At 46.5% G+C, this 144,179-nt stretch overlaps 1 protein-coding gene across 1 annotated transcript; it reads left to right on the forward strand.

Annotated features, from left to right (window-relative positions):
* Positions 1–78,116: 78,116 nt before the first annotated feature.
* On the forward strand, positions 78,117–79,185 carry LOC119359693. The gene is made up of 3 exons (XM_037625797.1): positions 78,117–78,256; positions 78,352–78,470; positions 78,569–79,185. The coding sequence occupies exons 2-3, from the start codon at positions 78,399–78,401 to the stop codon at positions 78,965–78,967; spliced, it is 471 nt and encodes a 156-aa protein (XP_037481694.1). The 5' UTR covers positions 78,117–78,256; positions 78,352–78,398; the 3' UTR covers positions 78,968–79,185.
* The last annotated feature ends 64,994 nt before the right edge of the window (positions 79,186–144,179 follow it).

Genomic DNA, 144,179 nt, shown 5'->3' on the forward strand with positions numbered 1-144,179 from the left:
TATGCTAAGCTAATGGATGGGTCTTGTCCATCACATCATTCTCCTAATGATGTGATCCCATTCATCAAATGACAACACATGTCTATGGTTAGGAAACTTAACCATCTTTGATTAACGAGCTAGTCTAGTAGAGGCTTACTAGGGCACAGTGTTTTGTCTATGTATCCACACATGTATCAAGTTTCCGGTTAATACAATTCTATCATGAATAATAAACATTTATCATGATATAAGGAAATATAAAATAACAAATTTATTATTGCCTCTAGGGCATATTTCCTTCACCCGGATACCAGATAACGGAAACGAGAAAAGAGGACAAAGTCAATAACGAGGATAGCTTGGTATTGTGAGCAAGAATTGCTTCACGAGGATACCTTAAAAGCCTCGCCACAGATTTTGTCACGTATTGCGAAGCAAAGGGAGCTGTAACGGAAAAAAGAGGTTCGCTCGATGAAAGATCATGTGTATGAGGGAATTAATATGGGTGTCCAGACTCCACTATTAATTATTGACTAGAAGGTGTTCCGGGTCATGTCTGGATATTACCGAACTTGTAGGGCCACACACTTAATGGTAAATAGTTTGATAGAGTACTAGGAGGTCATTGGAGTATGAGAGAAATGCACCGAAAATGTTTCAGATGATTTCGAAAATATATTGGGAGGTTGTGGAAGTGTTCCAGAAATACATGTGATGTCTATGAGGCGCTGAGAAGATTCTGGAAAGGCCCTAAAAAGTTTAATTACTGCACAACTATAATTTGTTCACCACACCACACTTATCTGCTTGGAGACACTAGTAAGCCTATGGCCTTAGGGGTCTATTTTCTATTACTGAGAACATCTACAAAAATATTATTATTTGTTGTATCATTTATTTTATTTTATCTATCTATCAATTCCTACCATACCATGCAATTTACCCTTGTAACTAGCAGAACAAGAAGCTTGACACCCTTCTTAAAACGTTGGAAGCAAGAGTGTGTTGTGTTTTGTGTGCGGGTACCCATGACTTTGTTTGCTGGAAGAACTCCTTACGGTTTGATAAATCTTGGTTCTCAAATTGAGGAAAATATTTATTCATATGTTACTTCATCCTTATATTTGGGGGTTACCCAACCACTCTTACAAGAGAGAGAAAATCCCCCTCCCCAGCTAGGGCGATAAGCCAATTGGGGATCCACCAACTTGGGGGGAAAGGAAGCTAGGTGCATGGGGGACGAGATGCTTGGAGGAGGATCCCCTCCCCTTGGTGCGTAGCCCTAAAGGTAACTTTGTGCATTGGGTTTATTAGGTTTATATGGTTCTGTTCATATGGTTTATTTGTGTGTATGATATTGATACTTCGTTAATTTTTCCCATGCAATCCTGAAAGGATCAGGTTCCACTATCAAGCGATAACACAACTAAAACAGAAAATAGCGTCAAAGCACAGAGGTGGCAGCAACAAACCATCCACATCTCAAAGCCTAAAAAGAGTATCCGATTCAAATACGATATGAGATTCAAATATTGTTCGGTTTAGGTATATACAAAATTATTTTGGTATGGTTTCGGTATATACTATAATAACAGAATATGACGTGAATTTGAGAATGACATAATACTATTTTAGAAATTTATGGCTCAAAACACATGCTTTTCTATACAAACAATATATAAGTGTATATAAGTGTATACATGTGCATGGATTCTTGCCTTGATGGTTGAGGGAGTCCTGAATTAGGGGGTCTCCGGACAGCCGGACTATATCCTTTAGCCGGACTGTTGAACTATGAAGATGCAGGATCGAAGACTTCGTCCCGTGTCTGGATGGGACTCTCCTTGGTGTGGAAGGCAAGCTAGGCAATACGGATATGTAGATCTCCTCCCTTGTAACCGGCTTTATGTAACCCTAGCCCCCTCCGGTGTCTATATAAACCGGAGGGTTTAGTCCGTAGGACAACATACAATCATACCATAGGCTAGCTTCTAGGGTTTAGCCTCTACGATCTCGTGGTAGATCAACTCTTGTAATACTCATATCATCAAGAACAATCAAGCAGGACGTAGGGTATTACCTCCATCAAGAGGGCCCGAACCTGGGTAAACATCGTCTCCCCTGCCTCCTGTTACCATCGCATTAGATGCACAGTTCGAGACCCACTACCCGAGATCCGCCGGTTTTGACACCGACATTGGTGCTTTCATTGAGAGTTCCACTGTGCCGTCATCATAAGGGGGGATGGCTCGTCTCGTTGCCAAGGACAACATCGCTTCTGGGGGAGCCCTGGCTATAGGCCAAACTCTCCGACTAGGCGGCTTCGTCATGACCGCCCGCTCGGCCGTTGCGCCGACGATGACTTCTCGGGTCATCGAAAATAGCCTCCACATCGGCTCAAAATTCGCCGAGCAGATGGATCCAATGGAGCTCACCTCTTTGAACGAGCTCTTGGATCGCATCGCCGCCCTGGGAGTCGCTACGGACTACAATCGGATCGGGCTTAAACCCGACCAAAGGGAGATTAACTCTCCGCCGGTCACCCATCAAATAGCGGTGGTGGAGGAGCAACGCAGCGGTTCTCCCTCTATCATGAGGACGAACTATGTCCTGACTCCCGAGCTCTTCGAGACGAATACCCGCTCACAGGAGGACATCGCCCTAACCCTGAACTTAGAATCAGGTCGCATACCGAACCCGCGGAGCAACATCTCGGAGCCCGAACTTCCAAGATCGGAAACTCCCCTGCCCCGGGATCTCAGATTGGGTCAAGGTCCGGACTTAAATCCACCCACCCACCCAGATACAAATGATCTTTCCCACATTAGGCAAGCGCCCCAAGAGATAGTACATCACTATTGGGCCAGATTCCTCCTTTTAATGAACAAGGTCATGGACTGTCGCGAAGAAGACACAATTTCGTTCTTTTGCAACAATTTCACGGACAAGGGGATCCTCAACGCCATAAGTCGCCGTGACATAGCACACTTCGCTGACTTGGCGGCCATAGTACGGAAGTACTGTGCGATGGAAAGCGCTTGGAAAACCCAAACACAATTTTGGGACAATCCGGCTCTGACAAAACCCCCGGTCCGAACTAAAAGGGTGCACTCTCATAAGTCGCCCGACTCAATTACAAAGAAGCAAAAACCCACTATAGGGCATGGAACCGTATTGGAGGGATGGCTTAACGGGCCCTGCAAAATTCATAGTACAACGGATACCATATCGACACATAAGCCTTAGAGCATGTTGGGTACTCCGGCAGGTGGCCAAGAGCGGTGAGGATCTCCTCATCCAAAACACCCCAGAACACTCTCCTATGGATAACAATACAGTATTAACAGTCTTTGAGACCTTCGCCTCAAATAATAGGCGTAAGCAAGCATTCCGCAGCCTTGCCGAAGTCTGCCATGTAGCAACAACAAATCCATGGAGCGACACGGCCATTACTTACAATGCCAGTGATGAACCTAAATTCCGAAGAGCCCGAGCTCCAGTCGCTTTGGTCCTCAGTCCAATTGTGGACGGCTTTCGGCTCACTAAAGTGCTCATGGACGGCGGCAACGGATTAAACCTCATTTATGAGGAGACTCTTCAAAAAATGGAAATAGACAGCAACCGTATTGAGCAAAGCACCACGACCTTCCGAGGAATCATCCCTAGTCGGGAGGCACGTTGCGCTGGGAAAATCACACTAGATGTGGTATTCGGCACTCCGGAGAATTACAGGTCCGAAGAAATCACATTCCAAGTGGCCCCGTTCAGTAGTGGATACCATGCCCTTCTAGGGCGGGAGGCATTCAGGATTTTTCAAGCCATACCCCATTACGGGTACATGAAGCTAAAAATGCCCGGACCCAATGGAATCATCACTCTAGCTAGTGATCCGGACATAGCACTCCGCGCCGAGAACAAAATAGCCGCACTGGCCCTTGAGGCATTATCCGAAGCCCTTGTGGCGGAGGAGTTAACCGCGCTGTGCTCCACAGTGGACAGGGACGACGTGATACTAGACAAAAGATCCAAGTCCACCTCCTTCAAACCAGCGGATGAAATATTCAAATTCCAAGTCCATCCAACGGACCCCACAAAACAGCGTCCATTGGGGCATAGTTAAACCCCGCCGTAGACGCCGCACTACAGGAGTTCCTGCACGAGAATTGGGACATATTCGCCTGGCATCCTTCAGACATGCCAGGAATCCCACGCAGGCTGGATGAGCATAGCCTTAACATTCTAAAAGGATTCAGGCCGGTCAAGCAGACTCTTCGGCATTTCTCCGAACCTAAGCGACAAGCCATGGGAGAGGAGCTAGCCAAATTACTGGAGGCCGGATTCATTAGAGAAATAAAGCATCCGGACAGGCTAGCAAACCTGGTGATGGTGCCAAAGAAGGACAAATCCTGGCGCCTATGCGTCGACTTCAAGGACCTTAATTAGGCTTGCCCAAAGGATCCCTTCCCCTCCCTCGCATTGATCAAATTATCAATGCTACCACAAGACACGACTCATTGTGCTTCCTCGACGCATATTCCGGTTACCACCAAATTAAGATGGTGGAGTCCGACCAAGCCGCAACGAAATTCATCACTCCATACGGCCCCTTCTGTTTTAACACAATGCCCTTCGGGCTCAAAAACGCCAGTGCAACATATCAGCGCATGATTCAGACATGTCTGGAAAAGCAGATCGGCAAAACAGTGGAGGCATATGTCGACGATGTGGTCGTTAAAACCAGACACATCGACTCCTTAATAGATGACTTGAGGCTCACGTTCGATAATCTCCGAACATACGACATTAAGCTCAATCCGGAAAATGCGTTTTCGGCGTACCCGCCGGAAAGCTCCTGTGCTTTATCGTCTCCAGCAGAGGAATTGAAGCAAATCTGGCCAAATCCGGGCTCTGTCGCAATTGGCTATCCCAACTGACCTCAAGCAAATCCAGAAGTTAACTGGATGTGTGGAGGCTTTAAGCCGCTTTATCTCCCGACTAGGAGAAAAGGCACTCCCACTTTATCGCCTTCTTTGGCGCACCGAACACTTTGAGTGGACGGACGCATCCACGGCCGGACTAGAAGAAATAAAAGCCATCCTGGCCACCAACCCAATCTTGGCCACGCCAAATGTTGGCGAACCAATGCTATTATATATAGTGGCAACTCACCAAGTTGTAAGCGCAGTGCTCATCGTCTAACGAGAGATGGACGGACATAAATTCCCACTTCAAAAGCCGGTATATTATGTATCCACCGTCCTCACTCCATGCAAATCATGGTACCTACATTATGAAAAGATAGCATACGCAGTATTCATGGCACCCCGAAAATTACGACACTACTTTCAAGAGTGTTCAATTACGGTGGCCTCCGAAGTACCACTCAACGACATAATAAACAAGCGCGATGCCATGGGCCAGATTATCAAATGGGCTATCGATCTCCTCCCGTTCGACATAACATATAAACCACAGCGAGCCATTAAATCGCAAGTACTGGTTGATTTCGTAGCCGAATGGACAGAAGCCGAACTCCCTAAAGAGTATGGCGCATACTCCAATTGGATCATGCACTTCGACGACTCTAAAATGCTGGCTGGTCTGTGGCTGGCATCGTTCTGACGTCCCCCACCGGAGATACAGTGCAATACATACTCCAAATACTATATACAGACTCCAACAACGCAGCCGAATATGAGGCCCTGTTACACGGTCTCCGGATGGCAGTTTCCATGGGCATTCAACGCCTGGAGGTGCGTGGGGACTCGAACCTCGCAATATCCCAAATAAATGGAGACTTTGATGCCAAGGATCCGAAAATGGTGGCATATCGCAACGCCGTCCTCAAAATGTCAGCTCGGTTCGAGGGGCTTGAATTTCACCATGTGGCTTGGGAAAACAACCAGGCGGCGGACATCCTCGCCCGTATCGGCGCTAAATGCGACCCTTTCCCACCTAACATCTTCCTGGAAAAACTGTTTAAACCATCCGTGGTATGGGAAGGGGACACCAGCAACAATAGTCCGGACCCGGTCACAACCCCAGATACCGAACACTCTGACACAATCGGAGGCTCTGCCATCGAAATAACACCTTCAGCCCACGTAATAAAGGCCGTCATCGCCCCGTGGATAGAACCATTCCTGGCCTACCTAACCAGGCAGGAACTACCCGAGGACCAAAACGAGGCACGCTGCATAGTGCGGCGATCTAAAGCCTACAAGGTCCATGAGGGAGAGCTTTATAAGAAAAGCACTACCGGAGTCCTCCAAAGGTGTATCTCCGAAGAGGAAGGGCAGAAGCTTTTGGCAGAAATCCATGCCGGACTCGACTGTCATCATGACGCAGCCCGGGCCCTTGTAAGCAAGGCCTTCTGTACAGTTTCTATTGGCCGACGGCCCGGGCAGATGCGCAGCACCTGGTCCAACATTGCGTCGGTTGCCAGCTTTGTGCAAACCAAAGCCATATGCCGCCTACCGCTCTCCAAACAATCCCATTACTTGGCCCTTCATAGTCTGGGGGCTTGATATGGTCGGACCCCTTAAAGGGGGAACCCATAAGAAAAAATACTTACCAGTCATGGTGGATAAATTCACCAAATGGATAGAAGCCAAACCTGTCAAAACGGCTGAATCCGGATCGGTGATAGACTTCATATCCGGGGTCGTACACCGTTATGGCGTCCCCCATAGCATCATCACTGACAACGGCATGGACTTTACAGCCGACGAGGTGAAACTTTGGTGCAGCAACATGGGCATCAAGCTCGATTATGCTTCTGTCTATCACTCACAAACTAACGGTTAAGTCGAGCGAGCGAATGGTCTTATCATGAGCGGCATTAAACCCAGATTAGTGCGGTCCTTAAAGGAGCCAAACACGCACTGGGTAGAGGAGCTCGACTCTGTACTATGGGGGCTGTGGACCACGCCAAATCGCACTACCGGATACACACCATTCTTTATGGTGTACGGCGCAGAGGCGGTTCTGCCTTGCGATATAATTCATGACTCGCCTCGAGTGCACATTTATGAAGAAAAAGAGGCCGAGCTCGATCGGCAGGATAGTTTGGACGCCCTGGAGGAGGAGCGCGATGTGGCAAAGGCCCGTTCCGCATTGTATCAGCAATAGGCCCGAAGGTATCAAAGCAGAGAAGTACGGGCCAAAACCTATAACGTTGGCGAACTAGTTCTACGCCTGCCGGAGAAGAAAAAGAACAAGCTCAAGCCCAAATGGGAGGGTCCCTTCATTATTGACCAGGTTCTGACCGGTGGAGCGTACCGTCTGCGGATGCATCGGATAATCGACTCGAGCCAAACCCATGGAATGTCGCCAGACTCCGAAGATTCTACCCCTAGCGCCGGACTCTATGTTCGTCTCCTTACCTCCGTCAATTTATTGCATATCTGTGTTTTTCTCTCTTTCTGCCTTTTTACTCTCTTCAAGGCCCTTAAAGGCTAAAATTGTGTCCTGGTTACACAATCTCAACGTGCTAACCGCGCTCATTATACCTGGGGGCTTCTTATACAGAAGCTTAATCTAACTATTTTCCTGGGCTTTACGTCCCATACATGTGTTATTCTTCCGCATGTACCTTTTTTCGCCATTATATGCATCGATATGACTTAAGTTTTGGCCAAGCTGGGTTGCCTGGCTCTTGTATTTATGCCCTACGTTCCTGTTAATTCGTCTAGGGCATAAGGGGAGCACCTCTATGATTGTTACTGCCGGGTCAGCCGGATGTGTACCTCATACTGGGTGAAGCCGAAAGCTAGCGTTCTTAAGGGAATATTCGGTCGGTGAATAAAAGATGACTTTTATCTAATTTGAAACATCCCCCAGATGTTTATATCCTGCGTCTCTTTTCGCAGTTCGGACATGCATATTAGGGCATGCATACCCAGGGAAAGGAACCCTTAACGAAACTATTCTCCCTGGAAGATGTTTCTTACTACCCATGTAATATAACATAACTAGTTGGGTACTCGTCTGTTCAAGCACTTATGACCCCTATGCCTGGTCTCCATGCATACCCCGTGTGTTTACATAACCGAGCGGGTATTCAGATACACTCATGACTATCGGGTCCAGAGGTCGAAGCGAAAAGGTCCGCCATGACAAATGATTTACAATCCGGCTAGGGACATTACATATGTCACTTGAATTACACAGTCGCTAAGACTGATTAAATTCTTCTTCTATACCATCCAACAGGCTGTCTAGCCTACAATCCTGTTGGGAATACTTTGTGGCTAATTCTACTTGATCATACACTAAACTGACGGGGATCTCTTTTCCATCAGGCCCCATAGGTCCGACCTCGGCCATGTGGTTTGGGTCCGCTTTGGTATAGCGCGTCTTCACCATAGCCCAGGCTTCCCTTGCACCTTGTCGGCAGGCGGATATCATCCATAATCGGAAGCGCTGCCACGCTCCCTTGAGCTTCTCTATAAGCTCCCCTATGCCTCCTGGCGGGGACGCGGATGGCCACAAGGCTTGGGCAATACCCTGCATCACCTGCCGAACTTGTTCGTGCAGTTGTGGGAGCTCTGGTAGAAGATCACCTGAAGACCTGGGCATCTCCTCCACGGGATGACCCATCAGCATACCTGCAGACATAACTCTGTTAGCCAGCTTCTTCACCGAACTCCTTTAAAAGTTCGTTCAAGCACTTACTAAAAATGCCGCGCCAAAGCCGTTTATTCTCCTTCACGGAGTCCGCAAGCTGGGCTCGGATATCTTTCAGTTCCACACCCAACCAGATATTGGCGTCTTGGAGATCATTTTTCTCCTGCCTGACTCGCGTAAGCACGCGCTCGCCAGCACTTCGCTGTCGATCATCACGTGCCGCATCCATCGCCACGGCCTCCAGATTCACTCCGGGGCCACCTGCAACATCTATTGTTAGATTTGCATACATGCCGCATACTACTTGGTACCCGTATACTTTGCAATGGAAACAAGTGTTACCAGAAGGACCCTTCTCGGACTCCTTCAACGCGGCAACAGCGGCCCCTAGCTGGGCCTTGCACTCGTCTAGCTCTTGAGACAATTGGGAATTCTTCTCTGTAAGAACCTGCACAAATAATGATCCTTAAATCAGTTGCATCAACTATTTCAAGTCTCAGGGGCTAATTATACATATAATCATCAGATTTGCTTACCCGTATATCCCTTACATACTGGTCCATGGCTCTGGCTAGACCATTTTGAGCGGCACGGATGTACGCGTCTCCGGAATTGAAGGCATCAAATGCCTCTAGTGAGAAACAAGCATCATGGAGTACTGCCCGGCGACGCCTGTGATTCATGGCGCTCTCCACTTTGGAATTTGTAGCGAATAGTCTGTCTGCATCCTCTGTAGGAGGAACATCTGGCGTCTGCCCCGCATTAGCCTCCGCCTCTATGTCCGGCTTTGGAGCCTGACTGGTCGATGCGTGATCGGCAACCTCTCCAGATATAGTGCGGCGAGCATTTTTTCTGCTAGGAAACACGGACGTCATTATATTTTAACAAAGACGACAACCATGGAGTGAGGTTTTGTGTCATACCTCTGTGCCGGCGTCTCCGTCCTGACCACCTTCCTTTTTGGCCTACCCGGCTTCGGTACCTCTTGTTGGCGAGTTGTTGCGGGTTCGGCACGGTGTCTCGAAGGCCTTCCTTGTAAAACACCATATGTGTATGGTAGGTGAAGTGCATAAAAGGGGATCCTTTTTGGGAGTTGGGACTTTGGTTTTTCTTACGTGCGACACATGGAGTAGTCCAGGATAGTCGGCCGTTATGGCCACCATGGCGTCATCGCAGCTCAATTGATAGAATTGCCTGTCTATCAGCTCCATGAATATGTCCAGATCCTCTTCAAGTCCGGGATCGAGGGGCCGGCCAGGGGTCCTCCGGTTGTGGAGGTGGGCTGTTGACCTCCCTTACAGCTTTTTGCAGTTCCTGCCGCGAAATGGCAAAGTGAGTATCTACGACGAAGAATGCGGGAAGGTCGGGGGTAAAGAGGTACAACTCACCCAGCTTGGAGGGTTGTACATGGAGAATCCATCCCGTGGCTTGATACGGATGAACTCCTTTTCCTCTCCCTTGAACAACTCGGACATAATTTTTGCTAAAGCGGCAGCGTAGTCGGTCCTTTACGCTCGCAACGAGTGGCATCATCTTCCCCGTTAAAACACCACAGGGGGTGCCCTCGATATTGAAACGGCTGCACCCCCCGCATTATGCATATTTACATAACATCGATTATTGTCAATCCTGATTGAGCCAGCACTTTAATCTGGTTCATCAGGTAAAGGACTTCTCCGTTGTCTTCCTCCTGGGGGCTCCGTGGGCGCCAGCTTCGGCGTTTCTTCAGAGGAGCGTTGTTGAACTCAGGAAGACCCTGCCGAATAGGGTCTGGAAGGGGGACGTCCTCCATGTAAAACCACTCCAAAGGCCAGTCTTCGGACATCTTCTTCGGAGTACCGGACAGGTATCCGGTCTCGGCGATGAGCCATATTTCGACTCCGCCCACTTGATAAAGTGACCCCTACTTTGTGCGGGGCACAAGGTAGAATAGCCTTTTCCACAGCTCGAAATGAGCCTCGCAGCCCAGAAACAGCTCACAAAGGGCAACATAACTGGCGATGTGTAATATGGAAGCAGGGGTGAAATTATGCAACTGGAGGCCGTAAAACTCCAGGAGCCCACGGAGGAACGGGTGAATTGGAAACCCGAGTCCCCTTAGTAGGTAAGGGACAAGGCATACCCGCTCCCCTTTGGAGGGATTGGGGAAGCTCTCCGCTTGCTCACCGCCATTATAGGTGGCGAGCCCGGCTCGAACGAGGATCATATACGGTGGAGGGAGAAATCCCTGGGTCTGCAACTCTACTAATCGGCTGTGCGGGACGTAACACTTCTCCCAATCACCGGGCTTAGGGCTACGGGAGCGAGAGGAGGAGCTGCGGTGGCCGGCCATGATGGAATGAATTTTTTCGAGCGCGCTCCGATGGATTCTCGCCGAGGGAGGATGGTGTGGATTGGATCTAAGAATCTCCATCCCTTTAATAGATGATTTATTTACCTGGCTAGGGGGGCGAACATAAAAACGCCCTGGCTCCTTGCATTCGCTTGACGCGTGGAAGATAGCCCTTATTGGGCGCAGAAGCCAAGAAGTCTATTCATTTATGGGAGTCGGACACTACTTAGCAGATATTCAGGATTTGGGGAAGAACCCGCCTTGCAATGCTGAAGACAATACTGCGCGCCGAACTCATCATCATTGAAGCCTGGTTCAGGGGCTACTGAGGGAGTCCTGGATTAGGGGGTCTATAACGCCCTGTATGTAACTTGCCATATTTGTATTCCAACTCTTGCCATTTTCGGCACTAAGTTATGATATTTCCGCATTGTTGGGTTTTTTCTTCGTTTTTCATTTTGTCCATGTCATGCATCTCATACCATTTCATCATGTGCATCGCATTTGCATACATGTTCGTTTCATGCATCCGAGCATTTTCCCCGTTGTCCGTTTTGCATTCCGGCACTCCTATGCCCTCCGGCGTCCCCTTTTGCCTCTTTTCATGCGCGAGTGTTAAACGTTCTCAGATTGGACCGAGACTTTCCAAGAGGCCTTGGTTTACTACTGGTAGAGCGCCTGTCAAGTTTCGTGCCATTTGGACTTCATTTGATACTCCAACGGTTAACCGGGGAACCGTAAAGACCTCGTGTGTGTTGCAGCCCAACACCTCCCCAAAGTGGCCCAAAACCCAGCTAAACCCCCTCCATCCTCTCGGTCGTTCGATCATGATAGCATGGCCGAAAACCGCACTCCATTTGGAGCTTCCTAGCTCCTTCTATGTATAAATAGGTGCCTTCCCCAAAAATTCCGGATCAACCCTAGTCTTCCCCTTCCTCCACGCACCGGACACGTCCGCCCGGCGCCGGACGCGTCCGCACCGCCGCGCCGCCGCCATGTGTCGCCGTGTGATTCTCCCTCACATGTGCCCACTTCGCCGCCGGCCTGCTCGGCCCGTCGGGGGCCCCCGAGGCCCAAGCCGCCGCCTCCCGCGGGTCGCCTCCCCGCCGCCCGCGCTTGTCAGCTCCGCCGCCACCCGACTCCGCTGGCACCTCCCCGCGCCGCCCTTTGCCTCCGCCGCGCCGCTCGCCGGTCGCCGCGCCTCCCCGCTGATCTCGCCGGCGCGCCTTGCTCCGCCTTCCGCGCCGTCCGCCGCCGCCATTCAACCACCACCGCACCGCCCCGGCCAGATCCGGTCGCGGCAAGGCCAGATCCGGCGCCCCCCTCACCGGCCCTCTCCCCTCCGGCAAAGCTCCGGCGAGCTCGAGCTCCTCCTCGGTTCGCGTGCAGATCTGGATTTGAACGAACCCTAGGGTTGACCTCGTTTTCCCCAAGTTCCTAACATTTTTAGCTATTTTTGTCATGCCATATCTTTGCATCTGTAGCTCCGTTTTGGACGTGTAGCATATCAAATTGTTAGTCTGGATGTGCACTTCATTTCATTCCATTGCACCATGTTCATTTGAGTTCATCTTGATGCCCAAAAGGTTTTAGCAAGTGTGCTATGCAATGTTAGTTTCTGTTTCTTAACAGATTATGGACATTTGTCATTTTTGCCATGATTAATGTGTGCCTCCTATGAACTTGAGCCCTACATGTGTCCTGGGCTATGTCATGCCATCTTTACAGGGGTGTATGCCATGTATGTTTGTGATCAATGTGGTGACTAGCACAAGCATGCAAAGTAGCTCTCGTGATGTTGCTGATTTCAGGGACTTAGAATTCTTCTAAGTCATTTCCCTGATAATATTTTTATGCCATGTATTCATGTTGCTACAGAGTGATCCATGCCTCTTTTGAGCATGTTCAGTAAGGTTGATTTTGAGATATTGTTATGCTATATCCATCCATGTCTTTGTTTGCAATTATGGAGTACCTTGGCATGACTCAATCTTGCTCTACTTTTGCTATAAAATGTTCCTGGCAGATTGTTTACGTGTTAATCAATTTTGCCGAGGTTGTTGTAGTGGATCCATGCATGCTATGAGTTGGTTCTTGCCATGGTTAGCTACTTGAACATGTCTTCTTGCTGGGTGTGTGCTTATTTTATCATGCAATGCCTTGTGGTGAGTGCATCGAGCTCGCAAACATGCCTACGTAACTCTGTTTTTGACATGTCCAGTTTTCTGCTAAGTCTGAATCTATTAACGAAACTTGCTATGTTTACATGGGTGCCATTGTATCTTCTGATCCTTTTTGACTTATGGTCAGTAAGGTACTTTTGTTATATGCTTTGAGTAGTTTCATGCCATGCCTTGCTTTGCCATGAGATGTTCCTGTAGCATGTTGTTATCTTGCTCTAAACATTGCTTCCTGATGTTAAATCCTGACATGTTATTTTCACCAAGTCTGTGAACCTGATATCTTTTGCACTTTTGCCATGCTTATTTGAACCTTCTATTGAGTGATTTAGCCATACCTCAGTGTTCATCTTTTGTCAAGCATCTTGAGTGGATCACTGCCATGTGCTTTGTTGCTATATTAGAGTCCAGTAGCTTATTTTTCTTGATGCATTTAGATGGCATCGTGCTGTTAATCGCAGATTGGTGCCATTATTGTTTTGCTTGCCATTTGCAAACCGTGCATCCGATTCCGGTGATCTTTATATCGATTTTGACCGAAATCAACTCATCTTATCAGCGGCACTCTTGGTTGCCAAGTTGAGGCCTGGTTCAATCTTTCCTTTCCGAAGCATGTATATGCATTGCATATCACATCCCGCATATCATGCCATGTTTTGCATCATGTTGCTTGCGCATTGCACTGTGGTTGATTGTGGTTCCCTTTGCTTGTGTTCTTGCTTGGGTAGAGCCGAGAGACGGGTACGTCATCGAGGAGCCCGTTGAGTACGTTTACAAGGATCAAGCTTACGTCAACTCGGAGAACTTTGCAGGCAAGATGACCATACCCTCGAAATCACTTCTATCTTTGCTTGCTAGTTGCTCGCTCTTTTGCTATGCCTATGCTATGATACCTACCACATGCTTTATCATGCCTCCCATATTGCCATGTCAAACCTCTAACCCACCTTGTCCTAGCAAACTGTTGTTTGGCTATGTTACCGCTTTGCTCAGCCCCTCTTATAGCGTTTTTAGTTGCAGGTGAAGATTGGAGTTTGTTCCTTGTTGGACATGTTTATTGTTGGGATATCACTATTATATCTTGTCTACTTTAATGCACCTATATGCTTGGTAAAGGGTGGAAGGCTCGGCCTTATGCCTGGTGTTTTGTTCCACTCTTGCCACCCTAGTTTCCGTCATACCGGTGTTATGTTCCTTGATTTTGCGTTCCTTACACGGTTGGGTTATAATGGGAACCCCTTGACAGTTCGCCTTGAATAAAACTCCTCCAGCAAGGCCCAACCTTGGTTTTACCATTTGCCACCTAGCCTTTTTCCCTTGGGTTTTGCGAACTCAAGGGTCATCTTTATTTTAAACCCCCCGGGCCAGTGCTCCTCTGAGTGTTGGTCCGAAACGGGCAGCCTGCGGGGCCACCTTGGGGCAACTCGAGGGTTGGTTTTACTCGTAGCTTGACCTATCCGGTGTGCCCTGAGAACGAGATACGTGCGACTCCTATCGGGATTTGTCGGCACATCGGGCGGCTTTGCTGGTTTAGTTTTACCATTGTCAAGATGTCTTGTAACCGGGACACCGAGTCTGATGGGTCGTCCTGGGAGAAGGAATATCCTTCGTTGACCATGAGAGCTTGTGATGGGCTAAGTTGGGACACCCCTGCAGGGATTTGAACTTTTGAAAGCCGTGCCCGCGGTTATGGGCAGATGGGAATTTGTTAATGTCCGGTTGTAGAAAACTTGAAACTTAACTTAATTAAAATGAATCAATAGTGTGTGTAGCCATGATGGTCTCTTTTCGGCAGACTCTGGGAAGAGAACACGATCTCGGGTTATGCTTGATCGTAAGTATTTCTAGGATCACTTCTTGATCATAGATTCTCGAATGTGCTTTGCCTTCTCTTCTCGCTCTCATTTGCGTATGTTAGCCACCATATATGATAGTGCTTGCTGCAGCTCCACCTCATACTTTTACCTACCCATAAGTTTAAATAGTCTTGATCGCGAGGGTGTGAGATTGCTGAGTCCCCGTGACTCACAGATTACTTCCAAAACCAGATGCAGGTGCCGATGATACCGTTCCAGGAGATATGACTGAGCTCAAGTGGGAGTTCGATGAGGACTCAGGGCGATACTACGTTTCCTTTCCAGACGATCAGTAGTGGAGCCCAGTTGGGGCGATCGGGGATCTTATACATTTGGGGTTGTCTTTATTTTGGTTCCGTAGTCGGACCTTGATTGTATCTGGATGATTGTAATGCTATTTATGTTATTGTGTGAAGTGGCGATTTTAAGCCAACTATGTACCTCTTTCTTATTCAATACATGGGATGTGTAAAGATTACCCCTATTGCGACATTGCCTACAATGCAGTTATGCCTCTAAGTCGTGCTCCGACACGTGGGAGATATAGCCGCATCGTGGGTGTTACAAGTTGGTAATCAGAGCCTTCCCCGACTTAGGAGCCCCCTGCTTGATCGAATCGTTGGTGTTGTTGAGTCTAGAAAAATGTTTTGAGTCTTTTAGGATTATATATATCGGAGAGTAGGATTCTTTTTACTCCTCGGTCCCTTCATCACTCTGGTGAGGCATCCTGACGTAGAGTTTTGACTCTTCTCTTCTCAAATTTCACTAATTTTTTTAGGATCACGCGGGTATCTTGGAATCGTTTCAATGGTTTTGTGATGAGAACATTGTTCTTGGTGCCTCCTGACATTTAGGGGTTGTGGCAGTGTCTCAGGGAGTTGAGCTCCGAGGTGTTGTCGTCACAATTTTATCGTTGCAATTCTGGAATACCTGAGTTTCGCCGACATCGAAAATCTCTTTTATGCAGTTGTTGGTGAGATAACCTCGACGCCACCCAGTACTGGGCGGGAGTTCGGGAGTATTGCCATAACTCGTATAACAGATGCTTTTCGAAGGTTGAGGTAAATGATTTCCGAAGGTTTCTTGTTTATGTGTTGAAGGATGGATACAGTTGGATGTAGGATTTGCTAATTTTGGGTGAGATATTATGCTTCCCCTATATCCCCAACACCTGATTGCATAACCGGGAAAATTTCGGGAGTTTCATAGGTGGGAATTCTTGTAGCTCTAGTATTTCTTCCGCAGATATTTGGTTTGTGATTGGGTAATCCTTACCAAGTATTTGTTCATGTCCGTACCTTGTTGTTTTATTCTCCTACCTATATCTAAGTGGCTTCTCAATTTATGGAAGTGTGACCATTTAATTTGGAATGCATTCGTTCATTCTTGTTCGAATGTTAAGACTATATGTTGCAATTTTGATCCATTTGATTCAGCTTGAATATATGTCTTTCAAGATGCTAACGGATGTCACCCTCTTCAGGATGGCTCCTCCAATGCGTCAGAATCCGGAACCGCCGCCACCACCTCCACCTCTGGAGGCATGGCAAGCTGTGATGGCCGCTACCAACGCCAACACGCAGCTGATTATGCAACTCTTGCAAGAGTGCAACCAAGGAAATCAAGGCAATGGCAATAACCAAAATCAGTTTGCTACCCTCAACCAATTCCTCACAAACCAGCCAAAGACCTTCAATAACTGTGTCGAGGCCACAAACGCTGATGATTGGCTCGTAGATATCTGCAAACATTTTGAGTGCAGCAACATCAGGCCTGAGGATTTTGTCAAGTTTGCTTCGTTCCAACTCAAAGACCAAGCTACAGAGTGGTATCAGCAATACAAAGATTCCAGAGGAGGTCGTGTGATTACCTGGGATTATTTCCGCCAAGACTTCAGAGCTCACCACATTCCTCAGAGTGTTGTTGAGAGCAAGCGTGAGGAGTTCCGCAATCTGAAGCAAGGCAGCTTGTCTGTTTACCAATACAACATCATGTTTCAGAAGCTCGCTCGTTTCGCCAAGCAAGACGTCCCTGACGAGAAGAGCATGATTTATCAGTTCAGAGGTGGCCTCAGAGAGGATCTGCAACTAGCCCTTGTGCTTTTTGAGCCAAAAAGTACGATGAATTCTACAACATGGCACTGAAGCAAGAGGCCGCTCAGCTAAAGTGCAATGCTTCCAAGAAGAGAGTCAGGGATGCAACTCCTTCTTATTCCTCAACTCAAGTGGTAGCTAAACAGCAAAAGTATTGGTTGCCTCCTCCTCCTCCGTTCCGTCAGCCTTATCAGCAGAAGAGCAAAGGTGGCAATGGATCTTCCCACCCACCCAACCCAGACTTTCAGAACAAGGCTTTGTCTCATGCTCCAAGGTCAAGTGCTCCGTATCACCGTCCGCTCTCAGAGGTCACGTGCAACAAGTGTCAGCAGAAGGGTCACTATGCAAACAAATGCTTCAACCAGAGGTGTCTTCCTCCTCCTCCTCCTGTGAGATCTACTAGCAATGCAGTGGTCAAGCATAATCCCAAGCATGCCAAGGTCAACATGATGAACGCAGCTCAGGTAGAGGACTCTTCATAAGTGATCATGGGTAACCTCCCTGTTAACGATATTCCTGCAAAAGTTCTTTTTGACACTGGTGCATCGCATTGTTTCATGTCAAAACCATTTTTTGCCAAGAACGAATTCACTTCTTCTCATTTGGGCAAGTCAATGGATATTGTTTCTCTGGGTAAACGGTTGAGTGCCAGTTTGGTGGTTCCAGATGTTTCTATCATGTTGGGCGACTATAAGTTTCTGTCTTCTCCAATGGTCCTTGGTAACTCGGATATTGATCTAATTCTCGGCATGGACTGGCTTTCTAAGCACAAGGCTCAGCTTGATTGTGCTGCTAGGCAGATTCAATTGACACACTCGTCTGAGGATGTGATCGTCTTTGCCGCTCGTGATGATACCATTCAACTGTTTTCTCTCAATGAGAAGGGCGAGTTGGATGCCATCTCTCAGATTCCAGTCATTTGTGAATATCAAGACATCTTTCCAGAAGAGCTTTCAGGAATGCCTCCTCACCGACCAGTTGAATTTGTCATCGATCTTGAGCCTGGCACGGAACCTGTTTGCAAACGTCCTTACAAGCTTGGTCCAGAAGAGTTGAAGGAGCTGAAGAAACAACTCGATATTCAAGAGCGTATGGGTCTCATCCGACCAAGTTCTTCTTCATGGGGTTGTGGTGTTCTTTTTGTCAAGAAGAAGGATGGAACGGACCGACTTTGTGTCGACTACCGTCCATTGAACAAGAAGACCATAAAGAACAAGTACCCACTTCCCAACATCAACGAGCTTTTTTAACAACTCAAAGGTGCTCAAGTTTTCTCCAAGCTTGACCTTCGTATGGGCTATCATCAGATTTGCATTCGTGAACAAGATATCCCCAAGACAGCATTCAGAGCAAGCTATGGTTCCTATGAATACACTGTCATGTCTTTCGGCCTTGTCAACGCTCCTCCAACATTCTCTCGCATGATGAACTTCATCTTCAACCCCTACACAAATGACTTCGTCTTGGTCTATGTCGATGACATTTTGGTCTTTTCCAAGAACAAGGAGGATCATGCCAAACACTTGAGATTGGTGCTAGACAAACTCAGAGAACATCAGTTCTACATGAAATTTTCAAAGTGCGAGTTTTGGCTCGATGAGGTTCTCTACCTTGGGCATATCATCTCCGCCAAGGGCATAGATGTTAATCCTGAGAAGGTGTCTGCAATTGTGAATTGGGAACCGCCTCAGAATGTGAAGCAACTCCGCAGCTTCCTTGGGCTCTTAAGCTATTGTCGAAGGTTCGTTGAGAATTTCTCTAAGATCGCAAAGCCTCTTTCCAACCTCCTTCAGAAGCATGTGAAGTATGTCTGGACGCCTGAATGTGACATCGCTTTCAACACCCTCAAAGAGAAGTTATTCACAGCTCCAGTTCTGACTCCTCCTGATGAATCCAAACCATTCGAGGTTTTCTATTATGCTTCCCTTCAAGGTCTCGGTGTTGTGTTAATGCAAGAGAAGAAAGTTGTGGCCTATACCTCTCACCTGTTGAAGCCCAACGAAAAGAACTACCCCACTCATGACCTCGAGTTGGCGGCAGTTGTCCATGCTCTTTTAACATGGAGACATCTCTTGTTGGGAAGGAAAGTGGACATCTTCACTAATCGTAAGAGCCTCAAGTACATCTTCACTCAGCCAAACCTCAACCTCAGGCAGAGTCGTTGGGTCGAGATGATTCAAGAGTATAATCCGAGTATTGAATATACTCCAGGCAAGGCCAATGTCATTGCTGACACATTGAGCAGGAAGGCTTACTGCAACAGTTTTATTCTCAAGCCCTACCAACCAGAGCTTTGTGAAGCTTTCCTTAAACTTAATCTCCAAGTTGTTCCTCAAGGATTCCTTGCCAACCTCCAAGTCTCTCCTACTTTGGAAGATCAAATTCGTGAGGCTCAACTTCTTGATGCCATGGTGAAGAAGGTGAAGATTGGGATTGCCAAGAGCCAACCCAAGTACAAGTGCTATCGTCTTGATGACAAGAATACTCTATTCTCCGAGGATCGCATTGTTGTGCCTAAGGGTGACCTTCGTAAAGTCATTATGAACGAGGCTCACAATTCACTCCCATCTATTCATCCTGGAAGTACAAAGATGTACCATGCCCTCAAGCAGTCGTATTGGTGGACTCGAATGAAGCGCGAGATTGCTCAGTTCGTGAATGAATGTGATGTCTGTAGAAGAGTGAAGGTAGAACACCAACGACCAGCTGGTCTCCTCCAACCTCTTGCCATTCCTGAATGGAAGTTTGACCATATTGAGATGGACTTCGTGACTGGATTTCCCAAGTCCAAGCGTGGGAATGATGCTATCTTCGTTGTCATCGACAAGCTCACTAAAGTGGCTCATTTCTTCCTATCAAAGAATCTATCACAGCAGCTCAGTTGGCAGAGCTATATACCTCCAGGATTGTCTCTCTGCATGGCATTCCGCAGTTGATATCTTCAGAACGTGGAAGCATCTTCACTTCTAAGTTCTGGTGTTCTTTTTAGAAGGCCATGTGAGGGAGTCCTGGATTAGGGGGTATCCGGACAGCCGGACTATATCCTTTGGCCGGACTGTTGGACTATGAAGATACAAGATTGAAGACTTCGTCCTGTGTCCGGATGGGACTCTCCTTGGCATGGAAGGCAAGCTTGGCAATACAGATATGTAGATATCCTTCCTTGTAACCGACTCTGTGTAACCCTAGCCCCCTCCGGTGTCTATATAAACCGGAGGGTTTAGTCCGTAGGACCAAGAACAACAATCATAGCATAGGCTAGCTTCTAGGGTTTAGCCTCTCTGATCTCGTGGTAGATCAACTCTTGTATTACTCATATTATCAAGAACAATCAAGCAGGACATAGGGTATTACCTCCATCAAGAGGGCTCGAACCTGGGTAAACATCGTGTGCCCTACCTCCTGTTACCATCCGCCTTAGACGCACAGTTCGGGACCCCTACCTGAGATCCGCCGGTTTTGACACTAACATTGGTGCTTTCATTGAGAGTTCCTATGCGTCGCCATCGTTAGGCTTGATGGCTCCTTTGATCATCGATAGTGATGCAATTCAGGGTGAGACTTTTCTCCCCGGACATATCTTTGTATTCGGCGGCTTCGCACTGCGGGCCAACTCTCTTGGCCATATGGAGCAGATCGAGAGTTACGCCCCTGGCCACCAGGTCAGGTTTGTAAGCTTAAACTACACGGCCGACATCCGCGGAGACTTGATCTTCGACGGATTCGAGCCCCTGCCGAGTGCACCGCACAGTCACGATGAGCATGATTTAGCTCTACCATCGGACAGTGTTCAGGAGACCGCACCGTCAACCGCTCCGACCCTCAATTCGGAGCCAATTGCGCCATCCATGGACGGGTGGATAGACCTCGCCACAGAGGCCGCATTCTCAGCGGCGATCGAGCCAAGTATCGACCTTACCCTTCACGAGAGCCGTGACGCCAAATTGCTGGATTCTTCCCCGGCCACGGACTCCGAACCGCCTGCGCCCGTGCCTATCGAATTCGACTGGGCGCCGATCATGGAGTTCACCTCCGTGGATATCTTTCAGCACTCGCCCTTCGGCGACATACTAAACTCATTAAGGTATCTCTCCTTGTCAGGAGAGTCCTATACAAACTATGTCCGACAGGATTGGGATGCGGATGATGAAGAAATCCGCCGCCCACCCACCACCCACTTAGTAGACACTGTCGACGATTTGACCGACACGCTCGACTTCGACTCCGAAGACATCGACGGTACGGACGACGATGCCGGAGGCGAACAGGAACCACTGCCCACAGGGCACTGGACAACCACCTCATCATATGATATATACATGGTGGACACACCCAAAGAAGGCAATGGCGACGGGACAATGGAGGATGACCCCTCCAAGAAGCAACCCAAGCGCCGACGACAGCGGCGCCGCTCTAAGTCTCGCCAAACCAAAAGCGGTGATACCGGCACAAGAGATAATAGCACTCTGGACAGTGCCGAAGATGGCGACAATCCCCTCCAGCAAGATTTAGAGCAGGAGGATGGAGAAGCCAGCCCTCCCGAGAGAGCGGCAGACGGAGAGGCGGAGGATGATAATTACATGCCTCACTCCGAAGACGAGGCAAGCCTCGACGATGATGAATTTGTCGTGCCTGAGGATCCCTTCGAGCAAGAGCGCTTCAAGCGTCAGCTTATAGCCACGGCAAATAGCCTTAAGAAAAAGCAACAACAGCTTCAAGCTGATCAAGATTTGCTAGCTGACAGATGGACTGAAGTCCTTGCGGCCGAGGAATATGAACTTGAACGCCCCTCCAAGAGTTACCCAAAGCGCAGGTTGCTACCCCGACTGGAGGAGGAAGCATTAAAACCTACATCTCCAGCGTATGACGCGGCTGATAGGCCACCTCGTGGCCGCGACAGAGAGGCATTTCAGCCAAAAGCTCAGCCTGCACCCCGATGCCACTCAAATAAAAATGTCAAGGCACGGGGAAACACACTAGACATGCGAGACATATTGGAGGACAAAGCAAAACACGCAAGATCGATCTACGGATCACGAGGGCGTGCCACTACGCGAGACGATAACCGTCACGCCGGATATAGTAAAAGTAAATCCGGCTGGGCCGAACACAGCGGACAAGACTCATTTGAGCTGCGTCGCGACATAGCCCAGTACAAAGGCGCCGCACACCCCCTATGCTTCACAGACGAAGTAATGGATCACCAAATCCCAGAGGGTTTCAAACCCGTAAATATCGAATCATACGACGGTACAACAGATCCTGCGGTATGGATCGAGGACTTCCTCCTGCACATCCACATGGCCCGCGATGACAATCTACACGCCATCAAATACCTCCCACTCAAGCTCAAAGGACCAGCTCGACATTGGCTCAACAGCCTGCCAGCAGAATCCATTGGCTGTTGGGAAGATCTGGAAGCCACATTCCTCGACAAATTCCAAGGCATTTATGTGCGACCACCAGATGCCGATGACTTGAATCACATAATTCAGCAGCCAGAGGAATCGGCCAGGCAATTCTGGACAAGGTTCCTGACAAAGAAAAATCAAATCGTTGACTGTCCGGATGCAGAGGCCCTAGCAACTTTTACGCACAACATCCGCGACGAGTGGCTCGCCCGGCACCTTGGCCAGGAAAAGCCGAAATCTATGGCAGCCCTCACGACACTCATGACCCACTTTTGCGAGGGAGAGGACAGCTTGCTGGCTCGCAGCAATAATATATCAAAGAATCATGGTACTTTGGATACCAAGGATAGCAATGGCAGGTCACGTTGCAACAAACACAAGCACCGCATCAACAGCGACAATACCGAGGATACGACAGTCAATGCCGGATTCAGAGGCTCTAAACCCGGTCATCGGAAAAAGCCATTCACAAGAAGCACTCCGGGCCCGTCCAATTTGGACCGTATACTCGATCGCTCGTGTCAAATACACGACACCCCCGACAAGCCAGCCAACCACACCAACAGGGAATGTTGGGTGTTCAAGCAGGCCGGCAAGTTAGATGCCGAAAACAAAGATAAGGGGTTACATAGCGATGACGAGGAGGAGCCCCGACCGCCGAACACCGGAGGACAGAAGAGGTTCCCCCCACAAGTGCAGACGGTGAACATGATATACGCAACCCACATCCCCAAGAGGGAGCTAAGGGACGTATATGCGTTGGAGCCAGTCGCCCCAAAGTTCAACCCATGGTCCTCCTGTCCGATCACCTTCGATCATAGGGACCACCCCACTAGTATCCGTCATGGCGGATTCACCGCACTAGTCCTAGACCCAATCATCGACGGATTTCACCTCACTCGAGTCCTTATGGACGGCGGCAGCAACCTGAACATGCTTTATCAGGACACAATACACAAAATGGGTATAGACCCCTCAAGGATCAAACCCACAAAAACGACCTTCAAAGGCGTCATACCAGGTGTAGAGGCCCATTGCACAGGCTCAGTCAGACTGGAAGTGGTCTTCGGATCCCCGGATAACTTCCGAAGCGAGGAGTTAATCTTCAATATAGTCCCGTTCCGCAGCGGCTATCACGCACTGCTCGGGTGAACCGCATTTGTGAGATTCAATGAGGTACCGCATTATGCATACCTCAAGCTCAAGATGCCAAGACCTCGGGGGTCATCACAGTCAATGGAAACACAGAGAGCTGTCTCCGCACGGAGGAGCACACTGCGGCCCTCGCAGTAGAAGCACAAAGCAGCCTCTTCAGCCAATCCACCAGTTCGGCGATTAAACACCCAGACACCGTCAAGCGCGCCCGAAGTAATCTGCAACAAGACCGCCTAGCACGTTCCGAGCTCGCATAGCTATGTGGCCCCCACCCCATTCCTAGCCAAACGGCAAAATCCGCGCCACACGTACATAATTACGCATTGAAAATACCATGGGCATAGGTGGGAGGGGGCACGACTACGACACGCCCCAAAACGCGGCTCAACCGCACTAGGGGCTTCCCGCTTTATTATTTTTTCTCTCTTTCAGGACTTTACTCTCTGGAAACCCCATACAGTAGTACGATTGCCGGACACACGATACAACAACCAAGGAGGCAGAAAGCAACGTCGCACCATGGAATTCCTAGGTGGTCTCTGATAACGAGTGAAATACCTGCTTTAAATACCATTCCTCAGCTTGCCCTTGGAGGGGACATGTCAAATAGTCCTACTTTTTGCTTATCGCACTACTGGTATCATTCTGCTTCGATGCACCTTTTTGAATAAACAATGCATAGCACTAGACTATTACCGCTTTCTCTATTCTTTTTTATATATATGTTCATTCATGACATTAAGCACCCGTACACTCTGGTACGGCCAATACGCCAGGGGCTTAAGCGTACCCCATAATATGGCGTGAGAAGTCCGAACACTTCCGATAGTGCGGCACCCCGAACTTATAGCATTATATGCATCAGCTCCGGATCATGTCTTGGGTCAATAGTTGGGTTTGCCCGGCTCCCATGTTTTGGTACCTTACGTTCCGCTATATCGGCTAAGGTAGCACTGGGAGAACTACTGCGATTGTGCCCCGGTTCATCTGGGCAAGCACCTCAGTAGAGAAAGCTAAAACTGACTATCATGATAAGGCGAGAGCTGGTCGCTGTTCGAGAGGTCTCGAGTCCCTAAAGACTTATGCCGCTTAGGGCGAGGAGTCGGCTTTGTCCGGCTTAGGCGTGTATAGCGCCCCGAATTCGGCCTTCCGAATACTAGGGGCTTCGCCAAAATTTAAAATTGTAGACTTCTATGGCTAAGTGAGAGTGATAAAGCATTATAGTCCGATTGCCTTGTTCGTTGCGCTGAGCACCTCCCTCGAAGGACCCAACAATGGGAAAAAGAGTGCTCAGATTTATCCCGAACACCCCAGCACTAGTGGCATGGGGGCAAAAGCCGATGACTGGCCATCTCTCAGATTTGATAAACAGCCACACAGAAGGTAATATTTTAAATTCAAACAAGTGTTGCATAGCGCACATGAACAAGTTTTCATAATACAGGATCACACGAGCAAGTTCATTCAAAAATTACATCCTTCGCACACTCGTCTGCCATAAGACGGGCACCCTTCAGGACACCCTCATAATACATTTTAGGGTGGCGATGCTCCTTGCCCTGCGGCGGCCCCTCCTTCACCAGCTTCTCGGCGTCCATCTTGGCCCAGTGCACCTTCGCACGGGCAAAAGCCCGGCGTGCACCTTCGATGCAGATGGACCACTTTATGACTTCCAGCCATGGACAGGCATCCACAAGCCGCCTCACCAGGCCGAAGTAGCTGTTGGGAAGGGAGTCGCCAGGCCACATCCGGACTATAAGGCCCCTCATGGCCTGTTCGGGCCGCCTTGTGTAGCTCGACCAGTTGCTTCAGCTGGTCGCTCACAGGCATCGGGTGTTCGGTCCCAGTATACTGAGACCAGAACAACTTCTCCGTCGAGCTTCCCTCCTCGGCCTGGTAGTACTTTGCGGCATCTGACACGCTGCGAGGCAAATCTGCGAATGCTCCTGGAGAGCTCCGGACTCGGGTAAGTAACAAGTAATTTACTTTCACATGCTTGCTTTGAATAATGAATGCCTTACCCACCGCTATCTTCCTCATCGCCTCAATTTCCTGGAGGGCCTTTTGGGCTTCAGCCTTGGCACGCTTTGTGCTCTCGAGGGCTGCAGCAAGCTCGGACTCTCGCGTCTTCGAGTCAAGCTCCAAAGTCTCGTGCTTCTTCACGAGAGCCTGGAGCTCTTGCTGCACCTCGCCCACCCGTGCCTCTTGTTTCTCCCGCTCGGTGCGCTCCATGGCTGCTTTGTTTTCGGCCTCGGACAACGCTTGCTTTAGGGTCGCCACTTCGGTCGTGGCCCCTGGCACATCCATGATGATCCTATCAGTTTGCAACCACATATTATATATATATATATAGACAAAGTATTACTTACCTTTGTTCTCCTCGAGCTGCCTCTTGGTAAGGCCGAGCTCTTTCTTGGACCGCTCGAGGTTCTGCTTCAGTGCGGCAACCTCCGCAGTCAGTGCAGCAGAGGTCAGCAGCAAAGCCTGCATACGCATACAGACATACTTATATTAGACTCTTGCAGATATTATTTGATCCTCTATTCGGCTTTTCTTTGTGAACACCAAACAGAGAATCAGGGGCTACTGTCTATGCGGTAATATTTTCCTATATTTTAAATACTTACCTCAAAGACTGTTAGAAGGCTGGCACAGGCTTCAGTCAGTCCGCCCTTGGCGGACTGAACCTTCTTGATCACCGCACTCATAATAGTGCGGTGCTCTTCATCGATGGAAGCACCGCGAAGCGCTCCTAGCAGGTTGTCCGGTGCCTCTGGATGGACAGAGGTCACCGGCATGGGCGGCTTGCCCCTCTTGGAAGGGGGGCGCCTGCCGGAGTCCGAAACCACTGGAGGTTCCGGCGCGGTGTTCGGCTAAGGACCGAACTTGGAGCCCTTGGGAGTCTTGCTCCCTTTGCGCCTGGAGTCCGGAAGGTCGCCTTGAGGCGCCTCCAGGACTATCTCCCCCGGCTCGGTGCCCCTTGAGACAACACCTCGACATTGTTCGTAGGGCAAGGAGAGGAGGCGGTTGGAAGTGACTCACTATTCATATCCGACGAGTCCAAGGAACCGCCCGACGAGGATACGTCGATACGGGCTCGGGGCGGATTGCATGATCATATTCGGCGTTAGGAAAAGCAGTGCAATAAAAGTATGCTATGAGTTACTCTGGTATCCGAATACTTACGACTTCACCAGGGGCTTGGCCCTGAGTAACCACTCGTCTTCGCTGTCGGTGGCGGTGGTGGAACAGTCCGGAAGGAGAGTCCTTCCCTTCTTGGACCCTTCGGCCTCCCAAGTTGGGGCGGCCTTCCTGATACGTCTCCGTCGGATCTACTTTTCCAAACACTTTTGCCCTTGTTTTGGACTCTAACTTGTATGATTTGAATGGAACTAACCCGGACTGACGCTATTTTCAACAGAATTGCCATGGCGTTGTTTTATGTGCAGAAAACAAATATTCTCGGAATGACCTGAAACTCCACGGAACATCTTAGAAAAAATCATAAAAAATCCTCGCCAAAGATGAAGACCAGGGGGCCCACACCCTTCTCACGAGGGTGGGGGGTGCCCCCCTAGGGCGCGCCCCCTACCTCGTGGCCCCCCTGGATGCCCTCCGACGCTAACTCCAACTCTATATATTTGCTTTCGGAGAGAAAAAAACCAGGGAGAAGAAATCATCGCGTTTTACGATACGGAGCCGCCGCCAAGCCCTAAAACCTCTCGAGAGGGCTGATCTGGAGTCCGTTTGGGGCTCCGGAGAGGGGGATTCGTCACCGTCGTCATCATCAACCATCCTCCATCACCAATTTCATGATGCTCACCGCCGTGCGTGAGTAATTCCATCGTAGGCTTGCTGGACGGTGATGGGTTGGATGAGATTTATCATGTAATTGAGTTAGTTTTGTTAGGGTTTGATCCCTAGTATCCATTATGTTCTGAGATTGATGTTGCTATGACTTTGCTATGCTTAATGCTTGTCACTAGGGCCCGAGTGCCATGATTTCAGATCTGAACCTATTATGTTTTCATGAATATATGTGAGTTATTGATCCTAGCTTGCAAGTCTATAGTCACCTACTATGTGTTATGATCCGGCAACCCCGAAGTGATAATAAGCGGGACCACTCCCGGTGGTGACCATAGTTTGAGGAGTTCATGTATTCACTATGTGCTAATGCTTTGTTCTCGTTCTCTATTAAAAGGAGGCCTTAATATGCCTTAGTTTCCAATAGGACCCCGCTGCCACGGTAGGGTAGGACAAAAGATGGCATGCAAGTTCTTTTCCATAAGCACGTATGACTATATACGGAATACATGCCTACATTACATTGATGAATTGGAGCTAGTTCTGTGTCACCCTATGTTATGACTGTTACATGATGAACCACATCCGGCATAATTATCCATCACTAATCCGGTGCCTACGAGTTTTCCATATACTGGTTACGCTTATTTACTTTCCCGCTGCTACTGTTACAATCACTACAAAATACCAAAAAACATTACTTTTGCTTTCATTACTCTTTTGTTACTGCTACCACCACTATCATATTACTTTGCTACTAAACACTTTGCTGCAGATACTAAGTTTCCAGGTGTGGTTGAATTGAAAACTCAGCTTCTAATAGTTGAGAATATTCTTTGGCCCCCCTTGTGTCGAATCAATAAATTTGGGTTGAATACTCTACCGTCGAAAGCTGTTGCGATCCCCTATACTTGTGGGTTATCAAGACTAATTTCTGGCACCGTTGCCGGGGAGCATAGCTCTATTCTTTGAGTCACTTGGGATTTATATCTACTGGACACTATGAAGAACTTGAGAGATCCAAAAACCAAGATCTATCCCTCAACTATGAGGGGAGGTAATGAACTGCCATCTAGCTCTGCACTTGATTCACCTTCTGTTATGAGTAAGTTTACGACACCTACACCTGCTTCTGCTATTCGTTCCGATATGTCGCATGTTATTGATGATGCCACTTCTGCTATGCATGATACTTATGATGAAACTGCTTCTATGCCTGATACTACTGTGCCCCTTGGTGAATTTCTTGATGAACAAATTGCTAGGGCTAGAGAAAAAGAAATTATTGAATCTGAATATGATGATGATAGTGATGATGAAAATATGCCTATTATTCCTGAGGGCTATCTTTTTGATATGGAATCTTCTGCCGCTATTTTAGCTTGCAAAGATAGATATGAGCTTAAGAGGTTATTAGTTAAATGGAACAAAGAATTACTTAGAGATAAAATGAAACCTGACCCTACTTTTGCTACTTCACCCATATGTGTTCCTGATAAGGATTATGAATTCTCTGTTGATCCTGATATAATTACTTTGGTTGAATCTGATCCGTTTTATGGCTATGAATTTGAAACTGTTGTGGCACATCTTACTAAATTAAATGATATAGCTGCCCTATTTACTAATGATGAGAGATCGCGTTACTTTTATATACTCAAAATATTTCCGTTCTCATTAAAGGGTGACGCTAAGACATGGTTTAATTCTCTTGATCCTGGTTGTGTGCGTAGTCCCCAGGATATGATTTATTACTTCTTTGCTAAATATTTCCCTGCTCATAAGAAACAAGCTGCTTTGAGGGAAATATACAACTTCGTGCAAATTAAAGAAGAGAGTCTCCCACAATCTTGGGGGAGGCTTCTCAAGTTACTTAATGCTTTGCCTGATCATCCTCTTAAGAACCCTGAAATACTTGATATCTTTTATAATGGACTAACCGATGCTTCCAGAGATTACCTGGATAGTTGTGCTGGTTCTGTTTTCAGGGAAAGAACACCGGATGAAGCTGAAATTCTATTGAATAATATGTTGACAAATGGAAATAATTGGGCACCTCCTGAGCCAGCTCCTGCTCCAATTACTGAGCCTATTCTTAAACCAACTCCGAAGAAGAGAGGTGTTCTATTTCTCAGTCCCGAAGATATGCAAGAGGCAAAGAAATCTATGAAAGAAAAAGGTATTAAAGCTGAAGATGTTAAGAATTTACCTCCTATTGAAGAAATACATTGTATTAATATACCGCCTGTTGAAGAAACATATGATCTCAATTCTTTATTTACTAAAGAACCTCCTGATCCCGATATCCCGACACAGGTAGTAAAGGTAAATTCTCTCTATAGATATGATAAAGCTGAAGTTCCTCCTACTAAAATTGCTAGTTAGTGCTTGGATGAGTTTGATAACTTTATGTTTAAGCAAGACAACTTCAATGCTTATTTTGGTAGACAATTAAAAGAAAATGCTTATATGATTAGACGCTTGGGTGATTATATGGCTAATATTAAAGGCGAACTTAAACTTGTTAGCAAACATGCTTCTATGGTTACCACTCAAGTAGAACAAGTACTTAAGGCTCAAAAAGAAGTGCTTGATGAAATGAATAGAAATAAAAATGATTATGCTGTTAGAGTGGCTACTAGAACTGGTAGAATGACTCAGGAACCTTTGTGTCCTGAAGGCCACCCTAAGGGAATCGATCAAGATTCTCAAAGAAATAAGATTGATGTTCCTAGTTCTTCTAAAAAGAAGAAGAAAAATGATAGAACTGTACAAACTTCTAGTGAACCTATTGCTGAACCGCCTGATAATCGAAATGATATTTATATGTCTGATGTTGAAACACAAGTTGGTAATGAACATGAACCTAATGAAAATATTAATAATCATGTTCATGATGATGCTCAACCTAGTAATGATAATGATGTAGAAATTGAACCTGCTATTGATCTTGATAACCCACAATCAAAGAATCAACATTATGATAAAAGAGACTTTGTTGCTAGGAAACATGGTAAAGAAAGGGAACCCTGGGTTCAGAAACCCATGCCTTTTCCTCCGAAACCATCCAAGAAAAAGGATGATGAGGATTTTGAGCGCTTTGCTGAAATTATTAGGCCTATCTTTTTGCGTATGAGATTAACTGATGTGCTCAAAACAAATCCTTATGCTAAATATATGAAGGATATCATTACTAATAAAAGAAAGATACTGGAAGCTGAAATTTCCACCATGCTTGCTAATTATACTTTTAAGGGTGGAATACCAAAGAAACTTGGAGACCCCGGAGTACCTACTATACCTTTCTCCATTAAAATAAATTATATTAAAACTGCTTTATGTGATCTTGGAGCTGGTGTTAGTGTTATGCCTCTCTCTTTATATCGTAGACTTGACTTGAATAAGTTGACACCTACTGAAATATCTTTGCAAATGGCTGCTTTGTGAGGATGTGCCCGTTGTGGTTGCAAACATTACTATTTTAACGGACTTTGTTATACTTGATATTCCCGAGGATGATAGTATGTCTATTATTCTTGGAAGACCTTTTCTTAATACTGAAGGGGCTGTTATTGATTGCAACAAAGGCAATGTCACTTTTCATGTTAATGGTAATGAGCATATGGTACACTTTCCGAGGAAACAACACCAAGTTCATAGTATCAATTCTATTGGGAAAATTCCATCGATTATATTTGGAGGTTTTGAATTTCCTCTCCCTACTGTCAAGAAAAATATATGATATTCTTATTATTGGGGACGTGCATATCCCCGTTGAGGTAACTTAGTGTTATTCGGAATTTCTCCGGTTTCATGATTATCGGAATGAGTTTGTTAACAAGACTTGATCAACCTTGTTAGTGGATTCTTTTTGATGAGCATGAGATGGATGAAACTAGAAGCACAAACTTCTGTACCCTCTATATACTTTTTGTTAATTGGTAGAAATAAAGTAAAAATAGTTTTTTTGTCTGTTTCCTGACTTATCCGTGCAATATAAAAATATCCCAAAAATAAAAGTCCTCAAAATGACATGCCAATTTAATATGATTTTTTCGGGAATATTTGAGGATTTACTGTGCAAAAATTACCGCGGGAGGAGCTGCCACCTGGCCACGAGGGTGGTGGGCACGCCCCCTACCTCGTGGGCCCCCTGGATGCCCTCCGATGCCAACTCCAACTCTATATATTTGCTTTTGGAGAGAAAAAACCAGGAAGAAGAAATCATTGCATTTTACGATACGGAGCCGCCGCCAAGTCCTAAAACCTCTCGGGAGGGCTGGTCTGGAGTCCGTTCGAGGCTCCGGAGAGGGGGATTCGTCGTCGTCGTCATCATCAACCATCCTCCATCACCAATTTCATGATGCTCACCATCGTGCGTGAGTAATTGCATCATAGGCTTGCCGGATGGTGATGGGTAGGATGAGATTTATCTTGTAATCGAGTTATTTTGTTAGGGTTTGATCCCTAGTATCCATTATGTTCTGAGATTGATGTTGCTATGACTTTTCTATGCTTAATGCTTGTCACTAGGGCCCGAGTGCCATGATTTCAGATCTGAACCTATTATGTTTTCATGAATATATGTGAGTTCTTGATCCTATCTTGCAAGTCTATAGTCACCTACTATGTGTTATGATCCGGCAACCCCGATGTAACAATAATCGGGACCACTCCCGGTGATGACCATAGTTTGAGGAGTTCATGTATTCACTATGTGCTAATGCTTTGTTCCGGTTCTCTATTAAAAGGAGGCCTTAATATCCCTTAGTTTCCAATAGGATCCCGCTGCCACGGGAGGGTAGGACAAAAGATGTCACGCAAGTTCTTTTCCATAAGCACGTATGACTATATACGGAATACATGCCTACATTACATTGATGAATTGGAGCTAGTTCTGTGTCACCCTATGTTATGACTGTGACATGATGAACCGCATCCGGCATAATTATCCATCACTGATATGGTGCCTACGAGTTTTCCATATACTGTTTACGCTTATTTACTTTCCCGCTGTTACTGTTACAATCACTACAAAATACCAAAAACATTACTTTTGTTGTCTTTACTTTTGTTGCCGCTACCACCACTATCATATTACTTTGCTACTAAACACTTTGCTGTAGATACTAAGTTTCCAGGTGTGGTTGAATTGACAACTCAGCTGCTAATACTTGAGAATATTCTTTGGCTCCCCTTGTGTCGAATCAATAAATTTGGGTTGAATACTCTACCCTCGAAAGCTGTTGCGATCCCCTATACTTGTGGGTTATCACTTCCTTTTCTTGTCTCCCCCGGGTGGAGGGGGAGAATCTTCATCTTCCTCCTCCTCGTTTTCACGGGAGGAGTGGGTCTTGGAGTTATCGGACGATGAGTCCGATACCACCTGGCGTCGGGAACTCTTTCGGGTTCCTGTGGCCTTCTTCTTGATCTTCTTCTCCAGCACCTCATAAGGAGCCGGGGTCCGCATCTCCGTCAGGAGAGCGTCTGCAGGGTCTTCGGGCAGAGGAGCCGGGCAGTCAATCTGCTCCGATGTCTCCACCCAATCCTGTCAAAGGCATGGGATCTCAGATCCTGCACATGGTTAAACTATGGAAAATAAATACCCTACGAGATGTACAGAACTTACCGGATTCGCAGGGCGCCTCGCGCTTAGCCCGCGGTCCTCGGTAAGTGGAGGGGGGACCTCAGCACCCTTGAACAACACCTTCCAGACGTCCTTATGCGTCATGTCGAAGAACTCACGTAGAGTCTGGTGCTGGGCCGGGTCGAACTCCCATAAGTTGAAAGCCCGTTGTTGACACGGGAGGATCCGGTGGAAGAGCATGACCTGGACTATGTTGAAAAGCTTGAGTTTCTTGCCTATCATGTTCCGGATACACTTCTGGAGTCCGTCCAGCTCCACCGACGAGCCCCAGGACAAGCCCTTCTCCTTCCAGGAAGTAAGCCGAGTGGGGATTCCAGATCGAAACTCGGGGGCCGCCACCCAGTTGGTGTCGCGCGGCTCGGTGATGTAGAACCACCCCGATTGCCACCCCTTTATGGTCTCCACGTAGGAGCCCTCGAGCCATGTAACGTTGGGCATTTTGCCCACCATGGCTCCACCGCATTCCGCTTGTTGGCCGCCTACTACCTTCGGTTTGACATTGTAGGTCTTCAGCCACAGGCCGAAGTGGGGCCGGACGCGGAGGAAAGCCTCGCACACGACGATGAACGCCGAGATGTTGAGGATGAAATTCGGGGCCAGATCATGGAAGTCCAGCCCATAATAGAACATAAGGCCGCGGACGAATGGATGGAGGGGAAACCCCAGTCCGCGGACGAAGTGGGTAAGGAAAACCACCCTTTCGTAAGGTTCCGGGGTAGGGACGATCTGCCCCGCGGCTGGCAGCCGGTGCGCGATATCCGCGGCTAAGTATCCGGCCCCGCGTAGCTTTTTGATGTCTCCCTCCGTGACGGAGGAGACCATCCATTTGCCTCCCGCTCCGGACATATTTGGAGAGAGTTGAGGAGAAGGATGTGGACTTGGGCGCTGGAGCTCAAATGCGCAAGAATGTATGAGCAAGGAGGAAGAAGGCGTGGAAAGAAAAAGATGAACCCTTATCCCTTTATAAGGGCGGACGAAAACTATGCGCCCCCACCAGCCTGGTAAAACTCGCTTATCCCCCAAGCGCCGTAATTGATGGCGCGGTTGGGTTACCCATGCCCGTATTGATGGGAATCCCGTAATAAGGGGACACGATCTCTGCTTCGACAAGACGTGCCAAGGAAACCGCCTCGCGAAACACGCTGAGTTTGGTTGTGAAAGACGATTCGAATGGTGACCTGGCTGTGGTGTGATGTCACACTATGAAACGCATCGGCATATTAGATTTGTGGAAATATTATTCTCTCTACGGTTGTATGTGGAACTTGTTTTGCAGAGCCGGACACGATCCTCATGTTCAAAATCTTCTATGAAGTATTTGGAGGAGGAACCCGCCTTGCAATGCCGAAGACAATCTGCGCGTTGGACTCATCGTCATTGAAGCCTGGTTCAGGGGCTACTGAGGGAGTCCTGGATTAGGGGTTATCCGGACAGCCAGACTATATCCTTTGGCCGGACTGTTGGACTATGAAGATACAAGATTGAAGACTTCGTCCCGTGTCCGGATGGGACTCTCCTTGGCGTGGAAGGCAAGCTTGGCAATACGGATATGTATATCTCCTTCCTTGTAACCGACTCTGTGTAACCCTAGCTCCCTCCGGTGTCTATATAAACCGGAGGGTTTAGTCCGTAGGACCAAGAACAAGAATCATACCATAGGCTAGCTTCTAGGGTTTAGCCTCTCTGATCTCATGGTAGATCAACTCTTGTATTACTCATATTATCAAGAACAATCAAGCAGGACGTAGGGTACCTCCATCAAGAGGGCCTGAACCTGGGTAAACATCGTGTCCCCTGCCTCCTGTTACCATCCTCTTTAGACGCACAGTTCGGGACCCCCTACCCGAGATCCGTCGGTTTTGACACCGACACCATGGGCACCAACATTCGCCTCAGCACAGCTTTTCATCCTCAAACTAGTGGCCAAGTCGAGCGAGTCAATCAAATTCTTGAAGATATGCTCAGGGCATGTGTCATTTCTTTCGGTATGAAGTGGGAAGATTGTCTTCCATATGCCGAGTTCTCCTACAAGAACAACTTCCAAGCGAGTTCGGGCAAGGCCCCATTCGAGATTCTCTATGGCAGGAAGTGTCGTACTCCTCTTAACTGGTCAGAGACTGGTGAACGCCAACTTCTTGGCAATGACTTGATCACAGAGGCTGAAGAAATGTGCAAAGTCATTCGTGAAAATCTCAAAGCCGCGCAATCGCGCCAGAAGAGTTACTATGATAACAAGCATCGTGACTTGGCTTTCGAGATCCGAGACCATGTCTACCTCCGAGTCTCTCCAATGAAAGGTACTCATCGCTTTGGTATCAAAGGGAAGCTTGCCCCTAGATATGTGGGTCCTTTCAAGATTATTGGCAAAATAGGCGATCTCGCATATCAACTTGAGCTTTCGTCCAACTTTGCAAACGTGCACGACATGTTTCATGTGTATCAACTTTGCAAGTGTTTCAAGACTCCTGATCGCACCATCAACTTTGAAGAGATTGATCTCCAAGAAGACCTGTCTTATCATGAGCATCCCGTTGATATTCTTGAAGAAACTGAGCGCAAGACTCGCAACAAGTCTATCAAATTCCTGAAAGTGAAGTGGTCACATCATTCTGACCGTGAAGCCACCAGGGAACGTGAGGACCACCTCCGTTCCGAATATCCGGAGTTTTTCCAGTCCTAGATCTTGGGACGAGATCCTTTCGTAGTGGTGGAGTGTTGTAACGCCCCGTATGTAACTTGCCATATTTGTATTCCAACTCTTGCCATTTTCGGCACTAAGTTATGATATTTCCTCGTTGTTGGGTTTTGTCTTCGTTTTGCATTTTGTCCATGTCATGCATCTCATACCATGTCATCATGTGCATCGCATTTGCATACATGTTCGTTTCATGCATCCGAGCATTTTCCCCGTTGTCCGTTTTGCATTCCGGCACTCATATGCCCTCCGACGTCCCCTTTTGCCTCTTTTCGTGTGCGAGTGTTAAACGTTCTTCGATTGGACCAAGACTTGCCAAGCGGCCTTGGTTTACTACCGGTAGACTGCCTGTCAAGTTTCGTGCCATCTGGACTTCGTTTGATACTCCAATGGTTAATCGAGGAACCGTAAAGACCTCGTGTGTGTTGCAGCCCAACACCTCTCCAAAGTGGCCCAAAACCCAGCTAAACCCCCTCCATCCTCTCGGTCGTTCGATCACGATCGCGTGGCCGAAAACCGCACTCCATTTGGAGCCTCCTAGCTCCTTCTATGTATAAATAGGTGCCTCCACCAAAAATTCCGGATCAAACCCTAGTCTTCCCCTTCCTCCGCGCGCCGGACACGTCCGCCCAGCGCCGGACGCGTTCGCACCGCCGCGCCGCCGCCACGTGTCGCCGTGTGATTTGCCCGTACCTATGCCCACTTCGCCGCCAGCCCGCTCGGCCCGTTGCGGGCCCCCGAGGCCCAAGCCGCTGCCTCCCGCGGGTCGCCTCCCCGCCGCCCGCGCCCGTCAGCTCCGCCGCCACCCGACTCCGCCGGCACCTCCCCGCGCCGCCCGTTGCCTCCGCCGCGCCGCTCACCGGTCGCCGCGCCTCCCTGCCGACATCGCCGGCGCGCCCTGCGCCGCCTTCCGCGCCATCCGCCGCCGCCGTTCAACCACCACCACGCCGCCCCGGCCAGATCCGGCCGCGGCAAGCCCAGATCCGGCGCACCCCTCGCCGGCCCTCTCCTCTCCGGCAAAGCTCCGGCGAGCTCGAGCTCCTTCTCGGTTCGCGTGCGGATCTGGATTTGAACGAACCCTATGGTTGACCTCGTTTTCCCCCAAGTTCGTAACACTTTTTAGCTATTTTCATCATGCCATATCTTTGCATCTATAGCTTTGTTTTGGGCGTGTAGTATATCAAATTGTTCGTCTGGATGTGCACTTCATTTCATTCCATTGCACCATGTTCATTTGAGTTCATCTTGATGCCCTAAATGCTGTTGCAAGAGTGCTATGCAATGTTAGTTTATGTTTCTTAACAGATTATGGACATTTGTCATTTTTGCCATGATTAATGTGTGCCTCCTATGAACTTGAGCCCTACATGTGTTTTGGGCTATGCCATGCCATCTTTACAGGGGTGTATGCCATGTATTTTTGTGATCAATGTGGTGACTAGCACAAGCATGCAAAGTAGCTCTCCTGATGTTGCTGATTTCAGGGACTTAGAATTCTTCTAAGTCATTTCCCTGATAATATTTTTATGCCATGTATTCATGTTGCTACAGAGTGATCCATACCTCTTTTGAGCATGTTCAGTAAGGATGATTTTGAGATATTGTTATGCTCTATCCATCCATGTCTTTGTTTGCAATTAAGGAGTACCCTGGCGTGACTCAATCTTGCTCTACTTTTGCTATAAAATGTTCCTGGCAGATTGTTTACGTGTTAATCAATTTTGCCGAGGTTGTTGTAGTTGATCCATGCATGCTATGAGTTGGTTCTTGCCATGGTTAGCTACTTGAACATGTCTTCTTGCTGGGCGTGTGCTTAGTTTTTCATGCAATGCCTTGTGGTGAGTGCATCGAGCTCGCAAACATGCCTACGTAACTCTATTTTTGACATGTCTAGTTTTCTGCTAAGTCTGAATCTGTTAACGAAACTTGCTATGTTTACATGGGTGCCATTGTATCTTCTGATCCTTTTTGGCTTATGTTCAGTAAGGGACTATTGTTATATGCTTTGAGTAGTTTCATGCCATGCCTTACTTTGCCATGAGATGTTCCTGTAGCATGTTGTTATCTTTCTCTAAACATTGCTTCCTGATGTTAAATCCTGATATGTTATTTTCACCAAGTCTGTGAACCTGATATCTTTTGCACTTTTGGCATGCTTGTTTGAACCTGCTATTGAGTGATTTAGCCGTAGCTCAGTGTTAATCTTTTGTCAAGCATCTTGTGTGGATCACTGCCATGTTCTTTGTTGCTATGTTAGAGTGCAGTAGCTTATTTTTCTTGATGCATTTAGATGGCATCATGTTGTTAATTGCAGATTGGTGCCATTATTGTTTTGCTTGCCATTTGCAAACCGTGCATCCGATTCCGGTGATCTTTATATTGATTTCGACCAAAATCAACTCATCTTTCTAGCGGCACTCTTGGTTTGCCAAGTTGAGTCCTGGTTCAATCTTTCCTTTCCGAAGCATGCATATGCATTGCATATCACATCCCGCATATCATGCCATGTTTTGCATCATGTTGCTTGCGCATTGCACCGTGGTTGATTGTGGTTCCCTTTGCTTGTGTTCTTGCTTGGGTAGAGCTGGGAGACAAGTACGTGATCGAGGAGCCCGTTGAGTACATTTACGAGGATCAAGCTTACGTCAACTCGGAGAACTTTGCAGGCAAGATGACCATACCCTCGAAATCACTTCTATCTTTGCTTGCTAGTTGCTCGCTCTTTTGCTATGCCTATTCTATGATACCTACCACATGCTTTGTCATGCCTCCCATATTGCCATGTCAAACCTCTAACCCACCTTGTCCTAGCAAACCGTTGTTTGGCTATGTTACCGCTTTGCTCAGCCCCTCTTATAGCGTTGTTAGTTGCAGGTGAAGATTGGAGTTTGTTCCTTGTTGGAACATGTTTATTGTTGGGATATCACTATTATATCTTGTCTACTTTAATGCACCTATATACTTGGTAAAGGGTGGAAGGCTCGGCCTTATGCCTGGTGTTTTGTTCCACTCTTGCCGCCCTAGTTTCCGTCATACCGGTGTTATGTTCCTTGATTTTGCGTTCCTTACATGGTTGGGTTATAATGGGAACCCCTTGACAGTTCACCTTGAATAAAACTGCTCCAGCAAGGCCCAACCTTGGTTTTACCATTTGCCACCTAGCCTTTTTCCCTTGGGTTTCACGGACTCAAGGGTCATCTTCATTTTAAACCCCCCCCCGGGCCAGTGCTCCTCTGAGTGTTGGTCCGAAATGGGTAGCCTGCGGGGCCACCTCGGGGCAACTCGAGGGTTGGTTTTACTCATAGCTTGACCTATCCGGTGTGCCCTAAGAACGAGATACATGCGACTCCTATCGGGATTTGTCAGCACATTGGGCGGCTTTGCTGGTTTAGTTTTACCATTGTCGAGATGTCTTGTAACCGGGATTCCGAGTCTGATCGGGTCGTCCTGGGAGAAGGAATATCCTTCGTTGACCGTGAGAGCTTGTGATGGGATAAGTTGGGACACCCCTACAGGGATTTGAACTTTCGAGAGCCGTGCCCGCGGTTATGGGCAGATGGGAATTTGTTAATGTCCGATTGTAGAAAATTTGAAACTTAACTTAATTAAAATGAATTAACAGCGTGTGTAGCCGTGATGGTCTCTTTTCGGCGGAGTCCGGGAAGAGAACACGGTCTCGGGTTATGCTTGATCGTAAGTATTTCTAGAATCACTTCTTGACCATAGGTTCTCGAATGTGCTTTGCCTTCTCTTCTCGCTCTCATTTGCGTATGTTAGCCACCATATATGCTAGTGCTTGCTGCAGCTCCACCTCATACTTTTACCTACCCATAAGCTTAAATAGTCTTGATCGCGAGGGTGTGAGATTGCTGAGTCCCCGTGACTCACATATTACTTCCAAAACCAGATGCAGGTGCCGATGATACCGTTCTAGGAGATACGACTAAGCTCAAGTGGGAGTTCGATGAGGACTCAGGGCGATACTACGTTTCCTTTCCAGACGATCAGTAGTGGAGCCAGTTGGAGCGATCGGGGATCTTATGCATTTGGGGTTGTCTTCATTTTGGTTCCGTAGCCGGACCTTGATTGTATCTGGATGATTGTAATGCTATTTATGTTATTGTGTGAAGTGGCGATTGTAAGCCAACTATGTACCTCTTTCTTTTTCATTACATGGGATGTGTAAAGATTACCCCTATTGCGACATTGCCTACAATGCGGTTATGCCTCTAAGTCGTGCTCCGACACGTGGGAGATATAGCCGCATCGTGGGTGCTATAGGGTCTCTGGACAGCTGAACTATATCCTTAATCGGACTATTGAACTATGAAGATGCAGGATCGAAGACTTCGTCCCGTGTCCGGATGGGACTCTCCTTGGCGTGGAAGGCAAGCTAGGCAATACGGATATGTAGATCTTCTCCCTTGTAACCGACTCTATGTAACCCTATCCCCCTCCGGTGTCTATATAAACCGGAGGGTTTAGTCCGTAGGACAACATACAATCATACCATAGGCTAGCCTCTAGGGTTTAGCCTCTACGATCTCGTGGTAGATCAACTCTTGTAATACTCATATCATCAAGAACAATCAAGCAGGAGATAGGGTATTACCTCCATCAAGAGGGCCCGAACCTGGGTATACATCGTGTCCCCTGCCTCCTGTTACCATCCGCCTTAGACGCATAGTTCGGGACCCCCTACCCGAGATCCGTCGGTTTTGACACCGACAATGGTTGTTCATGCATGGAGAAATCAGAAGATTGATGGAGTCATCATTGTGTCTCGTATTACATGAGAACATCATCTCCCACTTGATGCACATCATCGAGAAATCAAAATAAACCAGGAAAATGCGAACACCCTTGCAAAATCTAGCACTTGGACCTGAGTTGGTCGGTTCCACCAAAAAGAATCAAACCATTAAAGTTTTGTTCAGTTCGCATATTTTTTTGGGAAATTGATTTTTGAATTTCTAGTATTTCATCCTTATGTTTTTTTAAAATAACCCCTATTTTTGTAATCTCAGTTCTATGTTTCTGAAAGCTCATTTGAAAATTTCCAGAAGGTCATCATTGCATTTTTGAACTTCTCCTAATTGATCTCTGCAATCTAAGTTTTTATTGAGGGACTATGTAATCTAAGTTAATTCCATGACAATCTTAAAAGGTAAAGCAGTTTTTTGTGGGCGTATGAAGCCTGAAGAGAAAAGTGCAATAGATTCAGTTGCAGCCGACTCCTCCCCTCCAATGCGACCCAAAGCCCTGACATTCTGTATTTAGTGCATGCCCGAGCAGCATCGAGCACATTGTGTGAGAGCATCTACAACCGGACTTGACATATCTGGGCCCCTATACGTCCGCGGATGGGTCCGTGCACACCCATGGACGCATTCGGATGGCCCCTCTATCTCATGCCTGGCATCCGCATGTCTCAAATCTGGACTCTCAAATCCATGCGTGTCCATCATACACACAAATGTCACACGTAAATAACATTGGTACTGAAAATACATAGTTCTTACATAAAATTTATTTTAAGTGCCCAACTCAAACATGGGCTCTTTGGCTTCCACTGTGGGTCGACGTATGGTCCACAATATCATTGAGTAGCTATGCGTGAACCTGATGATCTCAAAGATTCTGATGTATCTACAAAAAGTTCATAAGATGATTTGCATCTTGATCTTCCGAGATTTGAACTTGTTCTCCAGTCGCTTCAAAATCATTGGTTTGGGCAACACTATCACCCTCATCCTCGACAATCATATTATGCAAAGTTTCTAATTCCTACATCATTGCAGCTCCACGGAAAATTCCCCAACGAGCTTGAAGCACTCTGAATGCCCTCTCCACGTCCTTCCTAGATGCTTCCTGCATTGTTGCAAAGTGGCTTTGTTTGTTGCCGTGTGGTTCGGATATCGTCTTCACAAATGCCACCCACTGAGGATAGATGCCATCGGCAAGATAGTATCCCATGTTGTACTCACGATCATTGACAGTGTAGTTGCATGGTGATGATTCCCTATTACAAAGTCTCCTAAACACCAAAGATCGTCGAAGCATGTTGATGTCGTTGTGAGAACCCGACATTCCAAAGAAAGCATGCCAAATCCATAAGTCATGTGATGCCACTGCTCCGAGTATGAGGGTGACCTCTTTGGTGTGACCTTGATCCATTCACTTCAAACCTTTTGGGCAGTTCTTCCATTACCAATGCATACAATCAATTGATTCGAGCATTCCTAGAAACCCTTTGGCCTCTCCAATAGCCAACAATGTTTCCGTGTCCTGCACATTTGGTTCTCTTAGATACTCTACTCCAAACACCTGCACCACAGCTGTGAGAACCCGGAATTTACTTCTAGACCCTCCTGTGTATATTTGTCAACCCCAGGATCATTGTTGACAACATAGCGAAATGGTATCATTTCACAATACGTAAAAGTATTACAAGTTTAATAAATATTGCCACAAGTCATACATAGGTAAATGTCTAATGACATTTATTACATAGAGAAAACAACGGAAAGTAAAAATGCATAGTGACTCCATCTCAGCCACAGGCAGTTGATGTAGTCCACGTGACCTCACTCCTACGGATGGCCATAGTTGTCGTAGTCATCACCTTCGTCTTCATGGAACTCTGTTGTCAAAAAAATTATTATCATGAGTACATTACGTACTCAACATACCTCCTTCGGAGAAGGTCCTAACAACTACACGTGGCTTCAAAGAAAGGTTGTATGGCTCATTTGCATAAAAGCTAATTTTGCTTGAAAAATATAGCAGTTGGATAAAAGTAGTTTTTGATGGAAACATGTTTTATCTCCAAAATAACTTCCATCAAAGTGAGGATCCACGATCAACTCACACTCTTCATAGGTTCCAAGAATAGGAGCAAAGAGGGAATAAGCAAGACAGGTCTTGTACGTCAAGAAAGAATCATGTGTCGTCCATGACCGTGGACAAAGCTATTCGAATAGTTTTACACTCTACAAAGGTCGTACACTTTAGCCACACGACACAATCTCATCTTGATGCCACTAGTGGCCGATGGTATAGTACACCATTTGGTATACCGACAGGGAGATTGTGACGAGGTCTTTGGACTAGATCCCCCAAAGATGTGACATGCCCATCGGGTCTAGCGCATGGAACTGAGAGTACGTCCTCAAATCGGTCCCCCCATCTATGCCGAGGATACTCCCTGTAGGTCAGCTATCCCATCTGCAGTACGGCGACATCAACACCTAAGGCTGATTAGCTTACTTGACCAAGCCAGTTCCCATATAGTATGTGGTTGTACTATTATCACAATCTTCAAATCCAAGACTTATTAGGCCTCATGCGGCATGGACGACTGATTGCCCCCTTCAACTTATGAACGGCAGCCAATTGCTCCTTCAATCCTTAATTCAGCTGTCACCCATGCCAGTATTCAGATGGTAAGTTTCACCCAGAGTAGAAGAGAGTAGAGGAGATTAACTACAATCAACTGGCCTAGCTCAGCGAGCTCAACAATAAGTTTCAAGTGTCAATGACTCAAAGGTCATTCAACAAAGCACATATAGGGTAATAAGCATGGCTAAGCATTTCTACTCTATCAGAACTATATACTTCTACTCAGGTGTCAAACGAATAGGTGACAAGCGGATCAAGGTAATGTGTCAATCGACATGCTAGCTACGAGAATTAAAATAGCATGCATATAGTAACAATAAAACTCAATGCAACTTTGTAGGCCATATATAGGATAAGTATGATCAAGAAGGAGGCATGCCTTCATTATTGAGTCCTTCTTTGGCAACCTGTTTCTGTCCATGTCCAACCTCGCCACTCCCTACTCATCATAATGATAGCAAATGAAAATAAATAAATACCAAAGCAATAGTAAATCCGAATATCACCCAAAACAAAATAAGAGAGGATAGATGAAAATATATCAAGATGGGGATTCCGAAATGAGGTAGCGTGATAGGAAGATAAGAGATAACATTCAAGGAAGGGGCAATGTTTGGTTGACGATGACTATGGATGGCTTGCCAACATGAATAATGTTTAGATACGGACTGTGTACTAACCACTAGTAGTGTTCACTACACATCGCGCCTAATAGGTAACTATCACATAACAAACACAATGATACCAACACACGTGGAATGGAACCATCTAATGCATTTTAAGTACACAATCGCAATATGGCATGAATAAGAGTAAAAAATAACCATAATAAATATTTGGATGAATCCAAATATTTATAATGGTTAACAATAAGCAAAGACTAAACACCAATCATAACCACTATTAACAAGAATTTCTATAACGAAATATAAACCAATGTTATCACAAAACTAATTGGGTAATTAAATAATCAGACACATCATACAAGGCATGTGAGTATAGAATCATGAAGATGTCTTATCTAATAATACAAGCATTAAACATATGAGTGATCATGAGAATATGCTAATCTAGCACATGCTTATTACTAAAGAATGACTAATACCAATAACCAGTAGCGGTTATAATATCACCACAACACAACTCAACGAACATGAAAGGTAAACTAGTCTAAGCATGTAATGAACTATTGCAACACATATACAATACTCATAATACTAATGTGAGACGAGTAAAACATATAAGAGCAACACAAGTACGACTATAACACAACTCAGTTGACAACAACTAGCCTAAAGATCAAGCATGATATTATCACACAACACTAGCATGACAGTTATGATGGATAAGCACACTAAGGAAGCATACCAAGCATGCAGACAAGTAAGCAACTAGACCATGGCATCGCAAACATCAGGCATTATACTATACTAGCATGAGTAACAAAACTACATGCATTTCTATTTAGCACATCAAACACTTGCAGTACATAAATAAAAAACTAGGCATCATACTAGATGTGAACTGGTACACACATGCTATGCAATCTAGTTATGCAATCACAACAACATGGCACAGTATTGAAAAAGCAAGAAGTTATTTAATAAAAGAAAGTATGAGATCAACAAACTAGTATCATGTGAATCATCTCAATGAAGTCTAACCATATGTGCAATCACACGGTAGTCCATACTAGCAAGCTATAACACATGGTAGGAGACAATTAAACAAGCATTCTACTTGAAGCAATTGCTAACATGTCATGGCGATAAACTAAGATAAATAAACACACACCAAACAATTATGAAAAGTAATAAACAAGGTTATATGCCATAAGAATAAATTCTATATAGCAATACAACTATGAATCACGTCATAAAGCAACCAACCATGTAATCTAGAATGGTGACATGTAAGAAACCATAGGAACAACTACACAAGATGTGTTATGCCGCAGGGAACTTAATGAATTATTCTAAAGTAACATAACACTTCATTTAACATCTAGAACCTAGCATAAAGAAAACTATGCAAAATCACACACGATAAATACCTAAACCACTATCATAGGCATGAAATGATTTCAAACTAATAAAATTAACATGCAACATGGATGGAAATGAATATGTGAACCATATCTAAGATATATCCATGCTAAGGAAAAATTAAAATAATCAAGACATAATGTAATTCACCATAAATCTAAATATCCCAGAAATTGCTACAAATAGATATCATACTACTACATGAATATAAACAATCATGCAAGAAATGCTAATATAATCATAAGCGAGACACAAATCAATAATTCACACAACAATTATTGTATACATGTAGACATCAGACAAATCCTATAGATTAAACATGGAGATTTCTATGCATGGCAATAGTTCTAAAAATTAGAACACATGCATAAAAAGAAATATATGGGGTAGCACAAATTACTGCACTGAAGGAAATATGTATAACTATTTTAACAATTTAAACAAGACTAAAATAAATCTAATAAATCATATTTTACTCCTAACATTGAGAAATAATTAGGAGCGACTCATAGGCATATCATGAACATATGAAAATTAACATATCAATAGTAAAGTTCCACCGAACACAAAACATACTTGGATTCTATACAAGACGACTAAGATAAAAAATCTATAGTAAAACACGGTTGACCAAACTAACAATCTAAATTCACCACGTGGTTATCATGTCCATCAGAAGTGTTTCACCTATTGGGCACGAGATCATACAGTAAACAAAAATATGACGAAAACATGACCATGCCATCGGATGGCCTCCATTCACACATCGGCGCAAGCAACGACATAGATGGGTTGCATAGTGGTGTCTAGGAGATGCACCGTACAATGTTGAACATGTGTACAAAAGGAATTGAAGAGTGGCTCACCGGATTTGAGGAACGATGAGATGAACCCAACGAACGGAGTCAAAGAAGTTGTGCAAAAAAATGACGTGTGGTCGATGAACGGTGTGGAACAAGATGTTGGCGTGCTCCTGTGCGCGAGACGACGAAGATAACACAGATGGAGTCATCGGGCAGGTCCTCGTGATAGCGGCGGTGATCCCAAGTGGTGGAAGCGGCACGCCTCCGCCGTGTGCACGGAAAACAACTACCATAGGTTGGAATTAGTTGTCTAGGAGGTAGGTTATATATGATAGAATATGTCCATGGAAGGAATTAGATAGAGGCTAATGAGGCTTGATGACGATGAACTCGACGAACAATGTAGACGGACATGCACAATTGTTTGCGTGTGGTTGACGAAATGAGTTCCTTCTTCCCTGAATGGATTCGTGGCATGGAGGAGAACATTTTGGCGCAAGGGTACGGATGGAGATGGCCTATGTCAACGGGATCAAGCATCGGTGCCCATGGAGCACCATTCTTTGGAGAGAGAGAGTTTATGAAGAGAAATAGGAAAGGAGAGGGCAGGGATGCTACGGCAATTGGAAGAGGAGGTTGAGGCACACATATATATACTCACGGATTTTGTTTTATTTTTAGAAAAGGAGGATTACCTTCGGCCTCTGCATCTGGGCGATGCATGCATCCACTTTATTAATTATTCTTGGAGACCTTACAAAGCATTACATCAGTAAGCCTCAAGCCACCATCTAGGCGATACCTGTCGCTACTCCTATCCCCTTGATGCAGGGGTGCCGAATGTCCGAGCCTAATATCAAACGGACATTGCACCAAAGCCTAGCATCTAATGCCGGATGCCCCGTCCCAGCCACATGTCGGGAGTGGGTCACACACCGGTCCAGCACACTCACTGAGGCTACCACCGCCATCATCCACCTAACCATCTCTAGAGCAAGGTATTGGCGCAAAGACCTTGCCAGTTCAGCTGTCGATGCCACCATGGCGCCAAACAACAACACCGCCCTACGCGAGGCCATCACGCCACGTACAGTGTCGAGACCCCGCTCCTCCATGCCGCTGAGACCCGCCGTCGTCTACACGAGAGAAGGCATGCCACACCACCTCACGCCTCTTCCATTCGGCACCGGGCTACCTCTTTTAGCAATGCGTTGGCTTTCCCCGAAGAGGAAGGGATGATGCAGCAAAGTAGCGTAAGTATTTCCCTCAGTTTTAGAGAACCAAGGTATTAATCCAGTAGGAGTCTACGCGCGAGTCCCTCGCACCTGCACAAAAAAAATAAATCCTCGCAACCAACGCAAATAGGGGTTGTCAATCCCTATAGGATCACTTACGAGAGTGAGATCTGATAGATATGATAAGATAATATTTTTGGTATTTTTATGATAAAGATGCAAAGTAAAATACAGGAAAAGTAAATAGCAAGGTAAATAACTAAGTAGTAGGAGATTGATATGATAAAGATAGACCCGGGGGCCATAGGTTTCACTAGTGGCTTCTCTCGAGAACATAAGTATTCTATGGTGGGTGAACAAATTACTATTGAGCAATTGACAGAATTGAGCATAGTTATGAGAATATCTAGGTATGATCATGTATATAGGCATCACATCCGAGACAAGTAGACCGACTCCCGCCTGCATCTACTACTATTACTCCACTCATCGAGCGCTATCCAGCATGCATCTAGAGTATTAAGTTAAAAACAGAGTAACGCCTTAAGCAAGATGACATGATGTAGAGGGATAGACTCATGCAATATGAAGAAAACCCCATCTTGTTATCCTCGATGGCAACAATACAATACATGCCTTGCTGCCCTTACTGTCACCAGGAAAGGACACTGCAAGATTGAACCCAAAGCTAAGCACTTCTCCCATTGCAAGAAAGGTCAATCTAGTAGGCCAAACCAAACTGATAATTCGAAGATACTTGAAAAGATAACCAATCATACATAAAAGAATTCAAAGAAGATTCAAATATTATTCATAGATAGACTTGATCATAAACCCACAATTCATCGGTCTCAACAAACACACCGCAAAAAGAAGATTACATCAAATAGATCTCCACAAGAGAGGGGGAGAACATTGTATTGAGATCCAAAAATAGAGAAGAAGCCATCTAGCTACTAACTATGGACCCGTAGGTCTGAAGTAAACTACTCACACTTCATCGGAGAGGCTATGGTGTTGATGTAGAAGCCCTCCATGATCGATACCCCCTCAGGCGGAGCTCTAGAATAGGCCCCAAGATGGGATCTCATGGATATAGAAAGTTACGGCGGTGGAATTAGGGTTTTGGCTCCGTATCTGATCGTTTGGGGGTACGTGGGTATATATAGGAGGAAGAAGTACATCGGTGGAGCAACTGGGGGCCCACGAGGGTGGTGGGCGCGCCTGGTAGGGTAGGGCGCGCCCCCTACCTCGTGGCCTCCTGTTACGTGCCTTGACGTAGGGTCCAAGTCTCCTGAGTTGTATTCGGTGAGAAAATCACGTCCCCGAAGGTTTCATTCCGTTTGGACTCCGTTTGATATTCCTTTTCTTCGGAACCCTAAAACAGGCAAAAAACAGCAATTCTGGGTTGGGCCTCCGGTTAATAGGTTAGTCCCAAAAATAATATAAAAGTGGATAATAAAGCCCAATAATGTCCAAAACAGTAGATAATATAGCATGGAGCAATCAAAAATTATAGATACATTGGAGACGTATCAAGCATCCCCAAGCTTAATTCCTGCTCGTCCTCGAGTAGATAAATGATAAAAATAGAATATTTGATGCGGAGTGCTACTTGGCATAATTTTAATGTAATTCTTCTTAATTGTGGTATGAATATTCAGATCCGAAAGATTCAAGACAAAAGTTCATATTGACATAGAAAATAATAATACTTCAAGCATACTAACAAAGCAATTATGTATTCTCAAAATAACATGGCTAAAGAAAGTTATCCCTACAAAATCATATAGTCTGGCTATGCTCTATCTTCACCACACAAAATATTTAAATCATGCACAACCCCGATGACAAGCCAAGCAATTGTTTCATACTTTTGACATTCTCAAAACTTTTTCAATTTTCACGCAATACATGAGCATGAGCCATGGATATAGCACTATAGGTGGAATAGAGTGGTGGTTGTGGAGAAGACAAAAAGGGAGAAGATAGTCTCACATCAACTAGGAGTATCAACGGGCTATGGAGATGCCCATCAATAGATATCAATGTGAGTGAGTAGGGATTGCCATGCAACAGATGCACTAGAGCTATAAGTATATGAAAGCTCAAATAGAAACTAAGTGGGTGTGCATCCAACTTGCTTGCTCATTAAGACCTAGGGCAATTTGAGGAAGCCCATCATTGGAATATACAAGCCAAGTTCTATAATGAAAAATTCCCACTAGTATATGAATGTGACAACATGAGAGACTCTCTACTATGAAGATCATGGTGCTACTTTGAAGCACAAGTGTGGTAAAAGGATAGTAACATTGTCCCTTCTCTCTTTTTCTATCATTTTTCTTTTTTTTCTTTTCTCCCTTTCTTTTCTATGGGCCTTTTCTCTTTTTTATGGCCTCTTTTCTTTTTCTCCCTTTTTTTTATTTTTCGTCCGGAGTCTCATCCCGACTTGTGGGGGAAACATAGTCTCTATCATCCTTTCCTCACTGGGACAATGCTCTAATAATGATGATCATCACACTTTTATTTTTCTTACAACTCAACAATTACAACTCGATACTTAGAACAAGATATGACTCTATATGAATGCCTCCGGCAGTGTACCCGGATATGCAATGATGCATGAGTGACATGTATGAAAGAATTATGAATGGTGGCTTTGCCACAATTACGATGTCAACTACATGATCATGCTAAGCAATATGACAATGATGGAGTGTGTCATAGTAAACGGAACAGTGGAAAGTTGCATGGAAATATATCTCGGAATGGCTATGAAAATGCCATAATAGGTAGGTATGGTGGCTGTTTTGAGGAAGGTATATGGTGGGTGTATGATACCAGCGAAAGGTGCGCGGTGTTAGAGAGGCTAGCAAAGGTGGAAGGTTGAGAGTGCGTATAATCCATGGACTCAACATTAGTCATAAATAACTCATATACTTATTGCAAAAATCTACAAGTTATCAAAGCAAAGTATTACGTGCATGCTCCTAGGGGGATAGATTGGTAGGAAAAGACCATCGCTCGTCCCCGACCGCCACTCATAAGGAAGACAATCAATAAATAAATCATGCTCCGACTTCATCACATAACGGTTCACCATACGTGCATGCTACGGGAATCACAAGCTTCAACACAAGTATTTCTCAAATTCACAACTACTCAAATAGCATGACTTTAATATCACCATCTCCATATCTCAAAACAATTATCAAGTATCAAACTTATCATAGTATTCAATACACTCATAAGAAAGTTTTATTATTAATCTTGCATACCAAGCCCATATTAGGATTTTAAGAAAATTACCATGCTATTAAGACTCTCAAAATAATCTAAGTGAAGCATGAGAGATCAATAGTTTCTATAAAACAAATCCACCACAGTGCTCTAAAAGATATAAGTGAAGTACTAGAGCAAAATTATATAACTCAAAAGATATAAGCGAAGCACATAGAGCATTCTAACAAATTACAAATCATGTATGGCTCTCTCAAAAGGTGTGTACAGCAAGGATGATTGTGGTAAACTAAAAATCAAAGACTCAAGTAATACAAGACGCTCCAAGCAAAAGACATATCATGTGGCGAATAAAAATATAGCTCCAAGTAAAGTTACCGATAGAAATAGACGAAAGAGGGGATGCCTTCCGGGGCATCCCCAAGCTTTGGCTTTTAGGTATCCTTATATTATCTTGGGGGTTCCATGTACATCCCCAAGCTTAGGCTCTTGCCACTCCTCGTTCCATAATCCATCAAATCTTAACCCAAAACTTGAAAACTTCACAACACAAAACTTAAAGTAGAAAACTCGTGAGCTCCGTTAGCGAAAGAAAACAAAAGACCACTTCAAAATACTGTAATGAACTCATTCTTTATTTATATGGGTGTTATACCTACTGTATTGCAACTTCTCTATGGTTTATAAACTAATTTACTAGCCATAGATTCATCAAAATAAGCAAACAAAACACGAAAACAGAATCTGTCAGAAACAGAACAGTCTGTAGTAATCTGTAGCTAGCGCAAGATCTGGAACTCCACAAATTCTAAAATAAATTGCTGGACGTGAGGAATTTATCTATTAATAATCTGCAAAAAGAATTAGCTAAATAGCACTTTCCAAATAAAAATTACAGCAGTTCTCGTGAGCGCTAAAGTTTCTGTTTTTTACAGCAAGTTTAACAAGACTTTCCCCAAGTCTTCCCAACGGTTCTACTTGGCACATACACTAATTAAACACAAAAAACACAACCAAAACAGAGACTAGATAATTTATTTATTACTAAACAGGATCAAAAGGCAAGGAATAAAAATAAAATTGGGTTGCCTCCCAACAAGCGCTATCGTTTAACGCCCTTAGCTAGGCATAACAAGCAAGAATAGATCTAGGTATTGCCATAATAGTAAGATAGATTATTAAAACTCATTTCATATTCTCTACGTTCAGCAGCAAGTTTTCTTTGAGGTAAGCAAAAGTAATCAAAAGGGCTAAATTTATTGGGACAAAAGTCTCCAAGATCAACCTTGGGAGGTATAGGTTCCTCCTTCGGTCCTTCATATTGCACAACCAATTCACCATTATAAGCATTCTTTTGACAGAACTTTGTGAGCCTATACTCGAGAGAATATCCCAATTCATTATTTCAAATAGCCAAATCATCTTTAAGTTCAGAAATTCTATCAACTAAAACATTGGTAGGCACCCCTTTTCTAAGATTTTCATTGAAAGCAACATAGTCTAGAGATTGAAAACGCATTATTTCTTCTTGATCAAAGAGGATGGCCTCTATGGGAGGACGGCAAGCGTCCACCCTATAATGCGCAAAGATTTCTTTGGCCTCTTTTATTATGAATCGAAACTCATAAGCCAAAAAGATAGTAATGGCACACTTAACAGAAGAATGCTCAATATTAGAAAATTCTAGGAAAATCCTTTGTATGGAAGGATACATGTGCATGAATTGCCTTTCAAGTTCAACTATAAGCATGGCAATAGCATCCACAAGACTACTAGTTCTATGAAGGTTAGAACTACCCATAGAGGGTAAAACACTAGCACAAGTAAAGAAATCTTGAATAACTCCTTTTCCAATAATATTACCACTACCAACACGGAATCTTTTTATATGTGAGATAGTGGGTTCTTTAGTAGGAGCATCAAAATTATTATCGACAATAGTATCCCTAATTTCAGACATAGAGGCAGAAGGTAAAGAACTAGCCATAATGACAAGCAAGCAAACTAACACACAAGCAAACAAAAAGCAAGCGGACAAAAAGAGGCAAATAGAGGGAGGATAGAGAGAGGGCAAATAAAACGGCAAGGATGAAGTGGGGGGAGAGGAAAACGAGAGGCAAATGGCAAATAATGTAATGCGGGAGATAAGGGTATGTGATGGGTACTTGGTATGTTGACTTTTGTGTAGACCTCCCCAGCAACGGCGCTAGAAATCCTTCTTGCTACCTCTTTTAGCACTGTGTTGGTTTTCCCCAAAGAGGAAGGGATGATGCAAAGTAGCGTAAGTATTTCCCTTAGTTTTAGAGAACCAAGGTATCAATCCAGTAGGAGGCTACGCGCGAGTCCCTCGCACCTGCACAAAACAAATAAATCCTCGCAACAAACACAAATAGGGGTTGTCAATCCCTATAGGGCCACTTACGAGAGTGAGATCTGATAGATATGATAAGATAATATTTTTGGTATTTTTATGATAAAGATGCAAAGTAAATAACTAAGTAGTAGGAGATTGATATGATAAATATAGACCTGAGGGCCATAGGTTTCACTAGTGGCTTCTCTCGAGAACATAAGTATTCTACGGTGGGCGAACAAATTACTGTTGAGCAATTGACAGAATTGAGCATAATTATGAGAATATCTAAGTATGATCATGTATATAGGCATCATGTCCGAGACAAGTAGACCGACTCCTTCCTGCATCTACTACTATCACTCCACTCATCGACCGCTATCCAGCATGCATCTAGAGTATTAAGTTAAAAACAGAGTAACGCGTTAAGCAAGATGACATGATGTAGAGGGATAGACTCATGCAATATGAAGAAAACCCCATCTTGTTATCCTCGATAGCAACAATACAATACGTGCCTTGCTGCCCTTACTGTCACCAGGAAAGGACACCACAAGATTGAACCCAAAGCTAAGCACTTCTCCCATTGCAAGAAATATCAATCTAGTAGGCCAAACCAAACTGATAATTCGAAGAGACTTGCAAAGATAACCAATCATACATAAAAGAATTCAAAGAAGATTCAAATATTATTCATAGATAGACTTGATCATAAACCCACAATTCATCGGTCTCAACAAACACACCGCAAAAAAAAAGATTACATCGAATAGATCTCCACAAGAGAGGGGGAGAACATTGTATTGAGATCCAAAAAGAGAGAAGAAGCCATCTAGCTACTAACTATGGACCCGTAGGTCTGAAGTAAACTACTCACACTTCATCGGAGAGGCTATGGTGTTGATGTAGAAGCCCTCCATGATCGATGCCCCCTCCGGCGGAGCTCCAGAACAGGCCCCAAGATGGGATCTCGTGGATACAGAAAGTTACGGCGGTGGAATTAGGGTTTTGGCTCCGTATTTGATCATTTGGGGGTACGTGGGTATATATAGGAGGAAGAAGTACGTCGGTGGAGCAATAGGGGGCCCACGAGGGTGGGGGCGCGCCTGGTAGGGTAGGGCGCGCCCCCTACCTCGTGGCCTCCTGTTACGTGCCTTGACGTAGGGTCCAAGTCTCCTGAGTTGTATTCGGTGAGAAAATCACGTTCCCGAAGGTTTCATTCCGTTTGGACTCCGTTTGATATTCCTTTTCTTCGAAACCCTAAAACAGGCAAAAAAACAACAATTCTGGGCTGGGCCTCCGGTTAATAGGTTAGTCCCAAAAATAATATAAAAGTGGATAATTAAGCCCAATAATGTCCAAAACAGTAGATAATATAGCATGGAGCAATACAAAAATTATAGATACGTTGGAGACGTACCACTCCACCCCACAAACGACGGCCCAATAGGGAACACGACACCGCAGCGCCGCCATCGTCTGATTCGATGATCTTAAGATGTCTCCCAGAGCGGCACGAGCAGGTTGACGATAGTTGCTTGACGATGCCTTCATCAAGGTAACGACGTAGACGCCGCCATCGCCCACCATGACTGGAGTCGGCTCGGTTTTCACCGGCGACTATGTCTCCCCAACTCGCCGCCGGTGCTAATAGTGGGATCCAAGATCCGATGCTACCAGCCTGGCCAACCGCCTCCGGTGGAGAAGGCAGCCACCACCACCATGCCCGGGCCAAGAGACTCGAATGTCCTCGTGTCGCAAAGATTACCCAGGGGGGATCTCCTCTTGCCGTTGTCGAGATGAGGCGCAGCCGCAGTGGATCTCAATCTAAACCCCTCGGGCCCAGATCAGATCTCATCGTAGCCAAAATCTCATCCGCCAACGACCGCCAGAGATCTCCTGGCCACCGCCAACCCGCTTCACACTGCCGTTGGAGGAGGGAGATGGACGCCGCTACCCCGGCCAAGGACAGCGCCGCCGCCTCACCATAGGAGCTTCGCCCTGCAGCGTCATCAGTGACGGCGGCAGTAGTGGGAGGCAATGGAGGGGGAGGGCTGAGGGCGGTGTGGATGGGTGTCGGTGTCAAAACCGGCCGATCTTGGGTAGGGGGTCCCGAACTGTGCGTCTGAGGATCAAAGGTAAGAGGAGACAGGGGAGACACGATGTTTACCCAGGTTCGGGCCCTCTTAATGGAGGTAAAACCCTACGTCCTGCTTGATTGTATTCAATGAGTATGGGGGTTGCAAGAGTTGATCTACCTTGAGATCGTAAGGGCTAAACCCTAGATGTCTAGCCTATGTGAATTCTGATTGCCCCTATGGACCAGAACCCTCCGGTTTATATAAACACTGAGGGGCCTAGGGTTGTATAGAGTCGGTTTACAGAGAAAGGAAATTATACATCCAGACGCTAGGCTTGCCACCCACGCAATGGAGAGTCCCATCCGGACACAGGGGAAGGTCTTCTGCCTTGTATCCACGTGGCCCATCAGTCCGGCCCATATCAGATAGCCCGGACACCCGAGGACCCCTTAGTCTAGGACTCCCTCAGTAGACCCTGAACTAGTCTTTGAGGGAGTCCTGGATTAGGGGGTCTCCGGACAGCCGGACTATCTCCATTGGCCGGACTGTTAGACTATGAAGATGCAAGATTGAAGACTTCGTCTCGTGTCCGGGTGGGACTCTACTTGGCCTGGAAGGCAAGCTAGGCAATACAGATATAAGATATTTCCTCCTTTGTAACCGACCTTGTGTAACCCTAACCCTCTCTGGTGTCTATATAAACCGAAGGGTTTTAGTCCGTAGGACAACAACCATAACATACAATCATACCATAGGCTAGCTCCTAGGGTTTAGCCTCTCTGATCTCGTGGTAGATCTACTCTTGTACTACCCATATTATCAATATCAATCAAGCAAGACGTAGGGTTTTACCTCCATCAAGAGGGCCCAAACCTGGGTAAAACATCGTGTCCCCTGCCTCCTATTACCATCCGGCCTAGACGCACAGTTCGGGACCCCCTACCCGAGATCCACCGGTTTTGACACCGACATTGGTGCTTTCATTGAGTGTTCCTCCGTGTCGTCGCCGTTAGGCTTGATGGCTCCTACTATCATTGATAGCGATGCGGTCCAGGGTGAGACTTTTCTCCCCGGACAGATCTTCGTATTCGGCGACTTTGCACTGCGGGCTAATTCGCTTGGCCATCTGGAGCAGATTGAAAGCTACGCCCCTGGCCATCAGGTCAGATTTGGAAGTTTGAACTACACGGCCAACATCCGCAGAGACTTGATCTTCGACGGATTCGAGCCACAGCCGGGCGCGCCGCACTATCGCGATGGGTATGACCTAGCTCTGCTACGAACAGTACCCCAGAGGCTGCGCCCGCATCAGCTCTGACCCTTAGCTCGGAGCCAACTGCACTAGTCAAGGACGGGTGGTTAGACACCGGCTCAGGGGCTGCAGTCTCAACGGCGATCGAGCCGAACACCAGCCTAAACCTCTGCGCAGCCCGTGACTCCGAGGTGCCGGACTCTTTTCCGGACTCCGAACCATCCGCGCCCCTGCCAATCAAATCCGATTGGGCGCCTATCATGGAATTCACCGCCCTGGATATCTTTCAGCACTCGCCCTTCGGCGACATTCTGAATTCACTAAGGTCTCTCTCGTTGTCAGGAGAGCCCTGGTCGGATTATGGCCAACAGGATTGGGATGCGGACGATGAAGAAATTAGACGCCCACCCACCACACACTTCATAGCCACTGTCGATGATTTAACCGACATGCTCGACTTTGACTCCGAAGACATCGACGGTAAGGACAACGATGTAGGAGACGAACATGAACCAGCACCTATAGGGCACTGGAATGCCACCTCGTCATATGACATATACATGGTGGATACACCCAAAGAAGGCAATGGCGATGGGATAGCGGAGGATGACCCCTCCAAGAGGCAACCCAAACACCGACGTCAGCGGCGCCGCTCTAAGTCCCGCCAAAGCAAAAGTGGTGATACCGGCACAGGAGATAATAACACTCCGGATAGTGCCAAAGAAAACAACAAACCTCTCCAGGAGATTTAGAGCAGGAGGATGGAGGAGCCAGCTCTCCTGAGAGAGCGGCAGATGGAGAGGAGGAGGATGACAATTACATCCCCCCCTCCGAAGACGAGGCAAGCCTCGGTGATGATGAATTCACCGTCCCAGAGGATCCCATCGAATAAGAGCGCTTCAAGCGCCGGCTTATGGCCACGACAAATAGCCTGAAGAAAAAGCAGTAGCAGCTTCAAGATGATCAAGATCTGCTAGCTGACAAATGGACTGAAGTCCTTACGACCGAGGAATATAACCTCGAGCGCCCCTCCAAGAGTTACCCAAGGCATAGGTTACTACCCTGACTGGACGAAGAAGCGTATGATATGGCTGATCGACCACCTCGTGGCCGTGATAGAGAGGCATTCCAGCCAAAAGCTCAGCCTCCACCCCAATGCCATTCAAATAAAAAGGCATGGGAAGATACACTAGACCTGTGAGACATATTGGAGGACAAGGCAAAGCATTCAAGATCGATCTACGGATCACGAGGGTGCACCACTCTGCGAGATGACAAACATCACGCCGGATATAGTAAAAGCAAATCCGGCCAGGCCAAACACAGTGGGCAAGACCCATTCGAGCTGCGCCGCGATATAGCCCAATACAGAGGCGCCGCACACCCCTTATGCTTCACAGACGAAGTAATGGAACATCAATTCCCAGAAGGTTTCAAACCTGTAAATATTGAATCATACGACGGCACAACAGATCCCGCAGTATGGATTGAGGACTTCCTCCTCCACATCCACATGGCCCGCGGCGATGACTTACACGCCATCAAATACCTCCCACTAAAGCTCAAAGGACCAGCGCGGCATTGGCTTAACAGCTTGCCAGTGGACTCCATTAGCTATTGGGAAGATCTGGAAGCCGCATTCCTCGACAACTTTCAGGGCACTTATGTGCGACCACCAGATGCCGATGATTTGAGCCACATAATTCAGCAGCCAGAAGAATCGACTAGGCAATTCTGGACTCGGTTCCTCACAAAGAAAAATAAAATCATCGACTGTCCGGATGCGGAGGCCTTAGTGGCTTTCAAGCACAACATCCGAGATGGGTGGCTAGCCCGGCACCTTGGTCAGGAAAAGCCGAAGTCTATGGCAGCCCTCACGACGCTCATGACCCGCTTTTGTGCGGGAGAAGACAGCTGGCTGGCTCACAGTAATAACATATCAAAGAACCATGGTACCTCAGATACTAAGGATGGCAATAGCAGCTCACCTCGCAACAAGCATAAGCGCCGCATTAACAGCGAAAATACTGAGGATATTGTAGTCAATGCCGGATTCAAAGGCTCTAAACCTGTTCAGCGGAAAAAACCATTCAAACAAAGTATGCCGGGTTCGTCCAGCTTGGACCGTATACTCGATCGCTCGTGTCAAATACATGGCACCCCCAGACAAGCCAGCCAATCACACCAACAGGGATTGTTGGGTGTTCAAGCAGGCCGGCAAGTTAATTGCCGAAAACAAGGACAAGGGGCCGCATAGCGATGACGAGGAGGAGCCCCGGCAGCCGCACACTGGAGGACAGAAGAGGTTTCCCCCGCAAGTGCGGACTGTGAACATGATATACGCAACCCACATCCCCAAGAGGGAGCGGAAGCGTGCGCTCAGGGACGTATATGCGTTGGAGCCAGTCGCCCCAAAGTTCAACCCTTGGTCCTCCTGTCCGATCACCTTCGATCGCAGGGACCACCCCACTAGTATCTGTCATGGCGGATTCGCCGCACTGGTCCTAGACCCAATCATCGACGGATTTCACCTCACTCGAGTCCTTATGGACAGCGGTAGCAGCATGAACCTGCTTTATCAGGACACAGTGCGCAAAATGGGTATAGATCCCTCAAGGATCAAACCCACAAAAACGACCTTTAAGGGCGTCATTCCAGGTGTAGAGGCCCATTGCACAGGCTCAATCACACTGGAAGTGGTCTTCGGATCCCCGGATAACTTCCGAAGCGAAGAGTTAATCTTCGATATAGTCCCGTTTCGCAGTGGTTATCACGCGCTGCTCGGGCGAACCGCATTTGCTAGATTCAATGCGGTACCGCATTATGCATACCTCAAGCTCAAGATGCCAGGACCTCGCGAAGTTATTACAGTCAATGGAAACACATAATGCTCTCTCCGAACAGAGGAGCACACCGCAGCCCTCGCAGCAGAAACGCAAAGCAGCCTCTCAAGGCAATCAATCAGTTTGATGCTTCACAGCCCGGACACCTTCAAGCGCGCTCAGGGCAATCGGCAAATAGACCGCCTGGCGCGATCTGAGCTCGCGTAGCAATACGACAGCCACCCCAATCCCAGCCCAGCGGCGAAACTCGTGCCACGCGTACATAATTACGCATTAAAAATACCATGGGCACAGGTGGGGAGGGGGGCACAACTACAGCACGCCCCAAGACGCGTCCTAAACCGCACTAGGGGCTTCCCCGGTCGGTTATTTTTATTTCTCTTTCGGGACCTTAATCTCTGGAAACACTGTCCGGCAGCACTATTGCCGAACACATGATGCAACAACCAAGGAGGCAGACACCTACGCTATATCACGGAATTCCCAGGTTGATTACAGTAACGAGTGAAATATTCCATTTAATATCATTCATCAGCTTGCCCTTGGAAGGGACATAGTCCTACTCTTTGCTTATCGCACTATCTGTATCACTCTGCTTTAACGCAATTTTTTAATAAATAATGCATGACATTACGACTATTATTGCATTCTTGTTATATATATATATATATATATATATATATATATATATATATGTGTGTGTGTGTGTGTGTGTGTGTGTGTTCATTAATGACGCCTTGCAACTGTACACTATGGTACGGCCAATACACCAGGGGCTTACGTACCCCACAATGCGGTGTGAAAAGTCTGAACACTTTCACAAGTGCGACACCCCGAACTTATAGCATTATATGCATCAGCTCCGAATCATGTCTTTGGTCAAATGTTGGGTTTGCCCGGCTCCTATGTTTTGGTACCTTACGTTCCGCTCTATCAGCTAAGGTAGCGCTAGGAGAACTACTGCGATTGTGCCCCGGTTCTGCCGGGCTTAGCACCTCAGTAGAGAAAGCTAAAACTAACTGTCATGATAAGGCGAGAGACTGGTCACTGTTCGGCGAGGTTTTTCGAGTCCCTAAAGACTTATGCCGCTTAGGGCGAGGGGCCGGCCGTGTCCGTCTTACAGGCGTGTATCGCGCCCCGAATTCGGCCTTCCGAATTCCAGGGGCTTCGCCGAAATTTAAAATTATAGAATTCTATGGCTAAGTGAGAGTGACAAAGCATTATTAGTCTGGTTGCCTTGTTCGTTGTGCTGAGCACCTCCCTCGAAGGACCCAAACATGGGAACAAGAGTGCTCAGGTTTATCCCGAACACCCCAGCACTCGTGGCATGGGGGCAGAAGCCGAGGACTAGCCATCTCTCAGATTGGATAAATGGCCAAACAGAAGGTAATAATTTAAATTCACACAAGCGTTGCATAGTGCATATGAAACAAGTTTTCATCATACAGGATCACACGAGCAAGTCTCATTCAAATATTACATCTTTTGAGTACTCATCCGCGATGAGACAGGCACCCGGCAGAACACCCTCGTAGTACATCTCGGCGTGGCGGTGCTCCTTGCCCTCCGGTGGCCCCTCCTTGATCAGCTTCGCGGCGTCTAGCTTGAACCACTGCAATTTCACATGGGTGAAAGCCCGGCGTGCACCCTCAATGCAGACAGATCGCTTGACGACCTCCAGCCGCGGGCAGGCATCCACAAGCCGCCTCACCAGGCCGAAGAAGCTGTTCGGAAGGGCGTTGCTAGGCCACAGCCGGACTATAAATCTCTTCATGGCCTGATCGGCCGCCTTATGTAGCTCGACCATCTGCTTTAGCTGGTCGCTCATTGGCACCGGATGTTCGGCCTCAGCATACTGAGACCAGAACAGCTTCTCCGTCGAGCTTCCGTCCTCGGCCTTGTAAAATTGTGCGGCATCGGACACACTGCGGGGCAAATCTGCGAATGCTCCTGAAGAGCTCTGGATCCGGGTAAGTAATCGGTAATTTACTTTTGCATGCTTGCTTTGCATATAGAAAGCCTTACCCGCCGCTATCTTCTTCATCGCGTCGATCTCTTGGAGGGCCTTTTGGGCCTCGACCTTGGCACTCTTTGCGCTCTCAAGGGCCGCGGCAAGCTCAGACTCTCGCGTCTTCGAGTCAAGCTCCAACACCTCGTGCTTCGTCACGAGAGCCTGGAGCTCTTTCTGCACCTCACCCACCCGAGCCTCGTGCTTCTCTCGCTCGGTGCGCTCCTGGGCCGCTTTATCTTCAGCCTCGGTTAGCGCTTGCTTCAGGGTCGCCACCTCGGTCGTGGCCCTTGGCAAACATACAATGATTCTGTCATTTTGCAATCACGTCCTTTTATATATATATATATATATACACATCCATAGATAGGGTATTAGTTACCCTTGTTCTCCTCGAGCTGCCTCTTGGCAAGGCCAAGCTCTTTTCGGGACCCCTCGAGGGCCTGCTTCAGTACGGCGACCTCTGCAGTCAGTGCGGCGGACGCCAGCAGCGAAGCCTGCATACGCATATTGACATACTTATATTAGACTCCTGCGATATTATTTGATCCTCTGTTCGGCTTTTCTTTGTGAACACCAAACAGAGCATCAGGGGCTACTGTCTATGCGGTAATATTTCTACTACATTTTAAAACACTTACCTCGAAGCCTGTTAGAAGGCTGGCACAGGCTTCAGTCAATCCGCTCTTGGCGGACTGAACCTTCTGGATCACCACACTCATGATAGTGCGGTGCTCCTCGTCGATGGAAGCGCTCCAAAGTGCTTCCAGCAGATTGTCCGGCGCCTCTGGATGGACAGAGATCACCGGCACAGGCATATTGTCCCTCTTAGAAGGAGGCCGCCTGCCCGAGCCCAGAACCGCTAGAGGGTCCGGCGCGGTGTTCGGCTGAGGGCCGAACTTGGAGCTCTCAGGGGCCCCGTCCCCTCGACTCCCGGAGTCTGGAAGGTCGCCTTGAGGCGCCTCCGGGACTGTCTCCCCTCGATCCGATGCCTCTTCAGACAACACTTCGGCGTCGTCGGCAGGATGAGGGGAGATGGCGGTCAGAACTGGATCGCTATCCATGTCCGACGAGCCCAAGGAGCCGTCCGATGATACCTCGATATTGGCTCGTGGCAGCCTACATAATTGCGTTCGGCGTTAGGGAAAGCAATGCAATGAAGGAATCCTATGAGTTACTCTGGTATCCGAACACTTACGATCTCCCCGGGGGCTTGACCCTGGGCAACCACTCGACTTCGCCTTCGTCGGCGGCGGTGGAACCATCCGGAAGGAGAGTCCTTCCCTTCTTGGACCCTCCGGCCTCCCTGGTTGGGGCGGCCTTCCTTTTCCTCTCTCCCCCAGTCGGTGGGGGAGCATCTTCTTCTTCTTCTTCCTCGTCTTCGGGGGAAGAGTGCGCCGCAGAGTCATCGGACGGTGAGTCCGACGACGCCTGGCGTCGGGAACTCTTTCGACTTCCCTTGGCCTTCTTGGTCTTCTCCGGCACCGTATAAGGGGCCGGAGTCAACATCTTCGCCAGAAGAGCGTCTGCGGGGCCTTCGGGCAAGGGAGCCGGATAGTCGATCTGTCCGGCCATCTTCTGCCAGTCCTGTCAAAGGTACAGGAGTTTAGATCCCGCACAGAGTCAATCTATATAAAATAAGTATCCCGTGAAAGGTAAAGCAGCTTACCGCACTGGCTTGGCGCTTCGCGTTGAATCCGCGATCCTCAGTAATAGGGGGGACCTCGACGCTTTTGAACAGCACCCTCCAGGCATCTTCATGAGTCGTGTCAAAGAGCCTGTTCAGAGTTCGGTGCTGCGCCGGATTGAACTCCCACAAGTTGAACTCCCGTTGTTGGCACGGGAGTATCCGGCGGATGAGCATAACTTGGACTATGTTGACAAGCTTGAGCTTCTTGTCCAATATGTTTTGAATACATGTTTGGAGTCCGGTCAGCTCTTTCGAATTACCCCAGGACAGGCCCTTCTCTTTCCAGGAGGTGAGCCGCGTGGGGATGCCAGATCGGAACTCGGGGGCCGCTGCCCATGCAGGGTCGCGCGGCTCGGTGATATAGAACCACCCCGATTGCCACCCCTTTATGGTTTCCACAAAGGAGCCCTCGAGCCATGTTACGTTGGGCATCTTGCCCACCATGGCGCCTCTGCACTCTGCCTGGTGGCCGCCCACCACCTTCGGCTTGACATTAAAGGTCTTCAACCATAAGCCGAAGTGGGGCTTGATGCGGAGGAAGGCCTCGCACACGACGATAAATGCCGAGATGTTGAGGATGAAGTTCAGGGCCAGATCGTGGAAATCCAGGCCGTAATAAAACATGAGCCCCTGGACGAAGGGATGGAGAGGGAATCCCAGTCCGTGGAGGAAATGGGTGAGGAATACTACCCTCTCATGGGGCCTGGGGGTGGGGATGAGCTGCCCCTCAACTGGGAGCCGGTGCGTGATGTTGTCGGGCAGGTATCCGGCTCTCCTCAGTTTCTTGATGTCCCCCTCCATGACGGAGGAGACCATCCACTTGCCTCCCGCTCCGGACATGATTGAAGGTCGAGGTGGGAAGTGCGGACTTGGGCGCTAGAGCTCGAGTGTGCGAAAATGGATGGGCAAGGGAGGAAGAAGGCGTGGATAGAAAGGTGAATCCTTGTCCCGTTATGTGGGCGGACGAAGCTAAGCATCCCCACTTGCTTGGTAAAACTCTCTTATCCCCCAAGCACCGCAATTGATGGTGTGGTTGGGTTACCCACGCCCGTATTGATGAGTCCCGCAATAAGGGGACACAATCTTTGCTTTGACAAGACGTGTCGAAAAACTGCCTCGCGTTATGTGCGGGGCTGGTTAAAAGAAACGGTTCGAATACTCACCGGGCCATGACATAACGTCATGCTGCCAAGACAAGCCAGCAAATTAGATCTGCGAAAATATTATTCTCTCTACGGTGGAATGTGGAACTTATTTTCCAGGGTTGGACACTATTCTCGTATTCAAATTCTTTTGTGATGTATTCTGAGAAGGAACCCGCCTTGCAATGCCGAAGACAATACTTCGCGCCGGACTCATCGTCATTGAAGCCTGGTTCAGGGGCTACTGAGGGAGTCCTGGATTAGGGGGTCTCCGGACAGCCGGACTATCTCCATTGGCCGGACTGTTAGACTATGAAGATGCAAGATTGAAGACTTCGTCTCGTGTCCGGGTGGGACCCTACTTGGCGTGGAAGGCAAGCTAGGCAATACGGATATGAGATATTTCCTCCTCTGTAGCCGACCTTGTGTAACCCTAACCCTCTCCGGTGTCTATATAAACCGAAGGGTTTTAGTCCGTAGGACAACAACCATAACATACAATCATACCATAGGCTAGCTTCTAGGGTTTAGCCTCTCTGATCTCGTGGTAGATCTACCCTTGTACTACCCATATTATCAATATCAATCAAGCAGGACGTAGGGTTTTACCTCCATCAAGAGGGCCCGAACCTGGGTAAAACATTGTGTCCCCTGCCTCCTGTTACCATCCGGCCTAGACGCACAGTTCGGGACCCCCTACCAGAGATCCGCCGGTTTTGACACCAACAATCTTCAATGACGATGTATTCGGCTCGTTGATTGTCTTCGGCATTGCAAGGCGGGTTCCTTCTCCGCATACAAAGCAGTCTTCTGAACAAAAGATCTGTATCCGGCTCCGCATAATAGTTACAACCCTAAACCACAAGGGTATAATGTTTAATAAGGCATATCTACTGACAGCTTTTTCGGTGAAACATTACGCCTGGCCTTTTTATTATTTCTAACCGGTTTTGGCGTCCCGCTTTGTGTTTCGAGGCATGGCCTCCATTGACACGTCCTATCAAAATAGAGATTGTGCCCCCTTATTATGGGATTTTCATCAATATGGGCTTGGGTAATCCAACTGTATCGTTCGCATGACCCCTTGGGAATATGCGAGTTTTAAGGCTAGTGGGGGCACTTGATATTCACTGCCTATATAAGCGGATAAAGACCCATCCTTTACCCCACGCCTTCTTCCTTCCTCAGCCTTCCCGTCCTCGAGCTCCAGCGCCCAAGCCTCAACCTTTCCCACCACCCAATCCTTGCAACCATGTCCGGATCTGGCTCTCGGGGCAAGTGGGTGGCCTCCTCCGTCAAGGAGAAGGACATCAGGGAACTCCGAGAGGTGAAGTACTTAAACGCGGAAATCGCACACAGACTCCCGGTCAAAGAGCAAATCATCCCCACTCCGGAGCCCGGCGAGAGAGTCGTGTTTATCCCTCACTTCCTCCGCGGCCTAGGGTTTCCACTCCACGCCTTTGTTCGTGGCCTCATGTTTTATTACGGGTAGATTTCCACGATCTAGCCCCAAACTCCTTCCTTCACATCTTGGCGTTCATCGTCGTGTGTGAGGCGCTCCTCTGCATTCCACCCCATTTTGGCATGTGGCTCAAAGTCTTCAACGTGAAGCCGAAGGTGGTTGACGGGCAGCACGCCGACTGCGGCGGCGCCATGGTGAGCAAACATCCCAACAGCACTTGGCCCAAAGGAGCCTTTGTGGAGACCGTGAAGGTGTGGCAGCAGGAATGGTTCTATATCACCGAGCCCCGCGGTACCAAATGGGAGGCCACTCCTGAATTTAGATCTGGGCCCCCTATGCGGCTCACGTCTTGGACCAACAAGGGTCTAGACTGGGGATCTACCAACGAAGTGATGACGCTGCAAAAACTCATCAAAAGTATGATAAAGAAGCACACCAGTCTCACCGATGTGATTCAGGTGATTCTCTTCCGCCCGATCCTCCCATGCCAACGCCGACCTCTCCGCATGTGGTAGTTTAATATGGATGGCCCTGATGTCTACTACACAACCTTCTTCTTATAGACGTTGTTGGGCCTCCATGTGCAGAGGTTTGTAGGACAGTAGCAAATTTCCCTCAAGTGGATGACCTAAGGTTTATCAATCCGTAGGAGGCATAGGATGAAGGTGGTCTCTCTCAAGCAACCCTGCAACCAAATAACAAAGAGTCTCTTGTGTCCCCAACACACCCAATACAATGGTAAATTGTATAGGTGCACTAGTTCGGCGAAGAGATGGTGATACAAGTGCAATATGGATGGTAGATAATAGTTTTTGTAATCTGAAATAATAAAAACAGCAAGGTAGAAAGTGATAAAAGTGAGCGTAAACGGTATTGCAATGATGGTAAACAAGGCCTAGGGTTCATAGTTTCGCTAGTGTAAGTTCCCTCAACAATACTAACATAATTGGATCACATAACTATCCCTCAACATGCAACAAAGAGTCACTCCAAAGTCACTAATAGTGGAGGACGAACGAAGAGATTATGGTAGGGTACGAAACCACCTCAAAGTTATTCTTTCCAATCAATCCGTTGGGCTATTCCTATAAGTGTCACAAACAGCCCTAGAGTTCGTACTAGAATAACACCTTAAGACACAAATCAACCAAAACCCTAATGTCACCTAGATACTCCAATGTCACCTCAAGTATTCGTGGGTATGATTATACGATACGCATCACACAATCTCAGATTCATCTATTCAACCAACACAAAGGACCTCATAGAGTGCCCCAAAGTTCTATCGGATAATCACAACGAAAACTTGTGCCAAACCCTATGCATAGGTTCCCAATGTCACGAAACCCGCAAGTTGATCACCTTGACATACATCAAGTGGCACGCGGTATCCCATTGTCACCACAGATATCCACGGCAAGACATACATCAAGTGTTCTCAAATCTTTAAAGACTCAATCCGATAAGATTACTTCAAAGGGGAAACTCAATTCATTACAAGAGAGAAGAGGGGAGGAGAAACATAAGATCCAACTATAATAACAAAGCTCGCGATACATCAAGATCGTGCCAAATCAAGAACACGAGAGAGAGAGAGAGAGATCAAACACATAGCTACTGGTACATACCCTCACCCCCGAGGGAGAACTACTCCCTCCTCGTCATGGAGAGCACCGGGATGATGAAGATGGCCACCGGTGAGGGTTCCCCCCTCCGTCAGGGTGCCGGAATAGGGTCCCGATTGACTTTTGGTGGCTATAGAGGCTTTTGGCGGCGGAACTCCCGATCTATCTTTCGTTCTGGAAGTTTTAGGATATATGGAGTTATATAGGCAGAAGAAGCATGTCAGGGGAGCCATGAGGGCCCCACGAGATAGGGGGCGCGCCCCCCACCCTCGTGAGCACCTCGTTCCTTCCTTGACGTGGGGTCCAAGTCCATTAGGTGTGCTTCCTTCCAAAAATAACTTCTCCAGTTGATTTCGTTCCGTTTCGACTCAGTCTGATATTCCTTTTCTTCAAAACACTGAAATAGGCATAAAACAGTAAATATGGGCTGGGCCTCCGGTTAATAGGTTAGTCCCAAAAATAATATAAAAGTGGAAAATAAATCCCGATATTGCCCAAAACAGTAGATAATATAGCATGGAGCAATCAAAAATTATAGATACGTTGGAGACGTATCAAGCATCCCCAAGCTTAATTCCTGCTCATCCTCGAGTAGGTAAATGATAAAAAAAATAATTTTTGATGTGGAATGCTAGTTGGCATAATTTCAATATAATTCTTCTTACTTGTGATATGAATATTCAGATCCGAAAGATTCAAGACAAAAGTTCATATTGACATAAAAATAATAATACTTCAAGCATACTAATAAAGCAATCATGTCTTCTCAAAATAACATGGCCAAAGAAAGTTATCCCTACAAAATCATATAGTCTAGCTATGCTCCATCTTCACCACACAAAATATTTAAATCATGCACAACCCCGATGACAAGCCAAGCAATTGTTTCATACTTTTGATGTTCTCAAACTTTTTCAATCTTCACGCAATACATGAGCGTGAGCCTATATATAGCACTATAGGTGGAATAGAATGGTGGTTGTGGAGAAGACAAAAAGGGAGAAGATAGTCTCCCATCAACTAGGCGTATCAACGGGCTATGGAGATGCCTATCAATAGATATCAATGTGAGTGAGTAGGGATTGCCATGCAACGGATGCACTAGAGCTATAAATGTATGAAAGCTCAACAAAAGAAACTAGTGGGTGTGCATCCAACTTGCTTGCTCACGAAGACCTAGGGCATTTTGAGGAAGCCCATCATTGGAATATACAAGCCAAGTTCTATAATGAAAGATTCCCACTAGTATATGAAAGTGACAAAACAAGAGACTCTCTACTATGAAGAACATGGTGCTACTTTGAAGCACAATATATGAGGCTCGCTATATCATGGTGCTACTTTGAAGCACAAGTGTGGAAAAAAGGATAGTAGCATTGCCCCCTTTTATTTTATTTTTTATTTGGCCTTTTTTTATTTGGCCTTTCTCTTTTTTATTGGGACAATGCTCTATTGAATGATGATCATCACACTTCTATTTATTTACAACTCAATGATACAAATCGATACTAGAACAAAGTATGACTCTATATGGATGCCTCCAGCGGTGTACCAGGATATGCAATGAATCAAGAGTGACAAGTATGAAAGAATTATGAATGGTGGCTTTGCCACAAATACTATGTCAACTACATGATCATGCTAAGCAATATGACAATGATGGAGTGTGTCATAATAAACGGAAGGTGGAAAGTTGCATGGCAATATATCTCGGAATGGCTATGGAAATGCCATAATAGGTAGGTATGGTGGCTGTTTTGAGGAAGGTATATGGTGGGTTTATGGTACCGGCGAAAGTTGTGCGGTACTAGAGAGGCTAGCAAAGGTGGAAGGGTGAGAGTGTGTATAATCCATGGACTCAACATTAGTCATAAAGAACTCATATACTTATTGCAAAAATCTAGAAGTTATCAAAGCAAAGTATTACGCGCATGCTCCTAGGGGGATAGATTGGTAGGAAAAGACCATCGCTCGTCCCCGACCGCCACTCATAAGGAATACAATCAACAAATAAATCATGCTCCGACTTCGTCACATAACGGTTCACCATACGTGCATGCTACGGGAATCACAAATTTCAACACAAGTATCTATCAAATTCACAACTAATCAACTAGCATGACTCTAATATCACCATCTCCATATCTCAAAACAATTATCAAGTATCAAACTTCTCATAGTATTGAACACACTCATAAGAGAATTTTATTATTCTTCTTGTATACCTAGCATATTAGGATTTTAAGCAAATTACCATGCTATTTAAGACTCTCAAAATAATCTAAGTGAAGCATGAGAGTTCATCTATTTCTATAATACCACCACCGTACTCTAAAAAGATATAAGTGAAGCACTAGAGCAAACAACAAACTACTCCGAAAGATATAAGTGAAGATCAATGAGTAGTTGAATAATGATGCAACTATGTGAAGACTCTCTAACATTTAATAATTTCAGATCTTGTTGTTCTATTCAAACAGCAAGCAAAGCAAAAGAAAATGACATTCTAAGAATAGCAAACATCATGTGAAGAAGCAAAAACTTAGGATCAACCGATACTAACTGATAGTTGTTGAAGAAGAAAGGTGGGATGCCAACCGAGGCATCCCCAAGCTTAGATGATTGAGACTTCTTGAAATATTATCTTGGGGTGCCTTGGGCATACCCAAGCTTGAGCTTTTGTGTCTCCTTAATTCCTCTCATATCACGGTCTCCCTAAATCTCAAAAGTTCATCCACACAAAACTCCACAAGGACTCGTGAGGTAAGTTAGTATAAACCATTGCCAAAACCTTATCATACTCTACTGTAGAAAATCACTAAAATTATTATTCAACATTTCATACTAAATGCCTCTGAATATTTAATAGTCCTATTCTCAAATAGAATCATTAAAGAAGCAAACATATGCAAACAATGCAAACATAACAGCAATCTTCCTAAACAGGATAGTCTGTAAAGAATTCTGCAACATCCATACTTCCCTAGCTCCAAAAATTATGAAATAAAATTCCCACTGCAATAAATTTATCAGAGCTTAATATGCAAAAGGTTTCAACATTGTATCAAATTCTGACTTTTCTAGGGAATTATTGCAACAGCAGTGAACTTTCTGTTTTCAAACAGCAACATGTATACTTGTAACATAGGCATAGTAAAGACTATCAATGACACTTTTATTGAAATAAAAGATGCAAAACATTGTTCTAAATAAAAGAAAGCAAATCCTAAAAAAATAAATTGACGCTCCAAGCAAAACACATATCATGTGACGAATAAAAATATAGCTCCAAATAAAGTTACCGATGAACGAAGACGAAAGAGGGGATGCCTTCCGGGGCATCCCCAAGCTTAGGCTCTTGGTTGTCCTTGAATATTACCTTGGGGTTCCTTGGGCATCCCCAAGATTAGGATCTTTTCACTCCTTATTCCATAGTCCATCGAATCCTTACCCAAAACTTGAAAACTTCACAACACAAAACTTAACAGAAAACTCGTAAGCTCCGTTAGTATAAGAAAATAAATCACCATTTCAAGGTACTGTAATGAACTCATTCTTTATTTATATTGGTGTTAATCCTACTTTTTGGGCCTCCAAGTGCAGAGGTTTGTAGGACAGTAGCAAATTTCCCTCAAGTGGATGACCTAAGGTTTATCAATCCGTAGGAGGCGTAGGATGAAGATGGTCTCTCTCAAGCAACTCTGCAACCAAATAACAAAGAGTCTCTTGTGTCCCCAACACACCCAATACAATGGTAAATTGTATAGGTGCACTAGTTCGGCGAAGAGATGATGATACAAGTGCAATATGGATGGTAGATAATAGTTTTTGTAATCTGAAATAATAAAAACAGCAAGGTAGCAAGTGATAAAAGTGAGCGTAAACGGTATTGCAATGATGGTAAACAAGGCCTAGGGTTCATAGTTTCGCTAGTGTAAGTTCCCTCAACAATACTAACATAATTGGATCACATAACTATCCCTCAACATGCAACAAAGAGTCACTCCAAAGTCACTAATAGCGGAGAACGAACGAAGAGATTATGGTAGGGTACGAAACCACCTCAAAGTTATTCTTTCCAATCAATCCGTTGGGCTATTCCTATAAGTGTCACAAACAGCCCTAGAGTTCGTACTAGAATAACACCTTAAGACACAAATCAACCAAAACCCTAATGTCACCTAGATACTCCAATGTCACCTCAAGTATCCGTGGGTATGATTATACGATATGCATCACACAATCTCAGATTCATCTATTCATCCAACACAAAGGACCTCATAGAGTGCCCCAAAGTTCTACCGGAGAATCACGACGAAAACGTGTGCCAACCCCTATGCATAGGTTCCCAATGTCACGAAAACCGCAAGTTGATCACCTTAACATACATCAAGTGGCACGCGGTATCCCATTGTCACCACAGATATCCACGACAAGACATACATCAAGTGTTCTCAAATCTTTAAAGACTCAATTCGATAAGATTACTTCAAAGGGGAAACTCAATTCATTTCAAGAGAGAAGAGGGGGAGGAGAAGCATAAGATCCAACTATAATAGCAAAGCTCGCGATACATTAAGATCATGCCAAATCAAGAACACGAGAGAGAGATCAAACACATAGCTACTGGTACATACCCTCAGCCCGAGGGAGAACTACTCCCTCCTCATCATGGAGAGCACCGGGATGATGAAGATGGCCACCGGTGAGGGTTCCCCCTCCGGCAGGGTGCCGGAACAGGGTCCCGATTGACTTTCGGTGGCTACGGAGGCTTCTGGCGGCGGAACTCCCGGTCTATCTTTCGTTCTGGAAGTTTTAGGGTATATGGAGTTATATAGGCAGAAGAAGCATGTCAGGGGAGCCACGAGGGCCCCACGAGACAGGGGGCGCGCCCTAGGGGGGGCGCCCCCACCCTCATGAGCATCTCGTTCCTTCCTTGACGTGGGGTCCAAGTCCATCAGGTGCGTTTCCTTCCAAAAATAACTTCTCGAGTTGATTTTGTTGCGTTTCAACTCCGTCTGATATTCCTTTTCTTCAAAACACTGAAATAGGCATAAAACAGCAAATCTGGGCTGGGCCTCCGGTTAATAGGTTAGTCCTAAAAATAATATAAAAGTGGAAAATAAAGCCCAATATTGCCCAAAACAGTAGATAATATAGCATGGAGCAATCAAAAATTATAGATACGTTGGAGACGTATCAGGCCCTCGGACCCTGCAGCGCTTTTTTGGTACAACACACGAAGAGATCTGGAAGCTTCTTTTTAAAGCCCAGAAGTCGTGGCCGGAGAAGATCGAAGACATTGTTCTCGACTGCGCACATCCAGTTACTGAGGTAAGCTTCTCACCTTCGAACATAGTTTCATAAGTCAAAGGATATACTAAGGCGCCTATTCCTTATTCAGGGCTGGATAGCGAAGGCAGAGCGGATTAGCTGCCCGGCACCGCTACCTGAAAACCCAGCCACTCCTCTGTTAATGAGGATGCTGGTTCCGATGCCTTATCAGGCGCCGGAGAAGAAGGCCAAGAAGAAGAGCAAGGAGGCCAAAGGTGGTCTCCGCTGTAAAGGTATTTCGAACATCGTGTCCGGAGATACCGAAGCTCTCTCCACCCATGAGGGCGATGAAGACGAAGAGGAGGACAAAGAAGAGAGCAATTCTCCCCCTAAGGGGAGGAAGAAGAAAAGGGTGGCCTCTACAGACCGAGGGGTGGAGGCGTTCAAGAGGGAGAAAATAACCCTCTCGGATGGTTTGGATTCAGACGCCGAAGCCCTCCCCGAATGGCGCCCCAGGTCGAAGCCCCTAGCCGCATCGTAAGTGCCCAAGGACACTACACGCATGTCCAGTCTTTATGATTGTAGTTCTAATATATTTGTCTTATGTGGCACAGTCTGACATGCGATCTTCCCCAATCATCGTCTTCAGGGAATTCACTAGAGCCAGGGATGGTGAAGAGCGAGACACCTCCGCGATCCTCCCCGCCAAACGCTATGGACGACACCGAAGTATTGTCCCGAAAAGCCTCTCCAGGCCATGGAGAGGTGCGGGAGGCCGTCCATATGGAGCTAGAGGGTAACACCTCGGCTGCCGAGAACATGGGGGAACCAACCCCTATGGAGACTGACGACGGGGGCCATGAGCAATCTAGCCCCCAGTCGAACACCATTCCAAAGACCCGTGCGGCTCCGAAATCGAGCGGGCAACCCCCTTTGAAGGAGGGGGAGCGCCGACTCCACCGACAACCCCCATTAATCCGGAGGCGCCAGACACCCTGACGGAAGCACTTCGACATGCTTCCGTCGTGGAGGAGCACCGTACCGTGATGGGTTCGGTGGTTGAGAAAATTCAGTCTGCCAATATCGGGCTGAATGGAGCCTTTACCAGCTTACTGACAGGCTTTGAGGTATGCGATGTAAGACACCTTTTATATGAAAAAACGTGTGCCTGTATACAGATAGTAGCCCCTGAGACTATGTTTGATTTTGGGAGAAAAAACCGAACATAGGATCGAATGAATATCGCAGAAGGTGACGTACGTATCTATTGAATGTACATGCTTCACTGTTGGCGGCGACCGCCCAGCCGCTGAGGTTTCCGAGCTCAAACGGAAGCTGAAGTTGGCCGATGATGACCTCGCCCTTATTAACAAGCAGTTCGATGAGGCGCAAGGTACGTATTTGTATGCCTGAAATTATATTCGAGTGCGGAGTTTAAGCTAACACACTTTCTTGTGTAAATGACTTGCAGGTAGTGCGGCCGAGGTTGAGACCCTCGAGGACCCCCTGTCGAAAGTACAAGAGCAGGCGAGGGTGAGTGAAGCGGCTGCTGATAAAGCGGGTGCAGATTTGAAGGCCAAGCAAACCACCCGCCGCCGGTATGAGGAGAGGGTGATCGAAGTCGAGCAGGAGCTCAAGGACGCTACTTGTCGGGGATATACCCCGCGGTATGACCCGGCCGGAGTCATAACCCGGCTGGGACTTGGTAAACCGGCGGATGGTAAACCGACAGACAGTTAAGATAGACAGTTAAGTCAGATGATAAACTAGATGGTAAACCGGCAGAGAGTAAAGGCAGACAGTTAAGTCAGATGATAACTCGACAGATGTTAAGTCAGATGGTAACCCGACAGATGTTAAGTCAAATGATAACCCGACAGATGTTAAGCCAGATGATAACCTGGCAGACAGTCATAACCCGGGAGATAGTCATAACCCGGCAGACAGTCATAACCCAGCAGACAGAGTCGTCTGGGGTTAATAAGCCGGAGATGTTAAGAAGCCCATGAAAAAAAGTCAGAATAGTTTAAGTCTTAATCCGAGTTGGACTCTACATGTAACCCGCCCAAGGTTGGAAAAAGCGTTATTAAGCATATGCCTCGGCGCGCCTCAGCGCTCGGTGACAGCCCACCGCGTAGCCTTGGGCCTAATCGGTGCTCTAGGCTGGCCCATCGCTTAGGCGGATCCAGGCGTGCGCCTAGGCGTGATGGAGCGGAGAAAAGCGGCGAGGAGGCGGTGCAAGGCAGAGCAAGGCGGACCGGAGATGGAGCGGGAGAGGTTGCAAGCATGGACAGGAAGGAGCGAGAAGATTGCTAGAAAATGGAGAAGATTGCGGGAAGTTTGCTGGCTGAAGGAAAGGAGAGATTAGGGTAGGCTTTGCATATATATATACACACACACACAAAAGGGGTGGCGGCGGCTCGATCTATTCCGTCGTTGCTTCGTCCTCCGGCTGCCAAGACGAAGAGAGTCACCTCATCCTCTCACCAGTCACCACGCAGCCATGACTTCTTCATCCCCGCCATCCCACGCAGCCATCTAAGGTCCCGCCTTCTTCCGTGCTGTAGGTGAGCTGCCAAATCGATTTTGTCAATCCCCTCTGTTCTTGTGTACAGTGTACTATGTGCCTGTGTGCTGCCTCTACCGTCCCCTGGATTGCTAGTACTTTGCTAATTGCTACTCTATCCTTCACATGGAATTACTTGATCTGTAGTTTCTGTATTGATATTGATTTATCTAGATTACTAATTGGGCGTAGTTTGATCCATCCCTCCAGTGGAGAATCTAGGATTGCAACTCAGGGGCTGCCACTCAGTTTTATTTCATTTTGCTAAGATCTCACAATTTAAATGTCATAGAAGCACCAGAAATTCACGTAGGAGTACCATAGTCTAGTCAAACAAATAAATGATAGTTATTTTGTTCGTTCTGCAACTGATTTGTACATACCTTGATGCTGTTATGGATGAATTTGCTCATGCATATACAAGATTTAACAAATAAGAAGTAACTAGTATTTGGGCATAAACAATATTGTGGGAGAAAGAACTTTGCTCAGGCTCGAGGTCAAAGCTGCGCCTGGCCTGGCTCAATGCCCCTGGTCTTGCCTAGTCTAACGCAGCACGCCGGCATGCCCATGCTCGTTGGCAGCCGGCTCGGCAGTGTGCAGTGCTCCCTCTGCCCGACCTGCGCCTACTGCTGTTGGCCGCCGCAACAGATGGCCTGACTACCCTACACACTGAACATATGAATTTTTCTGTACTGAACACTTCTAATGGAATAAGACATGACTAAAAGTAATTATAACTCCTTGATGCAGTTATTCTCGACAGCTCATACTACGAGGAGGTTAAAGAGGGCTAGTCATATCTAGCATCTGGAGAAGCAACGGAAGTATCGACTTGTCTGAAGGTAATCAGGCTAAGCACTATTGATGTTAATGACGTTCGTTCTATGATTGTCTCAGTTAATTAAGTTATATATGTGGCATGATGCCCAGATGTGATACTGGACAGTACTAGCACTAGAGCAGAAGAAGGATCATATTCTGTTGCAAGATGCCAAAATAGGACGGTCACAGTAGCTGCTACTATTACACTAGTCTAAAAATAGGGTCATATGCGTGAGTGTGGCTGCTGTTAATCTTGAATATACAGATATGAGGTTATTTCACATCATACTTCAAATTACTATATCAGAGGGGTTGTTCAGTTGGCATAAAAAGGGAATTGCTTCTGGATCGGTATGAAGCATTGCAAGACAAAATAATTTCCGAATGCTACACATTTATTAGCTTGTAAGTTGCAATGCAAAAAATATGTTCTTTTTGGTTTCCTCCATGGTAGTTTTTGTATTATCTATTTACTTCACGGCAGAAAGTTTCTTGGAATTTGTCTATATATAGCTTCTTGCCTACTTTATATCGCTCTGCATATATTATGATATTATAATTTAATAATTTATATTGCTTCAATTCTAGGATCTGGACATACGCATACACGTACAAATAAACTTTATTGTGTTCTTGCTTTGATTATTCTCTGCATTTATGCCTACATGTGGTCTAGACTTTGGTAGATCTGGTCCATTTTTTTAGAATCAGCCATGCGAATTACTGAGCTATTACTTGTTGTGTATTTGATTATTTGTAGGATGTCCGACACAAATGCAACACCGGCATCGCAGGAAGAGAATGTCCTTAAGAGAAAGTCAGATGATGTGGGATGGGAGTATGGGAGTCTAGCTGATGCTTCCAACAAGGATAAAGTGAAGTGTATGTTCTGTAACCATGTGAGCACGGGAGGTGTTTATCGTCACAAACAGCATGTGGCTCATATTGGTAATGCTGTGGTCAAATGCAAGAAAAGCTCCCAGGAAGCTAAAGACAGGTGCAAGAAATCTCTTGAGGATGCATCTAATAAGAGGAGGGAAAAGACTGCCCGTGAGCAAGAGCTTAGACAAAGTGTGAACATTTCTCGCATTGGAGATGTAGAGGCTGCTCATATCGGAAGAGCGGAGCCACACAAGTTAGGTCCTATTGACAAGTGGGCACGGCCTATTGATCCTAAATTGACTCAAGCTGAAGCCTTGCATCAAGAGAAGATAAACAAGGAACTTTTGAAAAAGAGGACACATGAAGTGCAACAGTATGTGGCTAGATGGGTGTACAATCATGGTAATTAAATATTTATTTTTACTCACACTGCCATTTATAGTTTACTTCTTTGTAATGTTTGACCATTGGTTGCCTTCTCACTTACTAATTTTGTTTGTATTGCATTTGTAGCTATACCATTCAATGCTTGTGACAACGATGATTTCAAGTTAATGTGTGAAGCCATTGGGAGGTTTGGCCCTGGATTTGAGCCACCATCTAAACATGACCTTCGAGAGACTTTGCTAAGTGAGGAACATGCAACAGTGAAGAGTTTGCTGCAAGAACGTGATGCTGAAAAGATGAAGAATGGCTGCTCCATTATGACTGATGCTTGGTCAGATAGGAAGAGGAGAAGCATAATGAACTTGTGCACAAACAGTGCTGATGGTTCTAGTTTTATAAGGTCGAGTGAGATGTCGGCTGTATCGCACACAAGTGAAGTCATCTTTCAGTTAGTGGATGAAGCAATTGAAGAAGTAGGTCCTAAAAACGTGGTCTAAGTAGTGACTGATAATGCTTCTAATAACATGGGGGCAAAGAAGATGTTGGTGGAGAAGCGACCGAACATGTTTTGGAGCTCTCGTGCGACGCACACCATTAACTTGTTGTTGCAAGGAATTGGCGATCTTCCAAGGTTTAGTAAGGTACTTGAAAAAGCAAAAGCATTCACTATCTTTGTCTATGGTCACACACGGAGCTTGGACTGCGTGAGGCACTTCTCTTCAGGGAAAGAGATCATAAGGCCAGGGGTCACTAGGTTTGCTTCTGCTTATCTAACTTTGGAAAGCCTTCTAGACAAAAAGGATCAACTGAGGAAGATGGTGGTTGATGGTAGATGGGACAAACTACGAGAAGTTAAATCAAAAAAGGGAAAGGTAGCAACAGCTACCATGATGAGCATGGACTTTTGGAAAGATTTGAAGCTTTGCCTGAATGTCTTCGAGCCTTTGGTAAAAGTCCTTTGTTTGGTTGATGGGGATGTCAAACCATCTATGGGTTTTGTCTATGGAGAAATAGTGAAGGCAAAGAAAGAGATCAAGGAAGTCTATGGCAATGTGGAGTCACGTTACAAAGATGTGATTAATATTGTTGAGAAAAAGATGAAAGATCGACTTGACTCTCCGTTGCACTTGGTTGCATACTTACTGTATCCATATTATAGCTATGCTGATACTAATATTTTTGATGATGGGATAATAACCGAAGGGTTCATTAGCTCTGTGGAGACCTTTTATTATGGCGATGATGACAAGCAAGATCAAGCTGTCAATTTTGAATTAAAGAGGTTCCAGAATAGAGAAGGATCATTTGCAAAGAAGCTTGCGAGGAGTTGTCGGAATTTTGATTATAATGCAGGTATGCAGTGTTATTTTGTAAAGTTTAATTTATTTAGTATATATTCAGAATTTATGCAATACATTGTTCACTTGATTCTCTGCTTTCATTCATAGCATCTTGGTGGAGGCTCTATGGAACTGAAGCACCAGCTCTACAAAGGATGGCTGTGAGAATCCTCTCATTGACCTCAAGTTCTTCGGTCTGTGAAAGGAATTGGAGTACCTTCGAAAATGTTAGTCTCCTACTCTCTAATCTCACATCTAGCTAGAGTAGTCCGTCACATGTCAAAACATCCCATGTTCTTAATCCTTATGTTTTTTCCCGTTGCAGATTCATACAAAGAAAAGAAATAGGCTAACTACAGAACGTCTAAACTCTCTTGTGTTCATACAATTCAACTCTAGAATGATGGCCAAGAAACAAATGATCAAGGAGAAGAAGATCATTGATGTCCTCTTGTCCGCTGAAACTACCGAAGCTCAAGGTTTTGTTTTTGAGGGCGGAGATGATTATGCAGAAGTCGTCTATAGGGATGATGACGAGGAGGAGATGGATAGTACAGGGATGCCAGGGAGTGGCATTGGAGAAGCGATGGGAGGCAATGAACTGCTTGAGCCACGTAGAAGTGTGAGACTAAGACAACTTTATGAAGAAGAAGAATTCGAGTCTGAAGAAGAGGAGTTTGATGATGATGAGGAGATGCATTCAGATGAGGAGAATGACTATTGATAATTGAGGAGGCCCAAATGCACGGGTGTCTTTTCTTAAGTACTTTTTTTATCTCATATCTTTATGTCATTGAGTCAAACTGTTTGTGTGTGCGTCCGTGTGGAATTTCCCTTTTTGATTTGTGAGAGAAGTCTTCCCAATAAGATTCTAGGAATTAAAGAACTTCATTTTTATGTGTGCACTGTTGAGCTCATAATTTATAATGCTATGCCAATTGGGTCTTGTGTGATATTTGCCTAATATATTTGAATATTTGATATTTCTATGGGCGCATTACTTCCCATTGAATAGACTATTTAGTTCTCCATGTTGCCTGATGTACCCGCCCCTTCAACATATATAAGGAGGGGCACGACACCCCAAGAGGGAGATAGAAAATAAAGGCTAGGGCTAGACACAACTAAGAGGAGAGCCGGCTTATGCGGTGACTCCCTCGTGATGATAATGAGACCTAGCCACAAACAACATATAGGGTTATTACCGGATGATGTTTCCCGGGGCCCGGAGCTGTCTAAACCCTTGTCTTGTGTTGCGTCTCTTAATTCTTCTCAACCCCTCTCAAGCTACCACATAGATGCGTTGGCCTCATGACTAAGTCCTCACACTAGAACATCTGCCATGACAATTCCACGACAGTTGACACCCACCGTGGAGCTCATGCACGGTGGTGTTGAGTTCTTGAAGGGATCTCATCTAGGGTTCGAGGAGTTCGATGTTGGCGTTCTGAGAACGGGGGTCCCCAGACTTGCCTGCCTGCGGCCCATGGTGTGGCTCTGTAAACGGTCCCGTACGTCCCATCTTCACCAACAAGCATTCAAGACCCTCGCGAGGGGCCAAGGCTCATGACGCGGACGACACAAGACCTCCTCGGGAGCGGCTCACCAGGCTGGCTCGCGAGGGGCGGAGAAATCGAGGCCGGGCAAACCTCACGAGGTTCCAATGACGTGAGCCATGACGATCGAGACCAGGCGGGTGCCAGCTCGCACAGTGTCCTTGTTTCCTCTTTGGTGTTAAGGAGGCAAGCACAGATGAAGAGTACCGAGGCGTCAAGCAAAGGTTTCCATATCGGTGCAACGAGACCAAGACCAGTAGGACGGCAGGACGGAGGTCACCATGGAGCCCAAGGCGACATCATCACCAGAGCCTTTGGCAGGCGAAGACTGCTTTTGTCAGGATAACTTGTACTAGTTGTCCCCTTTCAAATTGGCCGTTGTTGGCTCCCTTCCCGCTCAATATTTTGGAAGAGGCCCAGGGCCTCTATAAATAGGGCTAGTCACCACCATAGCTAGGGGATCGACCTTATCTTGGATCGGAGCCATTCCATCCTTAGCCTCACACCCACCAAGCACAAGAACACCTCACCTCAGGAGGCTGTTCTCCCCCTCCTACTATTCAGCATCAGCCCGAGAGGTAATCCACCACACAACACCGGAGTAGGGTATTATACCACAATGGTGACCCGAACCAGTATAAATCTTGTGTCTCTTGTGTTGCGAGTTCGTCGAGCTAGCCTTTGAGATCATGGCAAGGTTGAGGGCGTGAGTAGGTAGGGGGAGATCTTCACGCGCACCCTAGTGTTCAAACCTTGAGGGTTTTGCCGGAACCCGAGATCCGACATTTGGCGCGCCAGGTAGGGGTGCACCGGAGTTTTCCTTCCGTCGATTCACGCTCCACCATCTTCACGCCCATTCTCCATGGCTGGTGCAGCCCTTCCGGTTGGATCTATGGGTACCCATAGTGACGCTCGGGGGCTCCGAGCCCTTGTTGCCGCCCTGTGGCAGGTGCAGTGGCCACCCAAGTTCAAGCCGGAGCTGCCGCCGTGCAACGACGGCGTGGCGGACCCGTCGGCTTTCCTACTGGAGTATGAGGAGGCCGTCCTTAAGGCCGGGGGTGATATCAAGGTTATGGCCAACTGGCTTCCCATGGCCCTCCCTGGCGCACCGTATGCCTGGCTGCTCAATCTCCCCGGATCCACGGTGGCGTCCTGGGAGGAGTTGCGCAGCCTCTTCGCTGCGTGCTACGTGGCGTCAGTGCACCACACGGTTGCAGCCCTCCTCGGCGGCTCGCAATCACCACCCTCGGATCATCACGTCAAGCCGTTCTTTCGCCAGATCGGCGCCACTTCCGAGCGCCCGGGGGCTCCGCCAGGCTGGTCCGCGCCCGAGGCCGACCTCACCTTCGACTGAGGGGATCATCCCATCTCCACCACTGGCTCGGGTGCGCTCCCAATGCTTTGCACGCCCACCATCTGCCACGTGTCCATCACCAAGATGCTCATCGACGGCGGCGTCGGCCTCAATGTGCTCTCCGTCGAGGCCTTCAGCCTTCTTCACGTACCGCTCGAGCGGCTCCACCCTAGCAAGCCTTTCTCAGGGGTTGGTGGAGGCTTCGCCCGCTCCTTGGGGAAGATCCACCTCCCCGTGACCTTCGGCACGCGCGGCAACTACCGCATCGAGCTGGTCGACTTCGACATTGCCCACATCGGCCTCCCGTACAACGCCATCCTCGGGTACCTAGCCCTGGCTCAGTTCATGGTGGCGACCCATCCGGCCTACAACCTCATGAAGTTGCCCGGGAGCAAGAGTGTCCTCACGGTAGTTGGGGACACCAAGGAAGCCTTGATGATGCTCAAGCTCGCCCTCAAGACCGCCGCGACAGCACAACCCGCCAACGCGGATACCTCCAAGGCCAAGGGAGCCACGCCAACCAAGAAGAAGCAGTTTTTCACTCAAGACAAGGCAAAAACCAAGCAAGTGCCAGTCGAGGAGGACGGGTCCTCGGGGGCAACCTTTACCATAGGCGCCAACCTTGAGCCTGATCAGGAGGAGGCGCTGGTAAAGTTCTTGCACACAAACAAGAAAGTGTTCGCTTGGGAGCCCGATCAGCTGGTAGGGGTCCCAAGAGGGGTGATAGAGCACCACCTGAAGGTGTGCCCCAATGTACGCCCCGTAAAGAAGAAGGCGAGGCGGCAGTCAATGAAGAAGCAAGCTTTCATCGTCCAAGAGACCCGCAAGTTGGAGGCTGCGGATGACATTCGTGAGGTTTGATACCCCGAGTGGCTAGCAAACCCCGTCATCGTGCCCAAGAAAGGCGGGAAGGAGTGATACGTCTCCAATGTATCTATAATTTTTTATTGTTTCATGCTATTATATTATCTGTTTTGGATGTTAATGGGCTTTATTTTACACTTTTATATTATTTCTAGGACTAACCTATTAACCCAAGGCCGAGTGCAAATTTTTGTCTTTTTCCTACTTCAGTGTTACACAGAAAAGGAATATCAAACGGAGTCCAAACGGAATGAAACCTTCGGGAGCGTGATTTTTGGAACAAACGTGATCCAGAGGACTTGGAGTGGACGTCATGAAACGGACAAGGTGTCCACGAGGCAGGGGGCGCGCCCTCCCCCCTCGTGGCTCAACCGACCTACTTCTTCCTCCTATATATGTTCACATACCCCGAAAATATGCAGGAGCACCACGAAACCCTATTTCCATTGTCGCAACCTTCTGTACCCAAGAGATCCCATCTTTGGGCCTTTCCTGAGCTCCGCCGGAGGGGGCATTGATCACGGAGGGCCTCTACATCAACTCCATGGCCCCTCTGATGATGTGTGAGTAGTTTACTTCAGACCTTCGGGTCCATAGTTATTAGCTAGATGGCTTCTTCTCTCTCTTTGAATCTCAATACAAAGTTCTCCTCGATCTTCTTGGAGATCTATTCGATGTAACTCTTTTTGCGGTGTGTTTGTCGAGATCCGATGAATTGTGGGTTTATGATCAAGTCTATCTATGAACAATATTTGATTCTTCTCTGAAATATTTTATGCATGATTGGTTATCTTTTCAAGTATCTTCGAATTATCAGTTTGGTTTGGCCTACTAGATTGATCTTTCTTGCAATGGGAGAAGTGCTTAGATTTGGGTTCAATCTTGCGGTGCTCGATCCCAGTGACAAAAGGGAAACAACACATATTGTATTGTTGCCATCGAGGATAAAAAGATGGGGTTTATATCATATTGCTTGAGTTTATCCCTCTACATCATGTCATCTTACCTAAGGCGCTACTCTGTTCTTATGAACTTAATACTCTAGATACATGCTGGATAGCGGTTGATGTGTGGAGTAATAGTAGTAGATGCAGGCAGGAGTCGGCCTACTTGTCACGGACATGATGCCTATATACATGATCATGCCTAGATATTCTCATAATTATTCACTTTTCTATCAATTGCTCGATAGTAGTTTGTTCACCCACCGTAATACTTATGCTATCTTGAGAGAAGCCACTAGTGAAACCTATGACCCCGGGTCTATTTTCCATCATATAAGTTTCCAATCTATTTTTGCTTTGCAATCTTTACTTTCAATCTATATCATAAAAATACCAAAAATATTTATCTTATCATTATTATCTCTATCAGATCTCACTCTCGTAAGTGACCGTGAAGGGATTGACAACCCCTTTATCGCGTTGGTTGCGAGGTTCTTATTTGTTTGTGTAGGTGTGAGGGACTTGCGTGTGGCCTCCTACTGGATTGATACCTTGGTTCTCAAGAACTGAGGGAAATACTTACGCTACTTTGCTGCATCACCCTTTCCTCTTCAAGGGAAAACCAACGTAGTGCTCAAGATGTAGCAAGAAGGATTTCTGGCGCCGTTGTCGGGGAGTCTACACACAAGTCAAGACATACTAAGTACCCATCACAAACTCTTATCCCTCACATTACATTATTTGCCATTTGCCTCTCGTTTTCCTCTCCCCCACTCTCGTGGGTTTGTCACGACAGGTGTCCTTGTGAAAGGACTTAGTCATGGAGCCATCGCTACGGGTTAGCTTAAAGGGGGTAAAACCGGACAAGGGGACACAGGGAGTTTTATACTAGTTCGGCCCCTTCAAGGAAGGTAAAAGCCTACGTCCAGTTGTGATTGGTATTGCTAGGGTTTCGAAGTCCAGGGAGTGAATCCGCTTTGTCTGGCTCTCGAGTTGTTGTTCATCCCTAAACCGCTGCCGGGTCATCCCTTTATATACATAGGTCGATGCCCGCCAGGTTACAGAGTCCCGAAACCGGATCACAAATGTGTCCGGTTCGGTCTCTATCCTTCCTATCTTACAACACAAGTTACATGACCGTGTCGGTTTATAACTACAGGCTTTAACTCGCCTTTGGGCCTTGGGCCTTCATAAAGCACCATCATTCTTGCATCTTCGTGGGCTTCTAATCTTCAAGGAGTTAACCCGGCTACTCCTGGCCGGTTTACATCCAGTAGTAATATCCCCAACATTAGGCCCCAGATTGGTTTGAACTTGTTCATGTCAATCTTCAACATTTAGAAAAATTCCTCCCACATAGCTTCACCTTGATCTTGTAAACTGCCGTGACGTCATACTTCATGATTATGATAAACCGCCCTGGCGTCATCTATCCGTTGAAGCTGAGGACTACCTTCATTAATGTGTATTCAGTCACCGAGGCGACACCTTTATTAATTTATCCATTTTTGAGCTCCTTGATTCCCGCACTTGTCGTTTTATCGCTTCGCCTTATAAATAGGGGCAGAGAACCCCTTTCTTTTCTTTCCGCTACCCCTTCATCCCTTCTTCGTCCTCGCCACGCCTCCGCACCTGAGCGCCGCCATCATCGTCGAACCTCGCCTCTGCTTCACCGCCGGCCGCTGCATCGACCTGCTCGTACCAGAGTTCCGCAGCACACCTCTGCTGCTTCCGCAGCCGCAGTAAGTCCTTTCCCCTTTCCTTTCTAGATCCGTTAGGGTTTCCTTGCTCTTCGCGGTTCTTGAAGTTCATCGGAGCTTTCGGTGCTGTTCTTCCTTGGTCTGTAGATGAACACTTCGCACTTGACGTATCCCTTGCCGTAGTTAATCTTCTGTTACCACCACAAACCCTTATGCGCAAAAAACTGATCTAGTCCTTCATAAGTTGTTTCGGGTCTCACCTTTTTAGGTCAAATTATTTTTGCTTTTTTGTCTTACCTTAGATCCAAAATTTTCATATACCTCTGTAAAATCTGTTTCTCCTCACACCAACATAGGTGATTTAACTTTGTATACGCAATCTATACCATTAGCCCTCTGATAAACCGGAGGAACCTTTTACCTCCATAATTACACTCGGTTTAACAGTGTCTGAGCACCCCTGTCCTGGTATTACCTTTTATCCATTATTGCATTGGTCTCCGGTTTATACCATTTCACATATCAGTATATCTTTTACTCTATTGCATCTTGTATATCATCATGAGTGATTTATAAACCGGCCTTTTGTTTTCAGCTTGTTTGTTTCGCAATGGCCAAACAATTCACCGCTTGCAACTGGGCTCGTTCCCGGGTCACCGAGGATCAGTTGAATGATATGGTCAGCATCGGCTCCTTGCCTAAGAAAACTGAAATTAAATGGCGAGTCCCAGGAACAGAAAATCCTTCGACCCCAAGGCAGGGCGAGGTGGTGGTCTTTGTTGACCACATAAGCCGTGGCTTCAAACCGTCAGGGTCAAAGTTTTACAGGGATGTGCTTGCCAATTTCCAACTCCATCCTCAAGACATTGGGCCCAACTCAGTATCCAATCTATGTAACTTCCAGGTCTTCTGTGAAGTGTACTTACAGGAAGAACCAACTGCCGAGCTGTTCCGGGACTTCTTTCACTTAAACCGGCGCACAGAATTTGTAAATGGCCCCAACACTGAACTTGGTGGTGTCTCAATTCAAAAGCGGAAAGAAGTTGAATTTCCTCATGCCAAACTGCACAGCCACCCAAAGGAATGGAACCAGACTTGGTTTTATTGCAGAGACACTTCACCTGAGGATGAAAATCCCCTCCTCGGTTTTCATGATCACCGGCTTTCCAACACCCATCCGATGCCGCAACGCTTAAGCTCCACAGAAAGGGCTAAATATGCTCCTCAACTTGCCAAACTCCGGGCCTTTATGGCCAACGGTTTAACAAGTGTGGATTTCGTGCGCTGTTGGATATCTTGGAGCATCTTGCCGCTAAGCCGGCGTCCTGGTTTAATGTGTGAGTACACCGGTGAGGTTGAAGACCCTCAACGCCATTGGAACATTCAAATATCTGATGAAGAAGTCACTGAAGGTGTAAAGAAGATTTTGAATGATTCGGAACTGGTCTGTAGTCAAACCGGTTTGAAGCCCTTCTATACCAAGAACAAACCGCCTACTGTAAGCATTATACTTCCTTTTCATCTTTAATATTTTTACCTTGTGCAACCTGTAATCCTTCTTCTGTGTATGTATGTATAGGGTGATGACCCCTTCTGGAAACGGAAAACCATAGAAAAATCGGTAAAGCCAACTGGGGATAAAGCGGTCAAACCATCTCGCCCCAAAACCAAAGCCGTCAAACGGACGTCAAAACGGAAAACGGCTGACCGGATCAACATGGAGCTTGATGACACTGATGATCCGGAAGTTGAGGTAGAACTTGACTCACTTGGCTCTCTTTTCATGCATCTCATTAACAATGATCTTCCTCAGGAGGACGCAGAAGGCAGTCAAGCTGATGATGTAGAGGTAATTACCCTTTCCTCCGGTTCAGACTCTATGCCAACACAAAAAACCCGCCAAGCAGTCCGGAAAGTAAGCTTTTCTCATCCTCTTTCTCACTTGGATCCAACATTTATTTTGAAGAATCAGCAGCATGAAGCTCGCCGGACAACCCGGCACAGTGGCCAACAGGTCACTTCAGCCGGTTTACCTGACACCCCAGTTCGGAAGCGCCGGTCTGAGGTCTCTCCTACTACTGACCATTCTTACCCCAAGGCAGGTTATTTCAGACAACCTCTTAATCCGTCCGATTCAAATTATCAGGTGACACCTCCCTCATCATCTGGCGAGTCGACAGCAACTCAGCTCCCTCCTATGAAAATTGTAGTCGGGTAAGCTGTAAAACCTTTTCCTTCAATGTGTCACAGAACTTGAATAAGATGTTAATCCTTTTATATTTTGTTTGCAGGGCCAAAACCAGACCCAGCAAGAAAGCTCGGGTCGCCAATCCGCCCGAAGACCCGGCCACCTTTGAAGAACCCAGAGGTGACCCGGAACAAACTTATGAACCGAAGGGCCCTCATCCTAAAGCCGCCTCTAATGAACCGCCCCTTCAAGGCCAAAACACCAATGAACCAGCAGACGTTGAACCTGCCGTGCCTGATACTGAACCGGCAGAGCCAAATCGGGCTAGTCCAGTGAGAAATGCTGAGACTCCATTGTCACCAGTCAAACACACTGAAGGCCAAGGAGACGATGTCATCATTGCTGGCATGGGCCACAGCTCTCCTGTCCATCCCATCATCTTGGCTCAACATAGTGCTAAAGAAGAGCAAGCTGCTAGGGAAAAAGGCAAATGGAGCAGTGATTTATCAAACTATGCTCATCTCAACGCTGAAGAGCTTCACTCTGGCTTCTTGAACCGTCTGCACTCAAACCGGGATTATGAAGCCGGTTTGGTGAACTTGATGAAAGAGCGATATGAAGTAAGTTCATCTCCCTTTGTTTATTGATTCATAGCTGAGACACTAGCCCAAGTAGCCCCCAAGGGTCGTTTTATGATGTTTAATCATAAACTGGGTCTTTGTAACATCTGAAGTTTCTCATCACTGATCCTCAAAATGGAAGGTCTCTAATAAGAATCAAGACTCATCTTTTAACAATTAGATAACTTTCTGCAGCATAGCTCCCAAAGGCCGGTTTAACCTGGCAAGTTAATCCGGGTTTTAATCCATGCATCCGTTTTAGAACAGACACACATTAGCCCCCAAGTGTCAAGGATAATGCTTGCATTGTTCTGGAGACTTGTATAAAATGTAGTATTTTAGAGCAAATAGGCATTCGCCCCCAAGTATGAAGTGCATAACTTGTTATATGCTTTGTACTTAGAACGTATATATCCTGTTGTTTAATATACCTTCAATGTTGCAGGCTGAACTGAGAAGCAAAGATGCCTAAAATTCTGACTTGCAAGAAAATGTGAAGTCACAACAAGCAGAAGCTGCAAAGGCCAAAGAGGAGCTGACCCAAGCCCTGGTCGTAATGGAAAAGCTGAAGGAATCTTTCAACAAAGATCGTGCTAACTGGGAAACCGAAAAATCCGGTTTAACCAAGAGAGCTGAAGACGCCGAGGCAGCCCTGAAACCAATTGTAGATGAACTAGCTGGCTTGAAACGGCAAATCGACGCTTTGACTTCTGCTATCTTTGATAAGTATCCACTTATGTATTTTGCGTAAGTCAATTAACCTTATCACTGACCAGAATGTTAATATAAATCTTTGGCAGGTACTCGGATTGCTCATCTTGGTACAGACATGCGGATGAAGCTCAAAGCGGCATAAACTTTGGTTGAACAGTTGTACTCTGGGTCTTAGTGGGCTATTTGCACGACAGCTTACAACAAACCGGCCCCAACCTTGATAAAAGAAACACTTGAGAAGCTGGCCATGTTACCGGCCCGTATTGCCGAATTGAAAAAGGCAGCTGCCAGAGCAGGAGATTTAACCGCACTTATTCGAGCCAAAGCCTGGATTCCAGACCTTGAAGTGGAGGATATCATTAAAGGATACCCAGGCGTGAAGGAAGACGGTTCAGACTTCGACAATGATGACCTCCGGCGGCTGACCAAACAGATGCAGCCAGTAGCCAGCAAGCTGGCCGATGATACATACTTGTCCCATTTTCGACCGTTTTATGACGCTGAAGGGAAAAGACAGCCTGCCGACATCCATGAAGTTAAAGAACTTGTGCCTCCGATTCATAAGCACACTTATGCCCCTGTCATTAATCCTGCCAATCTTATCCATGAAGAAGCAGTATTTCAACTTTTAACTGGAATCAATTGGTCAACGGTTGATTTCCAGCGTCTGGGGAGGGATGAAGAAATGCCTACACCAACTGACCCTCAATCATCAAACCGTCCAGATGAAGCGTCCTAAACCGGTCGCCGGTTTACTGGCTACTATGTGCCGATATTGTGAAAAACAATTATGCCATTGGAGCCGCTTTGAAAAGCTTCTTGTAATAGGATAGCCAAAACTCCGTTATCTGCCATGCCATCGAGCATGTTTTGCAATACCTCGTGACAACATGTGCCACCTTTCGGGATATATTGATACATAACCCATGATGAATTGTGTTCCTGGGTACAACAACTTAAAAGTATCTAGTGGTTTACCGCTAGATGGGTCATGATGTCTAACAAGTATGCAATACATAGATGAATAATCAAAGTGTTTGTATGAACAACAATATGTGCAACATACCTCATTGGTTGACCAACGGTGTATACGGCAAAGGTATTAATACCAATCCGGAACGTTGATAACCCCATCCTTATACTGTCGGTTTATATAGTAAACCAGACCGGGATAACTACCGGGTTTTCTTTATAACACTGGTGATTTAATCAAACCAGACTGGGTCAACAAACACCGGTTTATAACTTATCATGTGCCGACAACTTGTAGTTGAAAAGCAAGCCGGGTCAAGGACGCCAGGTTATCACAAGATACTTATGAACTTCAACAAATAAAACTCAAAAAGGAAAATATGCAAGGCTTTTTACGAGCTTCCAGGCTCCAAATCGAGGCTTTTCATGGACTGCCAGGCCGCTAAGTTAAACCATTTAGCAAAGCCTTTTAAGATGGACCTCCAATTAACCAATCATCGTTTTAACTTTGACAAGTTCAGGGTCTGTACAAGATTGACTTGTCAAATGTTCGGTGGGTCATACCAGGATTACCTGGATAGGAGTGGCTTACTTGATGAAGGCAGGTTAACCCGGGGTTTTTAGGTGAATACACCAGGCTTCCAAGTCGTGGCTTGATAGCCAATTACAAGGGTCCTTTCAAACTCTTTGTTGCTTTGCAAAAAGAGCCCCCAAGTAACTTTGTGAGCTGTGCTCAGTGGGTGCCCATGTTTGAGTCTGTACTTTCTGCAACACTCTCTTTGGCCCTACATATTTTTCTTTGTGGCTTAAACGCCTATCAAGAGGTGTAGCTATGGTGTGACAACAACCAAGTCCCCTAGTGATATCCCTTCGTGGTTTTCAACCGATCAAGAGGTGTAGCTATGGTTCAGATATGACCAAGCCCCCTAGTGATTTTCTTTATATCCGTGTGGCTGCTGAAACCGGATTAACAAAAAAATTCGCTTTGTCAGTAAACTCTTGTAAGCACACACATGATGTAAAAAGAACAGATACCCCGCTTTAACGGAGGTTCTGGTTTATTATATAACATATACATCATCATAAATATGTAAATATGAAGAACCTATGGCTCAAGTATAGTAAGGCCGAAGAAGAGCTATGTTCCATGGCCGCCTGGTCTCCTCCTCCAATTTACATGAGTCTTTGTGCTCTCGAACATCAATGAGGTAGTATGACCCGTTGTGCAGATTTTTGCTAACCACAAAGGGTCCTTCCCAAGGTGGGGATAACTTGTGCATATCAGTTTGATCCTGGATGAGCCGAAGCACCAAATCACCTTCTTGAAAGGTTTTGGTCTTAACCCGGCGACTGTGATAATGTCGGAGATCTTGTTGATAAATCGCCGAACGTGCTGCTGCAAGATCACGCTCTTCATCCAATAGGTCCAGGGAATTTTGATGTGCCTTCTCATTATCAGCTTCAACGTAGGCTGTCACATGGGGCAAGTCGTGACAGATGTCACTAGGGAGAACTGCCTCCGCTCCATAAACCATGAAGAAAGGTGTGTAACCCGTAGACCTATTGGGTGTGGTGTTAATGCTCCATAACACAGAAGGTAGCTCCTCGGCCCAACAACCCGGTGTCCGCTTCAAAGGAACCATAAGCCTGGGTTTGATACCTCATAGAATTTCTTGATTTGACCTCTCCGCTTGACCATTAGACTGGGGGTCAGCCACTGATGCTATATCGAGCCGGATGTGCTCACGTTGGCAAAATTCCTCCATCTCCCCTTTTGACAGATTAGTACCATTATCAGTTATAATACTGTGTGGAAAGCCAAACCGGAATATCACCTTTTTGATGAACTTAACCGCCGTGGCCGCATCACACTTACTGACCGGTTCTGCCTCCACCCATTTGGTAAATTTATCAACTGCTACTAATAGGTGGGTCTTTTTATCCTTGGATCGCTTGAAGGGTCCAACCATATCAAGCCCCCAAGTCGCAAACGGCCAAGTTATTGGAATCATTCTCAACTCTTGAGCCGGAATGTGCGCACGGCGGGCGAATTTTTGACAACCGTCACATCTCTTGACTAAATCCTCCGCATCAGCATGCGCTGTCAACCAGTAAAAACCGTGGCGAAAAGCTTTAGCAACCAAAGACTTTGAACCGGCATGATGACCGCAGTTCCCTTCATGGATTTCTCGCAAAATCTTACAACCCTCTTGAGGAGAAACACAACGCTGAATTGCTCCTGAAACGCTGTAACGATGTAACTCCCCGTTGAGTATGGTCATAGACTTGGAACGCCGGATTATCTGTCGAGCCAACGTTTCATTGTCTGGTAACTCGCCCCCGTTCATGTAAGCCAGATATGGGATTGTCCAATCCGGTATGACATGCAAAGCTGCCACCAATTGAGCCTCTGGATCCGGAATAGCCAACTCTTCTTCGGTTGGTACCTTGACTGACGGATTATGCAATACGTCAAGAAAGACATTTGGCGGAGCCGGTTTACGCTGGGAACCAAGACAACTTAAAGTGTCTGCCGCTTCATTCTTTCGCCGGTCTATATGGTCCACCTGATAACCCTTGAAGTGACCGGCCACTGTGTCCACCTCTTGCCGATATGCAGCCATGACTGGGTCCTTAGAATCCCAAGTGCCAGACACCTGTTGAGCCACCAGATCTGAATCCCCGAAGCACTTAACCCGGCTTAAGTTCATCTCCTTAGCCATCCGAAGAACATGGAGCAAAGCCTCATATTTAGTTGCATTGTTAGTACAAGGGAACATTAAATGGAGGACATAACAAAACTTGTCACCTCGTGGGGAAGTTAGTATGACTCCAGCCCCCAAGCCCTCCAACTGTCTGGACCCATCAAAATGAATAGTCCAATATGTATTATCTGGTTTCTCTTCAGGTGCCTGTAACTCTGTCCAATCATTGATGAAATCCACGAGTGCCTGGGATTTGATCGCTGTGCGGGGTATATATTTGAGCCCATGAGGTCCAAGCTCAATAGCCCACTTGGCAATCCGGCTAGTTGCTTCTCTGTTTTGAATGATATCTCCCAGAGGAGCTGAACTGACCACTATGATGGGATGGCCCTGAAAATAATGTTTAAGCTTCTGGCTTGCCATAAACACTCCAAACACCAGCTTCTACCAATGCGGATACCTCTGCTTTGACTCAATGAGCACCTCACTGATATAATAAACCGGCCGCTGAACCGGATATTCCTTGCCAAGCTCCTTGCGCTCTACCACAATAGCTACGCTAACAGCCCGGGCATTAGCAGCCACATAACAATAACGGCTCTTTATCGATCGGTGCTGCAAGCACGGGCGGCTCAGCTAACTGCCTCTTCAGATCCGAGAACGCTTTATCAGCTGCCTCGCTCCAGAGAAAGTTATCTGTTTTCTTGAGCATCTGATATAAAGGGATGGCCTTCTCTCCAAGGCGACTGATAAACCGGCTCAAGGCTGTAATCCGGCCGGCCAGACGTTGAACGTCATTGATACACGCTGGTTTAGCCAAATATGTAATTGCTGAAATCTTTTCTGGATTAGCCTCAATGCCTCTATTTGATACCATAAAACCCAAGAGCTTGCCTGCCGGGACACCAAAGACACACTTCTCCGGATTGAGCATCATCTTGTAAACCCAGAGGTTGTCAAAGGTTTCTCTCAAATCATCTATCAATGTTTCCTCCTTTCTGGATTTTATCACAATATCATCCACATATGCATGAACATTGCACCCAATTTGCTTATGAAGGCAATTCTGAACACAACGCTAATAAGTTGCCTGGGCACTCTTGAGTCCAAAGGGCATGGAGACATAGTAGAAGGCTCCAAAGGGAGTTATGAAAGCTGTCTTCTCCTGGTCCTTAACCGCCATCTTGATCTGATGATAACCAGAGTAAGCATCCAGAAAACACAAACGGTCACAACCTGCCGTAGCATCAATTATCTGATCAATGCGAGGGAGAGCAAAGGGGTCTGCAGGGCAAGCCTTGTTTAAATCTATGTAATCCACACACATACGCCAAGTGCCGTTTTTCTTGAGAACCAGCACCGGATTAGCCAACCACTCTGGATGAAAAACTTCTACAATAAACCCTGCGACCAACAAACGGGCTACCTCTTCCCCGATAGCCTTACGCCTTTCTTCATTGAAGCGGCGGAGAAACTGTCCGACTGGTTTAAACTTAGGATCAATGTTAAGTGTGTGCTCAGCGAGTTCCCTCGGTACACCTGGCATGTCAGAAGGTTTCCATGCAAAGATGTCCCGGTTCTCAGGGATGAACTGGATGAGCGCGCCTTCCTATTTGGGATCTAGGTTAGCACTGATGCTGAATTGCTTGGATGAGTCACCAGGAACAAAATCAATCATTTTAGTATCTGTAGCCGATTTGAACTTTAATGCCGGATCATGTTCCATAGTCGGCTTTTTCAAAGAGGTCATATCTGCCGGATCAACTTGCTCCTTATAGAACTTCAACTCTTCCGTGGCACAAACCGACTCAGCATAAGCCGCATCACCTTCCTCACACTCCAAAGCGATCTTTCTGCTTCCATGTACTGTGATAGTCCCCTTATGACCTGGCATTTTAAGCTGTAGATAAACATAACACGGCCTCACCATGAATTTAGCATAAGCCGGCCACCCAAACAAGGCGTGGTAAGGACTTTTGATCTTTACCACCTCAAACATCAATGTTTCGGACCTTGAATCATAATCATCTCCAAAAGCTACCTCTAAGGCTATCTTGCCAACAGGATATGCAGACTTACCAAGCACCACACCATGAAAGACCGTATTTGACGGTTTAAGATTCTTATCTGTCAACCCCATACGGTGGAATGTGTCATAATATAGAATGTTGATACTGCTTCCCCCATCCATGATTACTTTAGTAAACTTGTATCCCCCAACTTGCGGGGCTACCACCAGGGCCAAGTGACCCGGATTATCAACCCGGGGTGGGTGATCCTCTCTACTCCACAAAATGGGTTGCTCAGACCAGCGTAAATACTGAGGCACTGCTGGTTCAACATAGTTTACTGCCCTCTTGTGAAGCTTCTGATCACGCTTACACAAACTAACAGTGAAGACATGATATTGCCCGCTATTTAGCTGCTTGGGATTGCTCTGGTAACCCGACTGCTGTTGTTGCTGCTGACTCCCCTGATGATTGTAGCCTCCCTGGTTGCCTTGGTGCCCTTGATTGATGTGTCCGGTTTGGTTGCCTTGAAACCCTACACAGGAACCACCACCTCCGTAACTTGGCCCGTGGAAACCACCTCCTGAACCGCCGGGCGGGCCGTTATCATACTGGAACATATTGGAATTCTTGAAGTCCCGCATGATATAACAATCCTTCCAAAGATGTGACACTGGCTTCTCCTGTGATCCATGCTTTGGACATGGCTGATTTAACAGGCGCTCCAAATTGGGGCCTGAACCTCCACCCCTCTGGGGCTGCTTGCCCTTACGGCGATGGCCATTCTCCTGGGCATTGGTGTTAGCAACAAAGTCCAAGCTGCTGTCGGCCTTGCGCTTACCGCTGTTCCCATGGCCTGCCAGATTATGGTGCTGACCCTTGGCATTGTCGTTCTTCTTCCCTTTCCCCGGGTTGTCCTCCTCTGAATCGGGTTCCTTGGTATTATTTGAATCGGTGTACTTAACCAACGCGGCCATGAGCGTTGACATATCATTGCAGTGACGTTTGAGCCTTCCTAACTTTTGTTTGAGCGGTAGGAAACGGCAATTGCCCTCTAATGTTAACACTGCGGTGTCTGCATTGATACGATCTGATGAGTGCAAAATCGCTGAGACCCGTTTGACCCAATGGGTAGTGGACTCCCCTTCCTCTTGGACACAAGCGGCCAGATCCATGATTGACATCGGCTGCTTACAAGTATCTTTGAAGTTCTAGATAAACCGATGCTTCAATTCAGCCCATGATCCGACAGAGTTAGTTGGTAAGCTCTTCAACCAAGTACGAGATGTTCCTTCCAACATCATGGTGAAATATTTAGCACGCACTGCCTCATCCACATCTAACATCTCCATTGCCATCTCATAGCTTTCCACCCACGCCTCCGGTTGTAAATCGGCGGTGTAATTTGGTACCTTATGAGGTCCCTTGAATTCCTTGGGCAGTCTCACATTACGCAAAGCGGGGGTGAGACACGGCACTCCTAAGGAACTGAATACCACACCTGGCTCTATTGAAGCAGTAGGGTGAACCGGAGTATGTTGTCGTGCTCCGTGTCGAGCTGCTAACTCGGCTTCCCGACGTGCGCGGCCATGGTCCACACCATCCTGCGCATTAGCACCTCCCCCTGCCGGGTTGTTTCCTCGCGGCGAATTTTGGTGACGTGCACTGCTGGACACAGCCAGTTCATCCTCAATGTGTCTGCTATAGCTCCGGCTTGGACGGGGAGTGGAGTGAATCCTCTCATGGCTGTGTGAATATGCCTGCTGTTGATTTAGCGCTGTTTGAAGGAGATCTCTGGCCCGACGTGCTTCAACCGCAACTGGTGACTCGCCGTCGGTTGGGAGGGCTGCCAGGCGTGAAGCGGCAGCCACAATATTGTCCAACGGGTTGGAATAATGCCTAGGAGGTGTGGGCACATACTGTGGCACAACATTGTTCTGGCGAGGCGGGTCCATCGTGCGCGGCTGAACCGGCGCTCCTGTTCCCGGTGCCTCCGTCCGGTTTAGCATGGGTTGGTTACCAGCTCCTGCTCCTGGTGTGTTGAAGAGATTTTGCGGCTCATAAACCGACGGGAGACGCGATCGGTACCTTCTTCTCATGACTTCCTCGAAAGCATTCTGATCCAGCCTAATCCGGTAGGCTTGTGCTTCCAATTCAGCTCGTTCTGTAGCCATCCTAGCGTTCTTCGTTGCCATGTCCGCTTTAGCCTGAGCTATCTGATCTTTCACCTTTGCAATCTCCGCATTGTGCTGATCCCTGGCTGCTGCATCCACCTCTGCGGCCATCAACGCTGCCAAAGCATCGAACAAATCAGATAGGACTTGGGTTGGAGGCGGCGCAGAGCTTCCTGCCCCTGATGGTGTGGCCGTTGTTGAACCAGAGAGTATTGTTGCGGCGGCCGATGAATGAGGCACTGATTGTGTGTCGGCCATGAAGATGGCGTCCCGGTTTGGCAGATCAGGGGAATCCGGAACACTGTTGCCCTCGGATCCTCCATTAATCCGGCTGTCCTGCAACTAATAAAGCAATTCGGTCTCCCTAGAAGACTCGTCGTCAGAACAGACCACGGTCTCTCCATCGGACGCTGGCCCATCCTCGTATCTTGCTCCATGGATGAGACCTACGAAAACATGCCTTGGCACGGGCTCAACCGGCGAAGAACTTGCACGCCAAGCCGTTTCGATGATGTCGGTGCAGATGTCCGGCTCAGGGGCCGGTTCGCTGATCTTGCCAATGAAGACGTGAATACCACCAAAGGGGACCCGGTACCCATATTCGATTGAATCGGCCTCGGGACCCCATCCTGCGTTGTCGATGTAGAGCTTGCCGCGACGACTCATCATCATCCAGCCCACACCGTATCCCTTGAGTCCATCAAAGCTGCCCTTCAAGAACTCAAAACCATCATGCGATAGCCCCACGGTGGGCGCCAACTGTCGTGGGTTTGTCACGGCAGATGTCCTTGTGAAAGGACTTAGTCGTGGAGCCATCGCTACAGGTTAGCTTAAAGGGGGTAAAACCGGACAAGGGGACACGGGGAGTTTTATACTAGTTCGGCCCTGTCGGTGTCAAAACCGGCGGATCTCGGGTAGGGGGTCCCGAACTGTGCGTCTAGGCCGGATCGTAACAGGAGGCAAGGAACACGATGTTTTACCCAGGTTCGGGCCCTCTTGATGGAGGTAAAACCCTACGTCCTGCTTTATTAATATTGATGATATGGGTAGTACAAGAGTAGATCTACCACGAGATCGAGGAGGCTAAACCCTAGAAGCTAGCCTATGGTATGATTGTTGTATGATGAAGTTGTCCTACAGACTAAAACGCTCCGGTTTATATAGACACCGGAGAGGGTTAGGGTTACACAAAGTCGGTTACAATGGTAGGAGATCTTGAATATCCGCATCGCCAGGATTGCCTTCCACGCCAAGGAAAGTCCCATCCGGACACGGGACGAAGTCTTCAATCTTGTATCTTCATAGTCCTGGAGTCCGGCTGAAGCTATAGTCCGGATACCCGAACACCCCCTAATCCAGGACTCCCTCAGTAGCCCCTGAACCAGGCTTGAATGACGACGAGCCCGGCGCGTAGATTGTCTTCGGCATTGCAAGGCGGGTTCCTCCTCCAAATTCTTCATAAAAGTTTGTAAACACCAAGAGTAGTGTCCGGCTCTGCAAAATAAGTTTCCACGTATTGCCACAGAGAGAATAATATTAACACAAATCTAATCTGTTGACGTATTCCGCAGCGTGACATCACACTATGGCCAAGCCTTTATTCGAATCGTTTTCACTTTTCCACCTCAGCGTGTTTTGCGAGGCGGTTTCCTTGGCACGTCTTGTCAAAGCAGAGATCGTGTCCCCCATTTACGGGATTCTCATCAATACGGACGTGGGTAACCCAACCGCGCCATTTATCACGGCGCTTGGGAGGCAAGCGAGTTTTACTAGGCTGGTGGGGACGCATAGTCGCATCCGCTCATATAAGGGGATAAGGATCCACCTTTTACCTACGCCTTCTTCCTCCTTTGCCTATCCATCTTCTGCGCACCCGAGCTCCAGCGCCCAAGCCCGCACTTCCTACCTCAACCTTCTCGAACAATGTCCGGAGCGGGAGGCAAGTGGATGGTCTCCTCCGTCACGGAGGGCCATGTCAAAAGGCTAAGGAAAGCCGGATACCTATCCAAAGACATCACGCACAGGCTTCTTGAGGAGGGGCAGCTTCTCCCCACCCCAAGGCCCCATGAGAGGGTAGTATTTCTTCCCCACTTCCTCCGCGGACTGGGTTTTCCTCTCCACCCGTTTGTCCGCGGGCTCATGTTCTACTATGACCTAGATTTCCACGATCTGGCCCCGAACTTCATCCTCAATATCTCGGTGTTTATCGTTGTGTGTGATGCTTTCCTCTGCATCCGCCCCCATTTCGGCCTCTGGCTCAAGACCTTCAATGTCAAGCCTAAGGTGGTGCGCGGCAACCAGGCGGAGTGCGGAGGTGCCATGGTGGGCAAAATAGCCAACGTCCTATGGCTCGAGGGATCCTTTGTGGAGACCTTGAAGGGGTGGCAGTCAGGGTGGTTTTACATCACCGAGCCACGCGATCCGAAGTGGATCGCAGCCCTTGAATTCCGATCCGGACCCCCTACGCGGCTCACGTCCTGGAAGGAGATGGGCTTGTCGTGGGGCGACGAAGAAGAGGTGACCGGACTGCAAAAATGCATCCAGTCCCTGGTGAACAAGCAGCTCAAGCTTGTCAACGTAGTCCAGGTCATGCTCGTCCGCCGGATCCTTCCGTGTCAAGAACGGGACTTCAATTTGTGGGAGTTCAACCCGGCGCATCACCGAACTCTGAGCAGGCTCTTCGACACGACGTACGAAGATGTCTGGAAGGGGCTAACCAAAGGCGCCGAGGCTCCCACATCCGCCTCCGAAGACCGTGGATTCAGCTCGCAGCGTCCTGCTGGCGAGGTAAAATATTTTCATCTTTTACAGGATGTTAAGTTTTCTTCATAGTTTGACTCTATGCGGGATCTAAACTCCCTCACCTTTGACAGGATTGGCAGGCGAAGTCCGGACTGATTAACTGTTCGGCTCCCTTGCCCGAAGACCCAGCCCCTGCTCTCCTAATGAAGCTGCTGGTTCCGGCACCTTATGTGGTGCCGAAGAAGAAGGCCAAGAAGAAGAAGGCCACGGGGACTCGAAAGAGTTCCCGGCATATGGTGGTGTCGGACTCGTTGTCCGATGAGTCCGGGACGCACTCCTCCCGTGAAGACGAGGAGGAGGAAGAAGAGACCTCTCCCCCTCCAGCGGGGGGAGGAAAGAAGAGGAAGGCCACCCTAGTAGGGGAGGCCGAAGGGTCCAACAAGAGGAAAACCCCTCCGCCGGACTACGCCCCCGACGCCGACGAGGACGAAGAGGAGTGGCCGGACAGGGCCAAGCGTCCGGCGAAATCGTAAGTGTTCGGATACCAGAGTAACTCATGATATTCCTTTTGTTGCGCAGCTTTCCCTAATGTCGAATATAATCATGCAGCCCGCCCAAGGACGGGCTCGACGAGTCGTCGAGCGGCTCCCTGGATTCATCGGACGTGAATTCAGTTCCGCCCGCTGCCTCCCCCTGTGCTACGGATGACGCCGAAGTGGCGTCGCGACAAGCTCTGGGGCAAGAGGAGGTGGTCCAGGAGGAGCCGCGAGGCGACCTCCCGGACTCTAGGAGTAAAGGGGACAAGACCCCCCCAGGGCTCCAAGTCCGGCTTTAGGTCGGACACCGCGCCGGAATCATCGACGGTTCCGGACCGCGGCAGGAGAACTCCTGCCAAGAGGAGTAAGCCTATTGAGCCGGCGTCCTCCGTCCAACCGGAGGCGCCGGACAATCTGCTGGAGGTGCTTAAGGGCGCCTCCATCAACGAGGAGCACCGTACCATCATGAGTACGGTGGTCCAGAAGGTTCGGTCTGCCAAAAGCGGACTGACTGAAGCTTGTGCTAGCCTTCTAATAGGCTTCAAGGTAAGTAAAAATATGTAAAAATATTACCGCACAGACAGTAGCCCCTGATGCTCTGTTTGGTGTTCGGAAAGAAAAGCTGAATAGAGGATCTATTAAATACCGCAGGAGTCTAACTAAAAAGGAGTCAATATACGTATGCAGGCTTCGCTGCTGGCCATCGCCGCACTGACTGCGGAGGTGGGTGCCCTGAAGCAGGGCCTCGAGCGGACTGAGCAAGAGCTCGGCCTTGCCAAACGGCAGCTCGAGGAGAAAGAAGGTAAGAGATACCTTATAGAAAAAATGCCTATAAGAAGACGCAATTGCAGAAAATGACAGGAGTATACTGCTTATTGTAGGGGCCACAACTGAGGTGGCGACCCTCAAGCAGGCGCTATTCGAGGCCAAGAAGAGAGCGGCCACGGAGTGCACCGAGCGGGAGAAATTTGAGGCGCAGGTCGGTGAGGTGCAACAAGAGCTTCAGGCTCTCATGAAAAAACATGGGAGTTTGGAGCTCGACTCGAAGACGCGAGCGTCCGAGCTTGCTGCGGCCCTTAAAACTGCCAAATCTGCCAAGGTCGAAGCCCGGAAGGCCCTCCAGGAATTGGATGCGGTGAAAAAGATAGCGGCGGGTAAGGCATTCTCTATGCAAAGCAGACATATAAAAGTAAATACTCACCCGAATCCGGAGCTCTCTAGGGGCATTCGCAGATCTTCCCCGCAGCATATCCGATGCCGCCACATTCTACCGAGCCGAGGAAGGCAGCTCGACGGAGAAGGTGTTCTGGTCTCAGTACGCTGAGGCCGGACACCCTGTGCCCTTGAGCGACCAGCTGAAGCAGTTGGTCGAGCTCCACAAGGCGGCTGAACAGGCCCTGAAGGGCTTCATAGTTCGGCTGTGGCCAGGAGAGGCCCTGCCTGGGAGCTACTTCGGACTGGTGCGGCGGCTGGTGGAGGCTTGTCCAAGGCTCGAGGTCATCAAGCGCTCCGTCTGCATCGAAGGTGCCCGTAGGGCCCTTGCCCGTGCAAAGGTGCACTAGGGTAAGCTGGACGGTGAGAAGCTTGTGAGGGACGGGCCGCCGCCGGGGAAGGAACATCGCAAGCCCGAGAACTATTACAAGGATGTTCTGGCCGGTGCACGCCTTATGGCGGATGAATGCACCAAGGATGTAATTTTTGAATGAACTCGCTCGTGTTATCCTGTGTGCTAAAAACTTGTTCATATGCGCTAAGCAATGCTTGAATTTAAAATATTACTTTCTGTGCGGCCGTTTATCAAAAAATTGAGAGATGGCCAGTCGTCGGCTTCTGCCCCCATGCCACTAGTGCTGGGGTGTTCGGGATAAGCCGGAGCGCTCTTTTCCCCATGATTAGGTCCGTTGAGGGAGGCGCTCAGCACAACGAACAAGGCAATCAGACTATAATGCTTGAACACTCTCACTTAGCCATAGAACTCTATAATTTTAAATTTCGGTGAAGCCCCTAGTATTCAGAAGACCGAGTTTGGGGCGCTATCCACGCCTTGGCCGGACAAAGCCGGTTCCTCGCTCGAAGCGGCATAAGTCTTTAAGGACTCGAAAAACCTCTCGAACAGCGACTGGTCTCTCGCCTCATCATGACAGTCAGTTTTAGCTTTCTCTACTGAGGTGCTCAGCCCAGCTCAACTGGGGCACAATCGCAGTAGTTCTCCTAGTGCTACCTTAGCCGATATAGCGGAACGTAAGGCACCAAAACATAGGAGCCGGGCAAACCCAACTATTGACCCAAATCATGATTCGGAGCCGATGCATATAGTGCTATAAGTTCGGGGTGCCGCACTTGTGAAAGTTTACGGACTTCTCACGCCATATTGATGGGTACTGAAGCCCCTGGCGTATTTTGCCGTACCACAGTGTACGGATGCAGCATGTTATTAATAGACATAAATATAAAAAGAGGATAATGCAAAAAATAGACAAAAAGCTATGCATTGTTTATAGAAAGGCTGCTATGAAAGCGGAATGATACAAATAGTGCGATAAGCAAAAGAAATTGGACTATTTAACATGTCCTGGCCAGGGGCAGGCCGCGGAAATGTATTAAAAAAAAGGTATACTGCTCGCAATAGAGACCACCTGGGAGTTCCATAATGCGGCATGGCTTGTCTGCTTTCCTGGATCTTGCATTGTTTGTGCGGCAGTTGAATTGCCGAATGGGTCATCCGAAGTATGGAGTCCTGAGAGTAAGAGAGAAAAAAGAAAAAAGGAATCCGGCAGCCCCTGGTGCGGTTTAAGCCGTATTTCGGGCGTGCCGTGATAGTGCCCCTTCCCCTGTGCCCATGGTATTTCAAGAGCGTAGTTATGTACGCGAAGCACTGGTTTCACTATATCGCGAGGGCTAGGGTTGGGGCCGCATTGCTACGCTAGCTCAGAACGTGCCAGGCGGTCTTGTTGTAGGGTACTCCAGGTGCGCTTGACACTGTCCGGCTTTTTGAAGGCTGAACTGGAGAACTGCCTACAGAGGCTGCTTTGTACTTCTGCTGCGAGCGCTGCCGTGTGCTCCTCCGTTCGGAGGGAGCGTTCAATGTTCCCATTGACCGTGACTACTCCTCTAGGGCCTAGCATATTGAGCTTGAGGTATGCATAGTGCGGTACCGCGTTGAATTTTGCGAATGCGGTTCGCCCGAGCAGTGCGTGATAGCCACTACGGAACGGGACTATGTCGAAGATTAACTCCTCGCTTCGGAAGTTATCCGGAGATCCGAAGACCACTTCCAGTGTGACTGAGCCTGTACAGTTGGCTTCTACACCTGGTATGACGCCTTTAACGCTCGTTTTGGTGGGCTTGATCCTCGAGGGATCTATGCCCATTTTTTGCACTGTATCCTGGTAAAGCAGGTTCAGGCTGCTGCCGCCGTCCATGAGGACTCTTGTGAGATGAAATCCGTTAATGATTGGGTCTAGAACCAATACGGCGAAGCCGCCGTGACGGATGCTAGTGGGGTGGTCCCTTCGATCAAAGGTGATCGGGCAGGAGGACCATGGGTTGAACTTTGGGGCGACTGGCTCCATCACATATACGTCCCGTAACGCACGCTTCCGCTCCCTCTTGGGGATGTGGGTTGGGTATATCATGTTCACCGTCCACACTTGCGGGGGAAATCTCTTCTGTCCACCGTTGTTCGGCGGCCTGGGCTCCTCCTCGTTGTTGCTATACAGCCCCTTGTCTTTGTTTTCGGCTCTTAACTTGCCTGCCTGCTTGAACACCCAACAATCCCTGTTGGTGTGATTGGCTGGCTTTTCGGGGGTGCCATGTATCTGGCACAAGCGGTCGAGTATTCGGTCCAAACTGGATGGGCCCTGAGTATTTCTTTTGAATGGCTTTTTCCGTTGACCGGATTTGTAGCCTCGGAATCCGGCATTAACTGCCGTATCCTCGTTGCTGTCCCTGCTAACGCGGGGCTTTTGTTTGTTCCAACGCGACATGTCGCTTTTGTCCTTGGTATTCGAATTACCAGGGTTCTTGGTTAAATTGTTGCTGCGAGCTAGCCAGCTGTCTTCTCCCGCGCAAAAGCGGGTCATGAGTGTCGTGAGGGCTGCCATAGATTTCGGCTTTTCCTGTCCCAGGTGCCGGGCAAGCCACTCATCACGGATATTATGCTTGAAGGCCTCTAAGGCCTCTGCGTCCGGACAGTCGACTATCTGGTTTTTCTTTGTTAGGAACCGTGTCCAGAATTGCCTGGCCGATTCCTCTGGCTGCTGAATTATGTGGCTTAGGTCATCGGCGTCCGGTGGTCGCACATAAGTGCCCTGGAAGTTGTCAAGCAATGCGGCTTCCAGGTCCTCCCAAGAACCGATTGAGTCTGCTGGCAAGCTGTTAAGCCAATGCCGGGCCGGTCCCTTAAGTTTGAGTGGGAGGTATTTGATGGCGTGTAGATCATCACCGCGGGCCATGTGGATATGAAGGAGATAATCTTCGATCCATACCGCAGGATCTGTTGTGCCATCGTACGATTCGATGTTTACGGGTTTGAAGCCCTCAGGGATTTTATGATCCATTACTTCATCTGTGAAGCATAGTGGGTGTGCGGCGCCTCTGTATTGGGCTATATCACGATGCAACTCGAAGGAGCTTTGTCTGTTGAGTTCGGCCCAGCCGGATTTATTGCATCCGGAGTGATGATCACCGTCACGTGCCGTGGGGCGCCTGCGCAATCTGTAGATCGATCTTGTTTGCCTTGCCTTGTCCTCCAGTATGTCGCACAGGTCGGGCGCATTTTCCCGTGCCTTAGTATGCTTGACGCTGCGTCGGGGCATGGCTTGAGTGGAGGGCCAAGAGGCCTCTCTGTCGCGGCCACGAGGTGACCGGTCGGCCATGTCATGCGCTGGTGATGTAGGTGCTTCCTCCTCTAGTCGGGGTAGCAGCCTGCGCTTTGGGTAACTCTTGGAGGGGCGTTCGAGTTCATACTCTTCGGCCGCAAGGACTTCAGTCCATCTGTCAGCTAGCAAATCCTAATCATCTCTAAGCTGTTGCTGCTTTTTCTTGAGGCTGCTTGCCGTGGCCATAAGCCTGCGTTTAAAACGCTCTTGTTCGGCGAGATCCTCTGGCACGACGAACTCGTCGTCGTCGAGGCTTGGCTCGTCTTTGGAGGGAGGCGTATAATTATCGTCCTCAACCTCTTGGTCCGCCGCCCTCTCGTGAGGGCTGGCTTCTCTGTCCTCATGTGCTGAATCTTGCCGGAGGGGGTGTTCTTCGGCGCTATTCGGAGTAGTATTATCTATCGTGCCGGAATCATCGTTTTTGCTTTGGCGGGATTTAGAGCGGCGCCGCTGACGCCGGCTTGGGTTGTTTCTTAGAGGTATCGTCCCCCGCTGTTCTATCGCCATCTCCATCCTTTGGAGTGTCCACCATATATATGTCATATGACGAGGTGGCCTTCCAGTGCCCTACAGGTGCTGGTTCTTGTTCGTCTCCTGCATCGTCGTCCATGCCGTCGATGTCTTCGGAGTCGAAGTCAAGCATGTCGGTTAAGTCGTCGACAATGGCTACGAAGTGGGTGGTGGGTGGGTTTTGAATTTCTTCATCATCCGTATCCCAACCTTGCTGACCGTAGTACGGCCAGGGCTCTCCTGATAAAGAGAGAGACTTTAGAGAATTCAGGATGTCGCTGAAGGGCGAGTGCTGAAAGATGTCCGCGGCGGTGAACTCCATTATCGACGCCCAATCGGATTCGATTGGCAGGGGCGCGGGGGGCTCGGAGTTCGGAGAGGAATCCGTCTCCTTGGAGTCACGGGCCTTGCGGAGTGCGGGGCTGGAGTTCGGCTCGATCGCCTCTGAGATCGCAGCCCTAGAGGCAGCGTCCAACCGCTGATCCTCGATCGGCGCAGTAGGCTCCGAATCAATGGTTGGAACCGATGCATGTGCGGCCTCCAAGGCGCTGTTCGGCGGCAGAGCTATATCATGCCCATCGAGACAGTGCGACGCGCTTGGCTGTGGCTCGAATCCATCGAAGATCAAGTCCCCGCGGATGTTAGCCGTGTAGTTTAGGCTTCCAAACCTGACCTGATGGCCAGGGGCGTAGCTTTCGATCTGCTCAAGGTGGCCAAGCGAATTGGCCCGCAGTGGGAAGCCGCCGAAGATGAAGATCTGTCCGGGGAGAAAAGTCTCACCCTGGACTGCATCGTTGTTGATGATCGAAGGAGCCATCGGGCCTAAAAGCGACGACACAGAGGAACTCTCAATGAAAGCACCAATGTCGGTGTCAAAACCGGCGGATCTCGGGTAGGGGGTCCCGAACTGTGCGTCTAGGCCGGATGGTAACAGGAGGCAAGGAACACGATGTTTTACCCAGGTTCGGGCCCTCTTGATGGAGGTAAAACCCTACGTCCTGCTTGATTAATATTGATGATATGGGTAGTACAAGAGTAGATCTACCACGAGATCGAGGAGGCTAAACCCTAGAAGCTAGCCTATGGTATGATTGTTGTATGATGAAGTTGTCCTATGGACTAAAACCCTCCGGTTTATATAGACACCGGAGAGGGTTAGGGTTACACAAAATCGGTTACAATGGTAGGAGATCTTGAATATCCGCATCGCCAAGCTTTCCTTCCACGCCAAGGAAAGTCCCATCCGGACACGGGACGAAGTCTTCAATCTTGTATCTTCATAGTCCTGGAGTCCGGCTGAAGGTATAGTCCGGCTACCCGAACACCCCCTAATCCAGGACTCCCTCAGGCCCCTTCAAGGAAGGTAAAAGCCTACGTCTAGTTGTGATTGGTATTGCTAGGGTTTCGAAGGCCAGGGAGCGAATCCGCTTTGTCTGGCTCTCGGGTTGTTGTTCGCCCCTAAACCGCTGCCGGGTCGTCCCTTTATATACATAGGTTGATGCCCGCCCGGTTACAGAGTCCCGAAACCGGATCATAAACGTGTCCAGTTCGGTCTCTATCCTTCCTATATTACAACACAAGTTACATGACCGGGTCGGTTTATAACTACAGGCTTTAACCCACCTTTGGGCCTTGGGCCTTCGTAAAGCGCCATCATTCCTGCATCTTCATGGGCTTCTAATCTTCAAGGAGTTAACCGGGCTACTCCTGGCCGGTTTACATCCAGTAGATATATCCCCAACACCCACTTCACCCTTGCCATTTTATTCGCCCTCTTTTCCGTTTGCCTTCTTTTCATATGTATCGTTGTTTGTGTTTCCATGTGCCTTCTATTTGCTTCCATCTTTGCTTGCTAAAAATCTATTGATATGGATCCACTTAAAGTGTTCTACTTGGATCATCTTCGATCCTTATGTGCTCGTGCTGAAACCCCAACTAGCCTAGTTGATGGGAAATCTTTAGATGAGCATGCTCATTTCGTGCATCACCATTTGTCTGAAAAAGGGAGACTCTTATGGGATCAAATAAACAGATTGCTATGTTATGCTTGGAATCTTTGTGAAATTTGTGATCTTACTTGTTGATCTAAGAACCCTAAGAAACACCTCCCCTACCTATGTGAGTTTAATGGTAATGAAATCTTATCTTCTTATGCAAAAGGTGTTTATAGTTACTACGATATCGAACAAATTGAAGAATTTGTTGCTTTTAAGGGTGCTTATGAAGTTGCTTCTTTGATTGAAAAGTATGATATTACTCTCTATGAATCTGAAATTTTTGACATACTTAAATATTGCTATGAAAACTATGCCCATAATGTCTATGTCAAAGAATTTATTGAAAGAATGACCGTTGCTTCAGAAGAAAACAATGATATGCACGAATCTATAGATAATTATGATTCCGATGATTTGGTTGAAATATCCCTTGATGAACATGATGCTTGCTATTCTTGTGTACATGATGCCAATATTTATGAAGATGAATTTGCTATAGTTCCTTATGTTAAACATGAGATCGTTGCTATTGCACCCATACTTGATAGTTCCTTCGATGAAACGCGTGATAGGAATGATGTTACTATAAATTCTCTTAATGTCAATTGTGTTAATGATATGCAAAACCTCAAGCTTGGGGATGCTAGTTTTGCTATGACTACTATTTGTTGCAATGATCATGATTGGGGTGATTCTTCTTTTGATCTTGAAAATTTATTTAAGCCCCATGATGAATATGAGATTGATAATAGTGTTTGCAATATTACTGAAAGTGGGTTTGGAAGAGTGTAAACTTCATATCCCACATATTTGGAGAATGTTCAATATTATGAATTTTTTGATAAAAGTGGGTTTGGAGAGGTCATGACTTTAGTTAATGTTAATCCCACTATTTTGGAAGAGTGTCAACTTTGCATACATGTGGATCGTGTTAACAATATGTTTTGTGATAGCTATATTGTTGAATTTGACTATGATCTTACATGTAATTATTATGAGAGAGGAAAATATGGTGGTAGAAATTTTGATGTTACTAAACCACCTCTTGCTATGTTGAGATTGTTATTGTTTCTTTCTGCTTCCTTGCATATGCTAGTTTCTGCTTGCCTTGATAATTTGTTTGCCTATAAGATTCCTATGCATAGGAAGTATGTTAGACTTACATGTGTTTGTCACGTGTTTTATGATGCTCTCTTTGTGCTTCAATTCTTGTCTTTCATGTGAGCATCGTTGAACTCTTACGCCTAGCTAGGGGCGTTAAACGATAGCGCTTGTTGGGAGGCAACGCAATTTTATTTTTGTTTCTTGCTTTTTGATTCTGTTTAGTAATAAATAATTCATCTAGCCTCTGTTTAGATGTGGTTTTATTCTTTTAATTAGTGTTTGTGCCAAGTAGAACCTTTGGGAAGACTTGGGGAAAGTCTTTGTGATCTTGCTGTAAAAAAGAGAAACTTTAGCGCTCACGAGATTTGCTGCCATTTTTTATTGGAGAGTACTATTTAGTTAATTATTTTTGAAGATGATTAATAGATAATTTCCTCACGTCCAGCAATTTATTTTAGAATTTTTGGGGTTCCAGAAGTATTCGAAACTTATAGATTACTACAGACTATTCTGTTTTTGATAGATTCTGTTTTTCGTGTGTTGTTTGCTTATTTTGATGAATCTATGGCTAGTAATAGAGTTTATGAACCATAGAAAAGTTGGAATATAGTAGGTTTAACACCAATATAAATAAATAATGACTTCATTACAGTACCTTGAAGTGGTGGTTTGTTTTCTTTTACTAACGGAGTTCATAAGATTTTCTTTTAAGTTTTGTGTTGTGAAGTTTTCTAGTTTTGGGTAAAGATTTGATGGATTATGGAACAAGGAGTGGCCAGAGCCTAAGCTTGGGGATTCCCAAGGCACCCCAAGGTAAAATCCAAGGACAACCAAAATCCTAAACTTGGGGATGCCTGTCGGTGTCAAAACCGGCGGATCTCGGGTAGGGTGTCCCAAACTGTGCGTCTAAGGTCGATGGTAACAGGAGACAGGGGACACAATGTTTTACTCAGGTCCGGACCCTCTCTATGGAGGTAATACACTACGTCCTGCTTGATTGATCTTGATGAATATGAGTATTACAAGAGTTGATCTACCACGAGATCGTAATGGCTAAACCCTAGAGGTCTAGCGTGTATGGCTATGATAATGTATGTCCTCCGGACTTAGTCCTCCGGTTTATATAGACATCGGGAGGATCTAGGGTTACACAAGGTCGGTTACAAAGAAAGGAATCTACATATTTAGTCTCCAAGCTTGCCTTCCACACCAAGGAGAGTCCCATCCGGACACGGGTGCAGTCTTCCGTCTTCGTATCTTCACAGCCCATCAGTCCGGCCCATGGCTAACAGGCCGGACGCCCGAGGACCCCTTAGTCCAGGACTCCCTCAGTAGCCCCTGAACCTGGCTTCAATGACAAGGTATCCAGCGCATAGGCCTGTCTTTGGCATTGCAAGACGGGTTCCTCCTTCCGAACTCCAAAATAGTCTTCGGACGTAGCGACGTGTTCGGACCTGTAACAATCACCACACACAACCGCAGATAGAATATAATTTTACACGAGTCCAATCTGATGACAACTTTTCATAACATGACATCACATCTGTCCGGTCATAATTTCAAACCGTTTTTCGTCTGCCGCTCCATGTTTCGAGACGCGGTTGGCATTGGCACATCTTGTCAAAGCAGAGATCGTGTCCACTCATTACGGGATTCTCATCAATACGGCCGTGGGTAACCCAACCGTGACATTTACACAGCCCTTGGGAATAGGCGAGTTTTAAGGCGAGTAGGAAGGTGTTTGACATTCGCGGCCTTTATAAGGGGATAAGGATTCGTCCTCACTCACCCCTGCCTTCTCCTTCCTCTGCCCATCCATTCTTGAGCTCTAGCGCCCAAGCTCTAGCTTCCCCTGCCGGAGAAAGCACTCCAACCATGTCCTGATCCGAAGCTGGTGGCAAGTGGATGGCCTCCTCTGTTAAGAAGAAAGACATCAAGGAGCTCCGAGAGGCCAGATACCTGGCCAAGGAGATCGTTCACCGTCTCCCGGCCGAGGGACAGATCGTCCCTACCCCAGAGCCCCATGAGAGGGTTGTGTTTCTCACACATTTTGTCCGCAGGCTGGGATTCCCTCTCCACCCGTTTGTCTGCGGACTGATGTTTTACTACGGGCTGTACTTCCATGATCTAGCCCCCAACTTTATCCTCAACATCTCGTCATTTATAGTCATTTGCGAGGCCTTTCTTCGTATCCCACCTCACTTCGGCCTATGGCTGAAGACCTTCAATGTAAAGCCGAAGGTGGTGAGAGGCCAACAAGCAGAGTGCGGAGGCGCCATGGTAGGCAAGATGCCCAACATCACATGGCCCGAAGGCTCCTTTGTGGAGACGGTGAAGGGGTGGCAGTCGGGGTGGTTCTACATCACCGAGCCACACGACACCAACTGGGCGGCGGCCCCCGAATTTCGATCTAGAGCTCCGCTGCGGCTCACCTCCTGGCTAGAGAAGGGCCTAACCTGGGGTTCTTTGGACGAGCTAACTGGGCTCCAGACATGCGTTCAGAACATGATAACCAAGAGAATCAAACTTCTCAACGTGATCCAGGTTATGCTCATTCGCCGGATCCTTCCGTGCCAACACCGGACTTGCTATTTGTGGGAGTTCGATCCGGCCAAGCACCAGACGCTGCTAGAGCTCTTCAGCATGACGCACGAAGACATCTGGAAAGTGCTCTTCAAGGCCGGCGAGACACCGCCGCCTACGACCAAGGATTGCGGGCTCAACTTAAAACGCCAGGCTAATTCGGTAAGTTCTTTCATGTTTTCAAGGTATAGCCTTTATTAGCATATTTTGAGAAGGAGTCTAAGCCTTCTTATCAATTTTTTAGGCTTGGATCGACATAGCGGGGCAGATTAACTGTCCGGCTCCGCTGCCCGAAGACCAAGAAACCCCGCTTCTGACGAAGATGCCGTTTCCGGTGCCTTATGATGTGCCGGAGAAGAAGGCCAAGAAAATGGCCAAGGGGGCCCGGAGTGGCCTTCGCCAAAAAAGGCGCTTCGGACGTGACGTCCGAAGATGGGACTCACTCTTCGGCCGCCGAAGACAACGACGAGGAGGAGGAAGAAAGCGACTCCCCCCTGGGGGGAAGGAAGAAAAGGGAGGCCTCCCCAAATTTGGAGGCGAAGGCACCCAAGAGGGGGAAGGGCTCCCTTGCGGATAACTCCGTGTGGGTTGTCGATAGCAGTCCGGAGCGAATGCCCCGGACCAAGCCTCGGGCTGCCTCGTAAGTACCAAAAACCTTATGGACGTCCAAATGCCTGGCCTCTCCATTTTGTAATATTAATATGTTTAAATTATGCCATCGCAGTCCAGCCCGCGATAGCTCCCCGTGATCCTCGACAGAGGGTTCACTAGATTCAAAGGAGATGGCTAGCATGTCACCGCCTCCCGCTCACTCTGTCTCGGCCAAGGGTGATGACGAGGTGGTGTCCCAAAGGACCTTCCCCGACAGGGGGGAGTTCCAGAGATCGTCAGGGTGGCGCCCAAGGATGACTCCACGGCCACCAGACACATGGGGGAAAAAGCCCCCGTGGGGGCTGGTGATGGGGGCGAAATCCCATTCGGCCCCCAGCCGTGTACCATTCCAGAGACTTACACGGCTCCGGAGTCCAACAAATGGCCTTCCCTGAAAGGAGGAGGTGTGCCTCTTCCGCCGGTGACCTCTGTCCAACCAGAGGCACCGGATAATCAACTGGAAGCGCTGCGAGGCACTTCCATTGTGGATGAACACCATGTCCTTATGGGTACGGTGATCGAGAAGGTTCAGTCTGCCAAAAGCGGATTGACCGAAACCTGCGCTAGCCTTTTAACAGGCTTTGAGGTAAGTAATGTAATTGTAGAAAGGATACCATAGTGTAAACAGTAGCCCCTGATGCTCTGTTCTGTGTTTGGAAAGAAAAAGCCAAACAGAGGATCAAAATAATTTTCGCAGGAGTCTAACATAAGATGTCTATGTGAATAAGCAGGCGTCACTGCTGGCTGCTGCCACTCATACTGCGGGGGTCTCTTGCCTGAAGCAGAGCCTGGAGCGGGCTGAAGAAGAGCTCAGCCTCATGAAGAAGCAGCTGGAGGATAGCCAGGGTATGCAGTGAACTGCGCCTGAATTTAGGAAGGATGAATGTTTCATGCTGACTAAAGTGTCATGAATTTTATTAGGGGCCACGACCGAGGTGGCAGCCCTCAAGAAGGCATTAGCCAAGGCCGAGGACAAAGCGGCCAAGGAGCGCGCCGCGTGCGAGAAGCACGAGGCTCGGGTCGGTGAGGTCCAGCAAGAGCTCCAGGACACCGTCAAGAAGTATGAGTCCTTGGAGCGTGATTCTAAGATGCAAGCGTCCGAACTTGCGAAGGCCCGCCAGAGCGCACAAGAGGCTCGAGCCGAGGCCCAAAGCGCCCTTCAGGAAATCCAGGCAGCCAAGAAGATAACATCGGGTAAGGCTTTCATTATGCAAAGCAAGTATGTGAAGGAAACATTCCTTTTACTTACCCGAATTTGGAGCTCTCTAGGGGCATTTACGGATTTGCAGCGCAGCATATCAGATGCTGCTGAGTTCTATCGAGCCGAAGAAGGGAGTTCTACGGAGAAGCTGTTCTGGTCTCAAAATCTTGGACCAGAACATCCGGTGCCCTTCAGTGACCAGCTGAAATAGCTGGTCGAGCTGCACAATGCGGCCGAGCTAGCCATGAAGGACCTGATAGTCCGACTATGGCCTGCCGCACCGATACCCAGCAGCTACTTCGGACTTGTGAAGCGGCTTGTTAGTGCCTGCCCACGGCTTGAGTTCATAAAGCGATCGGTCTGTATTGAAGGTGCCCGGATGGCCTTTGCCCGTGTCAAGATGCACTGGGCGAAGATGGATGGCAAGAAGCTGATGATTGAGGGGCTGCTTGAGGGCAAGGAGCACCGCCGACCTGAGTTATATTTTGATGGTGTCCTGGAGGGATCCCGCCTTGTGGCGGAGCAATGTGTGAAGGATGTTATATTCCCATGAAAATATTTGTATTATCCTATCCTGTAACATGAAACAATGATGTTATATAATATAATGTTTGTTATGTTTTTATTTTTCCTCCTGTGCAGTCGTGTTGTATGAAATCTGAGGGTTGGCCAGTCATTGGCTTCTGTCCCCATGTAGGTAGTACGGGGGTGTTCGGGATGGAATCTAAACAATCTTGATCCAATTATATGGTCCTTGAAGGAGTTGTTTAGCGCAACGAACCAGGCAACCAGATTATCCGGCTTGCGCAGCTGTCGGTGTCAAAACTGGCAGATCTCGGGTAGGGGGTCCCGAACTGTGTGTCTAAGGTTGATGGAACATGAGACAGGGGACACGGAGTTTTACCCAGGTTCGGGCCCTCTTGATGGAGGTAACACCCTACGTCCTGCTTGATTGATATTGATGGGTATGAGCATTACAAGAGTTGATTGATACGTCCATTTTGCATCATGCTTTTATATCGATATTTATTGCATAATGGGCTGTTATTACACATTATGTCACAATATTTATGCCTATTCTCTCTTATTTTACAAGGTTTACATGAAGAGGGGGAATGCCGGCAACTGGAATTCTGGGCTGGAAAAGGAGAAAATATTAGAGACCTATTTTGCACATCTCCAAAAGTCCTGAAACTTCACGGGAGCACGTTTCAGAATATATAAAAAATATTGAGCGCAAGAAGTACCAGAGGGGTGCCACCCACCAGCCACGAGGGTGGGGGCGCGCCCTACCCCCTGGGCGTGCCCCCTGCCTTGTGGGCCCCCTAGTGGCCCTCCGAGGCGCATCTTCTGCTATATGAGGTCTTTCGTCCGAGAAAAAATAATAAGCAAGCTTTCGGGACGAAACTCCGCCGCCACGAGGTGGAACCTTGGCGGAACCAATCTAGGACTCTGGCAGAGCTGTTCTGCCGGGGAAACTTCCCTAAGGGAGGGGGAACTCATCACCAATGATCCTCTCATCGGGAGGGGGTCAATCTCCATCAACATCTTCACCAGTACCATCTCATATCAAACCCTAGTTCATCCCTTGTATCCAATCTTTGTATCCCAACCTCAGATTGGTACATGTGGGTTGCTAGTAGTGTTGATTACTCCTTGTAGTTGATGCTAGTTGGTTTACTTGGTGGAAGATCATATGTTCAGATCCATTATGCATATTAATACCCCTCTGATTATGAACATGAATATGCTTTGTGAGTAGTTACATTTGTTCCTGAGGATATGGGAGAAGTCTTGCTATTAATAGTCATGTGAATTTGGTATTCGTTCAATATTTTGATGAGATGTATGTTGTCATCCCTCTAGTGGTGTCATGTGAACGTCAACTACATGACACTTCACCATTATTTGGGCCTAGAGGGAGGCATTGGGAAGTAATAATTAGATGATGGGTTGCTAGAGTGACAGAAGCTTAAACCTTAGTTTATGCGTTGCTTCGTAAGGGGTTGGTTTGGATCCATATGTTTCAGGCTATGGTTAGGTTTACCTTAATACTTCTGTTGTAGTTGCAAATGCTTGAAATGGGGGTTAATCATAAGTGGGATGCTTGTCCAAGTAAGGACAGCACCCAAGCACCGGTCGACCCACATATCAAATTATCAAAGTACCGAACGCGAATCATATGAGCGTGATGAAAACTAGCTTGACGATAATTCCCATGTGTCCTCGGGAGCGCTTTACTTCATATAAGAGTTTGTCCAGGCTTGTCCTTTGCTACAAAAAGGATTGGGCCATCTTGCTTCACCTTATTTACTTTTATTACTTGCTACTCGTTACAAATTACCTTATCACAAAAACTATCTGTTACCGATAATTTCAGTGCTTGCAGAGAATACCTTGCTGAAAACCGCTTATCATTTCCTTCTACTCCTCGTTGGGTTTGACACTCTTACTTATCGAAAAGGATACGATAGATCCCCCACACTTGTGGGTCATCAAGACTCTTTTCTGGCTCTATTGCCGAGGAGTGAAGCGCCTTTGGTAGGTGGAATTTGGTAAGGAAAAATTTATATAGTGTGCTGAAATTTACTATCACTTGTTACTATGGAAAGTAATCCTTTGAGGGGCTTGTTCGGGGTGTCTTCACCCTGACCGGTAGAGAAAATAGTTGCTCGTCAACCTACTGAACCTACTGAAAATGTTTACTTTGAAATTCCTTGGGGTATGATAGAGAAATTGCTAGCTAATCCTTCTGCAGGAGATGGAACATTACATCCCGACTTACACTTAATCTATGTGGATGAAGTTTGTGGATTATTTAAGCTTGCAAGTATGCGCGATGATGTTATCAAGAAGAAGGTCTTCCCTTTATCTTTGAAGGGAGATGCATTGACATGGTATAGGCTATGTGATGATATGGGATCATGGGACTACAAACGGTTGAAATTGGAATTCCATCAGAAGTTTTATCCTATGCATCTTGTTCATCGTGATCGTAATTATATATATAATTTTTGGCCTCGCAAAGGAGAAAGCATCGCTCAAGCTTGGGGGAGGCTTAAGTCAATGTTATATTCATGCCCCAATCATGAGCTCTCAAGAGAAATGATTATTCAAAAATTTTATGCTCAGCTTTCTGACAACAATCGCTCCATGCTCGATACTTCTTGTGTTGGTTCTTTTATGATGAAGACTATTGAATTCAAATGGAATTTATTGGAGAGAATTAAACGCAACTCTGAAGATTGGGATCTCGACGAAGGTAAGGAGTTAGGTATAACACCTAAGTTTGATAGTCTTAAATCTTTTATGTATACCGATGTTTTCCGTAAATTTAGCACTAAACATGCACTTGACTCTGAGATAGTAGCTTCTTTCTGTGAATCCTTTCCTACTCATGTTGATCTCCCTAAGGAGAAGTGGTTTAAATACCATCCTTCCATACAAGTAAAAGTCGGTGAACCTATTAAAGTTGAAGAAAAGACTATCACTTATAATGATCCTATTGTTCCTACTACTTATGTTGACAAACCACCTTTCCCTGTTAGAATTAAGGATCATGCTAAAGCTTCAACTATAGTCAACAAGAGTAATATTAGGACACACAAACCCCCTGAACAATAAAAGTTGAACCTAATATTGCTATGGTTGAAGATCTCTTGGTCGTTAATATTAATGGGCATGTTATTTATTTCTGTGAAGAAACTGTTAGGATTGCTAAGCCTGGTGCTAAGGATAAACATAGACCTGCTATCGGTATGCCTGTTATTTCTATTAAAATAGGAGATCATTGTTATCATGGCTTGTGTGATATGGGTGCTAGTGCTAGTGCAATACCTATTTCCTTATACAAAGAAATTATGCATGATATTGCACCAGCTGAGATAGAAGATATCGATGTTACCATTAAGCTTGCTAATAGAGATACTATTTCACCAATTGGGATTGTTACAGATGTTGAAGTCTTGTGTGGGAAGGTTAAATATCCTGCTGATTTTCTTGTTCTTGGTTCCCCACAAGATAGCTTTTGTCCCATTATATTTGGTAGACCTTTCTTGAATACTGTTAATGCTAAGATAGATTGCAATAAGGATATTGTTTCTGTTGGTTTAGGGGATATGTCTCATGAGTTTAATTTTTCCAAATTTCATAGACCACCCCATGATAAAGAATTGCCTAGTAAAGATGAAATTATTGGTCTTGCTTATATTGTCGTGCCTCCTACTGATCCCTTAGAACAATATTTGCTAGACCATGAAAATGATATGTTCATGAATGAAAGAAGGGAAATAGATGAAGTATTCTTTAAACAGGGACCTATTCCGAAACACAACTTGCCTGTTGAGATCCTGGGGATCCTCCTCCACCCAAGGGTGATCCCGTGTTTGAGCTTAAACCATCACCTGATACTCTTAAATATGCTTATCTTGATGAAAAGAAGATATATCCTGTTATTATTAGTGCTAACCTTTCAGAGAAGGAGGAAGAGAAATTATTGAAAACTCTAAAGAAGCACCGTGTTGCTATTGGATATACTCTTGATGATCTTAAGGGCATTAGTCCCACTCTATGTCAACACAAAATAAATTTGGAGAAAGACGCCAAACCAGTTATTGATAACCAACGACGGCTAAATCCTAAGATGAAAGAAGTGGTAAGAAAGGAAATACTAAAGCTCCTTGAGGCAGGTATAATTTATCCCGTTGCTGATAGTCAGTGGGTAAGTCTTGTCCATTGTGTCCCTAAGAAGGGAGGTATCACTATCGTTCCTAATGATAAAGATGAATTGATCCCGCAAAGAATTACTACAGGTTATAGGATGGTAATTGATTTCCGCAAATTAAATAAAGGTACTAAAAAAGATCATTACCCTTTGCCTTTTCTTGATCAAATGCTATAAAGATTATCCAAACATACACATTTTTGCTTTCCAGATGGTTACTCTAGCTTCTCTCAAATACCTGTGTCAGCTGATGATCAAGCAAATACCACTTTTACTTGCCCTTTCGGTACTTTTGCTTATAGACGTATGCCTTTTGGTTTATGTAATGCACCTGCTACCTTTGAAATATGCATGATGGCTATATTCTCTGACTTTTGTGAAAATATTTGTGAGGTTTTCATGGATGATTTCTCTGTTTATGGATCCTCTTTTGATGATTGCTTGAGCAACCTTGATTGAGTCTTGCAGAGATGTGAAGAAACTAATCTTGTCTTGAACTGGGAGAAGTGCAACTTTATGGTTAATGAAGGTATTGTCTTGGGGCATACAATTTCTTAAAGAGGCATGGAAGTTGATAGAGCTAAAATTGATGCTATTGAAAAGATGCCATGTCCCAAGTACATTAAAGGTATAAGAAGCTTCCTTGGTCACGCCGGTTTTTATAGGAGGTTCATTAAGGACTTCTCAAAAACTTCTCGGCCGCTGACTAATCTATTACAAAAAGATATTCCTTTTGTCTTTGATGATGATTGTGTAGAAGCATTTGAAATACTTAGGAAAGCATTGATTTCTGCACCTATTGTTCAGCCACCTGATTGGAATTTACCATTTGAAATTATGTGTGATGCTAGCGATTATGATGTATGTGTTGTTCTAGGACAAAGAGTTAATAGGAAATTAAATGTTATCCAATATGCTAGTAAAACCCTAGACGGTGCCCAAAGAAATTATGCTACTACTGAAAAGGAATTCTTAGCAGTTGTATTTGCTTGTGGTAAGTTCAGACCTTATATTGTTGATTCTAAAGTAACTATTCACATTGATCATGCTGCTATTAAATATCTTATGGAAAAGAAAGATGCTAAACCTAGAATTATTAGATGGGTTCTCTTGCTACAAGAATTTGACTTGCATATTATTGATAGAAAGGGAGCTGAGAACCCCATTGCAGACAACTTGTCTAGGTTAGAGAATGTTCTTGATGACCCACTACCTATCGATGATAGCTTTCCTGATGAACAATTAAATGGCATAAATGCTTCTCGAACTGCTCCATGGTATGCTGGCTATGCTAATTATATTGTTGCTAAATTTATACCACCTAGTTTCACGTACCAGCAAAAGAAAATTTTCTTCTATGATTTGAGACATTACTTTTGGGATGACCCACATCTTTATAAAGAAGGAGTAGATGGTATTATTAGACATTGTGTACCTGAGCATGAACAGGAATAGATCCTACAAAAGTGTCACTCTGAGGCTTATGGAGGACACCATGCTGGAGATAGAAATGCACACAAGGTATTGCAATCTGGTTTTTATTGGCCTACTCTCTTCAAGGATGCCCGTAAGTTTGTCTTGTCTTGTGATGAATGCCAAAGAATTGGTAATATTAGTAGACGTCAAGAAATGCCTATGAAGTATCCACTTGTTATTGAACCATTTGATGTTTGGGGCTTTGATTATATGGGACCTTTTCCTTCCTCTAATGGGTATACACATATTTTAGTCGCTGTTGATTACGTTACTAAGTGGGTAGAAGCTATTCCAACTAGTAGTGCTGATCATAACACCTCTATTAAGATGCTTAAAGAAGTTATTTTCCTGAGGTTTGGAGTCCCTAGATATTTAATGACTGATGGTGGTTCACACTTTGTTCATGGTGCTTTTCGTAAAATGCTTGCTAAGTATGATGTTAATCATAGAATTGCATCTCCTTATCACCCACAGTCTAGTGGTCACGTAGAATTAAGTAACAGAGAGCTCAAATTAATTTTGCAAAAGACGGTTAATAGATCGAGAAAGAATTGGTCCAAGAAACTTGATGATGCATTATGGGCCTATAGAACTGCATATAAAAATCCTATGGGTATGTCTCCGTATAAAATGGTTTATGGTAAAGCATGTCATTACCTCTTGAATTAGAACATAATGCATATTGGGCTATTAAAGAGCTCAACTATGACTTCAAACTTGCTGGCGAGAAGAGACTTTTTGACATTAGCTCACTTGATGAATGGAGAACCCAGGCCTATGAGAATGCCAAGCTGTTTAAAGAAAAAGTTAAAAGATGGCATGATAAAAGGATACAAAAGCGTGAGTTTAATGTAGGTGATTATGTATTGTTATACAACTCTCGTTTAAGATTTTTTTGCAGGCAAACTTCTCTCTAAATGGGAAGGCCCTTACGTCATTGATGAGGTCTATCGTTCCAGTGCCATAAAAATTAACAACTTCGAAGGCACAAATCCGAGGGCGGTGAACGGTCAAAGAATCAAACATTATATCTCATGTAATTCCATAAATGTTGAAACTAATATTATTGAAATTGTAACCCCGGAGGAATACATAAGAGACACTTTCCGGAATGTTTCAGAGCCTGAAAAGGAATAGGTATGTGGTACGGTAAGTAAACCGACTCCAAAACAGTTCTAATGGCAATTTTTCTCCGTTTTGGAATATTTAAGAAATAGGAAAATAAGAAGAAGACCGGAAAGGACACGAGGCTTCCACGAGGATGGAGGGCGCGCTACCCCTTGGGCGCGCCCCCTGCCTTGTGGGCACCTCGTGTGCTCTCTAGACTCCGTTTTCTTGCACAATACTTCTTTTGGTCGGTAAAAATTCATTATATGATCTCCCGAAGGTTTTGACCACCATAGCACACAAATATCTCTTGTCTTTGTTTCGAGCTGTTTCTGCCGCAGATTAGAGCAAGATGTCTTCTCAAGAGTCAGTCAGGGAGAGTCGGGTGTCTCATCCGACACCAGGTCCAGGGGTAAACGGCGATGCCTATCACTTTGGGCCCTCAATGGAGGAAGAGATGGAAGCTGACTTGAAAAGGATAGATGCCATGGAGGAGGATCAAGAAGTTACTTCTCGTTTCCGGGCAGGATTCACGATGGGGGAACTAGAGAGCTCAGCTATTCCAAACTCGGTCATCCCTTCCAATGTTAGATTTCTTTCTTATGAAAAATATGAAAAAGAGTGTTACTTGTTCTCCGGCAGCTATGCAACATCCTTGGGTGAAAGGAGCTTTGGCCATCACTGGCAAGCTCCGTAAGGAAATAATGAACCTCAAGCAGCAAGTCAATAAGCTCGAGGAGGAGAATCGTATCCTGAGGGGCATCATCGCCAAGAATATCATATCACCACCCCCGAAAAAGGAGACATAATCACACGGGTATGGGCACTCCCCTTGGCAACTGCCAAGCTCGGGGAAGTTCCCGGGTATCGTATCGCCATCACTTTTATCTTTACTGTTTTTCTTAGTTCGATCCTTTTTATGATATCTTGATCTAGTAGAATAAAGTTTTAGTATGATCTAGTTGTGACTTTTGCTTTATGATCTTCTTGTGTAATCGAGTCCGTGAGCTATATATAATAAAGATTAGTGTTGAGTCAAGGGCTTTATTATTTTGCTATTATCTTGAGGGAATAAAATGAAAGAGAAGAAATAAAAAGAAATAAAGAGATCATATGGATCTTATGGAGAGTAATGAGCTCACATATAAAGAGTATGATAATAAAAGTTGTTGAGAGTTGACAAACATAGTTTTGGTCATCGTTGCAATTAATAGGAAGTAATAAAGAAAGAGAGGTTCACATATAAATACACTATCTTGGACATCGTTTATGATTGTGAGCACTCATTAAAGTATGACATGCTAAGAGTTGACATTGGACAAGGAAGACAACTTAATGGGTTATGTTTTCTTTCATCTAAGATAAATTATATTGTCATGGATCATCCAACATGTTGAGCTTGCCTTTCCCTCTCATGCTAGCCAAGTTCTCTGCACCAAGTAGAAATACTACTTGTGCTTCCAAATATCCCTAAACCCAGTTTCGCCATGAGAGTCCACCATATCTACCTATGGATTGAGTAAGATCCTTCAAGTAAGTTGTCATTGGTGCAAGCAATAAAAATTGCTCTCTAAATATGTACGACTTATTAGTGTGAAGAAAATAAGCTTTATATGATCTTGTGATGTGGAAGAAATAAAAGCGACGGACTGCATAATAAAGGTCCATATCACAAGTGGCAATATAAAGTGACGTTCTTTTGCATTAAGATTTTGTTCATCCAACCATAAAAGCGCATGACAACCTCTGCTTCCCTCTACGAAGGGCCTATCTTTTACTTTTATCTTCTACCTTACATAAGAGTCATGGTGATCTTCACCCTTCCTTTTTACATTTTATCCTTTGGCAAGCACAATGTGTTGGAAAGATCCTGATATATATAGCTAATTGGATGTGAGTCTTCATGAATTACTATTGTTGACATTACCCTTGAGGTAAAACGTTGGGAGGAAAAACTATAAGCCCCTATCTTTCTCTGTGTCCGATTGAAACTTCATACCCATAAATATTGCATGAGTGTTAGCAATTGTGAAAGACAAAAAGATGGTTGAGTATGTGGACTTGCTGAAAAGCTCCTATATTGGCTCTTTCCTATGTTATGATCATGATGCCCTCTAATGCTAAAGTAACAATTCAATCACAATTTTTATATGTTGTTGTTCTAAGAATTATCATGATGCCCTCATGTTCGTATGTTGCTGTAGAGATCATAAGAGGGTCTCATGTAACAATTCAATCGAAAAATATATCTTGTTGTTCAAAGAATGATCATGATGCCCTCATGTCCGTATTTTATTTTTTTATCGACACCTCTATCTCTAAACATGTGGACATATTTTTGATTTCGGCTTTCGCTTGAGGACAAGCGAGGTCTAAGCTTGGGGGAGTTGATACGTCCATTTTGCATCATGCTTTTATATCGATATTTATTGCATTATAGGCTGTTATTACACATTATGTCACAATACTTATGACTATTCTCTCTTATTTTACAAGGTTTACATGAAGATGGGGGATGCCGGCAACTGGAATTCTGGGCTAGAAAAGGAGCAAATATTAGAGACCTATTCTACACATCTCCAAAAGTCCTGAAATTTCACGGGAGCATGTTTCAGAATATATAAAAAATATTGAGCACAAGAAGTACCAGAGGGGGGCCACCCACCAGCCATGAGGGTGGGGGCGCGCCCCTGCCTCATGGGCCCCCTGGTGGCCCTCCGATGCCCATCTTCTGCTATATGAGGTCTTTCATCCGAGAAAAAAATAATAAGCAAGCTTTCGGGATGAAACTCTGCCGCCACGAGGTGGAACCTTGGCGGAACCAATCTAGGGCTCCGGCGGAGCTGTTCTGCCGGGGAAACTTCCCTCTGGGAGGGGGGATCATCACCATCATCATCACCAACGATCCTCTCATCGGGAGAGGATCAATCTTCAGATTGGTACATGTGGGTTGCTAGTAGTGTTGATTACTCCTTGTAGTTGATGCTAGTTGGTTTACTTGGTGGAAGATCATATGTTCAGATCCATTATGCATATTAGTACCCCTCTGATTATGAACATGAATATGCTTTGTGAGTAGTTACGTTTGTTCCTGAGGACATGGGAGAAGTCTTGCTATTAGTAGTCATGTGAATTTGGTATTCGTTCGATATTTTGATGAGATGTATGTTGTCATCCCTCTAGTGGTGTCATGTGAACGTCAACTACATGATAGTTCACCATTGTTTGGGCCTAGAGGGAGGCATTGGGAAGTAATAATTAGATGATGGGTTGCTAGAGTGACAGAAGCTTAAACCCTAGTTTATGCGTTGCTTCGTAAGGGGCTGATTTGGATCCATATGTTTCATGCTATGGTTAGGTTTACCTTAATACTTCCATTGTAGTTGAGAATGCTTGAAATGGGGGTTAATCATAAGTGGGATGCCTGTCCAAGTAAGGACATCACCCAAGCACCGGTCCACCCACATATCAAATTATCAAAGTACCAAACGCGAATCATATGAGCGTGATGAAAACTAGCTTGACGATAATTCCCATGTGTCCTCGGGAGCGCTTTACTTCATATAAGAGTTTATCCAGGCTCGTCCTTTGCTACAAAAAGGATTGGGCCATCTTGCTGCACCTTATTTACTTTTATTATTTGCTACTCTTTACAAATTACCTTATCACAAAAACTGTTTGTTACCGATAAGTTCAGTGCTTGCAGAGAATACCTTGCTGAAAACCGCTTATCATTTCCTTCAGCTCCTCGTTGGGTTCGACACTCTTACTTATTGAAAAGGCTACGATAGATCCCCTACACTTGTGGGTCATCATTGATCTACCACGAGATCGTAATGGCTAAACCCTAGAAGTCTAACCTGTATGACTAAGGTATTAAGTATTACCTATCCGGACTAAGTCCTCCGGTTTATATAGACACCGGGGGAATCTAGGGTTACATAGAGTCGGTTACATAATATGGAATCTTCATAGTTGTTCGCCAAGCTTGCCTTCCACGCCGAGGAGAGTCCCATCCAGATACGGGTACAGTCTTCGGTCTTTGTATCTTCACAGCCCATCAGTCCAGCCCACAGATAACAGGCCGGACGCCCGAGGACCCCTAGTCCAGGACTCCCTCAGTAGCCCCTGAACCAGTCTTCAATAGCGAGGTGTTCGGCACACAGATTATCTTCGGTATTGCAAGGCGGGTTCCTCCCTTAATTAGTGTATTCGTCCGTAGATTCGATGTCTCCCCTCGGCTTCTGCGCGCTTAATGTCCTTGTTTTCCATGTGTCGAGCGAATGCAGACAGTCAGGGTATTTTTTGCAAATAACACCCCAGCCCTGTAAGGAAGAGTATCTATTTAAAGAGATCGGATCTCAGATCCCTTTGGCACCAAGCGGAGAAAATCCTCAGAGACCGCCAGGCACGACTGTCGGTGTCAAAACTGGCGGATCTCGGGTAGGGGGTCCCGAACTGTGCGTCTAAGGCAGATAGTAACAAGAGGTAGGAGGCACGATGTTTTACCCAGGTTCGGGCCTCTTGATAGAGGTAAAACCCTATGTCCTGCTTCATTGTTCTTGATGATATGAGTATTACAAGAGCAGATCTACCACGAGATCAGAGAGGCTAAACCCTACACTACAAAAAAATACACTTCCGTGATGATACATGTTTGTCACAGTAGATCGCTTTTTTTGTCATGCATGTACATCCATGACAAATTTATGACAGAATCAAGATAGTTATACTTGTGCTGTCGTAGAAGTGTTCCATGACATTACCAAAATTATCATCACGGAACTGTCCACTTCCATGACGATAAATCGTGCGTCACAGAAGTGCTTTCATCAAGGGTTTTGGATCCGATAACCTGTTAACAGCCCCGACCAATGGGGATTTTCCACGTGTAAAATCATCATTGGCTAGAGGAAACACGTGTCGGCTCATCGTCGGGACAGATGTCATCCACTCAATGGACACAAGGCGCCTATGATAGGTCGACACGTGGCACGACCCAACTAAAGGCCCACAAGATTTTGCGCACCATAATGGGCCGGCCCAGCTAAAGGCCCACGAGATTTTGCGGACCATAATGGGTTGGCCCAGCTAAAGGCCCACAAGATTTCGCGGGCAATAATGGGCCGGCCCAGGTAAAGGCCCACAAGATTTTTGTGTGTCATAATAGGCCGGCCCAGGTAAAGGCCCACAAAATTCTTGCGGATCATAATGGGCCGGCCCAGCTAAAGGCCCACGAGATTTCGCCGACATTAATGGGCTGGCCTAGCTGTAGGCCCACAAGATTTTGAGGACCCTAGTAGGCCGACCTGTTAACTGGCTGCCATGTTTTGGGCCAAATGCCGGCCCATATTTGATACGGTCTATTAGTGGCCTGCCATGCTCCGGGCCTAATAGTGGCCCATATGAGATCTGGCCCGTTAAAAGCCTACCACGTTCTGGGCCAAATTACGGCCCAGATTAGGTCCGACCCTTTAAGAGGTTTTGGGCCTAATTATGGCCCATATCAGATTCGACCTGTGAACTGGACACTATGCTTTTGGGCCCACTTGCTAAAGGCCCACTTAGTAATTCGGCCTGATATTAGTTTTGGCCTGTTAAGGGCCCGTTTAACATTTTGGCCCTATATTAATTTCAGCCTGTTAAAAGCCCATCATATAGTTGGGCCTAGCTACGGCCCGGTTTGCATCCGGCCTGCTCGCAGCCGATATCTGATTGGGCCAAACAAGGACCGAGACAATTTTTCGGCCTGTTAAAAGCCCGTAATTTGATTCGCACAATCATGGGTCGGGGTTCATTTCGGGCTGCTGCCGGCCCGCGAGCTGATCGGCACGTTTCAGGCCCAACCTACATCGTGATTGCATGACGGCCTGATTATGTACCGTAATTTTACGGTTTGGCCGGTTTACTGCGAAGACAGGATATATATACAGTAAACTAACTATAGCATCGTGAATAAGAAAAAACCTATACTATACAATAAAGAAATTACGGCATATTACATCCACTGGGCATCAAAGTTCGCCACTATGATAATAAAGCACAAGTAGACAGTAGATTACATACACCAGGCATCAAAGATCGCCACCAGTGCAAATAAACACGCCGACAAAATAATATACAAAACCGACAGCACTTTAATAGAGTTCAAGAAGGGTTAGCCCTGCTAGGGAGCTACAGCGCAAGCAGCTGACCAAGATGGTGAGACTGAGCTTGTTCAACACTTATAACTTCCTCACTCTGAAAGATAAACAAGCAGATAGATGACAGGTTTTGCACATAAAAGTATCAGTGCTGACAATTCATTACATTTGTTACTGACGAATAAATTGACACAGTTTAAATTTGCATTAACACAATATGGTATTGTTCAGGTCAAGACATGGTAGGAAATGACATTGTGAAGGAGTTGGCAGCTTCACGACACCACTGGATTACAGATCAAGAACTCATAAGTATCAATGGTTAGTGTGTTGTCAATTTATACCATTTCAGATTGGAAAATAAAGAGATGGTTTAAATAATAGTAGAATGATATGACATTTTTCATAGTTAATACATTGCAGAATATGACATTGTGCTGTAGTGGGTAGGTTCACCACACCACTGGATTACAGATGAAGAACAGAAGCATACATGCAGTGCAAAAGAAGATCACTTGCTCTGCATAGTTTAATTTACATGGTATGAAGAAGGAACTTGGTTGTACAACTGAAAACTTAAATAGAGAAAGGACGAACTTTTGTTTATGAACTACATATAATAAACTTTAAACAAGCAATTTGATGCAAACACCAAAAATAAACAGTTGTTGCAGTCATGCCTAACCAAATATATACAACAAAGTTTGAAGGCTTGAGATGGACAAACTTACATTATTGGTGAAGACATGCTCTATAAAGGCCTTGTCCATGCTGATGGGGGGGGGGGCAATTCAAGAAGTTTACCACAAAATCTTCTTCAAAAGCATTGCCTTTATTCTACATTTTGTTAAGAGTAAATATAGATGTGACAATATACGAAAAAATGGAGAATATTTAAGATAAGATGAAGAGTGATGCTACATAACCAAGTAGCTATAAATGTAAGTGCATCGATACAGGCAAAAGGTATAGCCAAGAGCAATGCACAGCTAAACTTCTTCAGTACCAACCTTATGGTAAGAGTAAATATAGATCTGATGTGTAGAAAATGGAGGGTAAAGGAAAATAAGCTGCAGAGTGATGGTACATGAACAACTACCTGTCATTATAAGTACACTGATAAAGGACAGCATGTACTTACAAGAACAATGCAGAGCTAAAAAACATTGGCATTGGATATATTCTACCCTAATGTAACCATTTATACAGATCAGATAATTTGGAGCAAACAATTGATAAGCAAGCTATCATGCATACTGCTGTCACATAATGAACCAGGTATGTATGCAAGTACAGTGATACAGGACAACAGGTGCTAACAAGAGCAAAGCAGCGGGCAGCATATTTGTGATATCCTGCCGTTCTTGTCAAACCGGAATTCTTCTTCGAGCAGATTTCCTGCAAAAGAAGATCCGTAAGGCACATGCGGAAAAGTAGAAGTTCAAATTGTCATGTGATTTCATAGACAGTACCTCATCCTGGGAACGAGACCAGTGCATAACAAGGTTTTTTCCATTCAATGTCTTCTAAATTTAGCACAGGAGACTTCACCGGAAATTCGTTTATAGACCTGCCATAAAAGTGTGATTTCCTCAGGTATCACCGATACTGCTGCAATGCTTCCTTGAAAAGCACAAGCAAGCTTTGCTCGTCATGACTATCCAGATTGACCCTCGCCTAGTTACAACAATGTAATGTAAATCATTGATGTGTTCAATCAGCAGAAAACAGGAAAATAATAGCCATGAATAATAGCACTTACACGTAAGTTGGACAGGAAGATGTGAAAATAGTGTTTGTCTTCACAATAATCTTCCCGTGATGGGAATATATGCACGTAGTCCTTAACAACATTGAAAGAATTGTCTTTTAAACTGGGAATAAATGGAATGGGGTTGTAATCTGCAGGAATTGGCCATCTCTGCAATTGGGATAGGTCTTTGGCCGGTGGACTTGCTGTACTTTTTGCTGGAGTGGGATTTTTCTGTGGTACAGCTGGTGCTATGGCAAATGAAATCGGTATACCTTTTGCTAGAGTGCAGGTCCTGTGTGGTGGGGCTAGTGGTGTGGCCAGTGAAGTATGGGTACAGTCTGCTGGAGTCGGTCCTACGTTTTGTGTCACTGGTTGTACAGCCAATATAAGTGGGGTGCTGTCTGATTTCTCCGGCACCACCACGTTTTTCAAGGACTTTGCTGGTGCTCCTTCAGGTTCGGCAATCACCCTCTTCCTTTTTGATGTCTGATGCACAAGAACAACATTTGAGTGGAAAAACATGGTATGATGACAGATGGAATATGTATTGATAATGGATGGGCATGGCATCTCGACATATATGATGAGTAAACTAAGCAGATGGCAGTGCAACAAAGTAGAAGAAATGGAAGACAACATATGCAAGATACACGCAATCAATAAAACCTTGCCAAATTAGAACAGGCACCTTGATGGGTGAATAGGATAGGCCATCTGCCTTTGACTCCTCGAGGTTAGAATAGTCATTAGGATGATATTCTGAACAAGAATCAATAGGTGGGGAGCGCACGAGTTTCATTGCTTCCAGAATGGCACTCAATGCCTTGCTGCCAATTTTGTAAGTCATTGCAGTGTTCCACAATATTCTTCTGATGCGCGGATTCTGATATTCACTGTAATTGCGTATAATATCTGAGAACCATGAAAACATAAATAGTTGTGAGATTATCTTTGTAATGCAGATGATATTCTAATATAGGGGCGCCCCTGTAAACACTTGTGTGCTATCACTGGATTCTGATGAGAGAGCTCATGTGTGCTGTAATATGGTGCGTGCATTTATATAATCTGGCACAAGTACACAAAAAAATAGGCTCTAGAAGTAAGGATAGCTGGCAGATGATAGGTTCATAATATACTGTATAGAGAGTTTATTGCCAAACCGTGATAACAAGAGCACACAGCAACTAGGCAGATCATAGGGGTTGTTTGGTTTTAGGACTAGCATTGCCACACTTTGCCACAAATTTTTGCCAAACTTGACTAAGGTTAGTTCACCAAAATGAGAGCCACAAGTTGGCAAGCCTAAGGGAATCTTGCCACACTTTTTGTGTGCATGCCATGTGGGGTCCAAGTGTGGCTTGCCTAAGATGTGGCTTGAACCAAACACTCACCTAAGTTGGTCAAACTTGCCTAACCTTAGGTGTGGCAATCTTTGGCAAAGTTAGTTACAAACCAAACAGCCCCATAGTGTACATAACAGGGGTACACCATAACCAGGATATATAAATCGGGAAAGTGGAACTGGCTGGAAATTACGGTGTTGTATTGCCGCTAGTAATTGAAAGCCTATCGATCACGTATAGGCCAACTCTATCAGCTGTTGACTGCAGATGTCCCTGCTCCCCTTCCTGACAAGGAACATACTGTGCTTCCCATACAGAACACCGCACGGGCCGCCGGCCAAACCACCGGCCCCACCGCCTGTGTTCCTCCACCACCCCCACCCCCGCCCCCACCCGCATCGAGTTTTCTTCGTTCGACGAGGCCCCACCACCGCCCCCCACAACCACCGTCCCCACCCGAGCCCCTTCGATTGCACCGGCGAACTCCGACGAGCTCTGAAAAATCGACTGACCCAATTTTGAAATTTAGTCTACTGCGATTTAACTACTGTGGAATATAAAAGGGGAAAACCATAAGCATTGCGAGTATGGTGTTGAGCGTGCAATGGCGGATCTGAAGGTGCAAACCGGACAAAGGCAACTTCGCAACCAAGACAAGAAATCAGAGTAAAGAAGTGGCGATCTATTTTCTTGCTGCGATAAATAAGTTGAGCAGATACGAAAGAGTACCGCCTCTGGTGTGGCGGCGTGTACGCATCTGCTGAGAATTTGACGGTGATGTGGTAGCGATGGCTGTCGGCGGCGTGGAAGCAGATCTAGGAGGGTAGACGGTGGCGGCGGGGCGCGGTGGACGAGACGGTCGTAGGAGCGGCGCCGGCAAGGTGGACGACGGCGGGGATGAAGCGAGAGGACGGGATGCAAGAATCCCGGTCCGAAGCCGTGGATGGGAGAGGTTGATCTTTTGTAATGGACGGCGGCGTCGGGGAATCAGCTCCGGCATGGTGGAGGAGGACGGCGGTGGATGGGGTGGCGGACGGCGGCGGACGGAGGAGGGTGGGGTGGAGAGGGTGTTTTGGCGCCCACGGAGTTCGAATGGGGAAAAGGAAGGTAGAGACGAAGGGGGAACCATGTATTCAGGGCGCGCTTGTCTCAAATGCGAGGAAATTTACAAACTTAGCCCTTGTCTCAAATTTCTACTACATCACATCAACACTAGTTGGTTGGGGATAGGACGGTAATCTTGCATACACCGAATATTTGCCGACGAGAGTTTGTTTTTGGCGCCCATCGTGTATGAATCCGGGTGAGAGGCAGTTACGTCACATTTGGGTGAAATTACAAACCTACCCCTATCGAAACCTATAGAAATCCATCATATAGGCTTTGCGTGGCAGGGATAGGCAGTAGTGATTTCCATCTCGCAGATTTGGTTTCGGGCGGTTACTGCGACTTTCCCCGCTTCGTTCAAATTTTGCAGAGTGCATGTTTACCATGCCAACTCAATTCGAATCCCGTTTGTATTCTATTTTTTTCGGGCGGGATCCATTTTCAATTGGAATTACATTCTATATACATCATTTTTTATATATACTTTCAAAAGCACAACAAAGAATTCTTCTCCTTTATATGTATAATATGATTTACAAATACAACGATCTCGAAATCTTAAGGTTGAATTCAAAAAAATTTAACCAAATTTTGTTCTACTAAAATTTATGGATTAGTAATATCTACATATTAAATAACATAGATGTGCGTGAATTCATATGAGTATGCATGTTTGATAGATCAATTTTGGTTCGAGTATGGATTACATGTATCATCATCTCGAATTCAAATATTTGAATCCCTTTTTTGTTCACTCCTTTCACGCCCATCTCTCTCGCATGCATGCTCCTTCAGGTAGCTATCACTCTCTTTTCTCTAGCTCACCCGCACGCTCACTTCATGTTACTCCTATCCTCACAAACAAGGTCTCTCGACGTCTCCCTTGAGAAGTGTCACACTCTCCCTATCGTTATAAATTACACGGTTTTCATTATCTCTCACGTCTCTACTATTCTCTGGTATCACTCGGTACCTAAGCTTTCTTTTTCACCGCCAAACACACAACCTCCACTCATCTTTCACTTTGTTTTTCTCTCTATGGGATTCTCTCACACACCCTATATGTCTCTACATATGACTCATACCACTAAAATTACTCTCTCTATCTCTCCTGTAAACACAACATTTGTTGCGGTCTCCTTTTCGTCTCCATCTCAGACTGACATTATTCATTTGTTTACCGATCAGACAACCCGACTACCGTCTCCTCTCTCTCTCACAAACACACATGCACAACTCCTACCACTAAAATGTGAATGGAAAACGAGATTTTGTTATACCCAAACAAAAAAGGACTAGAGGGAGTGATTGCTCTGACACGGACGCGACCTCTCATAGCGCAGGCATTGAACCGGCGCGCCGGCCAAGAGGGCCGCACTCGCTGCAGGCCCGACTAAGCACGCCTCCTCGCCGCGTGCAACCAGCTTAAGACTGCCCCGCCTGCCTTCATTGAATCCTCGCGTGTGCCGGCAACACGTCCTTCCGCTAGCCGACAGGCATTTTAGAACAGAAAAATGACTAAAATATAATTAATTTACGCATGGTCTTGACTTGTTGTGCTCGCACTGGTAGCAGGAACTAGTAGAGGATTTTCTTTATTTATAACTCTCCTCACATTTTTTGGCTTTGAAGTGAATCATGGTTGTGGACATTATGTATGAATGTGCAGATATCTATGAACATGAGTTTGATGTGGAAGTTGAACTTGGAATGTCGGGCTTGCGCGTGAACTATACCATGTCCAATGCTTCATCTGTTATTGTTTGGAAAGTAATTGCTGTTATTACATGACCCGAAAAAAACATTTTGTGCCACATCAGTAGATGCACGGACATCACAACAGGCATGCTGACTGGATAAACATTTGAACCTAGCTATTATGAAGGAAATTTTGTATTGACAACAGTTTTAGATAGCAGGAGACGCCTAGCCTGCTCTGCCTCTGCTAGCTTATTTCTGGCTTCTTCCATCTGTTCTTTGGCTTGGGTGAAGAGAGCATCTGATTGCTCTTTTCGCTTCTTCAGGAACTCAACTACATTCTCAAGGGTTGTTGCATGCTTTCTTTCAGCCTTTACTAATGCCACGAGGACACGAACAGCTGACAACTCCACCTGGCTTGTGTGTAATCCAGCATCATCTGGGAATTTGCACCTTGTGTCTAATCCACCATCATTAGGGAACTGGCACCTTGTGTGTAATCCAGCCTCATTTTGGAAACATGATCTCGAGGTTGACCATACTTCCCTCCTTGCAGGAACTGCGTCCTGACATGAAGTTACTTCTTCTTTAGATCAATACTCAGAGCAACCTAGATCCATTTAGTAGAAGCCAGATAAACAGAACTCGGAGAAGTGAATTCAAAAGGAAATAAATAAATAAAAACAGACTACAAGGTGAGAACACCCACTTCCTACATCAAGCTAAAAACGAAAGCATTAGGACGACTAAGACTCTTCTTATTACACATCGAAGAACACCACGCTTAAGAGAAACAGAAACGCTTGCAAGAACACTACAACATATACACATCGAAGAACATGAGGCTACATGAAAGTAATTGAAAGGGTGTTACTTACCAAAGCTCGTTTTATAGGTTCGGCGCAGCTCCTCTTTAACTTGCCACGCTCCTTGAAGATGTCCCGAATATCCCGTGTTTGGTCTTCATTTCTTCTCTGCATGTTCGCACTCGTGGTTTTAAAATCTCAACATGGCAAGAAAAATATACTACTAGTAATACTCGCGCATCTTGTGGGCAACATTAAAGCACTCGTCTGCCATGTTAGAGCATCTCCAAAAAGATAAACTGCTCATACAAATGCATCTTGATGCGTGCAACGCATGGGCATTTTGCTCGTTCTAAAAACCTTTCCATCATTTGCCACACTACTGGTTGCAGATGAAAAACCTACCCAAGCACAGCGCGATACATGAGCGACGCACAATTACAAGCTGATATTCTGTTGGACACTGAAGGCTATAACGAATTACTTTTACGGGAACAATAGCACCCAGGAAATTTGAAGGGTAGGTATGAACAAAATTGGAACTGCACATGTACTGCTAAGTGATTCAATACACAAATTACCAATCGAGGAGGAGAACGATGGTCGCAGTAGCCTCTGTGAGTCATGGTCGGCAACGAGAGTCAGTTCATTGTCCATGATGGTGGTACTTCTTCGCTTGGCGTCGGCTTCCGGGAAGCATATCCGAGACCGTGGAAGACGATGTCGGGGAAGAGGCTCCGTGTACGACGATGATGGTGGACCGGTCTAGTACGGCGTACGAGGTCGTCGATGAGGCAGATGCGCTGCAGTGGACGAGTGCACCGATGTAAAGGGGAGGAGCATGAAGGCTGCGGTGCCATGGAGAAGTCTATTTTGCAGTGGGGATAGAAATTGGGGAGTATTCAGGTGTACTACTCTGGGTGCTGGGGTGGGGTTGGCTGGGTAGGGTGAACCTGAAGTTAAGAAAATAGCCCCCTACCAAGCGTCATCCGTAGGCCTGTTCCAAAGGCTATGATGGTAACTTCCCACTGCTCGAATCAGGGTCGCGGGAGATTTTCCCGCCGGCCTCAAAATTTTGTGACACTGGACTCCCCGTGTGGCGTGTTGAGTGATTTGGCTAAGCAACTAGCGAGTAGTAGTAGTAAACTCTGCATATTAGGTTTGACCGAAGTCAAACTTCCTAAAGTTTGACCAAGTTTATAGAAAAGTATAAACATTTACCATAACAAATATGTATGATGTGAAAGTACATTCAATAATGAATCTAATGGTATTTATTTGTTATTGTATATGTTAATATTTTTTGTTATAAGCTTTCTAAGAGTTTACAAAACTTGACTTTGACCAATGCTAATACGCGGACTTAAATAAAAACGGAGGGAGTACACATTTGTTTTCTTCGTTTGTAGTGAACTAATCATTTGTTGAAATTGTGAAATAAATATATTAGGCTATTGACATCGAATGTAATGGTCGATGCAATTCAATAGTTACAATCATTGTTGAATCCCAAGATGTATACAAGGTCTATAGTACTTCACAACATGCTCAAACTCACATAATCCCAGTCAAATGAGAATCTAAATGCATTTCATAGTTATTACTTTGTAGGATGCAACAAGAACAACCAGAACTCTATATCAGCCATTATAGAAGCAACATTTTGACATATCCCAATGTGTGAATGAAACGTGCAAAGAGAGATTTTGAAGATGGAGCAGATAGGGCGGGAAAGATTGTATGTATGTGGACGAGAGAGTAGGAGACAAACCTAACGAGACAGAGAGAGAGAGATAGAGAGAGAGAAAGAGAGAGGAAGAAGTTAGGTCTGTGAGAAAGATGCATACATGTAATATACATGAGATGCGTGTGCATCTGGATTCTGTATACGTGGAAGGAGAAGAGATAACATGTCTGATGAGAGAGTAGGAAAAACATGGACGAGAGGGGAAGGATCTTGTGGGTTGAGGGATTGACAATTTTGTGCGGGGGAGAGAGGGATTGGTAATTTTGTGCAAGAGAGAGAGGGTGGGGGAGGAGTCAGTCAGCCGTCGTCACATCACCCTGCTTCCAAATGACCCCGCATTCTCTAGCGCTGTGTGGTCTCCGTCTTCGATCTGCTCATTGCCCTCTTTGAAGATTGAGGTGTTGTGCATGTTGGGGTGCAAAGAAGCACAAGCGAGAGTGGTCGCCGTATAACCTTGGATGGGGATGAATTGTGTGCTCGGGGGAGTGTGTGTGTGTGTTGTGCTGCGTGTGTCTCTCTGTGTGTGTGTATGTGTGTGTGTGTCAGATATTGAGAGAAAACAAACCTAAGGAGAGAAATGGGTATTCACGAAGAGATTGTGCGGGCCTTGAGGTGGACAGGGGCCGGGTGAGGGTGTCAAAATGTGCGCCTTGATGCATGTGTTGCATGCGACCATGCGAGGGACGGACGAATCGAGAGAGATGGTTGTTGTGTTACGGATGCTCCTCTCTCTGTCTCTCTCTCCCCCCTCTCTCTCTCACACACACACACAAGTAAACTAGAAGACCGTTCTCTCATGTATACACAACGTATCGGCATCTGTCTATGTCTCACTCATGCACGATCATTTGCACATTCACACCTCTCTATGTTTGTATCACACGCACTCCGTCTCCACATTGCCCTTCCGCCACAACACACATATGGAAACATACACATGTTCTCTCTCAGTCACACACACAAAATCAGTATTAAAAAAACTAGGGCGAACCTAAAACGTCCAATTCCAAATAAACACGAACTGGAGCTAAATTCAAATATATGGAAATATTGCAGCGTCAAGAACTTTCATAGGAAAAAAGTTGAGTAATATTCGAGGATTGTTTTCACACACACAAAAGGTTCGGTGGATGTCCTTCGAGCGCGACACGGTGACGCACCGTTCGATCGACCGCGCGGCTGCGGTTCACGCGCTTGCACAGGATTCCGTATCGTGGTCGTGGTACTAAGGCTGGTCACAATGGGCAAGAACATCAGCTAGTAACTAATAAAAGTGCTATCTAAGTCTAATGTTTACGTGTACTAGTACGGTTTTCTTTTAAGTTTGACCAACCTTATATATAAAACTAAAGTAAGCTCCCACATGCGCACTCATCAATGCCACCGCCGCCGTTGCGCATGTCGGCGCCCGCCTGCTCCGGCCAACAATTTCTCGCCCATCACCGCCGTGTTGCCGCCATCCCTGTGCCATGAAGCCGAAGGCTTGCCCGCTCACGTCATCTACAGTCCCTCCTCGCGATGCCGCCGCGCTGCCAAGCACGTGAGCAGCTGGTGGAGCCGCGTCTATGCACGCAGCGTACGAAGAGGAGGACGAGTACGTGCTCTAGCACGCCAGCGAGGAGGAACTAGCGTGTCATTGTCGTCTCCGCCCATGCGGAGGAGGCACGCATGGTGGCTGTCGCGGCGGAAGCCGGTCGCGCGTGCGTCGAGCCCGCAAACCGGGTGCGAACGCGGAATCTACCTTCGAGACCTTGAATGCCACGTGGATCCTGCAATCTGAAGGAGCAATTTGGGCCAGTCGACTCATGTGAGCCGTTTGATGCAACATGGATGGCTAGAAGGGCTTCTTCCACCTTTTCTGCCGTCTTCTTCCTTCGCTCCGTCGAACTTCTTTCACAAATCGACTGACCCAAATTATACTACTAGTACAAACATATTAAGTACAGTAGGAACACGAAGATACGACCAGTAGTACCAACTGCAAGAAGAACAGTAGTAAGACATAGTACTAGTACTACTGTACGTACTAAAGAGTTCAAATAACGAGAAAGAACATAAACATAGTTCTACTAGGGCCTCAGCACAACACACCCTTGAAAATAAACTAATAAGCAACTAGTTCGCTTGACACTGCAGTAGAACCAGCATGAGCGACGGCACTGCCACCTACTTGGAGTCCGAGTCCATGTCCTCGACTTCGTCGTCGTCCCTCTTCCTATTCCTCTTTGCCGATGCTTCTTTGCTTGAACCGGACACTGGGCTCTGCTTCTTCATCCAACCCTTGTAGATATTTAAACAAAGGTAGGCATCCATTACTGCGTACAGGATGTGATCTTCATCTAATGTCTTCGACTCCCATGCACGATGAACTCGTGATGAGGTTTCTTCAGTTTAGCGCATGAAGGATCAATCATGGCTGCTGCCAGGGTCAACATTGAAGGTTGAGAGGAGGACACCAGGCTTGCCTTATGGAGATCGAAGGGCTGGCCTACAACGAGACCTATCCGACGCAGGACGTCACTGTCGTTCTTAAAGCCTACAGTAACGAATTTCACTCTTTTGTCCTTGAGGAAGTTCTTAAAATCCTGGCACTCAACGTCGGCATGGCATATGTGGTAGACCAAGCAAACGTTATGTACGCAAACCTGGGTCACGGAGAGCTTCTTCCTCTTTCCGTCCTTTAGATCCTTCTCTCGTCCCAGGACTGTGGTGTACTCAACATCTAGCCCAGCGACCCACTCATCCGTTGAACTGTTGAACATGCGTAGGAAGCGAGCAAGCCATGCTTTCACCGTCTCGGATCCACGTGTGTAGATGACGATGAACTGATCGCTGGTGATGGCTCTAACCTGGTAGTCAGTGGCGACCATGGAGATTTGGGAGGCCATGGATTTTGGAGGAGGATTAGGAGAAGTTGAACTGTTGTACCCCGCAAAAAACTGGGAGCGAACTAATGTGAAAGGACGGGACAACTGGGAGCGAACTCTTGTAAGGTAGAAGATGGGGACGAGTAGGGCGTGCGAACGGCATGGGGTTGCTGGCTTGTCCGGTGGATAAACAGCTGCAAGCCCCCAAAGAGTTCTCGAGAACTATGCGGGACCCACTAGATGTCATGTCTACTAGACCCATATCATAGGCCTGATGGTATAGCTTCTGCCTGTTCGCACGCCATGTCGTCACGTGGATGTAACTTCACTTAATTCCGTCAAACGTCGCGCCTCCCACGACCTTCGCCTCCCTCGCACAGTCGCGCCCTTTGAGACTTCGACCGGCTATAAATGAGCAAATTTTTCTGCCTTTTTTAGACAAGCATTTTTTGCCTACTCCGCATGCATGATACTCCCTCTGGTACTTTTTACTCCCGTCAACCGTTTCCAAAGTGTTTGACCAAATTTATGCTTTTTTTGAACACCACCTTATATTAATTAACCAGCCACACAAGTACACTCATTCGATACAATATTCACCACACAGGGCGGTACGTTATTTACAAGAATAGCATCTAATATATTGTCAAAGCTATACTTAGCGATTAAGTGTGCCACCTTATTGGCCGAACGGCTAATCTTTGACAATTGAAGATTGTTGATCAACTTCGAGATGCTCAACGCTTTCATCTTCAGGTCACGCATAGCAGACTTGTCAACGCTTTGACAGGCATCAATGAAATCCCATGACCAAATTTATACTAAAAATAACAATATCTACAATACTCCCAAAACACTTAGGCGCGGTGCATTAACTTCTACCTCGTTTCTTGTTTCTTGACATATCAACCAATAGGAGATGTGGGTGTGCATGCTTTTAATGACTTGAGACGACTACCAAACACGACATGCAGTGGTTAGTTCATTGCATGCAATGCTATTAATTAGCAAATAAACATTAAGATCTCTCATTTTCCCCTCCTCCTTGGTCACAGTGCACAATCTAAGATGACTTGCTCACCTAGACGGAGGGAGTACTGATTATAATGAGTACTCCCTCCTTCCATCTACATAGGGCCTAATGCATTTTTCAAGACCGCCTTTGACTATTGATAAAATTAATACTACATGACATGCATAATGTCAAAATTATATCATTGAAAGCTCCTTTCACATACGAATTTGATGATGTGCTTTGTGTAAGTTGCATGCCATATATTATTGCTCTAACATTTGGTCAAAGTTAGCCTCAAAAAACGCATTAGGCCCTATATAGATGGAAGGAGGGAGTATAAGAACTATGTTTTATAATGAGTGTAAAAATATTGATTTGACATTGTGAATGTTGACACATTGTGGAATAGTTTTTGAAGTCTGCAAAAGTACTCAACTAGTGCTGTCGTTCTCCACAAAAAATGTGTTTACCAATGCATGCATGAACTCTAGTTACTCTAACCCCCCTCTCTTCTTTAATTCTATGCCACATCAGCTAAGATACCACCATTATGGCCAGCCTTAATCATCGCATGCAATAATTTAGTGCACCTTGAAATATGAACATGTGTGGGGCGTGTTTGTTTTTAATGACTTGAGACTATACCTAGCCCGGCATGCAAGATGACTTATTATGCACCGTTCCCCATACCTGCAGGAAGCCCGTTCATCTCCAAATTTTTTCCTCTCCATGTGTGGAAACAATGTGCCTGCCAAACTCTCCTTCTCCCTCCGGCGGTCCCACCACTCCACCCCGTGTGAAAAATCTGCATGCATGACTCTCTTCCCCCCACGCTCGTCCAATCCGTTGTGACCAGCAATATTTCCACCCCTTCGCTCCCCCGTAATTTACTCCAACAAATATGCCCACGTAGCTGTTACTTAACTGCAGGTGCATTCGGTCACTGACATATGGGCCCAACAGTGGTCTGGCCCACATGTCAGTGACGCAACTGGACCGGCAGTTAAGTCAGTGCAGCTCAGTCAATATCTTATGTAGGTGTGCCATTGCTTGCTATAAATACTGCGCCTCCCACGACATCGCTATGTCCTCCCCCTCACGTTCACGTTCATCGCTATCTCCTCCCCCTCCCTCTCACGTCGACCACCATGGCATTGCCCCTCCCAAGCCCTAGGAGCCCCTCACTGCACCGCGCGGACGGTCACGCGTCGCCGTTCCGTTCCTCGCCGCCACTAGTCGAGGAGGACGCCTCGGTGTTCCGCTCCTTGCCGCTACGCGACGCGTCGCCGTTTCGTTCCTTGCCGCCACTAGTTGAGGAGGACGCGTCGATGTTCCGCTCCTCGCCGCGATGCGTCGAGGTGGATGCGTCGGCGTTCCCAATCTTGCCAGCACGCGTGCCGGAGGACACGTCGGCTCCCCGCTACGAGGAGAACGCTGCACCGCCCGCCGAGCCCCCCAGCCTTGATGAGCTTTGGAAAGAAATGGATGTCACCTTGTGGGAGGCTTTGCCTCCAGCAGAGCGCGACAAAATAGAGGCGGAGAAGAAGGCCGAGGAAGAGAAGTGCACCACGGAACAAGCTGCCTGGGAGGCCTATGTCGCGTCCTAGAGAGTCAGGCAATTGGCTCTTTGGCAGAAGGCTCGTGCGAGGGCCGTGAGGGTGGCGGAGGACGCCCGTGCCGACGCCCTGAGTGCAGTCGGGCCCAAGCGCCTCATCTACGCTTGGTGGTACATGGACCGGGTGCACGCTTCCAGCGAGTAGGAGTACCTGTTGGCGCCGGATCACCACACCGGTGAGATCGCACTCGCCCGCCGGCAAGCCGCCAATCAGCACCTTGCGAGTTGCGAGGCTGAGGAAGAGGCGTTGTGTCGGCGCGCTGGGAAACAGCCGCGCACCAGGGCACTCGTGGCGCGCCGCAAGCGCTCCTGCGAGCGCTGTGGATTTTAGGAGGAGTATAATTTTGTTTCATAAGGTGATCTCATTAGTTTTGGGACGCAAATGATAAATCCTGAACATTTAGGAATTTTTAGCGTCCTTAATTAAGTATGTAAAAGGGAAAGTTTGGAAACCTTGTGTATTCATACGCATTTTGCAAGTACGTGCATATAGCACAAACTTTACTATATACTATCGCACTACACGTCTCTCTCGATATATGCTTGCAGACTATGTTACTCCCTCCGTCCAGGTCAATAAGTCATCTTCGGTTGTGCGCCGTGACCAAGAAGGAGGGAAGACTTATACACTTATACGGAGGGAGTACTACTATTACTTATGTACGTGCAAATGCACGTTTTAACATTATGATGCGGTTTTTGTAAAAGTAGAAAAACAGCACTAGTCAAGCTTGTGAAACGATTCAATGCAAAACAAATGCAAAAATGCTCGTTTGATTGTTTAATTTTAGCTTCCTTCTCTGTGGTTATTTCTCTGTCGTACTTTGTACGGAGTATCTCACTGGTTGGAAAGGCATGCAAATTCCCAAACCGCTTCCTACACCCTGTATCTCACTGGTTGCCGGTGTTGACGTTGTCGCCCATGTCGTCGAGGATGAGGTTGCCGAGGTGGGGGAAGAAGTCATCATTCGCAATTAATCATGTGGACTAGCATTGTAGTAGGATACAGAGTAGAAACATGAATTCTACCACGATTTCGAACAGGAAGGACAGAAACACATACGGTGCAATGGGAGCAGCACCGTTGGCGTTGAGGTTGTCGCCCATGTCCAAACACCACGTAGACACGGTCTTTGAGCACGGTTCGTAGTCGTTCCATGCTCGGGCGTAGAAGTTTGTAACTATTTTAGATTAGAATATACTACTCCTCCGGTGCTAGTAGTAGAGCAGAGTCCTACTCTACTACTCTACTCAAGCAAGTTAGGGCATATCATTGTAGGGAGTACCAGTACTGTGATCACTCAAGCAAGTTGTCTGGCATCGATATGACCCTACGCTGCTGGTATGTGTCTCGTAAGTCAAGCGTCGTGCTGTAGTCATCATCACCTGTCCACTTCCTGCAGCACATATTCGCTTCTCCATCTTTGTCTGCACATAATCTCGTCCAATCTTCCATCCCCGCTAAGGCGCCTCCCCCTCGTCCGAAACCCAAGCACTAACAATGGCTGAACCAAGCAGCGTCCGCCGAAAGAGTGGCTGGAATTCGCTCCCCACAGAGGTAATCAAGCTCATTGTTTCGCATGTGGACAATCTCAGTACCATGCCGCTCGTCGCGTGCTCGTCGGGGCTGTACCGTTTACTCAAAGCCCTTAGGCCGGAGCTTTTTAAGCCAGCTCCTTGCTTGCTGATGCCGCCTGATCTTCAGAAACGGCGTGTCACGCAACATAACGATCGTAGGGTGGCGAGCATCAACCCCCTTGACTGCGATCCGATCCCCGTCAGCCTCAACTACATTAACGGTATGTACTGGGTCGGCATGAACACGTCTTGGATGGTGCTCATCGACAGTCGCGGCAGCTGGATGCTCGTGGAGGTCTACACCCGGCGATTGATCCCCCTTCCTTCGTTTAACACTGCACTGCTTTGGCACCGCGGCCCAGAATACTCGGAATCTTACAGTAGCCAACATGATACCAAGTTTGATTTGCTCAAGGTTGTAATCTGCCAAGTGCCCACAAGATCTGCGAATTATAAAACTTTAGGCTAATTGCGTTCTTCAACTGCGGTCTCGCCTATCTGACAGGTCACTGCGGTAAGTGGATAAATATGCACGTCCATCACTGGATCATACATCCTCCACGGTTCTCTGATGCCATTGAACACAAGGGCTTCATTTACGCTGTCAACTCCTTCTATGGCTGGACGTATTGCTGGCCTACTCCAGTCATTGCTACAAATGGCTGTTACAGCAATATGTTACTTTCCTATGATATCATGATGGCTTGCTTATATTACTATCAACATTTGCTGAAAAAATATTCATGCTCATAACATGCTGTTCTTAAGATTGACTAAACCAAGAGCCCTTTTTTATTTGACTCCAACTTGATGTGATGTTGTAGGCCGCCTGGTGTCCCTACCCTTCCTAATCCCAGAACCTTTCAAAGAAAAACGGCATGGCAGTTGCAGGTGGTTCCTGGCTCGATCAGACAACAGCGAAAGATTGATGATCGTTCGCACGTACCGGACGTGTTGTTTCGCGGAATACAATCACAGTCACTGCAAGGTCTTTGAGCAGGATCCCAGCTTCTCTGGGCCTTCAGGAATTTTTGACTGGAGGCTGGTAAGTAGCCTTGGTACACGCTCTCTGTTTGTCAGACTGAATTATCCGATTAACCAGGAGATAACCGACGGCAAGGATCATGATGGCAGTGCAGTTTCATTCATCAGGCAAAACTGTGTGTACACAGCATACCATGCATGTCTGCATGCACCATACCCTGATATGTGCCACCATGCTCTGCAGCCCAAAGTAGGAGAGAGGGTCGCAAGTATCAGACTTCGACCTGCTGGCTGGAGTTTCCCCCGTCAGGCACCCATCTGGTTCAAGCCGCCAGCCAATCTCCACAGCTTAATAAATAGTAACGTCTAACTGAGCCAGTTAGTTAGATGCGTACACTTGGTGTAGTAGGATCTTTATTCGGTTTGATGCATACACTTGTTCTTTTTTGGTAGCCCTTTTGTAATGATGGCTGATGTTTGGTTTGGAAGAGAGAGCTGCGTCTTCACTCTTCTGGTCTGATTACTGCTTCTGTTGCACCCCCAGCCCTGGTTGCTGCTGCTGCTGTTTTCAATGTACAATCAGTAGTATATTTCGTCTGTTGGTTGAATAAATGTGTTGTTAGAATGACAAACACAATGTTTTGGAAGTCGTTGCATCGTTCAATCCTTTAGTGCCCCGTACCGTACGTAGTGCATACTATTTATCGTACGGAACACATTTTTTTTTGAAACTCAGAACACATTTTCCACTTGTTGATAACATGCAGCCCACTGATGAAGGCCCAATAGAGAAGCCCATAATTAACTGGAAGGGAGGCTCTCACATGAATCCGGCCTAGGTACATGCTCATGGTCCCCTAAACATAAATAAGTAAATAAATAAATAAATAAAGCTAAATGTTCATGCACCAGTTCTTTGGGAAAATAGGTAGCCTAGTATTTCTTTTTGAAGAATACCCAAGCTAGGCCTATTTGTTTTCTCCGAATTACTGGGCTGCAAATCTTTCAAGACGAGAAGGGATGCATTCCGGCCTGGCTTAAGAGTATGGTCAATGTCTGTTAAAAGTAATATCAAAAGGGGTTGAAAATTCCAAAAAAAATATAGCAAATGGGATATAAGTTTCTTTTTTTGTTTTTGTTCTTCACTGATATCTTATACGTATTTCATTGGATTTAACATGACATAGTACTAATTTATTTTTAAATTTGTTTTAGTATGGCTATTAATTTTTGGATTAAGAATATTTTGTTCCCCAACAAAAATTTGCGAATTTTCAAAATTTCCCACATATTTAGTTAATTTTTTGACCCTGGTACTGACCAGAAAATGGCCAGCAATTCTAAAAATGGAAAACGGGCTGCAATAAATTCCATATGAATTAGAAAATGAGTAAAAATTATAAAAATAATAGCAAATGGGATGTACACGCCACAGATTTCGAGGCTGACTTGTTTACGCAAGGCTTTGTCAGTGAACACATGATTCTAGCAGCAGTTAGTGTTGGATGTCCATCCAACGGCCGATGTGCTTCTTCAATCTTTGATCTTCCTGCTCCAGCCGCCTAAACTAGCGCCAGCAGGACTGCCTGCTCCCTCCTCTTGTGGCCCGCTGTGATGCCGCGCAGGCTTCCCCGGCCTACCCTACACCCTCCGCTGGCCTGGCCGCACGCAATCAACTGCCTCCTTATTATGCGAAAAAATGATTCCTCCCACTGACATCTGGGGTGCACCGGTTGGGAGGCTGACCTATGGGCCTACTAAGTTGACGCGTACGCAGGGCTTGTCAACTTAGTCAACAAACGATTCTAGCAGCAGTAACCGTTGGTTTTGAATCGAACGGTCCTGCTGCTTCTTCAATCGCTGATCTTCTTGCACCAACCGCCCAAACCAGCGCCGGGGAGACCGCCTGCTCCTGCCTCCAGTGGCCGGCTGTGCTGCCGATGAGGCCTCATCGCCCCCTACTACTC

This window comes from Triticum dicoccoides, chromosome 2A (genome assembly GCF_002162155.2).
Source record: "Triticum dicoccoides isolate Atlit2015 ecotype Zavitan chromosome 2A, WEW_v2.0, whole genome shotgun sequence".
Taxonomy (NCBI): domain Eukaryota; kingdom Viridiplantae; phylum Streptophyta; class Magnoliopsida; order Poales; family Poaceae; genus Triticum; species Triticum dicoccoides.

Bases quoted from the DNA above. Each gene is read 5' to 3' on its own strand.
- LOC119359693 (XM_037625797.1), top strand. From the start codon at position 78,399: ATGGCTGTGAGAATCCTCTCATTGACCTCAAGTTCTTCGGTCTGTGAA. The intron at 78,471-78,568 runs GTTAGTCTCCTA...TTCCCGTTGCAG, and splicing joins ATTGGAGTACCTTCGAAAAT to ATTCATACAAAGAAAAGAAA.